At 43.8% G+C, this 144,179-nt stretch overlaps 4 protein-coding genes across 5 annotated transcripts; 3 read left to right on the top strand and 1 right to left on the bottom strand.

Annotated features, from left to right (window-relative positions):
* Window positions 1-36,527: 36,527 nt before the first annotated feature.
* Window positions 36,528-87,425, bottom strand: wdr43 (WD repeat domain 43). Its single transcript, XM_084309887.1, has 18 exons — window positions 87,199-87,425; window positions 85,705-85,842; window positions 76,235-76,356; window positions 74,219-74,339; window positions 72,363-72,481; window positions 70,767-70,869; window positions 66,553-66,617; window positions 64,778-64,937; window positions 64,581-64,667; window positions 61,021-61,143; window positions 60,617-60,763; window positions 60,364-60,450; window positions 56,741-56,772; window positions 52,616-52,679; window positions 48,844-48,957; window positions 48,233-48,302; window positions 41,726-41,787; window positions 36,528-38,229 (listed from the first exon to the last, which is right to left on the bottom strand). Exons 1-18 carry the CDS (start codon window positions 87,409-87,411, stop codon window positions 38,083-38,085), a joined length of 1,974 nt encoding a protein of 657 aa, XP_084166013.1. The 5' UTR covers window positions 87,412-87,425; the 3' UTR covers window positions 36,528-38,082.
* Window positions 87,426-94,609: 7,184 nt separating this feature from the next.
* Window positions 94,610-101,228, top strand: trmt61b (tRNA methyltransferase 61B). Of its 2 annotated transcripts, none has more exons than XR_014619468.1 (5): window positions 94,610-95,805; window positions 96,268-96,370; window positions 97,152-97,256; window positions 99,138-99,229; window positions 101,088-101,139. XR_014619468.1 is itself a non-coding variant. In XM_084309931.1 (5 exons), exons 1-5 carry the CDS (start codon window positions 94,987-94,989, stop codon window positions 101,134-101,136), a joined length of 1,251 nt encoding a protein of 416 aa, XP_084166057.1. In that variant the 5' UTR covers window positions 94,610-94,986; the 3' UTR covers window positions 101,137-101,228. The 2 variants fall into 2 exon arrangements, 1 of the variants encoding a protein (XP_084166057.1); XM_084309931.1 differs by having other exon boundaries at window positions 97,152-97,339; window positions 101,088-101,228.
* A 17,025-nt stretch (window positions 101,229-118,253) lies between these two features.
* LOC311225729 (G-protein coupled receptor family C group 6 member A-like) lies at window positions 118,254-129,993 on the top strand (the record flags this gene model as incomplete). The annotated part of the gene is made up of 5 exons (XM_084311123.1): window positions 118,254-118,450; window positions 122,039-122,327; window positions 127,081-127,901; window positions 128,749-129,455; window positions 129,926-129,993. 5 exons carry the CDS (start codon window positions 118,254-118,256, stop codon window positions 129,991-129,993), a joined length of 2,082 nt encoding a protein of 693 aa, XP_084167249.1.
* A 7,607-nt stretch (window positions 129,994-137,600) lies between these two features.
* pcare1 (photoreceptor cilium actin regulator 1) lies at window positions 137,601-142,547 on the top strand (the record flags this gene model as incomplete). The annotated part of the gene is made up of 2 exons (XM_084311122.1): window positions 137,601-140,911; window positions 142,409-142,547. The coding sequence occupies 2 exons, from the start codon at window positions 137,601-137,603 to the stop codon at window positions 142,545-142,547; spliced, it is 3,450 nt and encodes a 1,149-aa protein (XP_084167248.1).
* Between the last annotated feature and the right edge of the window lie 1,632 nt (window positions 142,548-144,179).

Genomic DNA, 144,179 nt, shown 5'->3' with positions numbered 1-144,179 from the left:
CAATCACAACAAGTTATTTTCTTAAAGTGTCCTTTTCTTGTGTGTTTAAAGTGACCTGTGGTGTGTTTGTGTGTGTGCGAGTGCAGAATGTTGTGTTGTGTGTGTGTGTGTGTGTATGTGTGTGTTCACATACACACCTTTTACTGTCTGTGATGGTGTCCACACAGACAGCGTCATCAACAGAGCAGTTTCATTGTGTATATTTTGCAGAGTCCCGCACGTCTCGTGCTGGTGCAGAAAGGATGCTCTCTAGGGTGAAATGAAAAGCAAGATGTTTCAGCGGTGTGGACCGAATATATGCGTACATAATTGAGAGTGTGCAAAAAACATGGTGAATCTTGGGGCAACTACATAGCTGATAATACAATATTATGCATTGCCAATTATTTTGTTTATTTCTTTAAATACGTGAATGTTTGTAAAGTATCGCCTTGCAACCATGTGTGAAATGTGCTATGGATACAGTTTGATTGACTGAATAATCTCATAAATCATGTCAGCTCCATAATGCATTATGATGCGACGGTCAGCAACATATTCTGTGCTGATTACTGATACAAAATAAACATGAGCAGCACAGAGTAATGATGGCATGCAGGGCGTCTTTCTGGAGCATAAAATTGGGAAAAGTCCCCAAAAGTTCAAGTCACCTCAAACAGCATCTCTTAATGAGAATGTAATGTACCTAACAGTTTGGTGGCAAAATGAAATGTTGTGGGACGTTGGTAGCGCCATGGTTGAGGATGAGAAGCACTTGGTTTAGGACTCTGTCACAATGACAATCACAGTAGCACCATAATGGCCATAATGTGGGCTCTTTATTTTATCATGATGAAACTGTATTTACTGTACTTACACCCTTGAATGCAGGATGGATCCAGCCCTGTCCACACAAGACATGCAGTACCCAGCCCTGTCCTGTGTATAGTTTTACAAATTATTCATTTAGCTGACGCTTTTATCCACAACAAGTCACCAGGAGGGGTACATCTCTGGCAGCTAAGGGTCAGTGGCATTGTTCGTCAAATAATAGTGCATAGTAGTAATAGTATAGACTTAGCAAGATAGGTAGTAGTATAAGAATAGTAGCATAGTAGTAGGGTACATAATAGTAATCTCTTTTAATTACTTGAGATATTGTTTAAAAGGTATAGGCTGCAATCGAAAACATGGCAGCCAGCTACTGTATGACAAGACCAACAGGCCCATAACATCTAGTCTCCTATGTCTTAACTATATTGTCTTATAGTCTTACCAATAGTCTTTGTGTCATAACATGTCTACTGTCCTATGTCATACTGTATCGTCTGTTGTATACTCCTAGTGTGTTGTGGTCCTACTGTAGAGTATTGACTGTCCATCCTGTCTTTTGTCATGTTGTATTGTCCTCTGCTACACTATCTGACTATGTCTATAGTTTTAAATGTTGTAGTTACTGTACAGCCCTTTCGTCGGCTCTTTGAGCTTTTAAATGCGCTATATAAATAAATTACTTGACTTTTACTGTTTGTAAATAATGATGACATTTTGAGAATGCACACGTTTTTAAATTGGTTTTGGGGACCGTCTCTAGATGAAACCATGTGGCGTCCGACGACCTGTCCACAGGCCCGAACACAGCAATGTCTGGGACCCTGAAAAAGTCCAGTGAACAGGGCCCCCTCCAAAACCTGCTTAACTCATATCATACCATATAATAAACTTATCATTTATCGCTGCCCTCTATGCCCCCCCCCCCCCCCCCCCCCCCCCCCCTAGCAGCTGGACTCGAGGAATCTTTCCCCCCTCATGGCCGGGCCTGCCTACCTGTTCAAAGTGCTTTCATTCATCCAGAATGTCCCCGGAGTCGTCCCCCAAAAACATGTGGGCATAGTTTGGTTCTGGAAGCAGAGTTTTACCTACAAGATGACAGTGACAAAAAGGGCTCCCAGATATAAACGATGCCACAGTGGAAAATAACCTTCAGGTTATGTTCAGCCTCCCAATGCGCTCCAAGTATATCATAGCTGGCAAACAGAGCACTTCCCTTGTTGGGGCCATAGGCAGAAAATGCACTTATTCGCCATCTTCCCCAGAGTCTGACAAGAAGATTGATGTCAGTTTCATCTATATGTGTCCAGTAGTCTGTGAGAGGCATTATTATGAATCCCACTGCTTTTCTGGGCAAGACCCCGCTCTGTAGCGTGGCCTCCGATGCTGTGCTGTGATTGGCTGAACCGTGTAGGGACTCTGCTGCATTGTGTTATTATTATTATTATTATTATTATTATTATTATTATTATTATTATTATTATTATTATTATTATTATTATTATTATTACAAAGGGTCAGATTAAACCGAATATATATATTTATTACTTGAGATATATTGTATAGTATTTGCATATCGTCTGATATCCCTTGTATATTCTTTGTACATATACACGGAATATCCCTTTACCTAGTACAGGCCAGACCATAATATTCGTTCTCCTATTGGACAGCGATCCCCTAGGCGCCACGGCCATACCCCCAATGTCTAGTTCAAAGTCACCGCTAAGACATGTCTGGACATGCCCGGTTCTGCGCAAGAATACGAGACAGAAATAAGGCTGGTACTAGATTGTTCACCTTACGTATAAATACGTCGCAGGTGGATACAGCAGTTAGTTACCCCAATAAGTTGAAGCCTCACACCACGATACAACGTGCTGTGAAGTGGGCCCGTTTTGCCCCGAAATAGAGCCTTGAGACCGCGTGCGAATTGATAGCTGAAGTGTCAGAGTTTAACGCTGGATCGTCGAGTTCGACCTATTCTATTATTAAGTAATAGTCTATTATGTATAGTGTATCGTGCGGCTACCGTTCTACAGTGACCAGCATTACCAACGTTTCATCGTACCGAGCTAGTGTGCTTATCCAGGCTGGGCGGCTTAACCTGGTGCCGTCATCCGAGGAGCCCTAGACGAGAACCGTGTGGATATGTACACTGGATAACCTACCCGACGACTACAGAGCCCTTTTCGGCTGGATTATATTTGCTTTGGTCCTGTAGCTGTTGGAGCGGAGAATCGTCTACACCCACTGTTGTGTGGGATCTACCCTGTGAGGAGCACCGTCGAGCCCGCCTCTAGTACTCTGAGGCTGGCTAGCTTTCCTCCATGCGGCACTGCATACCGGAGAATAGCTGTTGTTCGTCTACGGATCAAGGGATTATTGCACTGTCTCCTGTACCTGGAGTCTCCTTATTCCTCGTTGACCCAGACTTTCTGCTACCGACAAATCCTCTCCCCTGCTGGCTTACAACCGGAGGGACCCCTTTAGTATCTCCAGCTGATCTACTAGTGTACCATATATAATTCTTATGATACAGGTGGTATTAATTATCTCCTGCGTAATATGCTCATGGACTTACGCTCTTGACCTATTCATGCACATTCTTCGCCTTACAAGCGCAACTCTCAATCTTGATAAGTAATGTAAGATAATCTTCGTGCTGCTAATAAATATTCTTCTAAACCGTATTTCTTGTGAAGCCGTGTTATTGTGGGTGTGTTCATCTCATATACCTGTGTACTGTATGGCCAGTAGTAATGTACATAACTCAGTAGTGGTTTAATGATACCATACTTATTCAATACAGTCAGGGAATTGTACCCCTCAGTTACAATTATTATTATTATTATTATTATTATTATTATTATTATTATTATTATTATTATTATTATTATTATTATTATCAATAGAGTAACATATCTCCCCTGCTGGCTGACCAGAGCCTCACCTTTATTTTTATAATTATTTACTCATAATTTATCTTAAGTTCTATACCTTCTATCTGATGGTATTTTTTATTCTCTTTATTTTATTTTACCCTGATTGTACCTGCTCTCCCCCGTGCTGCTATGGCACCTGCATTTCCCCAAGGGGATCAATAATCTTATCTTAAATTTTCTCAGCAATTTTCGCCGTTAGATAGGTGCCTATAAGCAATCTACTGCTGGGTTCCTCTGCCTAGTTTAGACTGCAGATTAGTATTCTAGAAGCATCTGTAATAGTGTGCTATCTGCTTAATTTTGTTGATGTACTGTACCAACTTGAATGTAAATTGGGTGCGTGTGTAATGAAAAGGTCTCTGAATATCTGGCTGATTTTCCAATCTGTATGACTATTACGTGTACTTGCCCTTTTGCAGTGTACAGTATGTGGACAGAAATCTTTCAAGTGTGTGTTTTTATTGCATATTTATTTTATTTGTACATAATTTTCTATTTACTCAGGATTACACATGAATCCATGCATGTCCATTCTTTTTATTTTTTTTACTTTGACCAGTCAGCTGGTTCTTTTAGCGTTTATCGCTTTTTCTGGTCAAGCATGACCGACAGAAACAGGTTGAATGGGGTATAGATCGGGGGAAAGACACTGAGAAAATACGGCGAGTCCGGGAGTCGAACTCGTGTACCCCAGATCCGTGACGCGCACGGTTGTCCCCGACGCCGAAATAGCGTCCGAGGTACGCACTGAGCTACTGGAGCTCCCATGCATGTCCATTCTTAATTAAAGAAACATTCAGTGTAAGACACATTCAGTGTAATAATAACTACTGTTGATGTGTCGGGGTGAGAAACTAAAGTTTCTTGCTCACCCGTAACAGTAGATGGTGGGTGAGTTCATGTGCCACTTTCATCAATATCCAACTAAATATAATATAAATTCCCCTATATATAAAAGAGCAGTAAGGAATAAATGGAGGGAGAGAGAGATTTGTACTTGCTGCAGTGCCTGGTGGACGAGAGACACTTAGAGATTATCATGCAGTCTCATGCATTCATGATTCATGAAATGCTCCTACTGTATGCACAGATGTCACCCAAGTTTACACCAAATGTAATCTAAAATTGGGATTTATTTAAAACTATCTTAGAGTCAGTGTGAACCATTATTAATAGTATTTTTTATCCATACTGTATTTATATTCATACCATGGCCTGGGTGAATACTCTTTTCTGATTGGCCCGGCAGGTGTGCGTTAAAACCGTTTAATGCACACGTAGTTCGTAGTTCAAGATTAATCGCCGTTCTAAATTCATCCGCTACCCAATTCATACCTGTAACCATAGCAACCTTAAAGAGCACAGCTGTCAAAGCTTTACTCGTTATCAACTGCTACAAGCACAGCTGACTTATCAACTTCAATAAACTAACGACCGGGGAGGAAAACACACCAGTGGCTGATTTGAACATTTCTTTAAATTTATTTGGAGAATACGACAATTTTTAAGAACGGGACGCAGCAGATGAAGAAGAAATAGAGAAGAAAAGAAAGAAACCAAGTGAAATACGGCAGAAGGAACCAACACCTGACCAGCTTGGTTGTAAAATGGTCTAGAATTATTCCTTTTCATAACAGTCAGCTCTTGCTTCATAACCTTTCCATTTTAAGTGCAAACTTTCACCAAAAAATGTCTTAATGCTTTTATTCTATATTGTTGGCAAATATAAGCGGGATAACTTGTAGGTGTGCGTTAAACGGTAAGGCACTTTTCCTCCATGTCATGCTTTAAAGGGATATTTCACTTAGAACCTGACAATAGAACTTCTGCAGTGTTACCTATATCTAAGGCCATCTACTGCTGTCCCTGTCAACACCACCATTCCACCCAGGTGTCAGGCTCCTCACTCACTTCCATTAATTTTGAGGACTGAATATCATACTTCTGAATTATAAAAAAAACATTACAGCAATATTATTCTGTGTAATATAATTGTATGTGTCTTGTTTTTCCTGTAATTCTTTCACTTGAGATGTAATTTGACCAACTGTCAACTTACTCAGAATGTTTAAAATCTTTCTTCCTGCAAGGCAACAGGTAATGAGAAGCCGTCGGTCTTGCTGAGTTTGTTATTTGATCCGAAGAGAATGGACTCTGTTTTACCCAGGTGTAATGATAGTTTGTTATCAGCGAGCCAGGTGCAGATTCTGCCGAGTTCTGAGCTGAGGGTTTTTTCAACCTGTAACTTGTTCTTGTCAGAGACCAGCAGGGCTGAGTCGTCCGCAAACAAGAACAAGTTTCAGTCACAAGCTGACGACATGTCATTGTCAAGCTCTTTGACAGAGGTTATCAGATGTTTTATTTCCTCCACTTTCCCTTTGCGTTCCTTTTGGAGTGATTCGACTTTATTTGCCAGAGCTTTTGCAGTGAGAGTTATTTTCCTCTTTTCCATGTCCTGTTTTCCAACATTTGAACCAACTTTTATCCCACTCATTTTGAATGCACAAAAAATTACCAGCATCCATGAGAATCCAATTCCAATATCAAATGCAAAGCCAGCCACAGCAAACGCAAAGAGAGCCGTGCAGCTCACGTTAATTGTTTGTCACACACAAGCTTGGCCCGGCGGGCCGCTCACACACATCCACAGCGTGTTCAGCATAATAACAGTTTCCACTCAGCGGTAGAACCAGCTCAAATTGTTCCAAACGAACCAACATGGGTCAACAGCAGAACGCAATGGGTCGGGTTACATTACTGCAAATCCGTTGTTATTTTTCGTATAGCTTTGCGCTCTGCTCTATTGGAACTATCCCTTTAATCATATGCTATCATGAAAACTTTCAACCACGTGTACGCACCCACCTGCCTGACCACTCCCACATCCGCTCATATATAAGCGGGGTCATGGCCATACTACCAGCTCCTTCCCTACTTTCACCACCGTGAAGTCCGTGTATAGCACCGCTTCAAGTTTAGTGCTAAAAGTAGTTAGTTGGTAAAAGGAGCTGCGTTGACATTGTGCTTTTGTTTTCTCTCTCGCAAATTTTCGGGAAAATAAAGGGATAATGTCTTCACCACCGGAGAGCTTAGACGATTATCGTTCTGACCTCCATCAGCACTTCACAGTCGCGGCTTCCTCCGTGCGCCGTGGGGCGTTCCTGGCTCCACGGTTGTGGCAGGCAGGTGCGCCTCAGTGGCGTCCGGAGGAGAGTGCGTGTCGCCAAGGGACCGTTGAGCTCCCATCTCCTGTGAGGTGGCCGAGTTCCGGTTCTGGTTCCCCCGCCAGTCCCTCTGGTGGCCGGGGATTTGCGATGCAGGCTCTTCGCCTCGGCTCGTTCTCATCATACGGCGATGAGCAGCGGGGGCGGACAGCTTAGCGGCTGTGTTGGGCTGGCACCGGACGGGGATTCACTCGTCTCCTCTCCATTGCATCCGATGGAAACTGAGGATTACATGGAGGGGGCGGGGGCATTCTTGTTCGAAGCTCCGGCGGAGACAGAGCATTCTCCCCCTCCGGCAGTGGCAGAGGGTGCTGTGTCTTCCTGGAGAGCCTCATACTCCGGGACTGGGTTAAAGTCACCACCCCCAAGACGAGATGCCCTGCTATCAGCCGCACCGGATGTTGGCTCCCACCTATCCTATGGAGACAGTGAGTGTAGCCTCCCAAACGCGAGGGATGCGAGCGAAGTGGAAGAAGGTGTGCAAAGGGAGTTGCGCGCCTTGTTCCCCGAGCTCATGACGGCAGCCGCCCGTGCTAATGGTGTGCCGCTGCCGACGCCACTGCCGGCACCTGTTCCCGATGACATGATAGGTCATCTCTGGCAACGCCGTCCTGTGAGGGAGGCGAGTGTTGTCTGCCCATTCTTCCCTTCGATGGAGGCTTACGTGGTGCGGGGACAGGTAATTCCCCGCATCATCGGCCTCACCTCCACCTACGTGCCTTTCACGCGGGTGGTGGGTTTGGTCCAGGGGTTGAAGGAAGGGTGCCACGACATGATAGCCCGATGGCATCCATCCTTTGCCCCGAGATGGTGTGGGAGCCGTTAAAAAAGCCACTTCCCCAGGGGAAGTCGGCTAAGCAGTTGGCTATGTGGAGTGACCAGATATTCATCGCCTCGACCCAGAGCCTGGCTGCGACCTCCAACATCGAGCAGCTGGCATGCTTCATGTCAGGGCTGATGACGGGTGGGGTGGTACTGGACGACCACCAGAAGTACCTCCACGCCCAGGCGACGGGAGCCATCCTGCATCTCTCGCAGCTACAGACGATAGCTGCAGGGAAACAGCGCGCCCTGGCCACTCTCATCCAGCATTACCTGTGGCTGGAGCAGCCGGCGTTGATGGATCAACGGAGGATCCCCCTCCTCATGGCCCCCCTCTCCGACGCTGGGCTCTTCGACTTGGCGATGCAGGAGATGACGTCAGCCTGCAGGGACCTGGAGGAGCAGCGGTCCGTCCTCCAACCCCACTTACCCCGGCCCGACGCCACCGCGACCGGAGGCGTGACGCGGAGGGAACGCCGGAACAGGTCTTCGGCCTTCGCCAACGCCACTGCTGGCCCTGCCAGCAAGAAGCCTAAGAGTGGAGGAGGAGAGGTCACCACCACCGCTGCCGCCAGTCATCCTGCGCCCGGGGGGAACGGTAGGGAACGACGTGGCCAGACGGCTCCCCAGCACCGTCCCTCCGGGCCAGCTGCCCGTGGGGGCAAACGGCACCCTGCGCGCGGCGGGTGACGCAAGTAACTTTTTACCCCTGCTGTCCCTGCCCGACTTAGCAAGGCCTGTAGTTCTAGCACTTAGCCAAGGGCTTATGTCCTTCTCTCTACCTAAGACAGCGTTCTTTCTTACGTGAGTAAAAGTGAACTTGGGGTGTTATTGTATGATGAGAGTTGTGTGCGTTTCATGTAATACGTTTAGGTAAACGTAGCATTGAGTCCACAACTGGTGTGGGTGTTAGCTTACAGCATTGTACATATGTAGCATATGAACCGAGGACCTTTTGGGTCCCTCTCTTTAGTCTGATATTTTTTCTTTGCTTAAGGGTAAAGGTAAAAAAAATAAAGGGGTGGCAAGTTTTTCGCACATAAGCCAGAGCCGTGGATAAAATCAGTTTTTTACACAAACGAGGTTAATCGGCTGTGGCTGGCGTACAGGATGTAAATATATTACCCTAGCAGGTATATGTGCTTTCATGTAGCACGCTATGCGACTGGTGTCACGGCTCTGCCTTTTTATTGCATCGTATCTGGGGTGAGGCGTTGAGAGGGGTGGACAAATAACCGGGAGGGGGGGATTTCCCTGTTTCCCACACCATAGTAGGATAGGTGGGACACGGGATTTCCCCGGCCATGGAAGACGTCACAGGCGCGTTTTCTTATTGGCCATGAGACATGTCCGTGAGTTTCAGGGCCTGTACTACAGACCGCTGTCATTGTAAAAGCTAGGTGATGCAATGCAGTCGAGACTATTTGTTCTTCTGCTCTGCTCTCTATCAGTAGTGTATATTGGGCAGTTTTGTCACTTAGTCCAATTATTACATGAACCTTTTTCAATTGTTTTACTCACGTTGAGGTCTTTCTGGGAAAACCGCTGTCTTCCCCTCTTACATGAAGAGCAGAATTTACAGGTTTTTTTATTCCCAGGCTCGTCGTGTGAGGACCTGTGTCTGTGTCTTTTGTAGACCAGCTTCCTGCTGCTCGTCCCGGACAGCAAGGGGAAACATTGTGGGGTTCTTTCTTGTTAGAAATTCGCCGTCACTGTTCTCGGGTTCTTTGCGAGGGTGTTTTTTCAATGATTGAATAAGCTTTTTGGGCCGGCGCGCCTTGGTTGCCCAACATCATAAAAACAGCGTTTTTATGCGGTCGGCTGACGTGATTTTTTCCCGTAGCCTCTGTTTGCGAAGACGCTCTCTGATTGGCTAGCCCGCGTACAGCGAAGAAGAAAATACCCTCTCTGATTGGTTGAGCGAAGCTGGTTTAGCTCCGAAGGGTCTCTTCCACCTTGTACATATATATTCTCTGCTTCGAAGTGGTTATGCTTTGGCCCTCTTTCGAAGTGGGTTATGCTTAGAGTTAGGGTTAAGGTTAGGGCTACCATAACTCTAAGCATAACCCACTTCGAAAGAGGGCCAAAGCATAACCACTTCGAAGCAGAGAATATATATGTACAAGGCGGACATTTCTATCCCAGAGCCCTTCGGAGCTAAACCAATCAGAGAGGGTCTTCGCTGTACGCGGGCTAGCCAATCAGAGAGCGTATTCGCAAACAGAGGCTATGGTCGGCTGGGAAGGAGATTTTTGTCTCTACTGAGCGCCAGTGCACTAGGTTAGACTCGAGGACTCGCGTACATCTCCGGGGGGAGATGACGGAGTAGATCAAACATTGGCAGTGGGGTCTCACGCCCGTTAGGTGGGCCACCGGGAGAGGTGCGTTCGCGTACTGACTGTCTTGGTGGCGCCTCCTGTGATGTTTTGGATCGACACGCGTACCTACCCCCCTCTTAGCACTGGGGGCGGCGGCGTGACAAGGGCACGGGACTTGTCCTGGTCGCGCCGGACCGGATGCGTGTAGCTTAATCCCAGCGGAAGAGTGCAAGAGCGCTTCCGCATTCTTCGCCATACGCCAGTACAGTAATGCGCATTTCCTTTTCCTTCGCCCAGGTGCTCGCGCGCGCGCATGCGCATGAGATCCCCGCTTGGTTCGACGCTTTGGTTCATATTAATCACATATTAACGCTAACGCGCCATATTAGCACACATATATACACGCGATGGACGCAGCAGGCGATCACTGCATGCGATCCCCGCTTGGTTCGACGCTTTGGTTCATATTAATCACATATTAACGCTAACGCGCCATATTAGCACACATATATACACGCGATGGACGCAGCAGGCGATCACTGCATGCGATCCCTGCTTGGTTCGACGCTTTGGTTCATATTAATCACATATTAACGCTAACGCGCCATATTAGCACACATATATATACACGCGATGGACGCAGCAGGCGATCACTGCTACTGTTATTCAGCCGAGAGGTACATGATTGATTGATTGATTGATTGATTGATTGATTGATTGATAACTATTATCCTCTAAGCCAAGCTGCACTTTAACATAGGCCTGGGTTGTTTTTATTTCTGTTAGCGCTGCCACTCTGCAGTAAACAGACATCACTGATATAGAGTGTCTGGTCAGTAACATGGGTCTAGAACCCACCTCACCCCTGCCCACTTTGACAACTTAGGATGGCTTAGAGTAGACGACAGAGTACAGCAACTTGCAATGGGCCTGGTCTACAAGATACACTACACGACCAAGGTACCCATGTACATGTCAAAATACTTCCCAAAGGTCAGTGAATACCACGATCACAACACCAGAGGGAGCTCCACAAATCATGTTAAACCCAGATTCGGCTCAAACAAGGGACTAAACACGTTTCGCAATTATGCTACATCAATGTGGAACGCCCTACCCAAAGCTGTAAAGGAATGTGAATCACTACCCAGTTTCAAAAACACTCTCAAAAAACACCTACGGGAGACTGCAATTCGAAACTGGCCCCTGTAAATGTCATAACACAACCCCCTCCAATGTACAGTAAATTACCAAGTATGGTCTTGTCAATATTCCAATGTACAATTTTGTTTGTACAGTTGTACAGTGTACAGTGTCCCCCACCCACCCCTCCTACCCAACCCCCCCCCCCCCCCCCACTCCTACCCAACCCCCCCCCCCCCACCCACCCAACCACCTCCAATGTACAGTCCCCCCCCAATCCAATGTACAGTTTCTACGGCAAATGTATATACTTTTCTCCTTTTTTTTTTTTTTTTTTTTTTTTTCTGGGCTCTCTTTGTATCACAAACAGTACTGTATTTACAAATATGGTATGTCATAAATATATAGATGTAGCAGTACTGTCTATCTGTATGTCATGTATGTCATAATATGTTACGATGAATTGAAAATGGGGGACCCTGATGTAAACAAGACGAAAGTCTTTCTCTGGTCTGCATCCCCTTAACAATTGTATGTATTGAGCTGTACTGTACTGTACCCATTCTGCAATCTGTTAATAAAGTTTTCAATCAATCAATCAATCAATCAGTCTAGCTGAGTCAATGTTGATGGTTTTGTTGAACATTTGTACGTCACAGGAGAGAAACCGTGTATTCAAAGAAAGCTATTAAAATAGTCTTTGAATCTAAATATACTTTCTTTGTAAAATGTGTCATAATGTAGCATTTGTGTGTGTAACATACTGTAAAAAATAAATGTTTTTTCACAGGAAATTGACTATTATTTTACAGATTACTTTTGTTTTTCAAAATATTAACCATTAAATAAAGGTTGTAGGGCTGTCAGTTTATCTGTATGTCATATATGTCCTGATGAATTGAAAATGGGGGACCCTGATGTAAACAAGACGAAAGTCTTTCTATAGGTCTGCATCCCCTTAACAATTGTAATCGCGTCGCGATAATATACATGTATTCCATAATATGTAAAGTACAGTTGACAGCTGCGTTGTGTTAACGTTACTTACAATGTACAGGCAAATAACATTATGGCGTTGCGAGTGAATCGCGTCGCGATAATATACATGTATTCCATAATATGTAAAGTACAGTTGACAGCTGCGTTGTGTTAATGTTACAATGTACAGGGAAATAACATTATGTGGTCCTCGTTTGGATAATATGTAAAGTACAGTTGACAGCTGCGTTGTGTTACGTTGCAATGTACGCGGAAATGCTGCGTTGTGTTGCAATGTACTACATGCATTCCATTTCGGCGTCTGAGCGGGGCGAAAAAAAATTCGCATTTGGAGGGCGTTACCGCGGCCAATCAGGGCAAAATGCGGAAGCGCTCTTGCACTCTTCCGCTGGGATTAAGCTACACGCGGACCGCATCAGTTAACCTGTTGTCCGCCGGGGCGCAGACAAGTTCTGGTACCGCGAAGGACCCTGAGCTTTTCCGGGGGGGAAATGCCTGGGCGGGCCGGACGTCACAGGGGTTGATGTCATGAATGTGTGTGTCATATAGATGTCACTACGAGTTGCCCTTAACAGTGGTGTGCATTGGTCCATACTGTACTTTTTGCACAATGTTAGGTGGGTTGGTCCTTCTCCATTCATTTTCACCCCTCCCTCCCTGCTAAACCGGGGATGGGAGGAGGCTGTCGGGGAGGCTGCTTGCTCCTGTCAACTCCTCTAGCATCCCTGTGTAGGTCCCGGTTCTCCAGGCCAGGGGCGTAATTATGGGGTGGGGGGACACGGCGGACATGTCCCCTGCGTGTTTTCAGATGGCAGTTATTGTCCCCTGCACCTTTTTACTAACCTACACTGTAGCACTCAACCCTTTGATGAACATTGTTACTCAGCTGACTGAGGTAACTTAACTCCATTCAAGCAACTTACAAGTACGACAAGTCATCAGGAAGGGCACAACTCTATCAGCTGAGTAACAATGTTCATCAAAGTGTTGAGTGCTACAGTGTAGGTTAGTTTATTAGGACAAGTGCATGACAGTAAGGTTAGTTAGGGTTAGATATATATATTTATTTTTTCAGATAATGGTTGAAGAAGTGCGTCTTTAGTCGACGGCGAAAGATTGGACGGGTTTCAGCTGTCCTAACTGGGGTGGGTAGTTCATTCCATCACCATTGTGGGGCAAGGACTGAGAAAAGGCAGGTTCTCCGTGATGACCCTCCCGGAGCTCGGATAGGAGTGGGTCTGAGACGGCCAGAAGATGCAGAGCGTAGGGGTCTTCTTGAGGGTGTGTAGTTAGAGACCATTGACCAGAGGTAGGCGGGAGCGGTTCCCTTTGCCGCACGGTATGCCAGGTCAAGGGCCTTGAAGTCGATTCGTGCAGCAATGGGGAGCCAGTGCAGGTCCGTAAGAAGTGGGGTGACATGGGCCGACTTCGGTAGGTTTGAGATCAGGCGGGTCGCTGGATTCTGAATGAGTTGAAGAGGCTTGGTGGCAGTGGCCGGGAGGCCAGCAAGCAGTGCGTTGCAGTAGTCGAGGCGGGAGATGACTGTTGATTAAACAAACAACACACTGCAGCACCCACTCTCCACACTTTAGAACACCTAAACACACTTTATATTTATTGGTAAAGGATTTGCACTAAAACCCATACCTCAGTACACCTTACTGTAAATTGTACCTAAATTGTACCTCATCCCATTTCTGCTTTGCACTATATAGTATATTGTATATTAGTATATTGCATAGTATATTGTATGGTAACTCAGTTACTTCTATTCTGGATTGAACATTGTACATATGTATATACTGAACACTGTGTCTACGTACGTGACTTATATTTTTTACTTCTATTTTACATGCTATACTATTTTATTTCATACTTATCTTTTGTCTAGCACAGTCTCTGGAGCGTAACAGAAAGAAGCATTTTGTATAAAAGTATTCTGTATGTATAAAAGTATTCTGTACTTCTGTATGACAACTATTAAAGAAACTTGAACTTGAAGGAGTTGGGTGGCTTCTTTTGTCAGAAAGGGGCGTATCCTGCTGACGTTGCTCAGGAGGAACCTGCAGGTTCTGGTTGTCGCTGCGATGTGAGCGTAGAAGTTCAACTGGTCGTCGAGAACAACACCAAGGTTCTTGGCAGTCGGGGACGCGGTCACAGCTGCATTCTCGACTGTGATGGAAAGGTCGGTCAGGGGGGAGGATTTGGCCGGCAGGTGGAGCAATTCTGTTTTGCTTAGGTTCAGTTTGAGGTGGTTGGTCATCATCCAGGCGGAGATGTCGGACAGACAGGCCGAGATCTGCTCAGAGACGTGGATATCTGAGGGAGGGAAGGAGAGGAAGAGTTGAGTATCATCGGCATAACAATGATATGAGGCATGAGACGTGATAATGTTACCCAGTGATTTAGTGTAGAGGGAGAAGAGAAGGGGTCCTAGGACCGAGCCCTGGGGGACACCCGTCCGCAGGGGGCGGGTGGCCGACAGGGTCCCTCTCCATGACACTTGGTAGGAGCGGCCATTGAGGTATGATGTCAGCCATGTCAGCGCAGAGCCAGCCACTCCCATTCCTGCGAGGGACGCGAGGAGGATCTGATGGTTGACTGTGTCGAAGGCTGCAGATAGATCTAGGAGAATCAGGACAGAGGAGAGGCCTTTCGCTTTTGTGTGAAGTGAAGTGCCTCTGTGACCGCTATGAGGGCCGTTTCTATGGAGTGGCCAGTCCGGAAGCCTGACTGATTAGGGTCTAGGAGGTCATTCTGTAAGAGATAAGCAGTATGTTGGTTCGATACAGCACGTTCAAGTTCAACTTTCCCCAATGAAGATGAGGAACGACTCACTAAGTGCCGTGGAGGAGAGAAACTTCAGATGGGCAGTTCAAAGGGGATCAACCCATCAGGATGTCGGTGATATTATAGTGTTGCTATGGATGATAGATGGATGGAGAATAGAACAAGTGAATAATTGGTATGTATGTATATGCATGCATGTAATGAAACACGTATATATACCGTACTTTTCGCACTATAAGCCGCACCTGACTATAAGCCGCAGCAGCTAAATTGAATGATGTGTACATATATAAGCCGCACTGGACTATAAGCCGCAGGTGTTTTAATGTTTAATTACCATATGTAATTACCATTGGGACACAATACTGTCGGACAAATAACAAGAATTAACTCATTTACAAGTTGTATTAAGTTTAGCAAATAAGGGAACAGATAAATAACATTTCAATGCAGTCAAAAAAGCAATATTTTGATTTTAACATTTTCGGGTTTGGTCACATCGAGTCACATATAAGCCGCACCGTTATATAAGCCGCAGGGTCGAAAAATGTACATACATACATAGATGGTAGCAATATAATCTATATTATCTAAAATAATGGAATGAAAATAAGATGAAGGCTCAAGGTCAAGGCTCAGAGCTCAAAGTCTCAAAGTCTTCCCCAGCGGGCAGGAGAACCACTCAGATCCAGTGGAAGTAGAGCGGGCACGGTTAGACGCCGGTCAACTGAGGACAACGTAGAGCAGATCCATATCGTGCCTGTGGTGCTCAGATCCGGCTTGAGGTAGACCAGCCGCTGCAGTCGACGCTGTTGGCCACATCAAGGACGGCGCAGGGAAGATCGCACCAACTTGACAGAACCAAAGGGGGGCAGGACCAGGGCTGGCTGTATATCCCTGTATATCAACACACCATCACTCGAGACATCCACTCACAGAGAGACAGGGAGACAGGGACAGGGGTTAGAAAAGCTGCCGTGTCCACAATAGGCAGACATGGGAGCAATAAATAAAAAATGTAATATAAGCATATGTAGCAGTCTGGAAAATATGGTATATTATTCAGAACTGCTGACGGTGTTTATATCCCTTTTTTTTGTACACAAAGACATTCTAACTAGTGTCATTGATTCACACGAACAATGACACAAACGTCCCGCCCAAAGAGCATGTGAATACGGATCATAAATGACAGTATTGATTCATATTTTACAGTGCGTCCCCCTTGTGACTGGCAGGCGGGACCAGCAGGGGGCAGTAGCAGGCAGAGAGTGGCGGAGAGAGCTGAGAGATGATAAAGGGAGGAGCCGAGCGGAAGTCGTTCTCTTCTCGGCAGTGAACTTGACCACGAGAAGTCACGTCTAACGGGGGAGCTCTAGACAGCCCCGTTGCTGACGTTTATGCCGGAGTGCCCCGTGGAACAGTGACGGGTGATAGGAAGTACTGGCTAGTGGATGATATCCTAGAAGTACCAGTGTTATGATATTATGAACATTAAGTGCAGAGTCGGGCACTAAGAGTCGAGTTATACCTAGTTACAGTGAGCGGTATAGGTAGCGTGCGGCTAAGGATCACAGTAGCATTGCTCGTGTTATACCTAGTTACAGTGACGGTATAGTCTGCGTGCCAGAGACGTACGGGACATCCAAGCAGTCTGCCCGGGCGTCAACAGCTGTCTGCACCGGAGAGCAGCAGCACACCTGCTCCAGGCTGCCTGCAGGACACGGGGAGTTCTTTACCACCAGCAGAGTTCGCCCAGCACCAGCTCAGCCAGCACTGCCTCTCTGCTATAGCTCCGCCTGCTAGCACCTGCGGCGCGAGTGTTCGACGCCATCTTGCCACCAGGACGGTGGTGGAGCGGCGCGGCCGCCATTTTGGTAGAGTAAACATTAGGGCTTCGGCGCCCAGGATCCTATCGTACATTACACAGTGTGTCGCAGCCTACGGGCGAAGCTGGTGTTTGCTAACCACAGTGCATAGGGGTACCCCATAAACATTACATGCCGGCATTAGCATAGGGCTTTTGTTTTGGTAATTGTGGGCCCACACTTTTGGTTTTATTTCCTTTTCTTTGAGCGTGATACAATGTGTGTGTAATATTACTTTCCCATCTATTTAACCCTTCCCCTCTTGGGGGTAAACGTAACGCTGCCATATAAGTAAAGCCTAAGAAGAGGTATTATTATTGGTACTAGCCCAGACGTGGGTAAGGAGTCAAGTATATTGAAGTCTACAATATCTGGGTCTATTAACTTTGGGTCTGCAATACCTGAGTCTATACTGTGTGGGTGTACAATATAAGTGTTTGCAAGGTATTGAATTACAACTTGAGTAATAGTAGAACTACCTTCCGTTTGACCCATTGCTATTAAATATTTGTAGATGACCAGTCTTTAAATAACAGTAAAGGATGTAGATGGGAGTCTTGTGTGTGTGTCTTTCATTATTTCTAACCCTAACCCTAACCCTTTGCTACGGGTAATATATGTAATCGTAACCCCTTGCTATTCTACCTTTTCCATTTCCATTGTAAGGGTTCTGGTCGTCTCACTAAGGGAGGGTACTGCTTGCGGGGGGAACCCAGTTATTTCTCTACCATCCGGTCAGTAGGTGTGGGAGGGAAAAAGGGGCAACTGTGGAGGGTGAGGGTGTGTTGGGGAGTACTGCGGACTACTCCAGAGAGAGGGAGGAAGACCAGAGTACCGGACCAGGTTTGTAAACCCTGGGCCTCATTCACCCCCACTACCAGCCTCCAGTTGACGCTCCGGACCCCAAAGACGGAGGTGCAGCTGGCCAGGGTGCTACTGTGTCTCGCTACCTATTGACCGCACCCCACAGTTCCCACGAAGCAGGGATAATCCACCCTGCTACATTTGGCGTCACGAACAGGATCAACATCCTACTCCACTCCCTTGTAAGTGACGACCCAGAGACCTGAGATGTCGGACAACGACACCCCGAAGCCCGATGCCAAAGCCGGGCCGTCCCGGGTGACGCAAGGAGGTGACTCGCCGCCCCCGCTCAAAGAGGAAGAGGGGGGAGCCGAGACGGTGCAGACCTTGACCGCCGAAGTGGAGTTCCTAAAGGGTCAACTCCAAGACCAGGCGGAAGCCCTAGACCACCAACACGAACAACTGGAGCAGGCCAGGCACAGAGAGTCGCGTGCCTTGGCCCAAGCCATGATCCAACAGCTTCCTCCAGCGCCCCTCCCAGTGGTGTACGTCCAACGAGAGCGGAAGTGCAGCGAATTTGGAGGGGGGAAAGAGAGAGGAGAGCCGCTGGTGGACGACTGGATCCGAGACATGAAGGTGCATTTTCGGAGCAGCAGAGTGCCCGGTGACGAACAGGCGGAGTTCGTACAGCAGCATCTAAAGGGCGCGGCTAAACGGACAGTGCGCTTCGTGCTAGAAGGGACCGCCCCGGAGCCGGACGCCGTGTTCCGGGTGCTGCAGGAGACGTACGGAGACAAGACCTCGGTCAGTGAACGCCTGAGAGAGTTCCTCGACCGCCGACAAGGAGATGGCGAGACCGTGAGGGAGTTTGCGTATGATCTACAGGAACAGATGCGTCGCATACAGGGCCGGGAACCCCAACGAGTCGCGGATCCTGCCGCCCGGCTGCAGGAGCAGTTTGTGGTAGGCCTGAAGGATGGGATGCTGCGACGGGAGATGAAGAAGTCCATAAAAGAGAACGGAGAGCAGACGTTTCTCGAATTGATGATGGCGGCGATAGACTGGTCGGAGGAGGAGATGGTCCTGCCCCCCAATAGGGGTGGCGCCCAGGCCCTGGTCCACGCCGCAGCCGCAGAAGGACGAGAGGCCCCGATGAGCGGAGACGCAATACAGGGAGCTTTTAAGCGGCTCTTCGCAGGGCAAGAGCGGCTGGACGCACGTCAGGAGCAACTCTTCCAGGCCGTCCAACAGACGCGGGACGCGACCCAGAGAGGCGGCCCCGGACGGCGACGCAGAGACGACGCGCCCGCCGCTAAGCGGGAACTGCCCCGCCGGGACGAAGAGGGCAGGTTGATTTGCTATGCCTGCAATCAGCCGGGCCACATCAGCAGGGAGTGCCCCCGCCACGCCAGCGAGCCCCACCCAGCCCCTGCCCCCACCCCCGAAGTTCTGGGCTCGTCAGGGGACCGACCCGGATCCCGAAGGGCAGTCAACGGCGTCGTAACCGGAGTCGCCGACTCGGCCGCAGGGGGCACTAAGACGCAAGACATGGGGGAATGTCTCACCTTAGACGTCCAGATTGACGGGGTCGAGACCTGCTGCCTCTTCGACACCGGCGCCGAAGTCACCACCATGACCGAAAGCCACTTCCGCAGACACTTCCCACGGTCGCGGTTGACCCCCTCCAACTGGATCACTCTCTTCGCCGCCAACGGGTTGGAGATCCCAGTGGTGGGGTGTCTCTACGCCGAAGTGAAGTGCCTGGATATGACATTTCCGGGGAAATGCATATTCATACTAAAAGACGATCCAGGCCGAGTGGCCACAGGAGACGCTATCCCGGGACTTCTGGGCATGAACGTGCTCGGCGGGGTAGATGGCCTGTTCAAGGGGATCAAGGGGATGCGGCCGGCGAGCCGAAGACGTGTCGACGCGGGGAGCGTCGCCATCCGCCGTGTGGTCGCCGCCATGGCCCAGGAAGCCCGAGAGTGTATCGCCCCGGGAAGGATGGGGTACGTCAAAGTGGCCGGCAGGGAACCAGTGGTCATTCCCCCGCACAGCGAAGTGGTCGTCCCAGGCCGTTGTGAGACGACAGCGGGGATGCGGCGTCCCGTGATGATAGAGCACACGCCGAGGGCCAACCTGCCTCCCGGACTATTGGTGGCGAACGTGGTGGCATACGCCCGACAGGGGAGAGTGCCTGTGCGGGTGTTGAACCCGACCAACGTCGAGATGGTGCTCCGACCCCGGGCCAGGTTGGCAGAGATCCACTGCCCCCGTCAGGTACGGCCTAAGGAGAGAGTGACCGTGGAGGAAGTGGAAGGAGGCGTCCGAGTGACGGCGATTCAGACTCGGGACCGCCCGCCAGAGGCGGAGCCGGACGGGAAGACCCGCGGGCTCGCCGTGGACGTACAGGCGAACCTGCAGGATCTCACACCGGCCCAAGTGAGTCGGCTGAATCAAGTATTGGAGAAACACAAGGCGGTGTTCTCCGTTGACGACGGGGACTATGGTTACACAACCACGGTCACACACTACGTTCCCACTGGTGACGCACACCCGGTCAAGCAACGGCACCGCCGAATACCGCCCCACGTGTTCCAAGAAGTAAAGAGACACGTGCAAGATCTGGTGGACCTGGGTGTCCTGGTAGAGAGCTGCAGTCCGTGGGCGTCACCAGCCGTGATCGTCATAAAGAAAGACGGCTCCGTGCGGTTCTGCTGCGATTACCGCCGCCTAAATAACGTGACACACCGGGATGCCTACCCCCTACCTCGTATCGAGGAGTCCCTAGACGCCTTGGGGCAGGCCAAGATCTTCTCCTTGCTCGATCTCACCGCCGGCTACTTCCAGGTGGCGGTGAAAGAGGAAGACCAAGAGAAGACGGCTGTCACGACGCCCTTCGGCCTCTACCAGTGGACTCGTATGCCCTTCGGACTGTGTAACGCACCAGCGACGTTCCAGCGGTTGATGACCGCCGTGCTGGGGGACCTGGCCTTCGACGTCCTACTCGTCTACCTAGACGACGTCTTGGTGTTCGCCAGCGACTTCGAGAGCCACTGTCAGAAGCTGGACCTGGTGTTTGGACGGCTTCGGGAGCATGGACTCAAACTCAAGCCCCGGAAGTGCTTCCTTCTGAAGACCGAAGTCAAGTTCCTGGGACACGTCGTCTCCGCGGCCGGCATACAGGTCGACACCGACAAAGTGAAGGCGTTGGAGGACTGGCCGGCGCCACGCTCAGCGAAGGAAGTGAGGCAGGTGATCGGGTTCCTGTCCTATTATCGGCGGTTCGTGCCCCACTTCGCCCAGGTGGCCCAGCCACTGCACGCCCTGATGGGGAAAGAAAAAAAGGGGTTCGCCAAGGGCCGGCCCGAGGCCTTCAAGTGGACGCCGCAGTGTCAGACGGCCTTCGATCATCTGCGGCAGTGCCTCTTGACACCCCCGGTGCTGGCCTACCCCGACCTCCAGCTCCCCTTCATAGTGACCACCGACAGGAGTTACTTGGGACTGGGAGCGGTACTCAGTCAGGAACAGGAGGGCGTGGAGCGAGTCATCGCCTTTGCGAGCCGAGGCCTGCGTGGGTCCGAAAGGAATGACCAAAATTATAGTGCGTTCAAGCTGGAACTCCTCGCCCTGAAGTGGGCGGTCACCGAGAAGTTCAGAGACCTCCTGATGTACGCCCAGTTCACCGTGATCACCGACCACAACCCGTTGAGACACCTCGGCACGGCCAACCTGGGAGCAGTGGAGCAGCGGTGGAACGCTCAGCTCGCGGAGTATGACTTCGTGGTGCACTACAAACCTGGTCGACTCAACCAGAACGCAGACGCTCTGTCTCGCATGCCGATGCGATCAGAACCTGAAGTGGAAGACACTGAGAAAGACTTCCTAATGATAGCCGCGGCTGGCACCCACACCCGTCAGGGTCTCCAGGAACGGGCCGTTCCATTGTCCGTCCCCGCCCCAGTCGCCCGCGAGGGCTACGTCATGGTCCCAGCGGAGGAAGTGCGGGCCCTGCTGTGCCCTGGGAGACCGACAGAGACGCGGGAGGTCTCGAGTGTCGGCGCACGACGGATAGCGGCACAGAAGGGGAACAGCGGATATGACTGGGCGGAAATGCGACAGCTCCAGGCGGACGATCCCGAGTTGGGTCCGGTGTGGCGGGCGGTGGCACAGGGGGTCCCCCCCACTAAAGTACAGCTGAAGGAAGGAGACCCGAAACTCCGCAAGTTATACGGGCAGTGGGAACGATTCCGTCTGCATCAGCAAGTGCTGTTTCGGCGCGTAAGCGATCCCCGGGATGGAGAGGAGGTTCTCCAGCTGGTGGTGCCCACAGCCCTGCGAAGGAGGATCTACGAGACCCAGCACGAAGACGCGGGACACTACGGGGGACAAGGGACGGTGGTCCTGATGAGGCGAGGTTACTACTGGATCGGAATGGCAGAAGAGGTGAAGCAATGGGTGAAGCAATGCAAGCGATGTGCATTAGCCCGCGACGTGTTCCCTAAAGCCCAGGCCCAGATGACCTGCACTAACGTGACGGCACCCATGGAGGTCCTGGCCATGGACTTCACCGTGTTGGAGAGGTCGGTGGGTGGCTACGAGAACGTACTGGTGCTGACCGATATGTTTACCAGATTCACTATTGCCGTACCGACCAAAGACCAGACTGCGAAGACCACCGCCGCTGCCATCATCAAGTACTGGTTCGTGTACTACGGTTGCCCTGCCCGACTCCATGCCGATCAAGGGCGAAATTTCGAGTCGAGCGTCATCAAGGAGCTCTGCCGACTGTATGGGATTTCAAAGAGCCGCACCACGCCCTACCATCCCCAGGGGAATGGGCAGTGCGAGAGATTCAATCGGACAATGCACGGCAGAAGAAGCGGGACTGGAAGGAGCACCTACCCGAGTTGGTACTTACATACAATTGCCACGAACACTCCTCCACTGGATACTCTCCCTTCTACCTGCTCTTCGGGAGGGACGCTAGGATGCCCCGAGATGTCCTAGGGGGCAGAGACGTCATTGAGGAGGGGGCGGCAGACCTAGATGAGTGGGTGCAGAGTCACCACGAGCGACTAAAGGCCGCCGCGGAGGCCGCTGAGGCCACGGCGAAGCAGGCATCCCATCGACGCAAGAGAATTTACGACAGGAAGAGCAGAGGTGCACTCCTGCGGGCCGGAGACCGGGTCCTGATACGCGACCACCGAATCCGGGGCCGTAATAAGATACAAGACAAGTGGGAGCCTACGTCATATGTGGTGGTTAAGCAGAGCCACGAAGGGACGCCCGTGTTCACGGTCAGGCCCGAAGCAGGGGGTCCAGAAAGGACCGTGCATCGAGACCAGCTCAAGACCTGTCCCTTCCCGGCTTCTGACCCGGAAGTGCGGGGGAGGGCCCCTCGACAGATCCCGGTGGCACCGCGGAGCTCGTCCGAATCAGACATCGGAGGTGCTTTCGGGCACCGGCGGGAACCGCATCCTAGGGCGTGTAACCACCCCGGTCCCCTGCGGGACGCCCCTGAGGAGGCCGTAAGCGCCGAGTCAGAGGTGGAGTCGACCCCTTCAGGAGAGGAGGGGGAAGGCGGCGGAGACGGAGTCGAAGAGGAGGCCGCGGGCGGTCCATCGATGGCCCCGGAGGGTGAGGCCGTGGTCCAGGACTCGCCGACAGACACTGAGGAATCCGACACGGAATCGGAGGCGGGGGAGGTGGAACCCCCCAGAGTGGAGGCCGCTCGGCCCCAGAGGAGCACCAGAGGTCGGCTACCCGCTCGGTATCGCCAGGACTACGTGCTCAAGAGCGTGTTCGCGGAACAGTGTGTCCAACTCCTGAGGGAGTGTGTAAAACTGTTGGCATAATGTGTAATTGTCAACCGATGTGTGAAACTGTTGGTCTCAGGACCGTTTTCATGCATGCGTTTGTTTTTGTTGTTTTGTTGTTAACTTGCAGAGGACTTAGCAAGTTCAAAGTGGGGGGAAATGTAGCAGTCTGGAAAATATGGTATATTATTCAGAACTGCTGACGGTGTTTATATCCCTTTTTTTTGTACACAAAGACATTCTAACTAGTGTCATTGATTCACACGAACAATGACACAAACGTCCCGCCCAAAGAGCATGTGAATACGGATCATAAATGACAGTATTGATTCATATTTTACAGTGCGTCCCCCTTGTGACTGGCAGGCGGGACCAGCAGGGGGCAGTAGCAGGCAGAGAGTGGCGGAGAGAGCTGAGAGATGATAAAGGGAGGAGCCGAGCGGAAGTCGTTCTCTTCTCGGCAGTGAACTTGACCACGAGAAGTCACGTCTAACGGGGGAGCTCTAGACAGCCCCGTTGCTGACGTTTATGCCGGAGTGCCCCGTGGAACAGTGACGGGTGATAGGAAGTACTGGCTAGTGGATGATATCCTAGCAGTACCAGTGTTATGATATTATGAACATTAAGTGCAGAGTCGGGCACTAAGAGTCGAGTTATACCTAGTTACAGTGAGCGGTATAGGTAGCGTGCGGCTAAGGATCACAGTAGCATTGCTCGTGTTATACCTAGTTACAGTGACGGTATAGTCTGCGTGCCAGAGACGTACGGGACATCCAAGCAGTCTGCCCGGGCGTCAACAGCTGTCTGCACCGGAGAGCAGCAGCACACCTGCTCCAGGCTGCCTGCAGGACACGGGGAGTTCTTTACCACCAGCAGAGTTCGCCCAGCACCAGCTCAGCCAGCACTGCCTCTCTGCTATAGCTCCGCCTGCTAGCACCTGCGGCGCGAGTGTTCGACGCCATCTTGCCACCAGGACGGTGGTGGAGCGGCGCGGCCGCCATTTTGGTAGAGTAAACATTAGGGCTTCGGCGCCCAGGATCCTATCGTACATTACACAGTGTGTCGCAGCCTACGGGCGAAGCTGGTGTTTGCTAACCACAGTGCATAGGGGTACCCCATAAACATTACATGCCGGCATTAGCATAGGGCTTTTGTTTTGGTAATTGTGGGCCCACACTTTTGGTTTTATTTCCTTTTCTTTGAGCGTGATACAATGTGTGTGTAATATTACTTTCCCATCTATTTAACCCTTCCCCTCTTGGGGGTAAACGTAACGCTGCCATATAAGTAAAGCCTAAGAAGAGGTATTATTATTGGTACTAGCCCAGACGTGGGTAAGGAGTCAAGTATATTGAAGTCTACAATATCTGGGTCTATTAACTTTGGGTCTGCAATACCTGAGTCTATACTGTGTGGGTGTACAATATAAGTGTTTGCAAGGTATTGAATTACAACTTGAGTAATAGTAGAACTACCTTCCGTTTGACCCATTGCTATTAAATATTTGTAGATGACCAGTCTTTAAATAACAGTAAAGGATGTAGATGGGAGTCTTGTGTGTGTGTCTTTCATTATTTCTAACCCTAACCCTAACCCTTTGCTACGGGTAATATATGTAATCGTAACCCCTTGCTATTCTACCTTTTCCATTTCCATTGTAAGGGTTCTGGTCGTCTCACTAAGGGAGGGTACTGCTTGCGGGGGGAACCCAGTTATTTCTCTACCATCCGGTCAGTAGGTGTGGGAGGGAAAAAGGGGCAACTGTGGAGGGTGAGGGTGTGTTGGGGAGTACTGCTGACTACTCCAGAGAGAGGGAGGAAGACCAGAGTACCGGACCAGGTTTGTAAACCCTGGGCCTCATTCACCCCCACTACCAGCCTCCAGTTGACGCTCCGGACCCCAAAGACGGAGGTGCAGCTGGCCAGGGTGCTACTGTGTCTCGCTACCTATTGACCGCACCCCACAGTTCCCACGAAGCAGGGATAATCCACCCTGCTACACATATATATATGCAAACATAGTAGCAAAAGTATATACGATTTTTTTTTAATTAAAGTAATAAATAGAACTAAGAACAAAGAGGCATAGGAATACAAGCGCTGGTATACAGGATGGAATACAAGATGATGGCTCAAGGTCACTCCCCCCAGGGGGCAGGAGAACCACTCAGATCAATTTGAAGTAGAGTGGGCATCATGGTTAGACACTATGGGTCAGATTGAAGACGGCATAAAGCAGACCCATCGCGCCAGTGGTGCTCAGATCCAGTTTGAGGTAGAACAGTCGCTGCAATCTGTATATCAACACACTATCATTCGAGACATCCACTCACAGAGAGACAGGGACAAGGGTTAGAAAAGCTCCCTAACGGCGGTTAGGTGGTCGAGCGGAGATTGCGTTCGTCACCAGCCCCGGAGCTGTGAGCTTGGTTCGCCTGTTCGAATCCAGCTCACAGCTCCGGGGTTGTCACCAGCTTGGCTGGCCGTCTGCACTGATACAATTGGCTGTATCAGAGGGTGGGAGAAGCTGGCGGGGTGGGTCCGGGTCGTTGTAAACAGCGACTCCTACAGTTCGGTCGGGGCGCCTGCTAAGCGCGGATTGGACGTGAGGGGGATAGTGTGGTCCTCCCACACGCTACGCCCTCTCAATGAGAATCCGCGCTGCCAGGTGAAAAGAAGCGGTGATTGGCTGGACGTGTGTCGGAGGAAGCACGTGGTAGCCTCCACTCTCCCAAATGATCTGACTGTGGGGGGTAAAGCGCAGCGACCAGGAAGGGACTGGGAATTGGCATACGACTAACATTGGGATGGGAGAAAAATCTGAGGAAAATGGAGGGGGAAAAAGACCAATATATAAAAAAATAAAAAAAAGCTCCCTAACATCCTAACTGAACTAACCAGACTAAGCTAAGGGTCTATCCCCGACCAGGTGAGATCAGGGTAGGCTGAAGAAGAGAGAGAAAAGATGGGTATTGAGTGAGGATTTAAAAACTTCGACAGAGCAGGCGCCCCTGATCACGGCGGGTAATTTATTGCACAGGTAGGGAGCTCGGTAGGCAAAGGCTCTGTGGCCAGCGGATTTCTTTTTTACCCTAGGAATCGATAGGAGCCTTGTGAACGAAGACACATGCATTGACCTCTAAAGGTCACGTTAAAGTGGTATGCGGTTCAGTTATGCTGCTCTGGTTACATCTTGAAGTTGTCAGGCTTCCAATTTGAAAGTACATAATCTTCATACATTTTTGCCATGTTTTCTTTGGAAGATATTTTTCTTCAAAATAACTAGTAACTGATGGGTTCAGATAAATGCAGTGGAGTAAAAAGTAAAAAAAAAATTTAAAGTAAAAGTACAAAGTTCCCTAAATTGGAAATACTCAAGTAAAGTACAAGTACCTCTGACTTAACTTAACTGATGCAGGGGTCGTTGTTGTCGTCGGCGGTACAGCTGGGTTGCTTGATGGAGGGGCTGTCATTGGCAATGCTGTTGTGTTGCTTGATGGAGGGGCTGTCATTGCCGTTGCTGGTACAGCTGTGTTGCTTGATTGGGTGGCTGTCATTGGCAGTGCAGTTGTGTTCGTCGTGGTCGTTTTGTGGTACAGCTGTGTTGTGTGACTGCATGGATACGGCTTCTGATAAGCACAGTTGTTTATTTTCTCTTGTCTATATCTACGCTACACCATCTACCAATACTGAAAGATTACATTAAAAAGTGCAACTTGTGGGCTGAGGAACTTGGTGCTAGCTTAGTCCCCCACAACGTATTTGTTGTCTGATTGATAAAATGCACTGGAAAGCATTAGTGAGAATACTAATTCTCTGAAGTGGTCCTGGGTGGAACAAGACAAACAGCCAATAAAGTGCTAGAAAAGCTCTGTAGTCCTGCTGTCAAAATGAAACGGTAGTAAGTACTCTGTCTGTCAACTACATTAAGGACTCAGTCGGGTTTAATTGAGGTTCCAGGAGACATTATTTTCTGCCTGTGTGCTCCTGTGACTGACAGGCTCTGACATGTTGACGACTCAGACATCTATAAACACCATACTGTGCATGTAACAAGGTCTTGCCCTTCAACTAAATAATCGTTGTGGAAAAAACTGATTCGGTCATTCAATGTGCAATAACCAAACCACTTCACCATGAAAAATACAATTAAAATAACATTTTACATTTGTATTCCTTAGTCACTAAGGCTGAGTGATTTATTCATCAAATAGATCCAAGAGTCTGAGACTTATTTTTTGTATACCCATTACCCAGTCAGCTCAACTTTGATTATAGTGCCAACATCTGGCAGATATGGTGTGATATTTGTTGTGATATTTGTTGTGATATTTGTTTTTTTTATCTGCTTTTTCTCCCATTTTCTATCTGTCTCCCATCCCCAATTTCGTATCGTCCAATTCTACCCTCCCCTGTCTTGAACGCTGTTAGGCCATGCCTCCCACAAGCCGGCTGCAATGTGGACGAAGCCTTGCATCACGTGTCCCCTCCGGTACTCGAAGAAGCAGCCGTTGCATCTTTTCACCTGTACAGCGCGATCTCTCATCGTCGGGGGTCTGCGTGGGAGGGCATGCCGCCCCCGTCGCTTCCTGATTCTGCTGCGCAGGCGCACCAACCGACCTGTAGGAGTCGCTGTCCACAACGTCCAATCCCCACCCATCAGTTTCCCACCCCCTAATACTGCCAATTGTATTAGTATGAATGACCAGCCAAGCTGATATGCGGAGAGCTGGGTTCGAACCCAGCATCTCCCGCATTGGTGGTAAGCGCCTTGCCCACTGCACCACCTAGCCGCCTTGTTGTGATATTTGTTGTGATGTTTGTTGTGATACATTGGCAAACCAATATCTATCATTGTGGCCAATCGTGTACTATGTTGTCGCAAAGACAACCTTTTGGGACTAATCAACCTGCCTGACCGACTTATAGCTGCTTGGTCGCAAACCCATACACTTTAATTAATGAAATTCCCCTGGTGAAGCTACTGTAGATTATAATGGTTCCACGTGCAGGGATTTGATTTATGGCAAACTGTTGATAACGTTAATTCTGTAGCTATAATTTATGAAGTGGGTGGGTATGTTGTTTACCCTTCGAAGGTGCCCCCATTCAAAGAGTTGTACTTGGGGTTCAGTTGCACTCCCTGCACCCTTAGCATCTACGCCCCTGATCAAATTCTTCCTCACAGTCAGTCTAAATGCACTGTATGTTAGAATCCTCATGTTATCACTGCCTGAACGTGAAGCAAGGCGGTGATCGGCTAAGAAGAAAGTGAAAAACAGACAGGGTTAATGTGTGGTGAGAGAGAGAGAGAGAGAGAGAGAGAGAGAGAGAGAGAGAGAGAGAGAGAGAGAGAGAGAGAGAGAGAGATGGTGGGTGTGCACAGTGAAATTATATAATTTAATGGCATCTAGATGGTGCGTTTCAAAATGTAATTTGCACGTTGACGAAATGGTATACAGGGTCAACTCAGCTGCGCGTCTACTTTGTCTTTGAAAGCTTCTACATAGTGTTTGTAGGCGTTTGAGAAGTGGGAATAATATGCCGGGGTATGGCCACGGAAAGAGCTTGTTGATGCTAATGAATAGCTCGTTGCACTCCATTAGGTTTGATTGAATAACAGAGTTGAACTGAAATGCACAATCTTATTTGTCCTATCATAATTGCAGAACATTCACCAACAAGCACAGGAGCTGCACGCTGGCTCTCTCTCGAGATGTAAAAGATTTGTTTAGAAATGGAATACAATTGCAAAACAATGCTTACAGTTCTGTTCTTGCCTTCGCAGCATTAGAATATTTAGCGGGACTGGTAAGGCTGTTCTTGTAACACATCAAATGCAATTCTGTCTTGGAAAAGGTAAGGTTTTCCACAGCCGCCATATTCGCTTGTCAAGAAATTTTAGAGGCTATTTGTTATTTCACGGTCCACGAATGGGAACTGACATCCCATTGGCAGTTGAGGCACATCCCTTGTTGCCCTCTGCCCTTTCCATCTCTAGTGGTTTGGTTCAGCCGAAATGGGACAATGCACAGAGGGGCTTAGAGGAATTCACTTGGGTCCTCCAATAGTGCCACATCCAGGGCTTCTTCTGACAGTTGCAATATGGTATCATGGGACGTCGAATCACCATCTCTGGAGGGCTGGTGGATCACCTTGTTACATACATTTACACCGTGAAGATAACACTTGCGTGCCCCAATTGGCAAGTTACAGCCTTCTGCGCGCTCCCGAGCCAAGCGCTGAGACAGAAGTTGAAGACAAAGGGATCAGTAAAGCCTGTCCCCAGTCTGTGATGAATATGGACTCAATCTTTTCTGGGCTTCATCGCTGGAGAAAAACGGATCTTCCCATGATGTGACCTATTTCTTCTCCTTGATGAGTACAGTGTAGTAGGCTACAGTTTGATGTCTAAACCTTGTTCTTGTTGCAGGACTGTGTTAACTTTTTTAAATGTACCGTGCAAGACACATTAACTCATTGGACGCCATTGCTTAAGTGCGCGAGAGGGCGCTAGAGAGCTACCGCTTTAATCAATGGGAGGACTGGGAGATTTGCGAGTGCTTAAAATATATCTTAAATTATGGCTATGGGTCTAATACAGCAGTCGATTATCAGTGAGTTGCTTGCAGTCAACATGTACGAAACGGATTGTTTTTTCATCGGGACATTTCCGTTTTATACCGTTTTGAATACGAGTATAGTTTTGGTGATTTCTAGTAATTCCAGAGAAATACGCGATAATAGCCTTTTAGTGGAATACACAAAACACGTTGTAATTTTTCAGCTGATTATCGAAATAATCCAATTATCTGATCGCCATTTGAAGTACTGGGCACGGAGGTCCGTGCCACATTCAACAGCATTGCATATGAGGGGGGGGGGGGGGGGGCAGCCTCGCAGATCTATCGTTGAAATCAGGTTACCTCGCCTGAGTATTTAAACCACGCCCGCATGGCTTGGATCGTCCCAGAGAATAAACTATACCATTCCCAGTGGAGTGCAATACCAGCCGGAAGGCATAGGGGCGGTATTTGCCCTTTTGCGAGCTCAGACCCATTCCCAACGATAACATCAAGTCAAGTCAAGAGTTTTATTTGTCACGGCATACAAGCATACAGTGAAATGCGGTGGGTCATGCCCGCAGCGATGTGCAACACAAGTAATAGACAGGAATAGGACATTTGTGCAATAATACGATGTGCAATAATACAATGCAACAATACAAGTAATAATAATAACAATAATAACAACAGGTATATGTACATGAAGTTTACAAAAGCATGGTAAGACATGCTAAGGTCCTGCGATAGTGCATACACAGTTAGCTACGGATGAGGCACTGGGTCTTATGTACACTATACTATACATGCTATACACAATCTACAGTTATACTATGCTAGCTTGCTATATCCTTCAGGCTGGATGGATGAAAATGAATGGATATCGCTAATAAAAGAAATAACGATTAAAACCCGACTATACTCGTGATTGGCGCTCAAGCAATGGCGAGTTAACCCGACTATCATCGTGACTGGCGTCCAATGAGTTAATGCGAACAGATCCTTGGAATATTGGTTTTAGGCTGCTTGGAGTGCAAGATCAGCAGGGGGTTTCACTCAGAAACAAGAGAGGCGGTTTCATACAAAGTCGGTACCAGTGTTTTCCAGAAATATTATTGAGAGGATAGCGTCATCTAGCCAAAACGCATCTAGGATTCTGTCAATTAACACGACGAGCGCTGTGTTTTGTGCAGTGATTTAGAATGTTAAAAGACACATTAAGATGGGCATTTTAAGATTCCACATCGCTGATGTTTTGATATAGTTGTGCTGCAGTTAAACCAAATCTCTGTTAACTTAAATTCATCAAGTATTTCTTTTTTATTATATGTTCACTGTGGAGACATGCGAGAAGAAAAGAAAATCTCCATGAATTCAAGGCATTACGGGGTGAGCAATTTATATACAAATCATAATTTGTGGGTGAAGTACTCCTTTAAGCTCTGTCCATCTTTGACTCTCAATGCAAGATATTTGCACAGAACGCAACACTCCTCTCGGCTACCTTGCGTCAACGAGAGCATAATTTAAAAAAAGAAAGAACATACCAACAAAATATTAAAAGGGGCTTTTCACACCCCGAATATGCATTCAAATTGACAAGGGAAAAAAAGATTTTCTAGGGAAGGAAAAGGTTGATTTTCAATATGTTTTTAAATGTTAAAAATCGCATTTCCTTTCTCTACAGGAGGCCTTTATCAAAACTCTTGATTTCAGAGACACACTCTTGCATTGAGAATTACGACATTCTTAGCATACAAATTTGGAATCTTCTGTCCTTTTTTGCTCCCATAATCCAAATGTCTTGGCCTGGGTCCCTGCGACATCAGTCCCATGTCTTGCCCTGGGTCCCTGTAACATCAGTCCCATGTCTTGCCCTGGGTCCCTGTAACATCAGTCCCATGTCTTCCCCTGGGTCCCTGTAACATCAGTCCCATGTCTTCCCCTGGGTCCCTGTAACATCAGTCCCATGTCTTGCCCTGGGTCAGTGTAACATCAGTCCCATGTATTGCCCTGGGTCAGTGTGACATCAGTCCGGTCCCATGTATTGCCCTGGGTCAGTGTGACATCAGTGCGTATTGCCCATTGCAGAGTCAGCTAAATATCCATCCATGTATTCTCCTGCTTCTCTGCTTCTCTTCCTTAGAAGAATTGCCTGCAATGTACCAAGGGACCTATATCCCATGTGTTTCAGTAACCGCTTAGCACCCACGTTGCCATTTGGATAATGGATGTAACACACCTGTATGTACTCCAGCCGAGTTTGTTTATAATCTCATTATTTCCCCCGCTGATCATTCTGCCTTTTGGCCTTGCATGAGTTGCATCATCACTGTGTCAGGAGCCAAGACCTGAGGCCAGCTCACAATGTGCGGCCAAAAGCTTTGTTGATATGTAAAGTGCTTTAAGAGGCTGCCAATTTGTTGAAATGTGACATAATTTGACGTGCTTTTGGTCTCCTCCCTTTTTTTTTAGTCCAAGGTTCGTCATAACCGAATGGTAGATTGAAATGCTGCATTGAAAATGATGGAAGATTGTCACCCTGATATGCTATCATTGTGTGAGACAACCTATAATTGTCATACATTTTTAATAGTATAATCTTGATTTATAAGATTTGGGATATATTAGACCAGGGATGGTGATATCTGATGGTTGGGGGGGCTAACAAAAACGTAATCACTTTGGGGGGCGGGGAAAGCATGGGACCTGTGCACCACTGAACAGCCACAAAGTAAACTCAAGACTGTAGCCTAATGAAAAAACACCAGCTAAAAGAAATTGTGACAAAATGTCTCAATACTGGAGTTTAGATTCACATTTACACATTTAGCCGACAGTTTTATCCAAAGAGACTTACAAGTTCTGTACAACAGTTCAGCAGGAAGGGTACAACTCTGTTTAACTTTGTCTTGAGTACATAGTAGTAAAGTCATATTAGCATAGCAGGTAGTAATATAGGCAAGGAAGATTATTTAGTAGCAAAGTGCATGATAGTAAAAGACAGTATGACAGTTAGTTTTATAAAAACAAAAATCATTTCAGATATCGATTGAAGAGGCATGTTTTTAGTTGATGGCAGAAAATTGGTCGGGTTTCGGCTCTCCTGACTGTGGTGGGAAGTTCCTTCCACCATTGTGGAGCAAGGACAGAGAATAGCCTGCTTCTCTTTGATAATCCCCACCGAAGTTTGGATAGGAGTGGGTCTAGGCCAGAAGATGCAGAGCGTAGGGGTCTTGAGGGTGTGTAGTTACGAGACCATTGACCAGATATAATAATAATAATAATAACTTTATTTGTATAGCACTTTTCATACAGAGGTTGCAGTTCAAAGTGCTTCACAACAGCAAAAAATACAGGCATAAGCGAGCATAAAAAGATAGACAGGTAGAATCAGTGTTTCACATTAGGATCTAGCATCCCAATAGGCTCTCCGCTTACAGTTTTCAGTAACACAAATAGTAAAAATAGTTTAAAATGATTCAGTTTAAAAATAGTCAAAAAATTATAAAATAGAACGGACATAAAAAATACAGGCATGAGCGAGCATAGCAAGATATGGCAAATCACAGTGTTTCACATTAGGATCTAGCATCCTAATAGGCTCTCTATTCAGTAATACTCCTGTAATTCATGAACAAATAATCACAGTGTTTCACATTTGGATCTAGCAAATAATAAGAATAAAATGATTCAGTTTAAAAATAGTCATAAATAATCAGTGTTTCACATTTTGATCTAGCAAATAATAAGAATAGTTTAAAATGATTCAGTTTAAAAATAGTCATCAGTAAGAAGTAAAAAGTGCAATAACCGACACATGATATAGGTGATATTCAACTTGCACATTACATACCTGTATTATATATACTCTTAATAGTTATACCACTGGCCAGTGTGGTTTACTACCATAGTATATTTATACATGTGTCACCTTTTATACCTATCTATACCTGTATCTGTATCACTGTAAAGCATAATTATACTGTACAGTTTAGTCTATATTACCAGTAGCTTGTTATATCACACTTAATCACTTGTACATTGTTAATGCACTTTACTTAGATGCCAAATTATTTCCCTTATGCTGTGCAATGACACTAAATTAATCTAATCATAGCCTTTCATACAGTATCTTTGATGACAACATGCACATAAGATACATCATATATTACTCAAGCTTAATTTGTAAGGGTGTGGGGCCGGATATAGATGCTAGAAAAAAAAAGGAGACTAGACTCCAATTGGCTACACAGACATTATGGCCAAGACGGTGTGTATTCCAGCAACTCAACAACCAAAAGACTCAGGTGGGGTCAATTATAGACAACCTCAACCAGCACAACAACCACTTCCCAACAGGGTTAGGGTTTCCTTGTCGTTATTCTATGATTAAGGGTAATAATTGTACCCATCGCAAGTCTGGTGTTGACAACAAGGATAGGGGCAGAATCACGTGAAACACTGTCCATATAATTTATATTATGTCGGCAAAACAAAACAAGTAAAAAAATAGGATCTGTGAACAGTGTTCTATTCGTGAGCATGATGATAAATAATTGGTGGCACTTTAATAGCCAGAACCACAGCTTGAGTGAACGATGTTGTGGGCATTGAGACAGTGGAGATGCCATAGAGGTGGTAACAGGGACAGAATCCTCCTCCAAAGGGAGGTGTGTTGGATACACTTCCTTGGTACCTCATTCCCAAATAAAATTCATTTGCTTGTTTTTTCATGAAGTACATAACTTGTGTAGTTTTCTGTGTTTCTTTTGTTGTTGTAACCTACACCATGAGACTCTGTGACTGGAATTGTTAGGGCTCCCCCTGCTGGGACTGGAGGTGCCTGTAGTGCAGGTTGATGGTGTCTATAATTGACCCCACCTGGGTCTTTTGATTCTTGATAAAAATAATGCCAGAATGCACGCTGAGGAAGAGCGTCTTGCCTGAAACCAACATCTGTGTGGCAATACATCATTAAAAAGTGTTGTCCTGGTCTCTTTTTATGATTACGGTACTTACAATGAGGATCCAGCACCCATTATTCTATTCTATATGCAATCACGAGTTGTCTTATTTACTAAATTTGTAATTAATTCAGACCACTTTCACCTTGAAACTTCATCCAGCTACATCGATACTTACCTCTTTAAAGCGAACATTTATTTTTTTCTCTTTTACATTAATCTAGTTCTGGAGCATGTACAGAGCAAACGGAGACCACTGGTGTTTCAACAAGGCACCCACCTTCGCTGCTCTAGCCTCAAAATAATCTGGTGAGACAACACTAAGGTCTCAATTTGCTCTGAACACTCCAGAACTCCAGACACATAGTCTTTAATTGGTTCAAGCTAAGGTGTAGAAAACATTTAAATTACAGTATACACTAAAAAAGCGTGGCTAAGATGAGGCAACAGGATGGCCTTCCGGAGGACATGGACAGTCATCTTTAGTGCAAATGCCATTTGAGCCATTAAAGTTTAATTGGAAAATAAATTCTGAAATACTTCCTCGACTTCCTTTTCGTGCACTATGCAGTTTCAATGATGGGGATTTGTTCGAGGAGCCTGCAAAATACTACTTACTAAAAACGAAAAGGCACCGTGAACCAAACAAAAGCCTAGAATGTTTATCAAAATTGCGGGGCCCTGCCTTTGTAAACGACAGCAATGAAATGGTAACTTTTATGCAAGTGTCCTAGATTCAAGCAGTGTTCCAAGGATCCAGCTTTCCTCAGTTGTATTAATTTACAAAAATATACCTTAGAAATTATTCCCTTCCGACTCTCACAAAACTATAGTGCACCTTTAAATACGAATGCCGATACCAGGGTCACATGAAACATGTCAAATCAAAACAAGATGTCCTGCATTTAACAGTAAGATGAAACCGCCAAAAAGGAGAAAAAACGTATGACGACTAAACCACCAAAGTCAGTCTCAAAATCTGTATTCAGTAAAAGACTGAATCAGTACTCCGCATCAGCTTTCATAGTCCCAAGTTTAGGGTTTTGAATTTGTCGTCTGCAGTGAAGCGGTAACATTGGTGCATTCCTACTCCTGTCCAACACGAGGCATCATTTCAGACTCAGTGGTACGTACAGTGGTTAGCACTTCTGCCTCATAGCAAGGTCCTGGGTTCAAACCCCAGCACGGGTCCTTTCTGTGTGGAGTTTGCATGTTCTCCCTGTGTTCGCGTGGGTTTCCTCCGACACCATAAAGACATGCATGTTAGGCAGGGACTACAGATGGAAACTAGCTCATTAGCTAATTCTGGCACATTTACATTGATGTGGAAACTGAAGACGTTGATTAATGTGCACCGTCCCTGGGGAAAAAATAAATGAACTTCACTTTTTGCCCTTGAGACCGGCCCACAAAGTTCGGCACGATCACTTCCCCTACATCAGACACGATAAGCCACTTTGAAAACCCATTTATTCACCTGATGGAGCAACGTTCACATTTCATTTTTCTCAAGCGGGGCCCCAGCGGCAGCGGGTTCAAGGCAACGGACATGGTCATCATGCCCCAAAAACTCAACACAAGAGAGGACATAAATGGAAACAAATGTTGGAACAAGTGAGGAAATAAAAAAAGAAAAAGAAAACAAATTAAGTGTTCAGGAGACTTTACAGGAACTCATTTAATCCCAAGGAATTGTGGAGATAGCTGTGGAGGGTGAGGGCTCAGACAAACACTGCAGTGTACTTACAGATTTACATTGTGTGTTGGACATGAATAGTCACATCTTGTGAGCCAACTGAAACAAGCAGTATTCTGTACAAAAACAGCCAGGGGAGGCCATGAATCCAACCCTGAATCCCAACTCTGAACCCTTTCAAAATGTTTGCATGTGTGCACTCCCGTGAAACTTAAGACATGTTTCAGTGTAGGGATGGGTCATGATTTTCAAATATCTTTTAAAGTCATTAAATTATATAAAAAGCAAATCAAAGTTTATATATGACCACCATCTCGTCTTAAATATATCTTCTGGTGTTTAACATGTTACTACTGCCAGACGGTGGCGCTAAAGCACCTAAAAACAGTTTGTCGACCGCCATTCAACAACAAAAGAACAAAGAAATCTTTGAATAGCGGTCAGTTCCCAGTGAATATCGAATAGTATTTTTGCTTGAAAATGCCCATCCCTATTTCAGGTAGCCTACATAGCAAGCATGTGAATTGCACCCTGGGCTGAACAATGACAAAGCAAAAAGAAAGTTATGAGCATGATTGATGAAAATAATGCCCACTCTTGAATCTCAAGTTACATATGCCCCCCTTTTGTTTTTCTTGGTGGTGTGAATTGCAAATGACAGCTTGAACGGTATGGGATTGTAGAACCCGGGGTGCTCCTAACCATTAGCTGCGTGCCGTGTCATCTAACGATTGGAAGAGGGCAATATAATATACCTGGATATACAGTGGGGCTTTCGTTAAAGACTAGTCGCACGTTAATACTTGGTTTAAGTGTTGTGAAATCTTGAATATGAGACTGCGATGTAGGCAAACAAAGCCTAAGTTCAAGAGAGTGACAGCCACATGTTTTGACTTTTGAGTTTGTTTTAATTCAAAATCCAGAGGGGGGGCCAGATGCACTTCTTCCCGACGGCCGGAAAGCTGAAGAATTGGGATACGGGCGGAACGGAGGAAGCGGGGGAGAGACCTGCATGGATTCCGGGAAAGTGTGTTTTCCAAAATGCAGAGATGGCCGCTTGGTTGGGGAAGGGGGTTAGGGCTAGCCTGACATCACCGCCCTAGTGGCTATGTCATGGCATGGCATGACAAAGAGACCACGCTGCCAGAATCACAATTCCATCTGTTCCTTTTGCACGTGATGTCGTAAAATCATGTATTTGTTCTGATAGTAAAATCAAAAAGCATGAAAATAAAATGAAAGTATATATATATAAATCTTTCAGGTCCATTTTTTTTCTTTTTCAAATTTGCATTCGATTGGTTGTTTTCTCTCATTCCTCTTCGCTCTCGTTCTCGTGATCCATGTCTTCTTCGCCGTTGGCTTTGGATTCTGTTCTACTGTCTTCGTCGTCATCCTCCTCGTCTTCCATTTGTCCTTCCTTGACCTCTTCCATCTTTGCCTCTTCCTCTTCCCAGTTCTGAAAAGATAAGAATACACATAAGTCAACCGCTGTCCTGGACCTTTAAATCTGCATGTCGGGGGATTTTAAAGGAGACATACTGTTGCAATTAAAATGTTCTGCATAGAGGTCTGGCAGAATTTACAGTATAATAAGTTACAAAACTCCAACGCACATGCCAGACCAAAACAAGTGAACAAAGTGCAAAACAAAGCGGGGCTCTTGTCAAAAGGTGGCTGTTTGACTGCATTACCTCACCGATTTCATGTCAGAGCAGTAAACGATGGCAATTATAGTTGAGGCTAGAGCTGCCGTGGTATTGATGTTTTCCTTACCGCACACATTTGCGAAATATTTCCTACCGCTGCGGTTATTACCGCACACACACAAAAAAAAAGTTTGAATGCATTTTTTTTTGTAGTCTACTCTTTATAGCATATAGCCTGCCTCTAGTCTAAATGTCTATCTTTAGAGGATGACTTTGCAGCATGAATATTGTTTGGGATTCGGCAAGCACGCATTCGTTAAAAGTGAAACACGGATTCGAAGTATCCCCTCTGTGTCGCGACCCTTTCTTCTTCTTATTATTATTATAACGTTACTACTTATGATTACAAAGGCATTCGTTTTGTGGCATTACGTTATATAGTTACACGTTCGTATTTACCGGACCATAGCAAGGCAAGCGTTACTCAATTCATATCTCAGTTCCTTTCTTTGCTCAGAGCGTGCAGAGTTGTACCCATTCTGCGGTCTGTTAATAAAGTTTTCAATCAGACAAGTGTATAGAACGAAGGGCTTTTATTATAACATTTCGTTGCAGTAAAATAATTATGCCTCGTTCCCTGAGGAGCGACGGTAATCCACTCCGGTCTCCGGTGGGAGCTAACGTATATTAGCCGTGTTGTGACTGAGCTCTGATCAATGGCTGAGATTCAGGAAGTAAAAGCACTGCAAGACGATCCATCGTGTGACGCGTCTCTCTTCTGACCAATCAGTGGTCTGCAATGTTTCACATGACTTTTCTGGTACCCAATAGGGTCGCTTGGAACCTCGATAGAGGAGTAGGGTATATCTGCAGAGCCGCAAGCCCAACGAGAGAAGGGTGCTTTATTATTATAAAAAAAAAAAAACAGCGGTGACGCGGTATTCAGCCTACTCTTGCGGTGGGCGTGATGTAACAGCGATACCGCGGTAATGCGGTAATCGCGGCAGCTCTAGTTGAGGCCAATCTCAATGACTTCCAGGTAGGTTGTTTGTAGTTGTGGAGGCTTGAGCATTTAGGTCCAGAAATATTTGGACATCAACACAATTCTCATCATTCACTGAAGACTTTCAGCTTTAATTTCAGGGTATTTACATTCAAATCAGGTGAACGGTGAACAATTTCTATATGTGCCTCCTCCTTTTTAAAAGTCTGTCAATGTCCAAATATGTAACTGTATAGTTCCAAACAACATTTTTGCTAATCTCTCCTCCACACGAGAGCAAGGTAAATGCGGGAATGCACGACTCAAGGCAAGTGGGCCAATCACAGCGAGTGACATGCTGATTGGCCTACACCGGGACCAGCCTCACCTCCCAACAACATGTTTACGTTGCGCCCCCTATCGTCTCCCAGATGACATCAGGGATTTTGGAATGGACTCAATGAAAATGGATGGGGGAAAAAATCCTGTACTCCACATTTTCCAGTCCACTGATGCAGCCGGGGTTACCAGAGTTCATTATGGATCCTCTGAGCGCCGCGGATCATGAGTTCTACTGTATACACGTTAGATCTATACACTTATCGATTTTTTCAAATGGTGATCAGGAATTGGAATATACCAGTTGGATACCATCTGATGTCAGGTAAGGAATCTATGTTATCAGTGTTAGGATAATCAGACTCATTTTGATGAAGATATAAGCTGTTTTGTGAAATGTGCTCCCGCGATTTCACTGTAAAATCGACGAGGAAATGAAAGCAGCTATTATCAGCGCGCGCCTCGAATGGGCGTGCGTGTACGTATAATATTGATCATCTAGTGTTTATTTGAAAACGATTCATAAATAGGCCGACAAATATCAACGTTCTGGAAAATTCCAGTAAAAGACGATTATCACAGAATGGCCCAGAATGGGCTGTTTTTTACCTCAAATCGGGTGCTTTTCAAAATGCTCTCAAACGGAAATGAAGCGATAAAAAACCAATCTGGCTTGACAGCACTGACTGGAAAATGATTCTTTGATAAGCGACGGGCAGATTAGACACATAGCCATAATTTAAAACATAGATTAGGCGATATTAACGTTAACATTAAAGTGGATGGTGGCATTCCAGCACTAAGTCTGGCGCCACCTGGTGGCACTGGAAGTGTTAATAGCGATATCCATTAATTTTCATCCATCCAGCCTGATGTTATCGTTGGGAATGGGTCTGAGCTCGCAAAAGGGCAAATACTGCCGCCTAGACCTTCCAGCTGGTATTGCACCCCATTGGGAATAGTGTGGTTTATTTTCTGGGACGATCCGAGCCGTGCGGGCGGGGTTTAAATACTCAGGCGAGGTAGGCCTCAACAACGATGGCATGGAACAGTAACCCCGCCCGCCCGTCAGTGTGCAACGGTCGGTAATGTGAAAAGGACGTCCACAAGCAGTATTTGGAATGGCGATCAGATAATTGATTATTTCTTTTGCATTACATCAGATACAAGGTAAGAACACTATATATAAATTTGATTGTTGATCCGATATTTATTTCTACCCCGATCGACGCTGTCTCTGTGTGTGTATGTGTGGCTGTGTGCCGTTGGTGGCAGGAGGGGGGGGGAGCCCCGCGGTCCAAGGCTCTTTTCATTCTTGCACGAGGAAGGATAATAATGATTGATGATCTAGCGTTGATTTCAGGAAGATTCGATAATCAGGCGAAAAATGACAACGTGTTTGTTTTGTGTATTCCACTAAAGAGCTATTATCACGTCTTTTCCTGGGATTACTAGAAATCACCAAAACTAGCTGTATTGGGCATATCGCTAGTGATGCACGACATATCGGCCACCGATATAATATCGGCCAATGATTTTAAGTGTTATTAGCTAAATATGAGCTTATAAAAATATCTGCGCATTGCATGGGAAACCGGAAGATTTAGATGCAAGGAAATGACGCAGTCATGGAATCGTTGTAGTCCTAAGAAAGTAGTCTTCTTTCTTAGGACTACAAGGATTTCATGATGGCGTCATGTCCTCGCGTCTAAATCATCGGGTTTCCGATGCAATGTGCAGAGATTTTTATAAGCTCATATTTAGCTAATAACACTTAAAATCATTGCTAAACAAACCTAGTGCTGAAAACGTTGACTGCTGTTTTGATAGGGTTAGGGTCTTTACTCTTGGCTACATTTGAAAAAGAAACAACATCACTCAATACGGACTGTATTGATCCATTTGTGATGTGAAATAAATCTTGTACTGGTACAAGGCCGATCGGGCTTAAGAGGTTAAATGTGGTGATAATTGTGGTGACTTACATCCGAGTCAACGTCATCAGGGAGACCTTCATCGCCTGAGGCCTCATCTTCATCAGATGACTCTAAGAAAAGATGGAGAAACAAAAACACATGTGTAAGTTGTTAAGCTGTGGAGTCTCAAGTCCCAAGACATTTTTAGATGAAGATAATAAAATACTCCCATTTGTGATTGAATTCCAGTGGGAATGGGGGTTGTGATTGAATTCCAGTGGGAATGGGGGTGTATTTGCATTTAGATCGATCGATAGACAATCCATCTTTCTAAATGGAAATATAATTGTATAACATTATGGGCCCATTCGGTTGTGACAACACAATAGACTGATAATGAGCAGAGTAGAGTCAATGTGTAACTTCTTGAGCCACGCTCCTGTGACGGGGCGGTCAGAGACAGGAGGCGGAAGGCGACATTGCTTTTATGTTTGAAAATATTTTAAAGAAAAATAAATCAAATAGTATTCAAACCCATAAGTGTTCCAGAAGCCCAACGTTTACACAGACGTCGCCCCTCAATACATTTTCAGGGGACTTAAGGTGTACAGTGGACTCTCCAACTGAGTGGGAGAGTCTACTTGCTAATGCTGCGTGGCATCTGTGAGAACCCTTTTAGCCATCTCTGTTCCACTGTGGAACAGTCTAGGATGTTGCCATCAATGCACTATTCTCACCTAGATGGTAAATGGGCTGCATTTATATAGCAGCTTTTATCCAAAGCGTTTCACAACGTATGCTTCACATTCACACAACAACAACTGCGGAGGCGACCATGTGAGGTGCCGACCTGCTCATCGGGAGAGGTTAGGTTAGTTAAGTGTCTCGCTCGAGGACACTTAACGCTGCCGGGAAGAACCGGAATCAAACCGGGAAACTTCTGATGATTACCAGACTGCTCTACCTCCTGACCCACTGTCGCCATCTAAGAAACATATATTCATTCATTCTATTATGGTAAAATGGCAAAGGTACACAATAATACAGTTGGAATAAAATGTGTTAATATATTTTCTTTCTGGCATTCCATCACCAGTCAGTGAAATGAGAAACCACAATACTAAGTGGCATGAGTCCAAGAACAAAACAGTCAGTTACATCAGTACATTAAAATGACCCACCCCGTTGCATTCACTACACATCTAAAAACTGCAGAAATCACTACTTTATATGAGGATGTGTGTTCATTTCACTTGAACAAAAACAATTGAGAAAATAATGCCAGGCCTAACATGCTCAGCAAAAAGATTGCTTGCAGTAAGAAACATGGACAGTAGCCCAATAATAACCATAACAAAATCTATTTTAAATGCTTAGGCTAAATGGAGAATCATCAGTAATACAGTCTAGCTGCCACAAATTAAATAGTGCCAAAATATATATATATATATATATATTAGAATTATTTTCCAGATTATATAAATGCAGGCATACATCAGCCGCCGTGTGAACTCAATTACCATACAGAACGCATTGTATGTTTGAGATGGGCATTTTCAATTAGTTTCACAGATTGAATAATTACATGAATTAATCTGATTGAATTGCATTACAAATGGAATAACCTATTTTTAGAGCAAACATTTCACGCAAAGACACTTGCTAGTTAATAGGGAGAGGATGCCTTTTCAGTTTGTGGAGTGACAGACATGAAAGACAATTGAATGTCGAAGCAAATGGAGCAGATGGAAGTAGATCCAGTATCCTACCACTGTCAAACCGGGACATGTGGCCAGCAGTTGTATAACCACCAAATTGTGACTGTTGTAGAAATATGATAATAAACACTATTATATTCATATTAATTGATTGTAATACCATATCCCTCCACTAGCACACAATCAGGTCATATTAAAGGTCACTTGAGGCCATGCCTGTCAATTGTCGAGTGTCAATAACAAGTGTCAATAACAAGTATCATGTGATTGTGAATAGTGTCATGTCATGTTGTTGACAGCAAGTTGAATTATGTGTCGAACTGATAAAAGATTTGACCGTAGATAGGCCTCTGGATAAGGGGCAGAACATAAAATGGGATTTTGGTATTCATCAAAACTAATGGTCTGATTGGATAAAGGTCATTTACATCATAAATCAGATGTCCAATAACCCATACGATAAATCACCTTGCATGATAAAGACCCTCCTTTATTTCTTATATAAGCTGATGTTAAACTATTCAGTCTCTCCTCCAGAAGTTGATTGAACGCTGGGGGTAGTTGAGCTAGAAACAAGAGATAAACTCAGCTGCGACTGAGTTATCTCTGTTGGACGTAGCTGCAATTGGCAGAGGTAATGATGCTTTGTCCCTGATTAGCAGGGACCCAGAGAGACTCAGTTACCGTAAGAATTGTCGGTATCTTGAATAAACTTCTTCAAATGTAGTTTAAAGGAAAACGCCAACATTTTGGGAAATTAGCTTATTTAACATCTTCCCTGGAGTTAGACAAGAATTTCCCAAAATGTTGGAGTTTTCCTTTAACACTTTGATTACCGGCCATTAACATGGTAAAACGTGGTTAAATGCCACCACCCACTTCAATGATAGCGTTGTGAATGCATAATCTCTGTCTTAAATTATGGCTATGTGTCTAATCCGCCTGTCGCTTATCAATGACTTGTTTGCAGTCAACATTGTCGAAACGGTTTTTATTATTTTTTTTTCTTCTTTTAATCGGTTAATTTCCGTTTTATAGCATTTTGAAAAGCCCTCGTTTTCAAGGAAAATATATAGATTACATGATAAAAGGCATTTACTGGAATATTCTAGCATACACAAACACGTTGTAATTAGGAATGTCCGATATTATCGGCCTACCGATATTATGGGCCGATATCGGCATTAAAATGTGATATCGGAAAATATCTGTATCGGTTTTCAATTTTTTGTTTTACATTTCTATAACCTTTATTTACCCAGGCAAGCAAGTAAGAACAAATTCAGATTTTATTTATTGTCAAAAGTATGCATAATGTTGTGTTAATTCCACAACAAGAGATATGTAATGTTAATTACCTGAAATTAGGGGGGGGAACCCTGGATATATCGGTATCGGTTGATATCGGTATCGGAAATTAAGAGTCGGTATAAAAGCCAATATCGAGCATCCCTAGTTGTAATTTTTCAGCCTATTTATGAATAGTTTCAAAAAGAACGCTAGATTATCGATAGTATATGTGTACTTATGCACGCTAGAGGCGGGCTGAAATATCGATTCTCTCATTTCCTGATCGCGCACACACAGACACACGGATAGGGCAAGCGCTTATATCTCTGTGAAAACAGCTCTGATTATCCTAAGACTGGTAAAATAAATTCCTTACCCGAGATCAGATGTTATCCAAAAAGATTATTCCAATTCCTGATCGCCATTCCAAATATCGATCATGCTTATTGATTAGTGTTTGGTACTGTAAATATATAATCCACGCGTTTTCCGGGCCGGCGAGCACAATCGATCCTTCAGTTGGCCTTGAGGGAAAAGTAAAATGAGCAAACTGGCCACCCCCCATTCAGCAGTGTAAAGTAATGGGGTGCAGTTACACAGGGAGAGACGATAGGGGGCGGTATCTTCCCAATTGAGCTCAGAGAGACTCTGCAGCACTAACCCGAGGCTCGATTGATGAAATATGAATTCAAATCACAAAAAAAAAAAAAACGACAAACAAACGCTATATAGCGTCGGGGGCACTCAAAGGTTGGCATGAACTAACAACAAAACGCGTCCGTGGCTCTCAATGTGTTAAGGTAAGACTGTTTTTATATTTATTGCTGTGATTCGTAATTATTCTCACCATATGAGTTAACTGTGATTTACATAATTGTGTAAAGTGGATTTGCATAATTGTCACGCCATGACCATACCACTACCTGCCTGGTAGGGGTTTAACAATCCTCCAAACCAAAGACCTGACTTTCGGTTAAGTCGAATTCGATTATTGAACGCTCCTTACTTTCGATTCAGAATTGTAACCCTAATGGGTAAACGATCCCTCAACATGTATTGTTTCATGCAGACATATCTAGGGCTGTCTTAAACACTTCAAAGCTTTGTTCGATGGCATGAGCTTCGAACATAAAAAAAAATAAATAAAATCGCAGTAAAAAGAAATAAAAATTTTTTAAATGTTTTGCCTCCAACATATTGCGCCTCCATTCCAATGAAACGAAAGTAAGCGTTGCCTTCCCGCCTCCATTCCAATGAAACGAAAGTAAGCGGCGCCTTACCGCCTCCATTCCAATGAAACGAAAGTAAGCAGCGCCTCGACTACACCTCTCTACAACAAGCACGTGGAGATTATCTGTGTTGAAAACAACAAGGACATGTGCAGCAGACATGTCGACGAAGAAGTCATCAGACGTGTGGCTACACTTTGACAATGCCCAAAAAGCAGAGTGCCAGAAGAAAATGGCATATCACAACTCTACAACAACTTTGTCAAATCACCTAAAAAACGTAAGTATCGTTGTACACGACGGCGACGCCACACAAAACATTAATAAGGCTATGCCTATGCTGCTATGACTAATGTGTTACCAAGTTGGCTAATTTAATTGTAATCATCTGCTTTTGTAGGTGCATTGTCTGATATAATTATAAATTAAATATAATATAATTGTTTGCTTGATAGACGAAGGTTGCAACATAAGTATGTAATGTCGTTGGCTGTGAGAGCAGCCCCACTGCACCCAGACAGCGCAGCCAAGCAAAACCTTGTTGGCTGCGTCACAGTCACGAAAGGGGCTACTTAATTAATTAATCCAATCCACTTTATTTATAGAGCACATTTAAAAACAACAAAGTTTACCAAAGTGCTGTACAAGTCCCACAACATAAGATAAAAAATAAAAAATGTCATAATTAATATAATCTTTTCTTAATTTTTTCCCCCCTCAAAGCTTCGAATTAAAATCGAAGCTCGGCCCCGAAGCTTCGATTGCCAAAAAAAGCTTCGAAGGTCATCCCTAGACATATCCCAGTTAAATATGAACCCACACCTATAACGTTAAACTGATACCAGTAGACTGTCGCTCCCAACATATAACATATGGGTGATACATTAACAGAGTGCCAAAACCTTTCCCAGAGGCAGAGCAGACAGACGCTGTGGGCTATGCACGGCAAATTGGGATGACTCACTCACTCACGGACGATCTGGCAAGGGCGGACGTGCTCAGTAGCGACTTTCTCCTGCTATGGCACAGCACTAACATAGCGTGGAGAGCGGTCAGACCAAGTGATGCCTTGAGCTGCATCTCCCCCGAATAGTCCTCAAACGCAACATATTAACAAAAACTGCTCCCAGCTGCTAAAAGGCAACTTCATTCTTCAACCTTTCCCCATCTCTGGGAGTCAGTGATTACGTTGAGAATCGACTCGCACTTCTTCAACTGTAGAGCAAGTTTATTTCCCGTTAACATGCACACCTTTGTGCATTTCCCAGTCTGCGTTTGTAAAATGAATTGATGAGCCACGAGGTGCGCTAGCGTACTTTGCGAGTGAATGGTCCTTTACGTTAACAACCTTGGTTCTCTGAATACCACTTGTACTGAGGGGGACTTCTAGAATTGTGCTGTGGGTCTGGACGGCTTCATGCTCGTTTTAGATCTAAATGGAAACAACCTCACGTTCAGACGCTCGGCGACAGGTGGCATCTTTTATGAACTCCTACGGTCTCACTGGCAGTGTTGGGCGTTAATGGGATTGTAACGTGATGTGGAGTTTAAATTATTTCATGAAAGGCACTCCATGTGGTTCAATAAAATGTTTTATACGGTACAGAAATTAGGCCAAAACAGAGTGGGGACAGGGAGGATGCAAATGCTGCTGCACCTGGTTGCTGGGCAACAGGAGTCTTCAGCAAGATGAACCCCAACCACCCCCAATCACACATTTGAGTGGAGGGTCACTGGCAGGTTAAAAGTCCCATTGACAAAGATGAAGCATTACATCACCAGTCAAATTCAATGAGAAACCACAATACTAAGTGGCAAGAGTCCATAAGAAGAAAACGGTCAGTTACATTAAAATGACCCACCCCACTGCATTCACTACACATCTAAACAGTGCAGAAATCACTACTTTATATGTGCGTTAACTTCTATAAAAAATAAAAATACATTTGGTTTTCAGAACACTCAAAACAAAATATACAGCGGTTTTCACACATTTTACTAGTGGTTTCAACTAAATGAATGTCTAGTCACACACATCCCTACCAGCCTGTATTTACCCCTGCTGCTACACAATAAACCTGTATTCATACATTTTCTAACAAGCTCTTTTTTTTTTTGGAAGGAAATAAGATGTCGTAACACAGCTCAGAACTACAGATAGGATTCCAACAACTTTCCCCATCTACTTATAAAGACTGAAAAGAGCTTGGAGGAGGAAGAGAGGAGGCACCTTTTGAATAACTGAGATGTGAAAGTAACCCGGGGGGGGGGGGGGGGGGAGCGAGAGAGAGAGAGCGAGAGAGAGAGAGCTAAGAAGAACCAGACAAGTTTTCCCTTACCCTCTTCATATACCAGCTTGGCTGTATGGTCCACATCTTTGACTGCGTTGCTGCAGTCACTTGTCACCACCTGGTGGAGGGAACGGGGAACGACGCATTAGGACGTGTGTGTGCAACAAAGCAGGGTTAACTGCTCAATCAGCAAACCCATTTAACCTTTGTCGGTGCTGTCAAATTGAGCATGAGATTGCAAATTACCTCAGACTGCATCTCTGGCGGGTATATGAACTTTCTTTGTTATCGCCTCATTCAAAAACACCCTATTACTATAATCAGTGCTGTCAGCGATCAGATTCCTGGGTTATAGGGGACGTGCTTCGGGGCAGAAGATTTCTGCAACTACAAAATACCTGAAATAATAATCTAGTGCACAGTATCCCTGGATGAGCAGAGTTAAATAACTTAAGTAGGGATGCACAGACATCAATATTGATACTAAATATCAGCATAATATTAAAATTCCAATACCCAGAGCATGTCTAACATGTCGGGAATTTGGCACTTTTGGCAGACAAGAGAACATCTCAATCATTAGGATTATATCTCAATCATTTTCATCAATCTCAATCAAATAAAGGGATTGCACCCAAGTGATGTGTGGTGAGACGTACCTGTGTCATTAGCAGATGCAGCTTGCCGTGCAGCATGGAGAGCTTGTGGAACATCTTCACTCGGCTTTCAATCATGTGATACAGCACTCCCAGCTGGGTCATCAGGTCCGGCAGCTGTCGAGGTGAACCAAACACAAAAACATCTACATCACTGGGTGAACCAAACACAAAAACATCTACATCACTGGGTGAACCAAAAACAAAAACATCTACTCCACTGGGTGAATCAAACACAAAAACATCTACTCCACTGGGTGAACCAAACACAAAAACATCTACACCACTGGGTGAACCAAAATCTAAAAACATCTACATCACTGGGTGAACCAAAAACAAAAACATCTACTCCACTGGGTGAACCAAACAAAAACATCCACATCACTGGGTGAACCAAAAACATCCACATCACTGGGTGAACCAAACACATCTACATCACTGGGTGAACCAAACACATCTACATCACTGGGTGAACCAAACACAAACACAACTACATCACTCGGTTTACAAAACACAAACACATCTACATCACTGGGTGAACCAAACACAAAAACATCCACATCACTGGGTGAACCACAAACATCTACATCACTGGCTTGATAAGAACAGAGGGCACACGTTCAGAATTTTTATTTAAAAAGATTGAACTATTTTCCAAACTCCTCCCGTCATACAGGGAAGGCAGGCTTCATGCACATTTAAATTGTTATTATTTTCTTTAACACATTCAGGGCCATTGGGGCCCGTCTAATCCCACTCTATGAGGCCAGCTTTTCATTACAAGTTTTCACTGTGCGTGAGGTTGTTTGTAGAGCTAAATCTATATTTTATATTATTGCTATGTGTCCATTGTCAATTGACAGTATAAACCTTCCCTTCAATATGCCATAAAGAAATAATTTTCTCATCAATACGTTCCCATTTTATAGCGTCGTGAATATGAACTATATACCGCAATGGTCTGGGGTAATTCCTGCAAAGCTAGTTATAGGGAGCTAAGCTAATAACGTTAAATCGTGGCGTTTCGGCCCTACACAAGCTATCAAAATGCATATGATCTGTATCATGTTCCACCATGAATGCATGAAAGGGGGGGGGGGGGGGGGGGGGGAGAGTAGTTTCTGATTATTGATTACAAATAACGGCATTCGTTATTGCAACATCATACGCTGAACGGGTGGATGGCTATGAGAACAAGGCCCGATCAGACTGAAATTGACGTCAAATCGCTATTACCTGTGGCCGGTTGGATTCCAAAAAGAATTTCCCAATTATTTGATCGCCATCTGGTAGATCGATATGTCCATTGGCTGATGCTATATTCCTTTACTGCATACTGAATTCGGCGTCACAAAAAGTATTACAGGCGATCTGGTAAAGCCATAGCTTTAGGCTAACATAAAAGCTAACCCGGAGCGAAGTGACACCCGGTCTGAAACAGGGGAAACTACATTATCGAGACAGCGCCAATACCAGGATCTGGCCGGTACTGCACTTTCGGAGTCCCGATATGCCGTTTCCAGCCAAAATACAGCTCCGTGACATTGAGTAGGATATTAAAATGGAATAAAAGCAAAACAGAGTTTACAACGTATATACACATGGTTGGCCTTCAAAGGATGGCGCCCAATCAATATACGTGGTTGGCCGTGAATCGGTTAAATACATTTTCTTTTAGTTTAGGCAGCTTGGGAGTGACTGGACAGTTTCACTAGGTATGAAAACCATAGAGCACTGAAAACCATAAAAGATAATTTGCAAAGAAATATGGTTGTACTTAAGAGTAAAATTTGTAACTTTAAAACAAATCTCAATATGATTATATAAAAAAAGGCTTCCGACAAAAAAACTGAGCCAAAGACTAGAAAGAAGACCTTCCAATTCCAACAACTGATGACCAATTGTAATGTTATATTTCAGATTTGGACATGCACTCCCCAACACCTTATATACAGTGTAATTAAGAAATGTAATTGTTTTTTATGGTTAGTTGGTTGGTGGTCTGAAGGAATAACTGAATGTTGCGTGTGTGACCACATTCACACAGGTTCATTTGACTCGTTAAGGTTCATCGCCGTCAGCCTTGTGGACAGGGTGCCACGGCAGGACCACGTATCCTACACTAGACTTCATACATTTCTTCAGGTTTGCCAGAGGGCTACGTTGCAGCCAGCTACTGAGCCATGGAAGAATAACAGCGCATGCAAAGCAAAGGCCTAAACAACAAATGCTCCAAGCTCAAGTTAATGACACAAAAATTGATAGAAAACAATGTCACTTTATTATTCCATTTTATTATTTGTATTTTTTCACAATCAAGGCAGGCATGGCCACCTAATTTTTTTTTTTTTTTTTACGCTTTATTTTTTAGCGTTTATCGCTTTTCTGGTCAAGCATGACCGACAGATACAGGGTGAAACGGGATATAGATCAGGGGAAGACATTCTGGTAAATGACGGCGGGTCCGGGAATCGAACTCGGAGTCCACCAGATCCGTGACGCAGCACGGTTTTCCCCGACGCAGAAATAGCGCCGAGATATGCGGTGAGCTACTGGAGCTCCCCTGGCCACCTACATTTCACTGCATGTCTTGTGTGCGTGAATACTTTCGGCAAGCAACAAGCCCTTCCGGGTTGCTCTGATTGGCAGAGCGCGCGCATGTGCATGAGCCGCGACGCGCTCCTCAGCCAGGCAGGAATACTAAGCTCCGCTTAACGCAATTTATACAAATGGAAGTATTGATTTCGCCGTAACGAATCATTAAAAAAATATACCGTTAACTGGAATATGTTGTTTCTTTACACATATGATGGATTATGTAATTGGTTTGTCATGACAAACCAATAAAAAAATCGCAAATTAACCGGTGGCTACAACAAGACACAGTAACTACATGCATCATTGTTTACAATGAACGGTGGGGCTAATCGAAAGGACTGGACACGGACAAGTTAAACTAACCTAAAGTTAGTTGTTCACCAACAATCAACAGACACAAACAAACACAGAAGCGGACTGTTATATTAAATTAATTGATTGTAAACAATGCTGCATTGCGGGTCCACGACCCTCCGTGCTCCGATAAGGCTTTCAACAGCGGGGAGAGTATGCTGCCGTGAGCGTCTCATCGTCTCTGGCTTCGTCCAGCGGACACCATGATGAACTCAGCGATGCCGCTCACGGCAGCATACTCTCCCCGCTGTTGAAAGCCATATCGGAGCACGGAGGGTCGTTGATGAGCTCAGCGATGCCGCTCACGGCAGCATACTCTCCCCGCTGTTGAAAGCCTTATCGGAGCACAGAACTGGAGCTTAGTATTGCTGCCTGGCTGAGGGGCGTGTCGCGGCTCATGCACGCGCTCGGCCAATCAGAGCAACGCGGAAGGGCTTGTTGCTTGCCGAAAGTATTCACGAGTCTTGTGTATGCATGTGACAAATAAAACTCTTGAATCTTCTATATCTATGGTCACAACACTCCCTCCTAGTGGCCGGATTTCAAATAGCTTTTCAGTCAACACAGTTCCACCAATGAAATTCTCAATAACCTGACATTTAAAAACACAAAAAAATATCAACTTTGATTCTCGCAAACTATTAAATTTTTTATGGCCCATCTCTAACGTATTCCTTTGTCTATCGCCACAAATTTCATCACAGGGGTCAGCGTTTCTTGTGTGTTTTTGCCAGCTCCCCAAAAGCAGACAATTCAACTGCAATGGACCCCACCTGATGTAGCATGGCATGTGGATACGGTGTGTAGTTGGTAGCAGACTCACCGAGGACAGGTAGGATGTGTGGTGGATGAGCACCGCCTTGAGCCACTTAACCATCAGCACCGCCCTGGAAAGAAAAGACAAGAGCATGTCGTCACGCTTTTCACTAAACGCTGTGTAGCTGAAGGTCCCAACATTTATTTTTTTATTTGTGTAAAAGCAATCAGACTAGAATTACAAGATTGTGTAGCATAGTGTGATATGTAAACAAGACAGTGACCGACAACAACTACGGTGTCTGCAGCACATTCAATTCAATTCATTAAATGACAGTTCAGTCCAATATTTGGGACCATGCACCGCTCTCCTGAAGCTAGAAATCAGAGAAGATAATTGGAATTTGTGACATCACCTGGATGTAAAGTCTTTAGCTGCTGCAGCTAGGGGGGGGGGGACTTGTGACGTCACCTGGATGTAAAGTCTTTAGCTGCTGCAGCTAGGGGGGGGGGGGGACGGACTTGTGACATCACCTGGATGTAAAGTCTTTAGCTGCTGCAGCTAGGGGGGGACGGGGGACTTGTGATGTCACCTGGATGTAAAGTCTTTAACTGCTGCAGCTAGGGGGGGACTTGTGACGTCACCTGGATGTAAAGTCTTTAGCTGCTGCAGCTAGGGGGGGGGGACTTGTGATGTCACCTGGATGTAAAGTCTTTAGCTGCTGAAGCTAGGGGGGGGGGGGCTTGTGATGTCACCTGGATGTAAAGTCTTTAGCTGCTGCAGCTAGGGGGGGGGGGACTTGTGATGTCACCTGGATGTAAAGTCTTTAGCTGCTGAAGCTATGGGGGGGGGGGGGGGGCTTGTGATGTCACCTGGATGTAAAGTCTTTAGCTGCTGCAGCTAGGGGGGGGGGGACTTGTGATGTCACCTGGATGTAAAGTCTTTAGCTGCTGAAGCTATGGGGGGGGGGGGGGGGCTTGTGATGTCACCTGGATGTAAAGTCTTTAGCTGCTGCAGCTAGGGGGGGGGACTTGTGATTTCACCTGGATGTAAAGTCTTTAGCTGCTGCAGCTAGGGGGGGGGACTTGTGATGTCACCTGGATGTAAAGTCTTTAGCTGCTGAAGCTAGGGGGGGGGGGGCTTGTGATGTCACCTGGATGTAAAGTCTTTAGCTGCTGCAGCTAGGGGGGGGGACTTGTGATTTCACCTGGATGTAAAGTCTTTAGCTGCTGCAGCTAGGGGGGGGGACTTGTGATGTCACCTGGATGTAAAGTCTTTAGCTGCTGCAGCTAGGGGGGGACTTGTGATGTCACCTGGATGTAAAGTCTTTAGCTGCTGCAGCTAGGGGGGGGGACTTGTGATGTCACCTGGATGTAAAGTCTTTAGCTGCTGCAGCTAGGGGGGGGGGACTTGTGATGTCACCTGGATGTAAAGTCTTTAGCTGCTGCAGCTAGGGGGGGGACTTGTGATGTCACCTGGATGTAAAGTCTTTAACTGCTGCAGCTAGGGGGGGACTTGTGATGTCACCTGGATGTAAAGTCTTTAGCTGCTGCAGCTAGGGGGGGACTTGTGATGTCACCTGGATGTAAAGTCTTTAACTGCTGCAGCTAGGGGGGGGACTTGTGATGTCACCTGGATGTAAAGTCTTTAGCTGCTGTAGCTAGGGGGGGACTTGTGATGTCACCTGGATGTAAAGTCTTTAGCTGCTGTAGCTAGGGGGGGGGGGGACTTGTGATGTCACCTGGATGTAAAGTCTTTAGCTGCTCCAGCTAGGGGGGGGGGACTTGTGATGTCACCTGGATGTAAAGTCTTTAGCTGCTGCAGCTAGGGGTGGGGCCTCTAAACGGGTTAAGCGTTAACTGAATAATAATAATCAATGTTATTTGTATAGCACCTTTCATACAAGAACTGCAGCCCAAAGTGCTTCATAGTAGTAAAGACAAATATTGACAAACCTTGAGTCTTCCCATAAGATGGTCATAAAAGACTTTGGTTTGAAGTTATTCGAATTGTGTCCTTTTTGATTGATTATCCTGTCAATAAATGGCCGGTAGTAAGTTTTTTGTATTTTATTTTATTTATTTATTGTATATTGTTAATCCTGGTTTACAGTCATCCACAATATTTTGCAGCTTGTGTCATTAGTCTGTTCAACAGACTATAACTAAAATATAAATTGTGATATTGTGAATGTATATCTGCCAAGATAGCAAAGTATTTCTTGTATATTGTTAATCCTGGTTTAGTCATCCACAATATTTTGCGCTGCACTTCGTCGTTAAAAACTGAAATACTAAATGTTTAGGAACATCTTTTAAATTATTGAAAGCTTTATTTTTTACATGTTGGAACGCGGCCCAGCCATGTGATGCCGTAATGCACTGCCTCGTGCTCCAACGTGAATAAAATAGGGAAATACTTAAGGACCGCAGGTTTAAATGTTTGGTGACTGAAGCTTTTGCCTGCAGGTTAATGTGTGGATTAACACCATTTGTCTTGTGACCCCACTTTTGTGCCCGTTTGACACTTCACAGCTCACCGAGAACCGGGCGTCCGGCCACAACTCAGACCATGGGACTGAGGACTCTGCAAGTAAGCTAATGGCATCACATCAACTACAGTACTAGCAGGTATTTCATACAAGTTAATGGCAAAAAATATTTCTAAAATATTATATGTTCATAAATAGGGATGGCATGATACCACTTTTTCATGTCCGATACCGATATCACAGCCTTGAGTATCAGCCGATACCGATCCTACCGCCCCCCCCTCCCCCTCTTAAAAACAAAAACCTGTGTTTAACCTAGCAATCTATAAAACATCATGCTAAAACTGTGAAACAAATCCTACTCCCCTAAAATAATAAATACATAGCATACATTACTCAATTATGCAATAGTGCTTCTGCTTTTTATTTAGTAAAAATATTTTTGTTAAAAGACCACAGCGATTTCATGACGGCGTCCTGTCCTCGCCCCCGTTTTCCGGTGCAATGATTGGAGATTTAAAAATCATTGGTAAACAAACGTAGTGCTGAAAATATACACTTTGATTGCCGTTTTGATAGGGTTATGATCTTTACTCTTGACTACGTTTGAAAAAGAAACACAACATTGTAATTATTTGGGATAGCCGTGTCGGAGATAAAATGCCGGTTGGCCAACATGAAAAGCAAGGCCAAGCATCGGAAACCTAACGTTACATTTCCTACAAAAGCGGCTGGTCGTCCTGCACAATACATTCAGTTATTTTCTGTTAGTTATCAGCTTTGCTTTGTTACCGTTTGCAGAGAGTTTCTCACACTTCTGAATGGTTTCCAGCTAAGTTAGTTGCGGTAAAACATTTCCTCTTGGCACTCTGCATACTGCGTTTCAATGATGTAACGTCCAAGTAATTAAGTCTGTGGTGTTGAAGTTCCCAGTGTTGCTGTCATCCCTAGAAAAGAAATATTACACTCTGCTGTGTCGTGTTATTCCACATAGACGCGAGTCCTCTGTATTTGAGAGTGTCTTTATTGTTAGCGGTTAGCTCTGTAGCTCCACCATTATCCGCTCCTAGTCTACCTGTCCGTGACCCCAGTACGGTGGCCTGTACTCTGTCATATTAGCACGCATACACAGGCTGTTTTGCCTTTTTCTTCTATGAGCTTAAAATAACTCCACAGCTAACATGACTGCGGCGCTCACGTGTAGCCAACGCTAACGTTGTTGTCGCGCTAGTACTGTTAAGGCGATGGCACGCTTTATGGCATGTATCGGATCGGGAAAATAGGTCCTGTTTTTCCGATAGCCGATCCCGTGAATTTGACTAGTACAGAGTATCGGATCGGTGCCATCCCTATTCATAAACAACTTTTACGGTGGAAAAAAAGTCAAAATGTGGACACCTCCCTAAACATGACCTAAAGACCTTTGAGAATATGAATACTAGAATATAAACGTCACAGAGTGGGGCCATCAACATTTAATGGCTCCACTAAGTAAGTGCTTCAATTCACTGCCTGTGGCACAGTCCTATATTATACAAGGTTATATTTCAACTACTGCAACTTTAGGAGAGAGTGGGGCATGTTCAGGAATATTGACTGAACCATCATGAGAGAACAGGAATAATAATGTGAATTCTGAAAATGAGTGACATTTCCATTTAGGGGATGCACTGGGTAAGTGACTGTAGCTTTTGACTCACGTAAACGGATGCCCTTGCAGTCTCTTGGTGATCTGGAAAGGAGGAAAGGGGGATTAAAGCATACGAATGACTCAATTTAACCCATGTCAAACCTTCACTCCCCCCCGCCCCAAAGTCCTGTGATGTTTCAAATGACGGCAGGATTCTGGCTATAGCCAGCTGTCGAATAACGCAGATCAAATGTTCCTTTTGAATGGGTAAAGAAAAACAACAAAATAAAATCAACATTAGAGCTTCCCAGGCAATCCATCATCTGATCTCTCTTGACAGGATCTTCATTCAAATTAAGATAATGCAACAGCTGTGCTTTGGCACCGCTCTGTTCAAAGTCAAACTACTCCCACAATCGGGAGTGAGCAGGAGGTGCCTTTAAAAATGGTAATGAGCGATGGTTGCTCTTGCGTTCTTGCACTGTACAGACTTGCTTTCCATCGTGAAAATTCATACTAACTACGGAGTTAATCTTACATAAATTTAAAAACAAAGTGCTGCTGCTGGTGACTTATTACGCATCACTACCTGTTAGTGTTGTCAAAAATATGCCGGAGCCCATCCTACACCAGTACACGCATAACGTTAATAAATCTCTCTCTCTCTCATCATAACTAGGAAGGTGCGCTCAGTAGACCTAAAATCTCCAGCAGCCACTCTCTCTCTTTCTCTCTCTCTCTCTCTCTCTCTCTCTCTGATCTAAAGATAAACAAAGGGTTTTAAAAGTGTATTTATCTTCTCGTATAGTACCAGAGAGAAGCTGAGGAGAATCAATCAGCAACAAAAGCAAAATTTGTTAAAAAAAAATAATAATAATAATAATAATAATAATAATAATAAAAAAAAAATTATATATATATTTTTTTTTGGTATTGAAAGTATCGAAAGTATCGATACTTTTCAAGGTATCGTATCGAAGTCGAAATTCCAGTATCGTGACAACACTACTACCTGTGTGCCGGATGATTTCCCCAGGAATGCCCTACCTAGTCTGGCGTAGCCATGCCTCTCTCCACACTACCTTAGTGCTGTGCCAGTGCTGGAGAGAGGTCTGGCTGAACCTATTATCATTCCGGTACAGGAGCGAAGAAAACACTGGCTTGTTTGCATTTCTTTAAACCAATCATAATCATCTTGGGCGGCGCTAAGCAGCAACGGTGCTCTTGCAAAATAGTGTCACAGATAGCGGATGGGGAAGAGAATCCCAATTAAAATAGTCAGGTCAATGGCAGCTTATAACCATGGTCTCATGGCGCTGATCCAGACTAGTCCTACCCGACACCACTGTTTAGAACAGCAAATGTAAAATCATTCATGAACTGGGTATAGACAGAATAACTATTGTTATATCAATTGGTGATAGGGACAAAATAAAGATGTATTTATTCATATGAAAATCGCGGAATCATTTTCTGGGATCATTACAAAAGGCATGTACTACTACTACTACTACTAGGTCCACCAAAACCCTGTCCACTCTTGCTCCGAAGTGTCTTGGTCAGAACAATAAATAACGTTAGTTGGCCCTGGCAGTGCCCAACTGATAACGTTATCGTTACATCCAAACAGGCTGTTTGAAAATACTAGAATCCAACATAGTCTGGTGAAAACGCACCCGTTATCGTTACATCCAAACAGCCTGTTTGAAAATACTAGAATCCAACATAGTCTGGTGAAAACGCACCTTATGCTATGGATGGATCGTCACCGTTTGTCCTCTTCCTAATAATCTCCAAAAGTTCGCTCGTCTAGGCGATCGCCATTGCCGAACGTTAGTAGTCTGGAGTGCTCTCAACTCAGTGTCGGCGACTACCGCGGAACGGTGAACAGATGTTACATGCTCGGCCGGTTTGACTATGGTATTTTTATGGTTTACCAGAGGTGCTGAGTCCAATATAATCTGGTGAAAACGCACCTTATCCATAAGTGTGATCGTTTTGTCCTCTTCATAATAATCTCCAATAGTTCACTCACCATTGCATAGACAGTCCGTAGGCTAGTGGTAGCCAGCAGTGAGTGAGCAACCCCCTTTCCCACAGTAAACTAACCCAGTTCAAAAGGTAGGCGATACTGCCACTAAGGCTGTCCCTGAACCCTGTTTTTAGGGTTCGAACATTCGCCACGGTTTTTCGAACGGACTTTCGAACGTTCGTTTTTTTTTTATTAATTAATTGTATTATAGATTTTACGGGGGGCGGCATAGCCCCTTACGTGACTGCGTCCTGGCTTGCAGATCGCAGTCACGTAAGGGGCTAGGGGCTGCATTGCATAGTCTATCGGTGAACAGTGGTGGCTGTTCATGTAAACATGTAAACAAAGCACTCAGAAGAAAATAAAGGGAAAAGACAGCAGTCAAACATACCGGTAATATCATATGACGGACTCACTTTTAGTTGAGTATGCCATACACTGCGGTCAAGTGAGCCGTCTTGCGTGGTCAAACCAGCCGCTCCAGCCACTTCACCCAGGCGTTGCGCAATGTTTACTCCACAATGTTTTATCTCCAGTTCTTTTGTTTCCAAGACATATCCCAGTAGTTCCCCACTCGTTTGAAATCGTACTTCAGAGTTAGGTTGTTGCAAACGGTGGATATTTTGGCCAGAGCCGCACGGCTCTGAGCACTGCTATGTTGTGTGTAACCCGCTATACCGTCCCCACCTTCCGGGTCGCGTTGCGTGTGCACCAAACATTCCACCCAAAAACAAAAAAATAAATGTTTGCCATTAATTAAAGTCTGAATGACAGGGTAACGATCAAACGTTCGGGCTCAGCCTTAACTGCCACCTATCGGGATTCGATCGTCATTTCAATTCCAATTCACACAGAGCTCACACAAGAAGGTCCGGCGGACTGTTTAGAATATAAAAAAAAACGAGTACTCTCGTTTTTGGCGGCCAACGGTTGGCTTTGAAGAACGAGAATTAGGGCTGGGCGATATGGCCAAAAACGTTATCGCGATAAAAAATTATAAAATTATTTTCACAACTCGATATCGATAATTATCGTCGATATACATTTCTGTCAGTAATTAACTTATTATGCCCTGTGCCGACGGACGGGCTATTAATACTCACTTTGTTTGCTGCGCCAGTCACTACGAGACGAGTTGGAGAGAGCCGTTGCGACTCGCGTGTCGAGCCAACGCCAACCCTTTGGAGAAGCGTCGTGGTCCCGGCTTGAATTCTCCATGAATGTGTCCAAGTCCATAATCCATATAAATCCATTTTGTTATATACAACTGTTCCAACACACAGTCTGAATGAATGTTTTCTCTTGTGATTATGCAGCGTGATTTCAAAACACCAAAACTGAATGTCTTGTCTCGAGTTGATGTCTTCATCACGGTCATCAGTCCGCGCACCTTCTTCTAAGCAGTACACACACGTCCCAGTGCATAGATTATTATATTCCACCAGGGGGCAACCTACCGCCACTGGATCATATGCATAGAATGGAACACTGTTTGGTCCAAGCTTGGGAAATCGATATATCGAAACTTTGCGACCACGTTTCATGTTTATTTCGAGGAAATAATTTATCGCAATGATTATCGTTATCGTTTTATCGCCCAGCCCTAACGAGAATACTAATTTTTGGCGTTCAATGAGTTAAGGAGATGATCTGCGACTCACCTCTTCCACCAATGGCAAGACAGCAGGTAGGGGTAACCGGGCAACCGTTTTCTTTATCACAAAATCCTTTCGGGTCTGGAAAACCTTCTGTAAGGGTGAATGGGAAAGTAACAATTTAGCATTACAACACTTTTTGAGCTTACAACTCCTAACCAGAGCAAACGTTTTGAGAATCTAGCAACATTTTTGTGATGCATCTATAATTGCATAATAATGTACTTTGGAAAGCGAACCCTCTCCGAAAACCACTCACATTGAGGATGTTGGTGTCGTTGCTCTCCAAGCCTTGCACCAGCAACACCGCAAAGTTGTCCGTCTGTAAGGAAGCTGTGCCTTTGGGACCCTTCCCACTGGAAACTGTGGACAGGTCGATTTCTCCCAGTCGCTCCTCTATAGACATCTACAGGGAGGGAGGGTTCGCACAGTGAGGTTCAACGCAGAAGTTTCATTCAAACACTGTATAGATCAGTTAGGGGAATGAGAAAGTTCCTGATGTCCACTGCTCAATAAATACAAACCATTATATCAAGTAAAATGTTACTTATATTGTGTTAATTATATTATTATGAAATAAGCTAAAAAACTAAAATGGAGAATAAAACAAACATCCATGCCAGCAGACGTGTCTGAGTAGCATTTTCATCGAGGATGTCGTACCTCTTTGGTGTCTGTGCCTTTTTTCCTCTTCTCCGATGCCTGGGGAGCTTTGAGGGGGGCTTGGTGGCCGGGAAGCCCAGGGACCAAGACTTTGCTCTTGGCGTTGACAATTGGGGTTTTCACCTGAAACAAGGACCCAAAGAGTCAATGACGTGAAGCAATGAACCAGTCTTACACACAGGGCACACACATTTAAAAATTCTCTTGTTAGCACTGGTGCTCCCAACTTCAAAAAGTTGGGAGCACCAGCAAAAATTTAGGAGCACCCACCAAAATGTAAGGAGCACCAACAATATATATGTAATATATTTTTTTTATCGATATAAAAACGACAAAATAACTAGTACTGTAATGCAGTAAAACAGTGAAAGTAGCCTTAAACTATAGTATAGTGTAGACCTAGCTAGTAGTGTAGACTAGGCATGTGCCGGTATGACATTGAGGGTACGATAACCTTGGGCAAAAATACCACGGTTTCACGGTATTCGGTACATAAATAAAATACCCCATTGAACAAAAAGTATTTTATTACAGTGCACAATACGCTTTTCTGTAAGTGTCATTTATGAATGTGTGAAGACTGTCTGTATTACACACAGAGTGAAATGGCTGACCACTTTCAAACTACCGGTATGTACAGAATATAAAATGCTTCCAAATAAACTTTCATGATTATGAATATGTAGGCTACAGTACATGTCAAAAGGGCAATACATTTAGCTAATGTAATCTACTTGCACAGATGTATGTTATATAGCCTAGTAATATTCTTACTGGATTAAACTTTGGATTCATCTTTTGTGGTGGCTCAACATAATTCACACACGGAACTATGTGTTGGGGATAAGGGTTCCGCACGGACCATATTACATTGCTGTCGGCAAACTAGCTCGACATCAACAGAGTGTTGACGTTGAGTTGATGTTTAATACATGTTTAGCGTCGTCTATCCTATCCTTCGGCACTACACTTTCATGATTATGAATATGTAACGGAACGTAGGCCAATCTCGCTAACGTTATTCAACTGAAATCAATTGGCAACATATCACTGTACTATTAGCTAGCTGGCTAACGTCAAAACGTTGTTATTTATATTTGACATGAGCTATTTATGGGTGGAATATTCCGATTATAGCTCACTAGATCAGTCACATTAAACTTTCTTTTTGTATAGCTTATAGGGGTGGGCGTGAGTAATCGATGGCTATGAGAAAACTCGATATTTCAGCCAACAACAGACAGCTACTGCACTATGAACTGCCAGCTAGCTGGCTACCCAAATCCACAACCGTACAAAATACAGTCTCAGCCAATCACATCGATTTGTACAGTTAGTTAGCTCCACTCCATTGAGAATTATAAGGTAGCCAGCCAGCACAGCCCGTATTAGCTAGCTACAGTTGCTAGGTAGCTAACGGTAGCCACAGCTGCAAAAACTAACTCCAATGATGTTATGAGCTATCAGTAGCTAGCCAGCTAGATAACGTTAGACAACGCCTCATGTATTAAACTAAAGTGAATAGTTTACTGGGCCATTGTTTAATGCTTCAGTGATGTTAAAAGAGGAGCTGCATGCTTGCTAGTCGGTGCGAATGACACTGGTCGGGTCTGTGAGGGGGAGGGTCAATGAGGGCACTGCGAGCAGTAGGGATGACCCCCGGACCCCGGTTTTAAACGGGAACCGGTACTATATTAGAAAATACCGGAGTATTTATAAGCTCCGACGTCATCGGTACTGCTATCGATACTCTAGAGAAATTATTATTATTATTTAAAAGTTGCCAACGATCTCTCCTTTCTCTGTCTCTGCACGAGAAGCGAGCCGCAGCGAGTCATCATTATTACACACACTCCTCGCGAGTCGCTACACATACGGGTACTCCTTAGTGTTCCTCCTTAGTGCTGTCCCGAGATGCTTCCACCTGCAGAACCCCAGATCCCCGCAGGCTGAGGATCCGCAGGCTGAGGATCCTCAGCCTGCGGGGATCTGGGGTTCTGCAGGTGGATAGTATTGGCTGTCCCCCGACGCCCGTGCTGAAGCGCGCTGCACACAGACAGCTTTGCCTCTGCATGCACTCAGTCGTGATGGCGGATAGAGCGAACTGCGAAGCGTTCTAAAGTATGGATATATAATACAACGCAGGTTGCCACAAGTGCAACAAAACATTTGCCAGTAAGGGTGGCAATACGAGCAATCTATCAAAACATGTTGGCAAAACAAGATATTAGTGTGCAGAAATGCGCCGTATTTGACTGCGCGCACTGTTCCATCTGCATCCACGTCCACTGCAGGCGATAAGCCAATATACGGAGTTTCCTAGGCTAATAACGAATTATTACAAATAGGCTAATAAACAAAATAATTGTTTAGCTACAAATACTACAATCTAAAAACTTTTTATAGATCGTCAAGCTGAGGCGTCAGCCACCAATGTGTCCCAGGCCAGTGAGCCCAGGGCCACCACACATCCTCCACCACCCAAAGTCCCTTCTCCCTTGCATCTAGGAAGGATGACAGAGGATAGGGTGAACGAGTGTCACAGGGCTGTGACCCAGTTTGTTGTCAAAGGCCTGCACCCCTTCTCTACAGTGGAGTCCAAGGGCTTTAGGTAACAACTAATCATTCAGTGTATATCGTTTTTTTTGTATACATAGTTGTCTAACTTGTCTGTTGTTGTTGTTGTTGTTGTTGTTGTTGTTATAAGTTATTATTGAAGCAGCTATTCCCACCACTCCACACAAATTTACAATAATTCAATCATTTCTAATCTTTACTGTAGGGAGATGACCAATGCTCTCAACTGCAAATATACCCCTCCCTGCAGGAATGTCCTCAGTAACACACTGATTCCTGCCTGGTATAATGTTGAAAAGGCCAATGTTATCACAGAGCTTAAAGATGTGCCAAAGTTAGCCTTTACATCGGATGGGTGGACCAGCTTAACTCAGGACCACTACTACTAAATAAAATAGAAAGTCCCAAAATAGTTAATTTATCTGACTGCTTGTATTAATTGATAAAAAAAGTAGCCATGTGGAGTAATATAGATATATAAAAGAATAATAAAGCAATGTCGATTCTGTTCTTAATAATTTTTTTGCTAAATCAAAAAGAACCGATAAGAGTATCGATAAAGTACCGAACCGTTAAGCAGTATCGATAAGAGTAGTAGTATCGATAAAATCCTAACGATACCCATCCCTAGCGAGCAGCGTGCAAGGCTTGAAGGCTAATCTTAACCAATCTAAAATCAGCATTAAAGGTAAGAACGTCAAGCTCACGTTTGATTGGTTAGAATGGTCACTGTCAACTCACAAGGCACATACTGAGTGACAAACTAGCGAATGTACAGAGAAGGGGACGTTCGGGGGGGGGGGGGGGGGGGGGGTCGCAATTTCGAGCCCTGCCTACACAAAGTGCAATGCATATGAACCGCCACTAGTGGCAGAGTGACGGACTGAATTAATAAATGAGTGAGTTAGTGACACTGTCAGTCTATGAAATGCTTTGCGTTCTCTGCGTCCCCCCAGATGAGGTAGGAGTGGGTAGAGTGTTACCTTGGAGACCATGGTTTCCATGGAGAGGGACAGAGTGGTCTGGACATCCCGGGTGAGGCAGACGTGCCTCTCAGTCGTGTTGATCTCCTACATAGATAAGGAGAGAAGAGGGTGAATCAAGCACCATGTAAACACACACACAGTCCACTTCCAATGTATTGTTTCTGTGGGTCAATGACTGGAGGAGGAGCACTCACCACTCCCTCTATGACGGGCTGGAGGTGGTTGCCGTAGGCCAGCAGGACGGCCCGTGCGTCTGTCCTGAGGGCTGCGGCCAGTAGGGGGATTGGCACCGGAGAGTCCTCCACCCCGGACATCTGTACCGTGCAGGAGGGTAAGAGGGGCTTCTTACAGGGCCTGGATGAGGGACATTCAGAGGCCGTGAGCAGGGATACAACAATACAGCCTCCACAATACGGATTCCCAGTTACACACAAGTATCAGACGACGACACTAAACAAGGACACACAGCGTCATGATTGGAAGCATTGTCACATAGATTGAGATTAGTCTTACACAAAGTGCCATGCCTGTGAGCCACCATTAGGGGCAGAGTGGCTAACAGAGTGAATAACTTAGTATAATAAGTTACTATATATAGTGATATATATTTTACACACTTTTAGTGTGGATTTCTGCAGACCTCTCTTGGCAGAACCTGAGGTGTGGCAAGCAATATAACCCCATACCATAATTATTATCCCCCTATCCCCACTCAACTGCAACTCGCACATCAGATATATTTCAGGGTTCCCACAGACATTGCTAAATTAAATTCAAGGACTTTTAAGTACTGTTCCAAGCACTATTTTTCATTTTCAAGGATACAATTCACTTTTAAATGCAGTTTTTTAAGCACTGCTTGCCAAATAGAGCAAGCTAGAGCATCACATGAGAAGACATGAGGAAAAGCAGTTGTAGCGTACAAGACAGCGACTAGTCAGATTTAATTAAAACAAAACAAAATATATATATATTTCTTGATTCCGAAGTTTTTTTTATCATGGATGAACAAAACATTCAATGGGAATGGTTGATTTGAATTTCAATTACTTTTTAAGCACCTTGTTAAATTTTCTGTTTTCAAGGAATTCCAGGCCTGGACTTTTTTTTGTGTAAAAAAATCAAGAACTTTAAGCACTTCAAGGACCTTGTGTGAACCCTGATATGTATATATATATATATATATATATATATATATATATATATATATATATATTATTTTTTTTTTATCCACTTTTTCTCCCATTTTTCTATGTTTTCTCCCATCCCAATTTCGTATCATCCAATTCAACCCTCCCCTGTCACGAACGCTGTTTCTTGCCTCCCACAAGCCGGCTGCAATGTGGACTAAGTCATACATAGCACAAGTCCCCTCCGGTACTTGAGGTAACAGCAGTCGCATCTTTTCACCTGCGCAGCTCGATCTCTCAGTGGCGAGGAGTAACGCGTGGGAGGCTCACGCTGCCCCAGACACTTCCTGATTCTACTGCGCAGGCGCACCAACCGACCTGTAGGAGTCGCTGTCCACAACGCCCGATCCCCACCCATCAGTTTCCCACCTCCTAATACGGCCAATGTGTATTAGTACGGACGACCAGCTAAACTGAAAGCAAATGTGGAGCGCTGGGCTCGAACAGGCAAGCCCAGCGTCTCCAGATTTCGTGGCGAGCGCCTTGCCCACTACGCCACGTAGCCGCACTTATATATATATATAAAAAAGGGGGCAGTATCAAGAGTGGCTCTTTTGCCAAGATTCTACCTTTAAGACCCAGAAGATGAGTTACATTTCTCAACGTTGGTGGGCAGTAACTCAACGGCCATTCCCACTTTCAGGCCAGATTGTGAGGGTAGCCACCCATCCCGTTGCTATTGACAAGAGGCGTCATCTTAGCCTAGCATTAGCCAAATAATTAAAACACCAGTATCCTAGTTCTCAACCAACAAACCAGGAAATCAGGTTTCACCGTACCCATTTAGGATGTGCTCAAAGAGATGCAGCTGTCCGTCCTTGCACACCACCGCCAGCCTCACCGCCTGAGGGAGGGGAGAGACCGCCATTAAAAAACATTCATGGTGAAGGGTTAAATCACTGCATCAGTATGAACCTTGAGCCGTCTAGGGATGGCAGGGGTGTACAGTGCGACGAGGTTATCGCAAATTGCCCCTATATATAACCTGTGCGAGTGGAGACAAATATTTGGGCGCACCTTTACGAGTAGTGATTTCAACCCTTGCATTCGCATTTCACTCCTAAATTAATCCAAAGCGTGTGATGACGCGATGACGTCACTCATGCGAGCTGCACACTACTCAGGTATGAACAATCGACTGAGCACTCACTGTGATTGTGCACGCAGCTTGTAGATGCCAGTCTGATTAGCTACTAGGCTAAAAATTAAGAAAACCACCAGTAACGACATGTTGGACCTAGTGAGCCGTCTAATGAAAATGTGACCGAGAACAGTGAGCCAGCAGTGGCAGTAGCCACCGTTACATGTATGGCTAACATCGTTAGCGACAGCAACATGGCTAGCTCTAGTAACATCAGCATATTTACCCAACCATAGCAAGCTTTAGTCTCTTCATATCTCTCAGTTCCTTTGCTCAGCGAGCCCGTACTGAATTATACCCATTCTGCAATCAGTTAATAAAGTTTTCAATCAGACAAATGTATAGAAAAGCTGTTATTATAACATAATATATATTATATATATTATTTCTTTGCAATAAAATCATCATGCCTAGTTTGGTCCTACTCCTGCTGCTGCGCTGGTACTCGTGGGCGGCGGGGAGCTAACGTTATTAGCTCGAGCTCTGAAAGTTGTTTTGATTCTCTCATGTAGCCTAATGGCGGACTTTCCGGAAGTAAAAAAAAACGAATATGCGCTTGCCGATTGGTGGTAAGAACAGCAGAGGTGGTATGACGTAATTGGCAGAATCGATTGTCAATCAAAATTGTTCTGTTGTGGTACCTGTCTGACATGCATTGCAAATAGGTGTGCACGATATTGATTTTTTTACCCAGATATCGATAACTTTCTGCTCCTCAAGGATCAAGGATCTACCGATACATTTATAAATTTTTTTTAATGTATATTCCTGTAGTTTTGACCTAACCAGATTTATCATGACATGAGCGTTACTACTATGAATAAAACAAAGCCAAGAGAACAGTTGTGACTCCTCAAATAAAGTGACTATATTTATTTTTCCAAATAAATATAATTTGAGTCAATCACAAAATTCACAATCCGTCAATATCATTAACAATGTGTTTCCCTTAACAATGAACAGTGAACTAAAAACCAACAGGTATTGTGCTTTGTCAGTAGGGATGGGTACCGTTCACATTTGAACCGATACGGCACCGGTACCTGTGAATCGATACCGGTACCCAACGGTACCTTTTTTCGGTACTTTAGTCTCTAAAAATGTAATCTACCTACCGTACTTTTCGGACTATAAGCCGCGCCTTTTTCCCCCATTTTTCAACCCTGCGGCTTATATAACGGTGCGGCTTATATGTGACTCGACGTGACCAAACCCGAAAATGTAAAAATCAAAATATAGCTTTTTTGACTGCATTGAAATGTTATTTATCTATTCCCTTATTTGCTAAACTTAATACAACTTGTAAATGAGTTAATTCTTGTTATTTGTCCGACAGTATTGTGTCCCAATGCTAATTACATTATGGTAATTAAACATTAAAACACCTGCGGCTTATAGTCCAGTGAGGCTTATATATGTACACATCATTCAATTTAGCTGCTGCGGCTTATAGTCAGGTGCGGCTTATAGTGCGAAAAGTACGGTACATCAGTTGTAAAAACAATAAAAAATCCAAACTTCAAATAACCACATTTTCGACAGTCTTCGGCTTGCCATTGCCCCGACTGCTTTGTTGTTGAATCAAGTCAAATCCTAAGTAAGCATATATTGTGCGTGTGAACGTTGACAAGAAAAAAAAAGTGGAAAAAAAATCGGAGCCATCAATACTTTTATCGGGTTTATCGGGATGACGTCATAATTGCTGATATCGGCCCGATAATTAACGACCTGATAATTATCGACCCGATAATTATCGTGCATCCCTAATTGCAAACTCAGATATTATGGGATAACACTGGAGAACATGGGGCTTTGGTTGAGCGACATACAGTGCTGTCTGTTAAAACTCATAAACAAGTCTTGAGCAAGACAAGTTAGTCTGTTATGAAAGCCAGTGAGTATTGTATGACTCAGACTGCAGCAATAATCATGAGCATTATAAAATAAAATTCCATGGCATGGTGGAATACCATAAACACATTTCTTGATGTTTCCTTTTTTAAGTACCATAAGTAAAGAGGCCTATGTTCATATCGGTGAGCCCAATTTGTAACACAAAAAGAGACGTGTAGCCTATTTATTTATTTAATATTTTATTTATTCATTTTATTATTATTATTTTATGCCCAAAATAATATTCAAGCATAGGGCTAAAACATTTTCTTAAATAATATAATTTTTTGTTGAAAGAATGTTATAATAAAAGCTTTTCTATACATTTGTCTATGGCTGTCCCCGACTAAGGATTTGGATAGTCGACTATGATTTGCCGAAATTTGCCGATAGTAGACTATAAAAAAGATTTGAAAGAAATATTTTAAAATAAAAATAAAAAAAATAATTTATGATTCCATTTGGGCTGTGGGGGTGCTTAATGTCTGAAGGAGTCGATGGAAGGCTTCTTGTCCTCTGCAAAAGCATGCAATTGGTCCACTGATGGATACATCTTGATATTTGTCTAGTGTGTTCATTAGATGGGTGAAATCCTCTTTCAGTGTCTCTGTGCCTGTTTTCTTAGGCAGTTAGCCTCTGGTATCTAGGCCTCTTTTCTTTTGAAAATAATGAAAAAAAATGATATATACACCGGTATATATATTTTTTTGTATTCGACTAAGAGGTTGGCAGTCAACTACGGCTCCTTTCGATCGATTAGTCGACTAATAGGGGTCAGCCCTACATGATTGATTGAAAACGTTAATTAACAGATTGCAGAATGGGTACAATACAGTACAGCTCAATACAACAACTGCTAAGACTGGAGGATGAAGACCAGAAAAAGACTTTCGGCTTGTTTACATAAGGGTCCTCCATTTTCAATTCATCAAGACATTTAGAGACATACAAATATACAGTACTTTCATTAAAATAAATTGGGTTGTTATTTAAAAAAAGTGCCCCTAAAAAATATTCTGTGCCCCTAAATTTTTCATTTAGGGGCACCTGTGCCCCTAGTGAAAAAGCTTAGCGTACAGCCCTGGATGGGAATTGATCGATACGATTCCATTATCGATTCTGCTTATCGATCCGATTCTTTATCGATTCCCAGCTAAGCTGGTTAGAATAACAACATGCAACTTGACATTTCTGATTGTCATTTATTGTTGAGCCCCCATGTCAGAAAAATATAAAAACTGTAAAAGAAAAAAAAGAAAAAACTACACTATACACTTAAGAAAAATAATGTATTTAATTTTTTTTTTATTGTTAAACTAATTTAATCTATTGAATAACGACCTGTTGAATGCAACTACAGTTCAATATCTTAAACTAATTTCAATCTATTGAACTGTAGTTAGTTGCATTAAACCGGTCGTTATTCCTCTGACTGCTCCGTCTCTGGTTTTTCAGAAGACCAGCGCGCGCACACACTCCCTGCCCCCGCTCGCCCCCACCCTTTCTACCTGAGCTTAGTGTGTCTGTCTCTGTGTGTCTGAGCTTGGTTAGCTAGCGTTAGCTCTGTGGCTAACGTTAGGTTATCCCGAATTAAATGAATGACTAGGTTGCAAAGCATGAAGTAGTTTTCACTGCACATAGAAACAGTCAAACAGCGGGAGCATTTCGGGAGCATATGCGACCAAAGCCCAGGCAATTTCGAGCCCTTAAGTAATCAAATAGTCTGCTCTATGGCTACATGCGTGGCGCTAACGTTATTGTTTTAAAATGCGCAACTGTCGGAAAAACATGGCAGCGATAAGAGGAATCGATAGTCACGGAGGCATGCGATTCCAGGAATCGGACAATAAGGAACCGGCTCCCAACGGGAAGCGGTTTTCGATTCCCATCCCTAGGGCCGTCAGAAGCATAGATGCCACCTAGCCCCCATATAAAATCAAGCCACGTGTGACCCCTGACCTCTTCCTTGCTGTTGGAGGTGAAGAGGTCGATGTGCTTCGGCTCGTCCGTTAATGTGAAGGACACCACCGAGTTCTTGTCCTTGCCGTCCTCTCGCACTTGCCTGTGGTAAAAAAACTTGAGATCAGTTGATGGCTATACATTTTATGCCACAAAATGTCTTAAAGGTTCACACAACGTGCAATAAATATTTTGACATCAACACAATTCATCATTATACACTACTCCAATGGATTTAAAATTAAACAAGATGTGCTTTAAGTGCAGACTTTCAGCTTTAATTAGCAGGTATTGCATCCAAATCAGGTGAATGGTGTAGGAATTACAATTTCTATATGTGCCTCCCCTTGGCTGCTCAGCTGTTCCGTTGCCAGGTGTGTTATTCACTCATTATTTAAAGAGCAGATAAAAGGTCTAGAGTTGATTTAAAGTGTGCTATTTGCATTACATTTTGGAATCGGTTGCCATCAACTCTCAATATGAGGTCCAAAGCGCCACCATCAGTGAAGTAAGCCATCATTAGGCTGACAAATCTAAACAAACCCATCAGAGAGATATAGCAGACACACCAGGTGTGGCCAAATCAACCGTTTGGTACATTCTTAAAAAGAAAACACACTGGTGAGCTCAGCAACACCAAAAGACCCAGAAGACCACGTAAAACAAACCACTGGTGGATGACAGAAACATGATTTCCCTGATGAAGAAGAACCGCTTCACAACAGTTGGCCGGGAGGTAGGCATATCCGTGTCAAAGTCAACAATCAAGAAGACATCACCAGAGTACTGTAAATGCAGAGGGTTCATCACAAGATGTAAACCATTGGTGAACCTCAAAACAGAAAGACCAGATTAGAGTTCTGGAACAACATCCTATGAACCAAAGCATATCACCTCATCCGTGAAGCATGGTGGTGGTACTGTTATGACGTGGGAATGTATGGCTGCCAATGGAACTGGTTCCCTTGTATTTATTGATGATGTGACTGCTGAGCAGCAGGATGAATTCTGAAGTGTTTCAGGCAATATTATCTGATCATATTCAGCCAAATGCTCATTGGACAGCACTTCATAGTGCAGATGGACAATGGCCTGAAGCATACTGCAAAAGCAACCAGTATGGTTTTTTGCGAATTTGGAATGTTATGCAATGGCCAAGTCAATCACCTGACCTGAATCCAATTAAGCATGCATTCCACTTGCTGAAGGGAAAACTGAAGGGAAAATGCCCCAAGAACAAGCAGAAACTGAAGACAGTTGCAGTAGAGGACTGGCAGAGCATCACCAGGGACGAAACCCAGCATCTGGTGATGTCTATGGGTTCCAGACTTCAGTCAGTCATTGACTACAAAGGATTTGCAACCAAATATTAAAAGTGACAATTATATTAATGATTGTTAGTTTGTCTAATTACTTTTGGTAAAAGGGGGGGCACATGTAGGCACTGTTGTAATTCCTATACTGTTCACGTGATTTGGATGTAAATACCCTGCAAATTGTGTCAATGTCCAAATAATTATAGACCCGACTGTATGTACGTGTGTGCGTATATAGGCCTCCACGCATCTTGTGAGTGGCGGCTGCTTGTGCACTCACCATACACTGAGGAGTCGATCGTGGGCCGCCCCAGACAGGAAGTAGAGGCCGTTGCTCTCTGGGGGTCGCGTGGTGGCGAAGCACAGGGTCGTCACGGCTGTGGAGTGTCCTGTGAACTTCTAGAGAAAGGCAAGAGAAGAGTGGCTTGTTCATTCAAATGATCTGTTCAACTCATGTAGCCATCATAATGGAAACGTTCAGCCCAATCAAAAAGAACTGGAAACAACTCCATACACTTTATTCATCTGGATTCCATCTCCAAAATCTCTGATGAAATTTTAAAAATAAATGTTTTACTGCGTCCGTCTGTGTTTCCCACAGGTTGAATCGAATTGTGGTAATAGGCAGCGCGGTGCGTCACTGCACTAGGGATGTCACAATGTGAGAGAATTATTGCGAGGGGAAATTTTACGTTTTCACAATTATACTTTTTAAGAGACCGAAAAAGAGGGGGGATGACTTATAGCAGACATGATTTTTAGAATATTTCAGCTAATGAAGTGAATATTTATCCAGTTCGTTTTTAATAGTGTAACGCTTGGCTACTTAAAATCATTGAACGTAGAGGCAGAGGGAGAGAGAGAGGGAGGGACTCAGGCTCAGCCCCTATTTTCTTACTGGAGCAGAGCAAACTTTCCCCACAAAAATCGCCTCAAAAATTAAAAGTAAAGTCGCCGTGGGTTTCGGAGCCTGCTTAGTTGATGTTAGCAGTAGGGAATGGATGCCCCAATCGATCGGCCAGCGATCGGTATCGGTGGATATTCAGTATAAATATGAGATTGGGGAATTCCGATAATGCTTACTAGTCACCGATTGTAAAAACCGATCGATGACGCGCAAGAAAAACATGATCCAATTCTCAGCAGAGTTGGAATGAGAGCATAAGAGAGCGAGTGTGTGTGAGAGAGAACGTGCGAGAGCGTGTGTGTGCGAGCATGAGAGGGAGTAAGTGTAGTCGAGACGACGGACTACTCTCGCACATTGAGCCGCGCTAACCATAGATATATATATTACACATATCTATGCCGCTAACCCAGGGGTTCTCAAACTTTTTCATACCGTGACCCCATTTTATTTAGGATTTTTTTTTGGGGACCCCACAATCGCGTAATTTCAACACGGAATTGAGGAATATCAAAATAAAAGCACACGTTGTTGAACTTGATCATGGATATTTATTAGAAAATGTAATTACAGCACTATGTTATCAATACACAATTATAAAACGAGGCATATTTAGCCAGGATATGTTGCCAGAACATTAACTTGCCAATGCGCTGTCACCTACCCGCAACCCCAATTTGGGTCGCGACCCGTAGTTTGAGAACCAACAAAACCAAAAACGATCTGTATCATCAGTGTATCGGCCGATATGGCTCATACGATCGGTGGCAAAAAAACGTGATCGGGGCATCCCTAGTTAGCACTGCAGCTAACGTTAGTTTAGATTTTAATTTTTTATTGCGTTACTACTGGGCAGTCCAGTAGAGAGAGAGAGAGAGAGAGAGAGGAGGAACGGGAGACGAGTGGGGGGGGAGACATTCGGCAAATAACAACGGGTCCGGGAATCGAACCCGGTCGGCCGTGCCGCGACTCAGCGCGTTATGTGGTTCGCCACTGGGGCGCCCGTTAGTTTAGGTTTTTACAGTGACTTGAGCACACAGGGATGGCGAGAATGCAAAGCATGTTAAAAGCATTGGACCCGTTGCTCCTGCGGCTGTTGATGGGAATGGCACTGGCTCGCACACAAACAGCACATAGAAACAGCGTAACTCGTGAGAGGAGTCGACACAGTGCTGATCCATTGCTCCCCACGTCCCAAGTGGCAGTCTGTTGAAGTGGTCCGAGAGACTCACCCTGTACACCTCCTTGGTCTCCAGGTCCCACATCTTGATTATCTGTCCGGCTGAGAGCAGCAGCTTGCCATCGGGACTCACACACAGACTGGTCACGGCAGCGCGGTCCGCCTTCCACTTGCTGTGAAATACAACAGAGACTCATTCCAAAAGCTATCCTAAAAATGAGTTGCTACACATTCTCCCAAATTAAAAAAATTACATAGGTTTTCTTACATCTTTAGATGAGGCCAATCCCCCTCTACGCAAAAACAAAACTCATCTCACACCGATAATTTCTCCGCTGTGAGCGTTTCCAGGGTTGTTTTGGGACCAGCTTAGTTAACCTTAGCAGCTCATGTTAGTTTAGGTTTTTACTGTGACTTTGGCATACAGGAATGGCAGGGATGCAAAGCACGTTAGAAGCATTGGACCCGTTGCTCATGGAGTTTTCACTGGAAATAGAAACAACGCAACTCGCAAGAAGAGTTGTCACAGGGCTGTCAAACACAGGGCTGAATAGCTAGAGGTCATAGGTTCTAAAATTGAAGGTCCGCACTGGTCTGTGTCTATTATGAAATGACAATTGTGCATCATTGGATTATTTTCTACCTGGGCGAGTCTTAATCTACGTGCTCTCAAGGTACCGAAATGTGGCACCGATTGATCCAACTTGAATCGGACCGGTACTTGGTAGAGATGTAGTTACCAAACCCTAATGCTACCTACTTATGGTTTTAGTGGCACCAGCACAAAATTTACTAGCACCAGTAAATCAACATTCAGCACAAAACATTTGTATTACCACGCCCCCCCCCCCCCCCCCCGCCCCAAATATAAATGTATTACAAGTCTATCACAATATTCCGTTTCAAATTTTTTTCTGCGAAGGTCCCTTAGCGTTCAGAAGTAAATTGTAGCACTGTGTCATAGCAGGAGAAATCTTATCTGTCCCAAAGGAATTTCACACTTCAGTGTTTTACAATAGAGTGCTTTGTGATTAAACTTTGTAGTCAAATCGGCGACCTTCGTTTTCCCTGTAACCATTTCGAGAACAGTACAGACAAGACTTGCATGGCAGTATCTCAGCCATGAGCCTGTATTTGCAACATCTCAGCCACGAGCCATTCCTGTGGGAAAAGAGACGGCCTTTTCCATGAGATAACCAATCATCTAATTTTTCCCCTTTGTCATAACTTTGGGACTACCGTCTGTGGCACAGAAGGACCTGGACATTTCCTTTTGGAAAAGGAAATGAGTGGCACTGGAGAGAGCGAGAGAGCAAGAAAGAAGCCTCCATCTAAATGGTGCATGATAATGGCATTGTCTAGCCACGGCGGCACAATCATTTCAACCCAAGACGACATGTATCGATGTATGAACATTTAGGGTGTCACCATTAATTGCCTGAATCAATGGTATAACTCGATTGCCAAAAATAAATAGTTTAAAAACGACTGCTGGCAGCTGGTGGCAGTTAAATGTTAAATGTAAAAGTCTAGACTGATGGAAATACAAAAGAACAATAGTCATTTAATTCAGAAACACTAAGATCGTTCAAAGATACTCTAAAAGACCCTGTTAAACTTAGCTAAATTCCAGCAGGCATTCACAGGAAAAATTAAATGCAAGGAAACTTAAGATGTTCAATTTACCTTTTTTGGGGATTAAAATGAATTGTTTACACACACCGCTTAATCATTCAAAGTAATCATTGGATGAATCGATTAAAGTAGTTGTTACTAGCAGCTCTGGGAACATTATTTATTACTATGTGTGAAGTAGTCTCCAGGCCAGAATATTGACAGACAAATTACGTGCTAGTGCCACCAACTGAGAATATCTGTGACATAAAAAAAATAAAGTCAGCCTGGCCAGAAAAAGTCTTAAGAAACTGTTAGGAATGGCCCTGTAGGACAGCAAAAGTTTTAACACATTATTCCACTCAAAACCTTGCCTGTGCATTTTCACCCAAGTCAAAACACTGACGGAGGTGCTCATCTCCACCCTGTGGCGAGTGAGGCGGAAGGTACTGACCAGCGTGTCTTGCCCGTCTGCAGGTCCCACTCCACGATGTGCGTGTCGTCTGAGCCGCTGTACAAGAGGTTGTCCTCAGGGTGCCACTGGACAGAGTTCACCCCTCCACTGTGACCTCCATCCTGCCAGACAGAAGAACACACATTAGCAACCAGGCTAGGGATGGGTACCTTTCACATTTGAACCGATACCTGTGAATCGATACCGGTACCCAACGGTACCTTTTTTCGGTACTTTAGTCTCTAAAAATGTTATCTACCTACCTCAGTTGTAAAAAAAAAATCCAAACTTAATATTTAATAAATAAATAATGTATTATTATTACTTTATTATTACTTACTAATGTAAAGTATTTTACAACTGATTAAACAAACAAACAATCTAGCAGCAATGAACTACTCTGCTGCTGATTGAGTATTCTAGCAGTTCTTTTTGCTCCACTCCCGCTTGGAGAAGACCCGCTCTGCTGCGGTGTGTGTGTGTGGCTTGTTTACCGACGTCACATCCTCTACTCTTCTGTCCCGAGTTGTGCCGGCTTGCACTGTAGCCCTAGGAGCTAACGTTATGTCCGACGGTTAGCTTAGCTAACGTCAGCTTAGGGCTGGGCGATATAACGATAACGATAAATATCGCGATATATTTTAATAATCGATATCGAATATCGAAATTAAAAAAAAATCGAAAAATCGTGTTTTTTTTTTTTTTTTTATTATTTACCTGCAACAGGGCAGTTTTAAAACCAGAGACAGTGGACAGACTTGTCTTTCTTGCCTGCAACTTAAAGTAATGGCTTTGCTTGTCCAAATGACAATACTGACCAAATTCAGATTTCTTTTTCTCTTGTCCATTTATTTTGTTTGCTTTCTAATTTAAAATACATTTTGAAACCGTCTGTACACAGTAGGCTATGTGTGCTAGCAGAACTAGACTCCAGTCACGAGTCACAGTGCACATGTGCGGTGGTTTGTCCACCAAAAAAGCGCCAAAAGATCGAAAATAAACGAGCAGAGCCAGAACTGTTCAACTCCTCTGGAGCCACAGCCAGCAGAGAAGCCGGTTTACTTTAGCTTTTAAACCAGCTGCAGCCTGAGAACTGGAGTGTGAGGGGATGTAACACTAAAGATGGCGGCAATGACAAAGAATTGCTGCAAAATAAACATACATCTGTTGTTAAAAAAAAAAAAAAAAAAAAATTTTTTTTTATATACTTATAACAATTCGATAATTATCGATATCGAGAAATAAAATAAAATTATCATATCGTTATCGCGATATAATTTTTTTCCATATCGCCCAGCCCTACGTCAGCTTAAGAACGTTAAACGGGTTACAAATATGTGAAACTATGGAAGGAGTAAGCCGACCGCTAAAAATAAAACCCACCGTGGCAGCGCGAGCACATAGCAAAAGAACGTTTGGAGATAGTGGTGTTTCAAGAGACTGGCTACAGTAATATGATGCTGGGCTGTAGTGATCAGTTGTTCCGTGTGGCGCAAGTATGTAAAAAAGAAAAACAGAAACAACACGTTTGTCATCTGTAGTAAATAAATGAACAGAGCCAGTGTCCCATTGTGTCCTGGATTCAATCTCCTCTCCTCTAAAGACGCTCCGTGGCTAGGCTAACAGCCATGTCAGACAGAGCAGATGTGGAAACTGAGCTACACTTTCTAACAACCTGCCCACTACCAAGATAGATATCAGAGACGTATACTCCCCAGTCCCCATGAATTGCAAACACACAAAGAGAGTTTGAGAACATGTATTGTGCCTTAACGTGCGGTTTCGTTTTTGTGGTCAACAAAACGTGACGTCATCGGATTTGTTATTTTTTTTGCGCATAGTACCGAAAGTTGGGACCGGTGGATCTCACGTGAATCGATACTCGGTAGTACTGACGTGTTTCGGTAGGTACCTTTAAAAGTACCGAATTCGGTACCCATCCCTAAACCAGGCAGACATAAAACTTGGTTGAGTAGATCAAGGGCCTCACGTCACACGTCATGTTTTTCGTGCGAGCCTTCTTTTCACCTCGATGGTAAATGGACTGTATTTATATAGCGGTTTTATCCAAAGTGCTTTACAACTTGTGCCTCACATTCACCCATTCACTCAAACACACCGATGGTGGAGGCAACCATGCAAGGTGCCAACCTGCTCATTGGGAGCAGTTAGGGGTTAAGTAACTTAAGTGTATTGCCTAAGAACACTTTGAATCGAAACCGGGAACCTTCATATTACCAGATGACCTCCTGAGCCACTGTCACCCCTTGATGCATTTGCAAGATGAAGGGACTGATGTTTGTTTGCAGGAGTAAGTGAAGTCGGAATAGTCAAAAGATAAACTTTGCAGAAGAGGCCAACACCGACAATATTGCTTTAAAGGAAAACTCCAACATTTTGGGAAATTATCTTATTTGCCATCTACCCTGGAGTTAGACAAGAAGATGCATACCTTTTTCTTCTCTGTGCATGCAGTAGGAGTAGGAAGACGTTTGGAACTAGGCTAATGGAGGAACCTACTTCCAGTGACTGACGCTAAGCTAGGCTAACGGTGCGTGTCTTCCTATTCCTACTGCATGCACAGAGAAGAAAAAGGGTATGTATCTTCTTGTCTAACTCCAGGGTAGATGCCAAATAAGCTAATTTCCCAAAATGTTGGAATTTTCCTTTAAGAAAAATAAGATATTATCGGCACCCCAAAAAAGCTGAAACCGCAAACGTTGCAGCTTTTATTTAGATAAATACTGACTGTTGTGAAGGATCAGATTAAACCGAATATATATATTTATTTATATATATATATTTAAATAGTATTTGTATATCGTTTGATATCCCCTGTATATTCCTTGTACAATATGCACTGAATATCCCTTTAGTCTACTAAACAGCCCATAATAGTTTCATTTTACCATTGGACGAGAACCTGGCGCCAGCAGCCATACCCCTAGGTTCAAGTTCAATCGTGCCGCCCAACATGCCGAGGCAAGCCCGGTTCCGCGTAGGAATACGTCTGGCGAAATACGAATGGTACTATTTGTTCACAGCGCATATATATATGGCGCAAGTAAAGTAGAACTTTCTTTTAGTCCATTAGTTCTTTACCCTCCAACCGAGTAACAGACGCGAAGCCTCACCCACGACGCACGTGTGGTGCAGTAAGGCCTACTTGGCCTCAGAATAGGCATTGAGATATCGTGTGGATTAATAGTTGAATTGTCATAGTTTGGCACTATACCGTCGAGTTGGACGTATTCTATTAAGCTAATAATAGTCTATTTATGTATGGTGCATCGTCGGTTAGAGTTATAAAGTGAGCAGCACCCCCATCGTTCCTGACGTTATCTGGAGTCTTAACCAGGCTGGGCAGACCACTAGTGGTGCTTGCATCCGAGGAGCTCCGGGCCAGGGCGACTGGACCTGTACATTGGATTACTCTACCCGGACGACGGCGAGCCTTCCACGGCTTGGATTATGCTTTGGGTGCTTTGATTATTCCATGGATAACGGCCAACACTGCGGAGTGTTGGAACTACCCCCCGGAGAGGACTCCAGGTGAGACAGCGCTCTACACCAGTGAGGTCGCCTCACGTCTCTCCGTTGTGGACCGGCAGCTACCGTCCACCAGAGGGTCCAGCTGTATTCGTCTGCGGACCGAGGTTCTGTGGGCACCGTGTTCAAGACTTTGAATTCTCCCAAGAAATCGTCGGCCAGATGGGATACCGCCAGCGGCTTCTCTAACCCCCCCCTCCTACTGTCTTACAACCAGCGGGACCCCCCCCCCCCCCCCCCCCCCCTTAGTGTATCCAGCTATAATCATTTAAGTACCATCGCTATAGTTTCCTAAAGAACCGGGTTGTATACTTACTCCCTGCGTAACCAGAGATTGGACATTCAATGTTGATTTACCTACGAATACTCATTTGCCATACAAGTGCATTTCAAATCATAAGTGTAAACAAGTGAACGTTGTATATACCTTTTGCTATATTAAATATTCGATTTGTACCAGGGTTTCCGTTAGAAAAAATTGTTGCCGGTCTCAGGGTCCGGTAGATTTTTATCTACCGGTCAAATGAGAGAAATTCCGGTCAGAGTTTATTGAGCTTAAAAACAACAGGCTATATAAAGAATGACATCCTCAAGGCATGTAGATTTATAATATTTTAACTTAAAGCTAGGCTACTTTTGCGTATACAGTCATTATATTCCAAATAAAATAAGTCCAGAGACTCCGTGCTGCTGCCGACTTTAAATCAAATAGACCTGTGTCTGTGGGCAGTCGGCCCGACATTAATAAACAGCAGTCTGTTATAATCACATTTATGAGCTAACGAATTCCGTTATATTGGACATTTGTATTAATTATATCAAGCGAAGAACTGAGAAATTTGGCAGAGAGACGGCAACATTATCGTGGGTTTGCGTGATGTATATCTCCACCTAGTCCCAACGACTTGGTGCTGGTCATAATGTCCGGTGAAAACAACTCCCTCCAAGCACAACTTGACCACCCGAACCGTACCAAAACAGGCCAAAATTAAATAGCCCATGCGACGAACGATTCATTACATTCGTTTCATCGTTGCTCCACCAAGCAGCCGGTCCAACAATATCAGCGCGAGCGCCGCAGTTAGTTTGCAAGAAGCATCCAGCTGCAGACCCGCAGAGCAGCTTTCCAGGTCTGGGGACCGCACTGTGCCAGCAAAGCTGGTGGGTTCTGTGGGTCTGCAGCTGCATGCCTTCCGCAAATCCAGCAGCAAGCTCTCGCTGAGCGAAGCAACGACAACAAACGCAATGATTGTTTCGTTCATCGCATAGGCCACCCAACTCCAGCCCATCCAAATACAATTCAAATAATCAAACTGTGCCCAGAGGGAACTATTTTCACCGGACACTATGACCGGAGAGATTAAATTTGTCGGACTTCAACAGATTTTGCCAGTCAAATACCGGTAATTACCGGCTAACGGAAACGCTGATTTGTACATTTGTGTGGACTTCGTTTCATCAGGTGGGAAAGTGTTCATCATATCTATATCATGTACTGGATGGCCAGAAGTTAAAGTACAAGAGGTAGTGGTTTAATAATACCATACTTAACAATACAGTCAGGGAATTGTACCCCTCAGTTACACTGACTGAAAGTTAACGATCCTGCTGCTCGCTTGACACAGGCCTTTGCTAAAACCCCTGCACGTCTCTGGGAAGATTCAAGCATTTTGATTCCAACTTCCAATAGAGCTGGGCGATTAATCAAGTTTCAATTTTGGCTTCCCACGATCATGAAAACAAGATCAAACTGTACATGCAGTCGATTTCATTCTTCATTCTCGGTGGCCTGGTGATACTAAATCCAAATTGAACTCTGCCATTTGAAAGAGGAGATTTGGCCCGATACATAGATGTGCGGGTTGGCTATAATAAGGTAATTTATATTCTATAATAATATTTCAAATTGCATGTATCCGGATAGCAGAATTCAGTACTGTATCTACAAAACCTTCTGTTTAATCATCTTCCCTTTATTAATTTCCTTAGATTTTTTGTACACGTGATCTCAAGAAGGTGCTGAATGAGTTTTTCATGCCTGGTCATTTTTAGCATGGTGTTATTCACCGTCAAAGATGCAAAGAAAAATCATTATTTATATTCTCCTTTGTTTCATCACAATGTACTCAAGCCTAGTAACAGACACAATATTTCAGACATTGGGAATACATTCCCTGAGGTCCATAGATGTCCCTAGATACCAAGAACATGCAAATGGACCTTGTAGAAGTGGAGCAATCTTCCATTTACTTATGTATTTTAGGCTGATTTTCAGAAAATAGGGCTAGGGCTTAACAGGTTAAGGCAGGGGTCAGCAACCTTTACTATCAAAAGAGCCACTTTTCCCCCGTCCCACAAAATAAAATGCTCAGGGAGCCGCACAACCTATTTACCCTTAAAATAAAGATAACAGTGTATAACATTTTATATATCCCCAAGCATACCCCACATTTAGCATAAAACGCCTGACAATTGCATACCCAAAGTAATTTGCGATGTATTATACTTTATACACACAGCACACAGTTTGTTGCATTAATGGGATTATAAAGCAACAAAAAGAAAATGTTTGACTTTTTAATTGCCGTTTTTACCTGTTATAACAAAGTAAAACCTCAAACTCTTATGAAGTGGAGAAAAAATACTGGCTGTGTAGACCTATTTTTTAATAAAGAACAGAAGGAGACAAAACACTGGTGTCTGTAGACCGACTTTGAAATAAAACCCTGAACTATTCAGGTATATTTGAGTCCTTCCCTTATTTGTGGAACATTTATAAAATAAAAGTAGTCTACTTTGAAAAAAGACTAGCATGTGTACTGTAGACCTACTTTGAAATAAAACACAGAAAAGGAGAAAAAACACTTGCATCTGTAAACCTACTTTGAAATAAAACCCTGAACTATGCAGCTCTATTAGAGTCCTTCCCTTATTTGTGGAAAATCTATCAAATAAAAAGTACATTTTATCGTTGTTCGCAAATTTCACACCACATATCAGGCATACAGGTAAGCCTTTTGTTGACTAAATATCTTAGTTGATGAAATATTTTTTCATTTCAGTGTCACAGTTAGAGCTGCCGCGGTATCGATGATTTCCTTACCGCACAAATTTGCAAAATATTTCCTACCGCCGCGGTTATTACCGCACGCACACAAAAAATGCATTTTTTTTTTAGTAGTAGTCTACTCTTTATAGCATATAGCCTGCCTCTAGTCTAAATGTCTATTTTTAGAGGATGACTTTGCAGCATGAATATTGTTTGGGATTCAGCAAGCACGCATTAGTTATTGAAAGTGAAACACGGATTCGAAGTTTCCCCTCTGGTCGTGCGCCGTTCACTCGGTGTCGCGGCAGGGGTGGTTACCCCTAACCCCCCCGACCCTTTCTTATTATTATTACTATAAAGTTACTACTTTATAATAAAGGCATTCGTTTTGTGGCATTAACATTATATAGTTATACGTTCAATAACATCAGCGTATTTACCGGACAATAGCAAGGCAAGCAATACTCTATTCATATCTCAGTTCCTTTCTTTGCTCAGAGCGTGCTGAGTTGTCCCATTCTGCGGTCTGTTAATAAAGTTTTCAATCAGACAAGTGTATAGAACGAAGGGCTTTTATTATAACATTCGTTGCAGACAGTAAAATCATTATGTCTCGTTTAGTACTCCTTAGGAGCGATGGTAGTCCACTCCGGCGGAGAGTTAAAGCTAACGTTATTAGCCGTGTTGTGATGAGCTGACATTCAGGAAGTAAAAACCTAATACGCGCTTGCCGATTGGTGGTAACACACTGCATGACGCTACAACGTGTGACGCGTCTCTCTTCTGACCAATCAGTGGTCTGCAATGTTTCACGTGACTTTTCTGGTACCCAATAGGGTCGCTTGGAACCTCGATAGAGGAGTAGGGTATATCTGCAGAGCCGCAAGCCCAACGAGAGGAGGGTAATTTATTATTATTATTATAAAAAACAGCGGTGACGCGGTATTCAGCCTACTCTGCGGTGGCCGTGATGTAACAGCGATACCGCGGTAATGCGGTAATCGCGGCAGCTCTAGTCACAGTATGACATCGATATCCAAAAAGAAAAAAAAAAAAGCTGCAGCTGATTGGCTAAAGAGCCGCAGGTTGCCGACCACTGGGTTAAGGCATCAAAGGCGATCCAATGCTTTTATGCCAATGCAATGAACCAATACATTGCTTGAAAGCTAAGATTGTCACCGTTCGATTGACACCCTACTCAACGTATTAGGTGCCCGCAATCTCCGGGAATAAGATGAAACAACCAACAAGTGTCATTCTGAAAAAGTGACCACCTCCTGTTTCGCCTTCCGGTAATCGGTCCAATCACGTCTGACCGGTGAAAATGATGGCCACTTTTGTAGCCAATGAAATTCTGCAAACTGGGATATATAACGAAAGCCATGTATTTAAAATGCTTCGTTCTGAGATTATTCTTCATACAGTAAATATTTATTTTGTTAGTTTGGGGCTCGAAGGGGGAGGGGCCTGTGCTTTGTTTGTCAATGGGATGCGTTTATGCTTCACTTGCTCTATTTTAACCTTTCATTAGAGCCCAAGATTTTGACTGTACATTGAAGCGTTCAAGAGTTATAGCGTTTGGAGACATAGGGTCTTCAAATGGCCATTTGGAGACTCCAAGTGGCCATTTTGGAAAAACGCATAAACATGCCATTAGAAAAAGTTGTGTAAAACACTCATTTTCCGTGGGATTGTTAAACTTTGGACGTGTACTGTAGATAAGACTTCTGGAACCATTATGTTTTCCAGCTCCTACCTCTCAGCTGGAACTCAAAAACAGGCATCTAGCAACAAGTAAACAAAACATGAGTAACTTTTATTTCATTGTGTTCAAACCGCCAACTGTATTACATTAGCACTCAAGAGCGATTATTCTCCTGTTCTGGAAGAAAGTTCAGAAGGTTTCCTTTAAAAAGAGACCAGACTCAAGCATGTGCTACAAGTGGTTCAAGTAGAAAATCACAAATTACTTTGGGTATGCAATCATCAAGCGTTTTATGCTAATGTGCCCTCAGCATAAGGAGTTAATCAATTGTACAATTAATAAAAGAGCTCAAACTTAGTGTACATACCTATCCTCCATTGTCCATGTATAAATCCATTTATGTGTGTCATGTCAGGGCTGTCATCTAATAGATTATTCCTTATTATTACTTTTCCTGATGTTTTGCGTTTTTGCCATATCGTTTCAGTATCAAGACAGTTTAGGCAGGTATCGTAGTCATAATTTTGGTATGTTGGTGATCAGTTGGTGGCACTAGCATGTAATTTGTCAGAACCAATATTTTGACCTGGAGGCCACTTCACACATAGTAATCAGTAACCTTCCTAGAACTGCTAGTACCAACGATTATTTGAATTCACTCCATTTCGAGACCAAAGTTAACATGCTTCAATGTAACAAACACAGAAAACGGAGTATGTCTGCTTTGATTTCTACCAGCCTTGGTATGTTGGTATTGGTTTTAAGTAATGGGAAAATCCACCCATGCTGATGCCTTATTTTACCCTGGTATCAGCCATGTATGCAATGCCAGTATGGGTATCTGTGCATCCCTAATATAATCCCCAATATTGGGCGACAGTGGCTTGGGAGGAAGAGCAGTCGTCTGGTAATCGAAAGGTTCCCAGTTTGATTCCTGCTCCTCCTGGGCAGCGTGTCGAAGTGTCCTTGAGCAAGACACTTCACCCATAACCGCTCCCGATGAGCAGGTTGGCACCTTGCATGGTTGCCTCTGCCATCTGTGTGTTAATGTGTGAGTGAATGGGTAAAATGTGAGGAACAAATTGTAAAGCGCTTTGGATAAAAGCTGCTATATAAATGCACCATTTACCATTTAATAAAACATGCAGAGGATAATAACAAACTCACTAGTGTGCAGTGCAGTGCCCCCTTCACTGTGCTGTAGATGAGGACACTGCCGGCTGCTGTGCCCATTGCCAGCAGGTCTGCCTTCTCCTCCACCTGCCCTGCTGCCTCCGATTTCCGCTTCTTCCTCTGAGGTCCCTCCTGGAACATCACACACACAATACATTGTTGACCAGTCCACACGGTTTCACGTCTGACATGGGGTTAGGCGTTCCAGCGATTGACAATGATGATCAATAATCATGCTTGGGAGGTTTGAGGTGCAAGAACCAAATGCAAGGCAAATTCTGACCAGTTTGTCTTTTATACATATAACACGGGCTGCCATCATTATAGAGCAGCGCTCGCAACCCAACATAATGATTTATTAGATTTATATTAGCGCCTTTCATGAGACCCATGGCGCTATATAAATCTTAAGAAATCAGTATTATAACATGAAATCAGGACCCATTACACAAATGAACTGATGACGAGATGGCTGTCCCCTGTGGGGCCTAAATGAGTCAACAGCTTATACTTTAATTAAACACAGCTAAGATTTAAATCGAGACCCATTCCCAATAAGATTAACCGCTAACAAATGTGAAATTAAATTAACACATGATGCGACACATTTGACAAGTTAATAGAGTAAGAAGAATAGAGGTGGTCGCCCAAACTGCTAGCTATAGCATGGCAATGAGATATAGCTACATTAAGATAGCATGTCAGGATAGTTATTGCTTTCTGTTTATGATACACAGTCACACACAACAATTAGCTAGATGATCATTCTAGACAGACACCGACACGTTTACATGATCAGGGTAACATGACCGAGACAAAACTGTATTGAAGTATGAGACCACCTTGCTTTCTCCCCTTTATTTTCCCCGGTTTATTGTGTAGATTACTTTGTGTATTATTAGTATTATCTAACGTGTTTTGGAGACGGCCAATTAGCTAGATGATCGAGAGACACGTTTAACGTTACATCATGAATCAGGGTAACAACATGACCAAGAGACTAAACTTTATTGAACGTCAACTCAAAGTGTCATAATGGCTGCTAGGGCTAACACGCTTAGCTAGATGGAACTCATCACGAACGACATTTTAACTTCAAACACTACAAAATGACGGGTAAGACCGTAGTTGTGGTAAGTCAGCTATACGAAGTAACCTTTAAAGTTAAATTCGCTATGGAATGATGAACTAAAAAGACAAATCGTGGCACAATTTGTCCAACGACCACCATGTGCCACAAACATGTGCGTCGTCCTGCGCAGTTAATGTTGGGAGGCGAGCTATCACACGAACACCCCTCCTCTATCACGTTAACATCACGGTGAACGGACAAGAACGGCGACACAGATCGCCAATGCAAGTAAAATGAGACTGACACCTTTCTCGATCAACCGTAGACACGGGTTAGATACCGTTTTCACACCAGGGTCGCGCCGGAGGCCTAAAGCTAACGTTAGCTTCTCTTCCACATCATCCCCACGTTATTACCTTGACTGTCCGGCATGGTCCCCATGCTATGCAGGTGCAAGTGGCACTCAAATGGGCAGAAGGCACGTATTCTTGGTGAAGTGTTTTATTGTCCGTGTTCCAAATGCGAAGCCTGCCGTCCTGGGCACACAACGCGAGGTACTGTCGTGATTTGGGTGAGAAAACGCAGGGTAGCCCCACCAGCGTAGAGCTGCTGCCACCGTCGGCCGCCATTTGTGAAGCTAGTGCTCCTTCAGTCTCGGTCTGTGTGAGCGTGTGGGAACACCACGTGGTCTCTGTCTGTGTGCGTGACGTGTGTGTGTGGGGAAACCACGTGGTCCTCCTCCTCCACGGACTGGCGCCGTGGCACGTCGTCGGCTTCATTTACGTCTTCCCCCATTGGCTGCTGTTAGACAATGGGCGTGTTCGGAACACGTTTACGGTAAAGTGCAACAACAGCAACCAATAGTATCCAGCTGCAGAGCCGCTGCAGGTCCTCAGGACCGGCTGCGTGAATACTTTACCCAAGGCAGTTGTCCTTCCGCGTTCGGTTTGCGCGCCCTGATTGGCCTTAATGAATGAATGAATGAATGAATAAAAACTTTATTTAACAGATTGCAGATTGATTGATTGAAACATTTAATTAACATTGCAGAATGGGTACAGTACAGCTCAATACACACAATTGTTAAGGGGTTGCAGACCTGAGGGGAGGGAACAGATGGTGGAAGTAAACGGTACCCTACCCCCCCCCCCCTCACAGTGAGCTGTGGTGTTCCACAAGGAAGCATACTAGGACCGCTACTATTCCTAATTTATGCAAATGACATGTCGTCAGCTTGTGACTGCAACTTGTTCCTGTTTGCAGACGACTCAGCCCTGCTGGTCTCTGACAAGAACAAGTTACAGGTTGAAAAAGCCCTCAGCTCGGAACTAGGCAAAATCTGCATATGGCTCGCCGATCATTACACATGGGCAAAACAGAGTCCATTCTCTTCGGTTCAAATAACAAACTCAGCAAGACCGACGGCTTCTCGGTTGCAGTGGGTGACAATATTATCACAAGGAAAGATGAAATTACCTACCTGGGTTCCATCCTAGAGGCTAATCTTTCCTGTGACAAAATGGCATCCAATGTAATAAAAAAAAGTCAACCAACGAACGCGATTCTTGTACCGGATCTCCTCTCTGGTAAACAAGAATACCCTGAAGACTCTAGCAGGAGCACTCATTCAAGGGTACTACGACTATGCTTGCACCTCATGGTACCAAAGCACCTCAAAGGCACTAAAAAACAAATTACAAACATCTCAAAACAAGCTAGTCAGACTACTGCTTGACCTAACTCCTAGAACCCACCTCACCCCTGCCCACTTTGACAACCTAGGATGGCTTAGAGTAGACGACAGAGTACAGCAACTTGCAATGGGCCTGGTCTACAAGATACACTACGCGACCAAGGTACCCATGTACATGTCAAAATACTTCCCAAAGGTCAGTGAATACCACGATCACAACACCAGAGGGAGCTCCACAAATCATGTAAAACCCAGATTCGGCTCAAACAAGGGACTAAACACGTTTCGCAATTATGCCACATCAATGTGGAACGCCCTACCTAAAGCTGTAAAGGAATGTGAATCACTACCCACTTTCAAAAACACTCTCAAAAAACACCTACGTGAGACTGCAATTCAAAACTGGCCCCTACAAATGTCCTAACCTAGTTGTACAGTAAATGACCAAGTAAGGCTTTGTCAGTATTCCAATGTACAGTGTAAAATGTGTGTGTGTCCCCTACCCAACCCCCCCCCCCCCCCCCCCACCTCCAATGTACAGCCCTCACCCAACCCACCCAACCCCACCCCACCCACCCAACCTCCTCCAATGTACAGTTTCTACGCCAAATGTATATACACTCTTTTTCTGGACACTTTTGTATCACAAACAGTACTGTATTTGCAAATCTGATATGTCATAAATGTATAGATGTAGCAGTACTGTCTATCTGTATGTCATGTATGTCATATATGTTATGATGAATTGAAAATGGGGGACCCTGATGTAAACAAGACGAAAGTCTTTCTCTGGTCTGCATCCCCTTAACAATTGTATGTATTGAGCTGTACTGTACTGTACCCATTCTGCAATCTGTTAATAAACTTTTCAATCAATCAATCAATCAGAAAGACGTTTGTCTTGTTTACATCAGGGTCCCCCATTTTCAATTCATATAGATTCATACTATCACTCAACTGTCCTCGCCCATTTCCTCGTATTGGAAACTAACTATCACTCAACTCACTATCGCTAATATCTGAGATGAAAACACTACGTTATTTATATTGATGTGATGCCGATTGATATGAAGAGATGAAAACACTACATTGTTTATATTGATGTGATGCCGATTGATATGAATAGCGCGTTACGTTAATATCTGAGATGAAAACATCTGAGATGAAAACACTACGTTATTTATATTGATGTGATGCCGATTGATATGAAGAGATGAAAACACTACGTTATTTATATTGATGTGATGCCGATTGATATGAAGAGATGAAAACACTACGTTATTTATATTGATGTGATGCCGATTGATATGAATAGCGTGTTATGTTAATATCTGAGATGAAAACACTACGTTATGTATATTGATGTGATATCGATTGATATGAAAACAATACGAGGAAATGGGCGAGGACTTGGGCTGTGGAACTGAAAGCTAGGCGCAACGCGATTGGGCGCTGAGAGGCCAATCAGGGCGCGCAAACCGAACGTGGAAGGACAACTGCCTTGGGTAAAGTATTCACGCGGACTGCGTGGCTCTGAGGACCGCTCAGCAGCGCCACCCACCCAATGGCTGAGTTGCCAATGGCTGAATTGGAGTATTGCACTGTGCGGGCACAGCTGTGAGATCCGCACGAGGCCAGAGGATGTACATAACATACATGAGTAAATGAACTATACTTTTGCTCACACAATATCTTGAATGAATGCGTTTATTTATTTCGAACATAAATTGAAAACAAATAATAATAAAAAAACAAGTAATAAACAGATTAAAAAACAAACAAGCAGGAGTAGGATGAAGTGTAAACGTGTATTCCTACCCCCTTGATTGATTGATTGATTGATTGATTGATTGATTGATTGATTGATTGATTGAAAACTTTATTAACAGATTGCAGAATGGGTACAATACAGTACGGCTCAATACACACAATTGTTAAGGGGATGCAGACCAGAGAAAGACTTTCGTCTTATTTACATCAGGGTCCCCCATTTTCAATTCATCATAACATATATGACATACATGACATACATGTCGGGCCTTACAAATAAATTTGATTTTGATTTGATTATCAATAAGGTAGGATATCTGGACCACACAAACACACTATTTTTTAAATCACATGCCATGAAACTCGGGGACCTGGCTGAATTTATCCTGGACCTGACTGCACAAATCATGTTTAAAGCACGAAACAATTCACTCCCGGGTAACATCCAAAGATTCTGTTATAGAGAGGGGGGTTACAATTTAGAGGAGAGTCTAACTTCAAGAAACAGGCTGTTCATTCAACAATGTATATATATTTCAGTTTGTGGAGTGAATATGAGTTGCATAAGATAATAGGGTGTGAATGGGGTAGCCAGGGGAATACATACGTTTACACTTCATCCTACTCCTACTTCATCCTACTCCTTTGTTACTTGTTTTTTATTATTATTTATTTTCAATTTATGTTCGAAATAAATAAATGCATTAATTCAAGATATCTGGCCTCGCGCGGATCTCACAGCTGTGCCCGCACAGTGCAATACTCCAATTCAGCCATTGGGTGGGTGGCGCTGCTGAGCGGCCCTCAGAGCGCCGGTCCGCCTGTACGTTAATGCCAAGCAAGCAGTGCAAAAATGCTTCCGCATTCGTCACCGCACGCTAGTGCGGTAAAGCGCCCTTCTTTTCAGACAAATGCTACCGTGCGTGCACCGGCGGCGGCGTGCTCGCTCAGGTGCGTGCGTGCGCCGGCGTGCTCGCGCGAGGTGCCCGCGCATGCGCATGAGATCCCGCCTTGCGGAGCTCAATATATATAAGTCACCGCCCCTTATTCAGTATCTAGCAATAGCTCAATTGGCAAGGACACATGGCTGTGGATCCTATGGCTTGTTTGCTGGCGAGTTCGAATCCCATCGAAAATATTTTTTAACGTGATTTTTTATTAACGTGTATTCTTTCGCCGGTTAAGGTTAGGCATGGTTAAGGTTAAGGTTAGGCATTGTTTCGGAGTTGGTTAAGGTTAGAACGGTTAAGTTTAGGCGCTGTTAAGGAGCTGGTTAAGGTTAGAGTTTGTCAAAGAGAATGGCAATATAATTTCTATGGTTAAGGTTAGGCATGGTTAAGGTTAAGGTTAAGGTTAGGCATTGTTTCGGAGTTGGTTAAGGTTAGAACGGTTAAGTTTAGGCGTTGTTAAGGAGCTGGTTAAGGTTAGAGTTTGTCAAAGAGAATGGCAATAGACAGCCTATTTCCGCGCGACCTGGGCGCTGGGCGGCGGAAAATGAAAGGCGCATTACTGCATGCCACTACGGTAAATTTTTGCACTGCTTGCTTGGCATAAAGCTACACGCCGCCGGTCCTGAGGACCTGAGAGCGCCGCTCTGCGGCTCTGTAGCTGCATGCTTCTCACAGCAACAGCATCAAATCCATCTGCTGCTGTCGTTTTCATTATTCCAGCTATATTATAATGTATTATTGTGTTTCTACCCCAAAAACTATTTCTGAATTCACTTTATACTACTCAGTCAGCAGGGTGTTTTAGTGCCACGTGGTTTTCTTTTCTGACTAGCATTTCCTTCTGGAAAAACATGAATGAATGAAAAAGTTTATTTTTGGACATGTTATTCTCCATATTTCTCCAAACAACTCACGACATCTTGTTCCGTCGAACCAAACAATCATAGCAACAAATAAAAAAAAACATTAAGAGAAAAACATTAAAAAAAAGAAAAAAAAATAAGGAATTATAAACAAAAGGTCAAGAGCAATGTGTTTGGTTAGCAGACATGTCCAAAAAAGGAGTAGAGGGAAGCTAAGCTTATTGATACCTACCCCCTTACATTTATATTTGTTCTTCCATTAATTTGACTAGATATAACATAATTTAGTGTATTACAATATAGAATATACTTTTACTTATATTAAAAGATTACAAGAAAAAAAAACTTGATTCACTTGACAGCAGTGAATATAGTACAGCACTACGCAATATAACATAACTTTGTTTATGCTCAATACTCATTTCTGTATTTTTCCAATGTGTATTTTTTTTAGCTGCTTTTTAAATTGTGCCACATGTTTACTCTGTTTGATGTATTCGGGTAAATTATTCCACAACTTCACTCCACACACTGATGCACATGCTTTTCAGCGTGGTGTTTACCATTGGTTGTTTAAGATTCCCTCTCCCTCTTAAGTTATATTCTCCTTCCCTGTCTCTGAACCATTTTTGAATGTTGCCTGGGATTAGTTTATATCTGGCTTTGTATACAATGAGGGCAGTTTTGTAATCCACTAGGTCCATAAATTTCAATGCTTGTAGATTTATAAATAAGTTATTGGTGTGTTCATAATATCCTACATTGTTGATTATTCTTATTGCTTTTTTTTTTGCATGGTGCATATTGGCTGTAGAGTGCTTTTGTAGGTATTACCCCACACCTCCGCACGAGTGTGCAGTACAGTGTATACAGTGTTTTTTGGTTTAGAATGTGTTTTATCTTGCATAGAACACCAACACTCCGTGCCAATTTAGTCCTGACATATTTGATATAACATATCAAGTCAAGTCAAGAGTTTTATTTGTCACGGCATACGAGTATACAATGAAATGCGGGTGGTCTTGCCCGCAACGATGTGCAATACAGTGGGTACAACATATAATAGAATCCACCAATACAAAAAAAATTGTGCAATAACAGGTAACAGGTAACATGGTGTGACATCAAAATCGGTATCTGTACATAGTTATTTACAGAGCATATAGGACATGCTAGGTAGCTTTGGTAGTGCAATACACTGTTACTGTTGCTAATACTGATTTAAAGTGGCTTTTCCTTTTGGCAATAAGTGTGAGTGTGTGCGCATGAGTGTGTGCCCGCTCATGTTGAAGTGTTAAAGTGGCTGCTAGTGTGTGAGCGTGCACAGCGTGCGTGTCGTGTGTGTGCTCATGTGTGCTTATGTGTGGATAGTTCAGTGTTCTGTGGTACTCAATGTTCATTGTTCAGGACTCTGATGGCCTGGGGGAAGAAGCTAAGCCTAAGCCTCTCTGTCCTAGTAGCTGGGGTTCGCAGGCGTCTGCCTGACCTCAGCAGCTGAAACAGGCTGTTATTGGGGTGGTGGGGGTCTTTCATTATTCTGCAGGCTCTGGATTTGCACCTCTTGTTGTATAGAACCTGCAGGGGAGGTAGTGCAATACCCGTGGTACGCTCGGCTGAGCGCACCACTCTCTGTAGGGCCTTCTTGTCCTGTGCTGTGCTGTTTCCATACCAGGCAGTGATGTTTCCGGTCAGGATGCTCTCTACAGCTCCTGAGTAGAAGGACTGGAGTATCTTCCCCGATACTCTGAACTTCCTTAACTGTCTCAGGTGGTAGAGGCAGATATTTACGATTAATTGAAAATGGGGCCTGGGGGACCCTGCATCACTGCATGTAAACAAGACGAACGTCTTTCTCTGGTCTAACAATTGTGTGTATTGAGCTGTACTTGTATTGTACCCATTCTGCAATCTGTTAATTTTAAATTTTCAATTTTCAATCAATCAATCAATCAATCAATCAATCAATCAATCAATCAATCAATCAATCAATCAATCAATCAATCAACAAAATAGAGCGAGCTACGAAACATCTTCCTCTGCAGCATTAGCTGCACTTCATGATGGTGAATGCAAAATGGACATTGTAGGAGGTAAAGGATACCAGAAGATGCCGGTAATGCCACAAACAGTTGGTGGCCGACCGCCGTAAAACCCCGTCGCGTGATTTTATTCCGTAGCGTTTGTTTGCGAAGACCCTCTCTGATTGGTTTAGCTCCGAAGGGCTCTGCGATAGAAATGTCCGAATTGTACATATATATTCTCTGCTTCGAAGTGGTTATGCTTTGGCCCTCTTTCGAAGTGGGTTATGCTTAGAGTTAGGGTTATGGCTAACTCTAAAAAGCATAACCACTTCGAAGCAGAGAATATTATGTACAAGGCGGAAGAGACCTTTCGGAGCTAAACCAATCAGAGAGGGTATTCGCTGTACGCGGGCTAGCCAATCAGAGAGCGTCTTCGCAAACAAAGGCTACGGGGAAAGAATCACGCGTCGGCGTCGCCCAGTCTTGACGTAGTGTCTTCATCCAGCATGGCTGCCTCCGTAAATGCCAGAAAACGGGTGTCAGAAGAATGTTAGCCGATTTCTGAAGGAGTAAATTGCGTTTACAGGGCGCCACTTTCAGCCTCTTCACTTTGTATTATTTCGCGTGTAATATACAACTTATTACAAATATTTTAGTCAATGTCACTGACAGCTGTAATGTTGTAGGTTACTGTCCGATCGGGCCATCACTCAATAGTGGCATAAAATCAAGGTTCATAATATTTTGCAGGCAACCCGTGAAGGGCTTTGAATACATCTTAATAATCTAGATCCATAAGATCAGAGAATATGTTTGGAATTGTATCAGGGCTCAGGGCAGGGGACATTGCAAAAGGGCTGAAGATTGAATTGTGACGTCAGATATTTCCTTGTATGAGGCTTTGCTTATGTTTACTAGTATAATCAGAACTTTAACAGGATATAGACACATGTCGTTCGGAGGGGCTCTCTTTATGCACAGACTGGGGCGAATATGCACTGGCTTAGGAGCACAACAAGGATATAGGCAAATACATAGACCTAAACAGACCTGGATTGTGAGAACATTGTCAGCTGGTCCCAAAGGGGGTAATGAGAATGGGGGTGATGAAGACCCCTCGCTCCTGAACCCTAGTCCGACCCTCGGAAAAGGGGGGTCACTGTATGGCAGGAGGCGTCCTCTGTCCCCTCTGGAGAGGATCACTCGCCTTTTGCCCCAGGATTCCTTGAGCCCCGAGGTGGAGCAGTTGAGAAAGCAGAACCAAGAAGAACCAGAAGTGGAACAATATGACATGGGGCATACTGAGGCATACACAAGATATGTATACCAAATGGCAAAAGAGGATGTTACACATCTTTATGGTGCATTTGACACGACTGTGGAGCAGAATAGTTCAGAAGCTCAGGGATATGGCCCTTTGCCCCCTGAGGGCAGGTACATGGCAACCATGGCCACTCTTGATGGGGAGCGCTTGCTTACGTTCGGGGAGCTGCTCGTTGCGGAGTATCGCAAGGGAGGGCGGGTGGAGTTCAGGAAGATGTTCCAGCTTCAGGAAAGGGTACGTCTGCAAAGCAAGTGGGGGATTATCGCGCACGATGACATTGCCGGGAAACCCGCGGGTGTTTTCGTAAAGACTTCCCTTGGAATGCCCATCCTCATACGCGGTGTCAGTCTGGATGATTATGTACTGTATATGAGGAGGGCTCCAGCCATCGCTTATCCAAAGGTATTGTGTGTGTGTGTGGCCCAGATTCCAGTTACCAAATAACACGTTTCCACATTAGGGCCAAGTTTGTTTATTAGAAATAGTAGTAGTGCTGACAAATAACGTTGGTTGCCAACAAAAATGAAAAAGTAAAATGCTGTATGATAGTTCCAAAATCTACAGATCAAACTCTTGAAGAATGTATATGAAAATAGCCTACATTTATATGGTACTACAGGGTACAGGGCTTTAAGTTCTGGGGGAAAGTATGGACATTTTACATGGAAAATGTAGGAACCCCCTGTTGACCAGACGGTTGTTAAATTAAAAGCATGCACATTTAATAGTAACTCATTATCAGATAGGCCTACTATAACATCACATGCTGACTTAGGGACTCAATTATTTGTCTTCGAGCTGCCTGTCAATAACAAGTAATTTATTGCAAATGATCCATTGTGTGTTTTTGATGTCCCTCCTCAGGACGTTAGCATTATGCTGATGATGATGGACGTCACAGAGGGAGACTGTGTGTTGGAGTCGGGCTCTGGCTCTGGGGCTATGGCACTCTTTCTGTCCCGAGCAGGTCTGGACCACGCATGCACACACAGACACACACAGACACACACAGACACACACATATATACTCTTTAATGTTTCCAGACCTTTGTTCCTGTGATCCGGTGTAGCAATGGGTAGAGCATGGCACTAACACTGCCAGGGTTAGGGGTTCCATTCCCTGTGTAGCTCAATGGGTAGAGCTTGGCACTAACACTGCCAGGGTTAGGGGTTCCATTCCCTGTGGAGCTCAATGGGTAGAGCTTGGCACTAACACTGCCAGGGTTAGGGGTTCCATTCCCTGTGGAGCTCAAAGAGTAAAATATGGCACTAACACTGCCAGGGTTAGGGGTTCCATTCCCTGTGTAGCTCAATAGGTAGAGCAAGGCACTAACACTGCCAGGGTTAGGGGTTCCATTCCCTGTGGAGCTCAAACGGTAAAATATGGCACTAACACTGCCAGGGTTAGGGGTTCAATTCCCTCTGGAGCGCAATGTGTAGAACAAGGCACTAACACTGTCAGGGTTAGGGGTTCCATTTCCCTAGTGTGTACCCTTATTAAAAAGCAATGCAGACATGGTACTGAAAGGCTTTGTCGTGCCGTCCCCGTTATGTGAGATCCTCTTGTCATTTCACCCTGTGTGTTAATCGATCGTACTGTGGAACTACGTGATATAATTAACTTTATAATGCCTTTGCACCATCGTGACCGAGACTAACTGCTCTCCATTAATTGGATTTGGCAAATTCATGATTCCGATATATTTTTTTGGTTTGTTTATGTGTGTGTGTGTGTGTGTCCCCTCCAGTGGGCTCCAAGGGCAGTGTGGTGAGCCTGGAGGTCAGGGAGGACCACCTCAAGAGAGCTGTGCTCAACTACAAGCGCTGGCGTGCGTCCTGGAGCCTGCGGCGAGGTGAGTGGCCCGACAACGTCCAGTTCCACCACGCCGACCTCCGCACGGCCTCATCGCTCCTCGCCGGACGGAGATTCGATTCGGTCAGTCTGCTTACTTTTCCGCCTTTTTAATGCTCTGAAGTCATGGAGGCTCAATCGCTTATATGTCACACATCTTGTAGGAGTCCTTGTATTTTGCGCCAGGACTCTTGCTGGGACTAGCTGCTGGCTCAACCTGATGTCTCCAGACGCAGATGGAAAATATGCTATTTGTAACTTTCATAACCCTTTGTACATAATAATATAGATCTGTTTCACTCTAGTTACAAACATCACCAATGTAAACAAATCATTTACACCCACAAAATACAGCGAATAGAATTAAGAACTGATACTTACAGTAGCTGCTGTCTGGTGTTAGTCCTTGACACTGGCAATCACTCCATTCTGATTGACAAGCTAAAAGCAATTGGTTTTGATAGTTCATCAGTGAGCTGGATGCAATCCTACCTGGAGGGGAGAGAACAGGTGGTGGAGGTAAACGGTACACTATCCCCCTCCCAGTGAGCTGTGGTGTTCCACAAGGAAGCATACTAGGACCGTTACTGGTCCTAATTTATGCAAATTACATGTCGTCATCTTGTGACTGCAACTTGTTCCTGTTTGCGGACGACTCAGCCCTGCTGGTCTCTGACAGGGACAAGTTGCAGGTTGAAAAAACCCTCAGCTCAGAACTCGGCAGAATCTGCACCTAGCTCGCTGATAACAAACTATCATTACACCTAGGGTAAAACAAGAGTCCATTCTCTTTGGATCAAATAACAAACTCAGCAAGGCCAACGGCTTTTCTGTTACAGTGGGTGACAATATTGTCACAAGGAAAGATGAAATTACATACCTGGGTTCCATCCTAGAGGCAAATCTTTCCTGTGACAAAATGGCAACCAATGTAATCAAAAAAGTCAACCAACAAACAAGATTATTGTACCGGATCTCCTCTCTGGTAAACAAGAATACCCTGAAGACTAACAGGAGCACTCATTCAAGGGTACTACAACTATGCTTGCACCTCATGGTACAAAATCACCTCAAAGGCACTAAAAACAAGATTACAAACATCGCAAACTGGTCAGACTACTGCTTGACCTTACTCCTATAACCCACCTCACCCCTGCCCATTTTGACAACCTAGGATGGCTTAGAGTACAGCAACTTGCAATGGGCCTGGTCTACAAGATACACTACACCACTAAGATACCCATGTACATGTCGAAATACTTCCCAAAGGTCAGTGAATACCATGATCACAACACCAGAGGGAGTTCCACAAATCATGTTCAACCCAGATTCGGCTTACACAAGGGACTAAACCAATTATGCCACAACAATGTGGAACGCCCTACCCACAGCCGTAAAATAATGTGAATCCCTACCCACCTTCAAAACCACTCTCAAGAGCACCTACGGGAGGCCGCAATTCGAAACTGGCCCCGGTAAATGTCCTAACCCAACCCCCTCCAATGTACAGTAAATGTCCTAACCAAATAATACACGAGACCCTCTTCTTGGGACCAAGTTAGGTTTCGTCGATAATCCAATGTACAGTTACCCCCCCACCCTGCCTACCCATATATGCCTGTCGTCGTAAAATATCTTAATTAAGCAGAATTACCACCCCACCCCCCCCATCCTCCTCTTGAACTGAGTGACCATAATTTACAACATCAGTGGTCACAGTGGAGGCTATTATTATGCAAGCAATTAGTTCCAAGGTTACCGAATATGACTGTATGAAGACTGTGGAAAGATGGTAATTGTAACAAGACAAATGATGCCACCACCAGGTCGTTTCACAGTGTCATTGGTGACAAGGTTTTGAGGTGAATGTCCTGCCTTGCAGGTTGCTCTTGACATGCTCCACCCCCACCTGGTGTTACCCACTGTGATCCCACATCTCCGCCCAGGAGCCGTCTGCACCGTCTACTTGGCTAAGTACGTAACCGAACATGCCAACATTATGGGAAATGCCCGTACTGTCTCCTCCAGAGTCGGACAAGAAGATACAAATTTCCTCTCTGTAGCAGAGGGTTTGAGTGGGTACATGAATGTGTGGTGTGTCAGTGAGTATGGGCACAACAAATGTATGTATGGTAGTGGGTCTATAGGTACATCATGGATGTGTTGTGTGGTAGAGTGGGTATCATTGTTTTAGGTGCTGCACGAACCAATCTCGTTGTACTGTATTGCCGTTGTACTGTATTGTGCAATGACAATAAAGCTTTCTACTTTATACTTCCTACTTCAATTTCCTCTCTGTGCGTTCAGTAGAAAGCTATCCGGCTGCAAGCTGGCCTATCTTAGCACAAATTAATGGAAGCTGATACGGACCACTACCCACTACCACATAAAAACAAAAAAAGTCCTTATCCGCTTCCATTAATTTGCGCTAAGCTAGGCTAGCTTGCAGCCGGAATGTTGGCATGTTTCTTATGTGTGTTTTTCCCCTTCCTTTTCTTAATAGAAATGCTACATCAAATGGTGCGTTATGTTGCATAACTTAAAAAATTGCATCTAGTGCATTCCAGGCATTACCCCTGCCCCCATTAAATGTTATTTCACATTTACCTACATTTACTTGTCCCAAAAATAGCCCTATTCCAAAGTAGATGATGCAGTGTTACTGTTTTTTCTCAAGACTGGTGTACGAGACAATTTTTGCGTCTTCTCGCTAAATGAATTAGACATTACATTTAGTACTTTTACATTTAGTAATTTAGCTGACGCATTATTACATCATGTGGTTAGCCTAAATTCACTATACCTGAAGACGTTGAGGCATAATGCCATATCAACCCCCATTCCATGTTCGTACCTTTCACACAGAACGGTGTGACGGAATAATGGGGTAAGAATCCCAGCTTTGACAGGCAGTGTGAAAGGGGCATCTCCCTCACTTGCACACTGAGTTGACTACCAATCTCCCTCTAGTGGCATTTCTTAGGCATGGCACTTTGTGTATTACCAGTTCAATCCATGTGAGCAACTGCTGTGCTGGACATGTCATATAGCCTTGTTTATGCATTTCATATAACCAAGGCTAATATATTGGTGGCTAAGTTAGCCAATGGAAGATGGGGGTATGGCACATGCTCAGATTGTGCTCGTGGAGTGTTTGAACTGTGCATATGTTATACCCACATTTTTCACATTGAGTTAATTTCACTTCACTTGTACCTTTGTTTACCACATTGTGCTGGTGAAGCAGTTTTGTGTCTATATGTTAAGTATGTGCTGAATACTCCTATGTGCTGGCTACACATACTGTACAATCTAAGAATACAACTATGCACAGACTTGGCAATCACAAAGACATCTACTGTATATGACACATCCTTTCTGAAATTCTGGAAGCAGATATTTTTAGCATTTATCAAAAGGGTGGATGTCAGGGGGCATGTCTCTGAAATATCATATGTACACCTTCATGCATGTCTCAGAAATATATGTACACCTGTACATCTTCCCTTTTTCACAATAACATAACTGTTATTGTGAAACATCAACGTAGTGTGGAGAGAGGTCTGGCTATGTGAGACTGACTTTATAGAGGACCTTACATTTCCAGGCCCGCTTTATGCAAATGATAACAATTTCTGCTTCCAATATCTCAAGAACCCAGCCACTGGTGCAAGTGCTTTACGGATAGACTGAAATAACTTGATTAATAACTAGAAATAAATGAATTCATGATCAATCGGATGTACCTTCTTTAAAATCTAAACTATTCCTCAAATTTGATGTGGCTATTTACCTTATGCTCACTATTTTGTTTTGTTTTCTTTCCTTTCAGCATTCCTGGTAAAACTAAGGAAGTGTGTGCCGTAGTTGCTCTTCTGTGAAGATCTCCGGACAGACGCCATTATTGTATTTTGATCAATAAATATGCCAACCAACCTTTTTCCTATCTTAAATAGTTCTGATTTCCTTTGGCCAGGGGTTATGTAAATATTGACCAGGATCAGTTTAGACACATATAGACAACTTAATATATTTGGTATTTGTGAGTAACAAATTAATAACTATTACATGATCATCAAATCTGCATGGACATAAGATTGGACAGTTAAATAGAGCAGTCATAGCCTGCAGGATTTTGAGTTAGTAAAGACAGATAATTAGCAATGATGGGTACTTTAGCCTGCTAAAGGGGTACGTATTCCACTAAAAAGCGTTCTGGGAAGATTTCCTGAAACCTTCTCAAGATATTTCTTTTGAGTTTTCCCGATTATGAGCTTTCAACTTCAGGGAAATTGTAATTCTATGGACATGATCAAATTTCCTGATGGTTGAAAGAAAATTTGATGGACACTTATTCCATATCTATATCAAATGTATACTTAAAAAATGTGTTTAATGTTTAATAATAATGCATTTTATTAAGCAGATTTTCAACCTAAATCCTATTATTCTGTTATGAGGAGGACATGTGATAGTTGGACAGAAAACATACAGAAATGTTCCGTGTCTTGAGAGCTCGGCTGCCTCAGCCCTCCCAAGAAACTCAGCAGAGTGATGTCATCCTCTAGTGAATGGCAGACTCTATTTCCTCAACGTCTTTTCAACTGTTGTAGATCCAACTCGAGGAAACAGGTCTTCTCTTCTGTAAAACAGCGGCTAAGCTCTTTTGAGGCACAGAACATCCATTATTATCACATGTCCTCACAACAGAACAATAGGATAATCCCTTAACAGTCATGCAAAATTTGCATAAAACGCCTGTCGATTGCATACCCAAAGTAATTAGCAATTTATTATACTTTATATAGTACATGCATGAGTCTGGTCTTTTCTGAAAGGTAACATTCTGAAGAGAAATCACTTTTGAGTGCTAATGTAATAGAGAAACAGAGGTTTGAACACACTGAAATAAAATATTTGCTCCTTTTGTGTTGACTTGTCAGAATCTGGCAGATGCCTGTTTTTGGGTTCCAGCTGAGAGGTAGGAGCTGGAAAACACAACGGTTCCATAGCCTGAAGTCGTATGTAGTACAGGTCCAAAGTTTATAAAAAATCCCACGGAAAATGAGTGTTTAACAATGTTTTTTGTAATATGTGTACCGCAATAATTCAGCGTGATTATCCAAAATGGCCGTCCACTTCCATTCATTCAGACGCGCGAGTCAAAACAAATAACTTGTTAGTCTTTTTCTGCCCCTTTCTCGTTGCAATCAGCACTCGTTTGGGATCGCTTTAGGTCGTCAATCATTTTCGCCATCAGCAGGGACTGGTCAGTTCAGGACCGCTTACAACCGGACGTGGTCACTCGTAGGAACGGCTTGTCAAATGATACTCGCCAGATATTTCTTCTTGTAACTCGAGACCCGAAGGACGCAATAGGTTGAGTGTGGTGACAATCGAAAGGCGGCAAATTCAACTTTCAAACAATGTATTGGTTGATCGGGTAAAAAAATGCAGCCCGGAGCCGGTAGATGAGAGCAAAGTGCAGCGCACAGGTGCAATGGCCCTTATATGGGCTGTTGGATGTTATGCCCCTTTAAAAATATACAAATAAGTGCAGTATACAACACAAGAATACAATAAAATATCACAAACAAATAGCCTTTATTGAAAACTCCACCTGTATCATACTATGCCCTGTGAGCATACTGCATATACCTTTATACTGTATTCACCAAAAAAACTGTCACCAGCTCATTTTCTGATGAAACATATCCAGTATATTTTTGCACTTGCATAAAAGTGTCCCAACAACACCATTGCAAGATATAAATAAATACATTGGCTACATTAATATAATACCATGAACTCAAAGTGGGCTAAACAACTAAATAAATGTGACGTGTCCATGTTGCAAGTATGCTTGGTATGTGTACACGAACATCCAAACAATGGGCCTCGTTCTCGAACATTTTCATAAGTGTCTTAATATATTCTTAAATATCTCCTTATGAACGTGTGAAAATGTGTTCTTAAACAGCCAAAGTGTTCTCAGCTGCACTCCCCCAAATGAGGAATGCCACTGATTTTTAAATTGAACATGCATTCTCGTACAGCTGAATTTGCATACATAACGCCCCGCCAGCTCCTTATAAGAATCCACAGGCAATGCCAAAGCAATTTGTGACTGATCAAAATTGTATTAGATTAAATGTATTGTCATTATACAGCACATGAAAATAAGTTTGGCATCTAACCAGAGTGCAATAGTACAATAGTAACATACAATGTACAGGTGATTAAACTGGGTAGAATATATAAATTAGTACTACTGAGTAATAGTGCTAATCAGATGTATGTAGTTGAGTTGTATGGAGTTGCAATATTAATATGTACAATGATACATTATATATACAGCATCATTGTACATGCTATTGTAAGACAAGGACTTTTTTTGTAGTTTTTTTTTTATTTCTTACAATGCTATACATTACATCATATGTTATGTATATTATTATGTATATATATTTCACCAAAATCCCTCAATTGTTCATTTTGTTTTCAGGAGGTTGGTGATTTTCTTGGTATTGGGAGTACCGTCTTAGCTTTTCCTATTGCACCCTCTATTGGCCGCTAAGAGGCATATCGCTGTATTTTTCTGTGGTTTGATTGATTGATTGAAACATTTAATTAACATTGCAGAATGGGTACAGTACAGCTCAATACACACAATTGTTAAGGGGATGCAGACCAGAGAAAGACTTTCGTCTTGTTTACATTAGGGTCCCCCATTTTCAATTCATAATGACATTTATGACATACACAACATACAGATATAAAAATCTAATCTAATCATGACATTTATGACATACAGATATACAGTACTGTTACATTTGTGACATACAAGATATACATTACTGTTAAACAGATCCTAACAGTAAATATATACATACGAGGGGGAGGGAAATGTACATTAGGAGGGGGTGGGAGGGTGTTCGGACATTTACGGGGGCCAGTTTAGAATAGCTAATTGTAGGTGCTCTTTGAGAGCGGTTTTGAAGGTGCGTAGGGATGCAGATTTTTTTTATGGCTGAGGGTAGGGCGTTCCACATTGATGTGGCATAATTGCTAAACGTGTTTAGTCCCTTGTTTGAGCCGAATCTGGGTTGCACATGATTTGTGGAACTCCCTCTGGTGTTGTGGTATTCACTGACCTTTGGGAAGTACCTCAACATGTACATGGGTACCTTAGTGGTGTAGTGTATCTTGTAGACCAGGCCCATTGCAAGTTGTTGTACTCGTGTCGTCTACTCTAAGCTATATAGGTACCAGTAGTCAAAATGGGCTGGGGTGAGGTGTGTTTTAGGAGTAAGGTCAAGCAGTAGTCTGACCAGTTTGTTTTGTGATGTTTGTAGTCTTCTTTTTAGTGCCTTTGAGGTGCTTTGGTATCATGAGGTGAAAGCATAGTTAATAAATATCAGAACTGTTAATATAATTGAATGTGACACTGTCTTTTACATGCATTGTATGTTATATATTTATATATATATTTTTTTATCAACTTTTTCCCCTCCTTTTTCTATTTTTCTCCCATCCCAATTTAGCCGTGCCAATTCTCCCCTCCCCTGTCTTGAACGTTGCTCACATGTGCCCCCCACTGGCCAGTTGTAGGGAGGATAGAAGCCTGTCGCATGTCCCCTCCGATACATGTGCAAGCAGCCAGTCGCATCTTTTCACCTGCCAGCGCGGACTCTCATTTGGCGAGGAGTAACGTGTAGGAGGCTCACACTGCCCCCGCCATTTTCCTGTCTCTGCTGTGCAGGCGCCCTGATTCCCGAACCCGTCGTTATTTGTCGAATGTCTTCCCCCCACTCTGTCTCCCGTTTCACCTCTATCTCTCTCTCTACTGGACTGCCCAGTAGAATAAAGCGATAAACGCTAAAAAAAAATCTTAAAAAAAATAAAATAAGAATAGAACGAAGCCTACTGTTGCTGGAACGATTAATTTAGCACAGATACTTACCCGCTGTACTGGGAGACTGGAGATCAACCACCAGGGAGACTGGAGACCAGTGGATGCCTGGAGCTCTGTCTGGAACCTGAAGACAACAGCTGTAATGTGCAGACAGCTGGGCTGTGGCTCTGCTGTTTCAATAGAAATGAGGGTTGGTTCTGCTAGACGACCTGTATAGATGTTTCTATCTGACTGTTCTGGCTCTGAGTCTGCAGGGAGTGTGGAAGACTAGAGGAGTCTCGTTCTCCTTACTCCAGCCTGGAGGTGATCTGCTCAGGTAACACTAAACAATGACATCGTATTTATCTGCTGATCTTTATAGTCTCACTTTCTCTCTGTCACAATCAATTTTACTGGATTGAGTGAGGAAGACGGGTGGAGAAAGAATGAGGGAGAGAGAGAGATCGGCTGAGTTGGAGTCGGGCTACATGTTTATGTTTACACACATTAGGTTACATGTCTACATGCAGTATAGGTTACATGTTTACATGCAGTAGGTTACATGTTTATGTAACGGTTGTGACAACGTCACCTCAAACTTCGATGCCCGAGGGAGATTCGAACACGGGTCTGCCACGCCTAGGGTGACCAGATGCAAAAAGTCCAAAAGCAGGACAACAGTAAGATTTTGGTGGGACAAAGTGGGACAGATAGATAATGTAATTTTTTTTATTAGAATAACTCGTCTTCACCAAATAGATAAAGGTTAAATCAAAATAAATACAAATTAAATACAGAATTATATCTCTCCACATTCATCTTGGCACTGGCAGCCGTCTTGTTACCACCTAACATCTGTTTTAAATATTCAAACTTTATCACTTGACAGGAATGTCTTGTGTTCGATGTTTTATTTTTTGCTTCGAAAAGAGGGACATCCTCTCAATATGTGGGACGCGGTCTCAAATGGTGGGACAGTACAACCAAAAGGGGGACACCTGGTCACCCCACGCCACGTGCAACAACACAGACCGTTATGCCAAGAGGTGAATTCACTTCTTTGTACCGTGTCTATGCATCTTTTAAGGATGTGAGAGTGAGTTTAACCCATAGCACCGCTACTCACCCCAGCCCTTCTTGACTGCGCTTCACGATACCATCCGTTACATTTACATACAGTAGGCTACATGTCTACATACAGTAGGTTACATGTTTACATACAGTAGGTTACATGTTTACATACAGTAGGTTACATGTTTACATACAGTAGGTTATATGTTTACTTACAGTAGGTTATATGTCTACATAGGTTACATGTTTTGACAAATAAAAGTCTCAAGCTGGGTCTACATTAATTGTTTATCTGGTTGCCATTGACACTGCAAAGCAGTTTATCTATATATGTTTTTCCTACTTGCATTCAAATGGCAGTCACATTTTCTAATCGCCATATGGCACACAGAGAAAATACTTTATGGTGTGCGTGTGAGCGAGCAGCTGCTGGACTCTGTCCAGTGTTTAACTCACACACATCTTCATGGTGAGCTACTGAGTGTGGGTATGTGTGTGCGACTGGTTGTGGGCTCTGACCAGTGCTGAACTAGAAGAAAGCGAGAGGCAACTGAAAATAAAGTTTAATTTATCTCTACATTCACTAGCGCTGTCTCGATATCAAATTAATGATTCATACTTGATACGTTATTCGATAGCCTCATTTCTATACAAGAAATATTCATACTGGTTTAAAAATAAATAAAAAACACACATAAGGCTGTTATGTGTCCACACAGGCACCTAGTGGCACAACCTACCATTTTCACCTTTCGGTGGCTGTGTTTGCACCTTCTGCAGATCATCAGTGTCCTTGGCCTCAATCAATCAGGATAGTCTAATATTCTCACTAATCAAGTCCAATAACTCCCTCTTTATCATTTCCTCTCAACCAAGTTGAAAAATTCTGTCATAATAACATTGAGATCGACAGCCCAGGCTAGATATCATGACGCCTGGCTACCCGATTGGCTATCTGCCCTCGCAGCAATGCGTTTGGGTGATCATGGCCACCAAGCCCAGTCAAAAGATACTCATAAACTTCAACCCACATTTTTATCTGGAAGACACGGACTGCAAGTAAGGTGTAAGTGTCTCCTGCTCCCTCTCTCACATTCACTCTCTCTCTTGCTAGGCTGGACAAGTGTGTAAAAGGAAGTACAGGCTACAGGCTTTCCGGTTTTGACAAAACGATTATAGAAACATGTGAAGTGCACAATATTTCCTCGTTTAAGCCACTGCAACGGCTTTGCCTGAAGAATTTACTACATGACGTGGACTGGGACGTTCTAGCTTGTTTGCTGACAGGATTCGGGAAAAGTTTGGTCCTTTCGGAGGCAGCTTCCAGGGGAAGTACATACACCGGAAATTCTACCCCATACACACTTTCGGCCGTAGTTCTTTACCAGGCTTTATCTCACGGAGGAGATAAAACTGGAAACGAGGTTACTCTCTTGCCCACTTCTAAATCCTTTCCGGATACAGTGTTAAACTATGCCACCTATTGGCCACATGTTGTATCGGACAATAGGAGCCAGGATGAAATATGACACATAAAGTTGAATTTCCATAACAGGGTATAGTATTTGTAGGTGATACAGTAAGCTTCTAAGCACAACCCCATCATCCACACATAGTGTTCTAGGGGTACACTGGGTACACGAGTGTACTGCCTGCAATAATTGGAAGATTATAGTGTACCCTCTGCAAGATGTTTTATTCTATAATAGATGAGTGCTTGAATTGTGACAGAACTGCAGGAATGTTCACTGTTAATACTGCTATATTATAACTATTATAACTGATAAGCATAATCAGCATTTATTTCTAGACAGCGCTGCATGTGAGTGTGGAGACCCTGAGCAGACTGTTGACCACATCCTGACCATCTGCCCCCTATACAAACCACCCTCGGAAGCCAGCCTCTTTGATGTGGGACCAGAGTTAAGGGCATGGCTACAAGGTACAGAGTTGGACCTCTGACGTTACACGAAAGAAGAAGAAGAATACTTGCACTCTTAAATCATAATAATCCATGCTTGTCATTGACAATTAAATAAGAAAAATCAGTCCAAAGCATTTAATGTTATATGTGGATGCATGTATTATTATAATATCTATTATTATTATTATTATTATTAGACACAAGGGATAAGTCTCCCTGGCTTTCTGTCAGAAATAGTGGCCCTACCTGGCTTTGCTTTCATTAAGACTTTGTGTGGTATGATGTTATGCCTATCTCTCATATCCATACCACACATGACTTCTGTAATGTATCCACTGTACCATAAGTGCTGTTGACCTAAGTTGTCATCTCTACAAAACTGACTTTCCTTCTCTCCCTCTCCCTCCCTCCCTCCATCCCTCCACCAGTGGGCGGCCACATCAGCATACTGTGGCCACATCTTGCCCAGCCGTATCACCTCCAACACAGGGATCTTGTTGATGACCCCACCACCGACAACACCGAAAAGGGATTCTCCAACTACATCATCCATAAGAGGAGCCAAACCGATGAGGGTGAGTGCCTGGAGTCGTGGATCACAGCTAATGTGGCTCTAACTAGACTCTTAAATTACTTTTTAAAAACGTTTCTATGTATTTGATGGTTGAACCAACTACTAGGCTACTTCAATATATATATGGCTGTGATGTGGGGATGGCTGGTTTAAGCAGCCACTCCTGCCCTGGGTCAGCCTAATCAGACCTGGTCCTCTTTGTGTGCCCCCGTCCTCGCGGGTGTCCTGCGGAGGAGCTTGTGGACGCGACAACAGCGGCGGCCGTAGTTAGTTAGCTCATAGCTATCGTGTACCACTAGCCTTTACGGGCTCGAGCACCCTACAGGCTGCCACCAGGCTGTTGTCGCGTCCATGGGCCCCCCGGCAGGGTACCCGTGGGGACGGGGTGTACAGAGAGGAGAGAACCATTTTGGGTCGGCCGTTCATGCCGGCCAGCGAGCCGGATGTCGGGATATGTTGTTAGCACAATAGCTACCAAGCTAAGCTATGTTAGCTATTAACGTTATAAACACAATATGTGTACAACGACACAATGATTTACATTATTACAAATATGGTAACGTGGTTGTGGCTTTTACAAATAGTGGTTAGCTTTAGGATGGCTATAATCACTGAGCAATAGTGTTAGGTGAAACAGATACATTTTCATTCGGCTAGTAGTAGCAAGCATATATCTATGGTAGCAAGGCTCTCTGCCTGCAGTGCCTGCCACTAGCTGTGTGTGACTCTCAGCGCCCCCTGGTGAGCCCCCTGGTGCCCTGCACCTGTTGTGACGAGATCATTTCGATTACACACGCACATTATGAACCATTGATTAAAATATCCACGTGCGTGGCGATTGTGTTGGGCAGACAAAATGTTTGATAAAAAATACTTTTTTTTCCCTTCTTCATGAAAATCACTGTTGGCCTAGTCCACATTGTTTATTGAACAAAAATACAACGTGAAGGTTGGCCTTTAAGCTCCAGAGAGAGAGGCTGAAAACCCACAGTTCTTGCCGACGGATGGGAGCGAATCCCGGATCCGAGGTTTCTGATGACTACCCCCAAAACATGGAGGTTGCGAACGCAATTTATACGCATGGAAGTATTGATTACGCCATAACGAATAATTAAAAAAATATACCGTTAACTGGAATATGTTGTGTGTGCCTTTCTGAATATGATTTGGGAGGGTTATAATAGAAGAAAGACAGTGTAAACAATATAACGTTATGTGAATAAACCGCGAAATAATAACTAATTCCTTGGTCAATAGAAGTCTCTGTGATACTTTCTGAATATGATTTGGGAGGGTTATAATAGAAGAAAGACGGTGTAAACAATATAACGTTATGTGAATAAACCACGAAATAATAACTAATTCCTTGGGCAATAGAAGTCTAGTGATACTTTCTGAATATGATTTGGGAGGGTTATAATAGAAGAAAGACAGTGTAAACAATATAACTATGTGAATAAACCGCGAAATAATAACTAATTCCTTGGTCAATAGAAGTCTCTGAGTCTGTGATACTTTCTGAATATGATTTGGGAGGGTTATAATATAAGAAATACAGTGTAAACAATATAACGTTATGTGAATAAACCGCGAAATAACATAACGTTATGTTATATAATGTTACAATGTACAGTTTCTAACAGCTGGCTGTGTTGTGAAATGTGCATAACGTTATGAATAAACCGCGAAGTCATGCGAAATAAATAACGTTATACGCGAATCTATTCCTAATTTATGCAAATGACATGTCGTCAGCTTGTGACTGCAACTTGTTCCTGTTTGCGGACGACTCAGCCCTGCTGGTCTCTGACAAGAACAAGTTACAGGTTGAAAAAGCCCTCAGCTCGGAACTAGGCAAAATCTGCATATGGCTCGCCGACAACAAACTATCATTACACATGGGCAAAACAGAGTCCATTCTCTTCGGTTCAAATAACAAACTCAGCAAGACCGACGGCTTCTCGGTTACAGTGGGTGACAATATTATCACAAGGAAAGATGAAATTACCTACCTGGGTTCCATCCTAGAGGCTAATCTTCCCTGTGACAAAATGGTATCCAATGTAATAAAAAAAGTCAACCAACGAATGCGATTCTTGTACCGGATCTCCTCTCTGGTAAACAAGAATACCCTGAAGACTCTAGCAGGAGCACTCATTCAAGGGTACTACGACTATGCTTGCACCTCATGGTACCAAAGCACCTCAAAGGCACTAAAAAACAAATTACAAACATCTCAAAACAAGCTAGTCAGACTACTGCTTGACCTGACTCCTAGAACCCACCTCACCCCTGCCCACTTTGACAACCTAGGATGGCTTAGAGTAGACGACAGAGTACAGCAACTTGCAATGGGCCTGGTCTACAAGATACACTACGCGACCAAGGTACCCATGTACATGTCAAAATACTTCCCAAAGGTCAGTGAATACCACGATCACAACACCAGAGGGAGCTCCACAAATCATGTAAAACCCAGATTCGGCTCAAACAAGGGACTAAACACGTTTCGCAATTATGCTAGTTGTACAGTAAATGACCAAGTAAGGCTTTGTCAGTATTCCAATGTACAGTGTAAAATGTGTGTGTGTCCCCTACCCAACACCCCCCCCCCCCACCTCCAATGTACAGTTTCTATGCCAAATGTATATACACTCTTTTTCTGGACACTTTTGTATCACAAACAGTACTGTATTAGCAAATCTGATATGTCATAAATGTATAGATGTAGCAGTACTGTCTATCTGTATGTCATGTATGTCATATATATAATTATATAAGTGTGTGTGTGTGGGGGTGTGTGTGTGTAAATGAATTAACCTAAATATGTAGTTTGACTGATAGATAGACAAAATGGGTTTATTTATGTTGATTTAATTTGGTTGTGTTGATGTTAAATTTTTATTTATTTTTTGCAAAATGGGTATATTCTGTTTGGTTTTACACAATATGTCTATCGGTGTGTTGTACGTGTGTAGGGGCAGGTATATATAAGATTGTTTCTTCTTCCTGTTCCTTTCGGCCATGGTATTTTTTGTGAATTATGTGAATATGTACTGTTGGACTGTGGTGATTCCATGTACGGATAAATAAAAGTGATGAGTGATGGTGATGATATATGTTATGATGAATTGAAAATGGGGGACCCTGATGTAAACAAGATGAAAGTCTTTCTCTGGTCTGCATCCCCTTAACAATTGTATGTATTGAGCTGTACTGTACTGTACCCATTCTGCAATCTGTTAATAAACTTTTCAATCAATTCAATCAATTTCTGCTTATCTTCTTGATATGATAACATTACATCTGCCTTTTACCGCGTGACGAGCTAAACCAATCAGAGAGGGGCTACGCTCACATGACGCTCAACCAATCAGAGAGGGGCTTCGCTCAACCAATCAGAGAGGGGTCTGCAGAAATGGAGTTCAACCAATCAGAGAGGGGTCTGCAGAAATGCGGCTACGAAATGTAGAGACGCCACACATTCACCCACACATTCACACACAGATGGCGGAAGCAAAAGGTGCCAACCAGCTCATCGGGAGCAGTTAGGGGTTAAGTGTCTTCGACACGCTGCTGGTGTGTTGTTATTATAATACATAATATTGGTTCCGCCCTGTTGTTGTGGTACCCGGACCGAGGACCGGAGTAGTAGGAGAGTGCCTTGAATGTGTGAATAAAAGCCAGTAAAGAAACCCTAGCCTGTTTATTCCTAGTTAGGAATACTGGAAACAACTAACATAACATGGTGTCAGATAATGGAACTGGCAACGCAGAGTTGAATCGACGTCAAGAAGAAGGAATGTGCTGGATTCCAAAGGCACACATGTGCGCACTGCTAGCGAGAGGACCGGCATGTTTGCTGATAATTGGAAGAGATTTAAGCAGAGATTTAATATTTACTTGGCTGCAAGTGGGGCGGGGGGAGGAGATGAGAACCGAAAAGCGTCTATATTTTTGCATGTAATAGGAGAAGATGCATTGGACATTTACAACAGCTTTCAGATAGATGAGGGAAATATAACATTGACTGAGCTAGTGACAAAGTTTGAGGAGTACTTTGTGCCCAGTAAAAATTTCACTTTTGTAAAGAAAGAGAGGGATAGAGAGCCTATAGGAGGAAATTGTGAACCCGCCGTCTCAACTGTCTCGCTTTTATAGACTGCTTCTCTCTGCCACGCCCCTCAACCTGTGCGTGCAAACTAGGAACTCAGTTTGATGGTAGTAATGTGACACACACACACATGGAATGTGGCGTTTTCCTTCCAAATAATCGCTTAGTGATACAGGTTAGATGAGTGAGTTGATTTACTATGGCCAACTCTGTGGGAGAGCAGAATGGGAGCCATTTTATAACAAGCAGATTATTAAACTCCATGAAAGGATGAAGATGAATAGCAATAGCTTGTCTTATAAGGACTGCTACCTTATCGTTTCATTTAGCTGTAATTGACACAAGGATTCAATTATTCCAGTTAGGAATGCTGGAAACAACTAACATAACAGCTGGGAGGAGCGGGAATCGAACCGGGAAAGAGTTCAGAGAAATGGTGTTGAAGGCCATGCACAACGATTTAGGACACCTTGGCATTGAGAGTACTGTCGAACAACTGAGGAGCAGATTCTTCTGGCCGAAGATGTCTGTAGAAGTGGAACAGTACATTAACACATTGGTTGCCAGCCGGATATGACAATTTATCGTTTGGATGCCACCACGTTAATCAATGGGAGGACGAGCACATTTGCGAGCGAGTAAACTATATCTTAAATTATGGCTATGTGTCTAATACACCCGTCGCTTATCAATGACTTGCTTGCAGTCAACATGTACGAAACGGATAGTTTTTTCATCAGTACATTTCCGTTTTATACCGTTTTGAATACGAGTATAGTGTTGGAGATTTCTAGTAATTCCAGAGAAAGACGCGATAATAGCCCTTTAGTCGAATACACAAAACACCTTGTCATTTTGATTATCAATTTTTTCTATCCACTTTTTCTCCCCATTTTCAATTTTTCTCCCATCCAATTTCGTATTTCCAATTCTTCCCACCCCTGTCTTGAACGTTGCTAGACTATGCCTCCCACTGGTCGGCTCTAGTGAGGATAGAAGCCTTGCATCACGTGTCCCCTCCGGTACACGAGGAGGCAGCCTGTCGCATCTTTTCACCACAGCAGCTCGAACTCTGTGGCGAGGAGTAACGCGTGGGAGGCTCACGCTGCCCCCGATACTTCCTGTTTCCGCCGCATCGGCGTCACCCAACCGACCTGTAGGAGTCGCTGTCCACAACGTCAAATCCCCACCAACCGGCTTCCCCACCCTCTAACACTGCCGGTAGCAACGCCGAGAGCTGGGCTCGATACCAGCATATCATGCGTTAGTGGCCAGCGCCTTGCCCACTGCGCCACTCAGCCGCCTGATTATCGAATCTTCCTGAAATCAACGCTAGATCATAATTATTATCCTTCCTCGTGCACGCATGCAATGTTGTTCAGACCGGCGCGCCGCTCCCCCCCCTCCTCCCACCCAACAGAAAACAGCCACACATACACACACAGATACAGCGTCGATCGGGTAGAAATACATATCAGATCAACGATAAAATTTATATATAATGTTCTTACCTTGTATCTGATGTAATGCAAAAGAAATAATCCAATTATCTGATCGCCATTTGAAGTACTGGGCGCAGAGGTCCGTGCCACGTTCAACAGCATTTCATATGACGGGGGGCAGCATTGCAGATGTATCGTTGAAATCAGGTTACCTCGCCTGATTATTTAAACCACGCCCGCACGCCTTGGATCGTCCCAGAAAAAAAACTATACCATTCCCAGTGGAGTGCAATACCAGCCGGAAGGCGTAGGGGGCAGTATTTGCCCTTTTGCGAGCTCAGACCCATTCCCAACGATAACATCAGGCTGGATGGATGAAAATTAGGGATGTCCGATATTATCGGCCGATATTGGCATAGAAATGTCGAAAAATATTGGTATCTGTTAAAAATTGTATTTACATTTTTACATTTATTTAACCTTTATTTACCCAGGCAAGCAAGTAGGAACAAATTATAATTTTATTTATTGCCAAAGTATGCATAATGTTGTGTTAATTGTGTTAAGAGTTATGTAATGTTAATTACCTGAAATTATTCATTTTTTTTGGGGGGGGGGGGGGGGGGACCCTGCATATATCGGTTGATATCGGAAATTAAGAGTTGGACAATATCGGTATATCGGTATCGGTAAAAAAGCCAATATCGAGCATCCCTAATGAAAATCAATGGATATCGCTAATAAAAGAAATAACGATTAAAACCTGACTATACTCGTGATTGGCACTGAACGGTCGGCGAGTTAACCCGACTATCATCGGGTCTGAATGAATGAATGAATGAATGAAATGAATGAAAACGTTATTTAACAGATTGCAGAATGGGTACAATACAGTACGGCTCAATACACACAATTGTTAAGGGATTGCAGAACCTGAAAAAGACGTTTGTCTTGTTTCCATCAGGGTCCCCCATTTTCAATTCATATAGAATTGAAATCTGAATCTGGCGTCCAATGAGTTAAGGCAGTCGCTGTTGACTTGTTTTGCCTAAAGCCATACTGGCTTTCGCTCAGCAGTTTGTTCTTTTCCACAAAAACATCTAACTTATGCGAAAACTGTTTTTCAAGCACTTTCGAAAACTGTGAGAGCAATGAGACTGGTCTATAGTTAGTGAAGCTGTGCTTATCTCCTACTTTGAAAAGTGGGATTACTTTTGATACCTTCATCCTGTCTGGAAAAATACCTGTCTGAAAAGAAAGATTACAAATATGACAGAGAAATCATACAAAAATACAATCAATCGTCTTTTTCACTATAATCATATCTATCATTCCCATCACTGTCAATGGATGTCTTATTCTTTGACTTTGATACAATGGATATGATTTCTGCTTCACTGACATTTCCCAAAAACATAGACTGCAGTACTTTACTATCTCCTCTCCATCCTTCCTGTAATGGTTCATCGTGTTTTTACACGATGCTCGCCCCATTACACTTAATAAAGAAACCTTTTATATATTTTTGCTTTCAGCTCAGATGATGAGACTGCCCCACTTCCCACACCCCCACCACTACAGGCACAGGAGAAGGCCGCCACAGGTCAAGCGATATGGTCACAAAAGGACGCAAACAATGAAAAAACTGTGGCCAACAACATGAAAGTGCCGTCACTCAGGTCACTGTGACATTGTGCTGTGTCTTGTTTCACATAGAAACTGTTTTATAGAATGGCATGACAAGAGGGCTCCTGTTGTGTAAAGAGATCAGTGTGCAAGTTTGGTGTTTTTACTATTTATTTATTATTTATTATTTATAGTTTGTTTGCAGTGAGGAGTGTGTACGTTTGGAATGTGCTTCTACTTATTCATTATGTCATACTTTTGTTTGCAGTGATTAATAAAATGTGTCAACAGATTAGATTATCTATTTTCCAGTGGAATATAATACTTTTATATTTATTCTCAGAGGTGATAGTGGTCCAAATATGAAGGCAACACCAAAATATATATATTTTCCTATTGTCTGCTCAAAACGCCCAGAACAATATCCATATAAATGGCTCTAACTCACTGAGGAAAAGGTGTATTTGCAGTTGCACCAAACACCTAAATAGAACTTTCCACGTTGAGAAAAAAAAACTATAATTCCTTGGTAAACTATGCACTTTATTTTATTATGTCAAATATTGTATGCTCACACAAAGGTAATGTATGATGGTGACTTTACACTGCACCAGCAATTAAGGGTAGGTTCCCCTGAATCATAAACGCTATTACACTTGATACTGACTCAAAGAATAAGCTCAGAAATGGCAAAAATATAACACTATGTCCAGGCAAACCTTTGTCTATGTAGGCTTTAGAGGGTTAAATAATAATGTCAGTTTTGCTTGAGATTATATACTGTACATTGCCAACATCTCCTGTTACACCCTTGTACACTTGGAAACCGTGCCTCCCCCCGAGCATCCAAACTGTGTAGCCTCCCCCCCATTACTCTGATACCATTCACACATTCAAAACCGGACTTAAAACCCATCTCTTCAGAGTCACGGCACAGCATATGTCCTGAGTAGCATCAAGGAAACTATAAAAGAAGGAAGAGTCAGGGCGGCACAGCGGACATTGCGCTCGTCCCCAACACACGAGACACCGGTATCGAATCCGGCTGTCGGCGTTGCCTCCGGCTCGGGCCGGCCATCATACTAACTCAATTGGCAGAGTTAGCGGGTGGGAAGTCGATGGGTGGTAATCTGGACGTTGTAAACAGCGACTCCTACAGGTCGGTTGGGCGCCTGCACAGCAGAGACAGGAAATGGCGGGGGCAGTGTGAGCCTCCTACACGTTACTCCTCGCCAAATGAGAGTCCGCGCTGGCAGGTGAAAAGATGCGACTGGCTGCCCACACATGTATCGGAGGGGACATGCGATGGGCTTCTATCCTCCCTACAACCGGACAGTGGGGGGCACATGCGAGCAACGTTCAAGACAGGGGAGGGGAGAATTGGCACGGCTAAATTGGCATGGGAGAAAAATGAAGGAAGAGTCATCACGTCACTTTGTAGCGCATGAACGCACGTTGGTGCCAAGTGTGGAAAGCGTTCAGATCGGCCAACATTGAGTTGAAGGGGATTGTCATCTCTACGTTCATAACATTTAAACAAGTTGTTACCTCGGATGTCAGTCGGCGATTTGTTAGTAGCTAACGTGTGACATTAGATACATTACATACATTAGGCTTCAATAGAACTGGCACCAAGCAGAGCATAGAACGCTGGTATTCTGACCTGGTGACCTTTCCTTCTTTTATAGTTGCACTATTCCTCCTGTTGCCCAGCCCCTTTAGGCCTACACTGTTTTTAATAAGTATTATACATTTTTATTAAATTATTATAATTAATTATAATTATAATTATTCCTCGCTTGCCCTTCTTTCATCCCAGTGCACATCCAATGCAGGCCTGACAATTCACCAAAAAACAATCTCACACACGTCCAAAAACTCTAAACCGTTTTGCACACATTAATTTAGTTTGACAGTTATTAAGAGTGCATGAGTTATTGAATATGGCCACCAGTGATGTCATCGGGGATGTTGAATCCTTGTGTCAATTACAGCTCAATGGAACGATAAGGTAGCAGTCCTTATAAGACAAGCTATTGCTATTCATCTTCATCCTTTCATGGAGTTTAATAATCTGCTTGTTATAAAATGGCTCCCATTCTGCTCTCCCACAGAGTTGGCCATAGTAAATCAACTCACTCATCTAACCTGTATCACTAAGGGATTATTTGGAAGGAAAACACCACATTCCATGTGTGTGTGTGTCACATTACTACCATCAAACTGAGTTCCTAGTTTGCACGCACAGGTTGAGGGGCGTGGCAGAGAGAAGCAGTCTATAAAAGCGAGACAGTTGAGCCGGCGGGTTCACAATTTCCTCCTATAGGCTCTCTATCCCTCTCTATTGTGCATCATGTTCCCTTGGGTGAATTGGTGTGCTCTGATTTTGACTGGCCTTTGGGCCTCGGGCTTGTGCTGCGATAATTATTCCGAGTCCATTTGTGGGGCAAGGAGTGCTGGAGACATTATTATCGGAGTGCTAAGCCCCTGCCATTCTAAGGTGGAGACCCTGCACGAACGAATTCAACCAGAGAGATTCAACTGTACAGAGTAAGTGCTTGAAGTTCATACTAAATGCATTTTTCTACACAGTGCATTCTTCCGAGTGACTGTCATGACCACAGTTTTAAGTTTGTTTTGTTATTTCTGGTCTAGTCTGCATTTAGATTATTTTAGCTACCAATATTGATGCTAAATCATGATTTTACAATGTATGTTAATTGCATTGAAAAGCCCTTTTCCCCCAAAAAAGGGGTCCAAGGCTCTCTTCATTAGTCAAGAAAGCCTTTAATACATCTACTTCAATGAGCAATTAAAATCTTATCTCATTCAATTAAATTAATTCATGAATTAATTAAAACATTTAAATCGTTAAATACTCCATAGGAAGTATGACCAAACACAATCCTTGACAAACTTAAACCTTACCTTAACCCTAACCTTAACTCCACTGGAGACCGGACATATAATCCTGACCTAAGATAGAGATATAAATATATATATTTGTATGATCCTCTGCAAGAATCTTGCCACGCCCCTGCAACTTTCTAATTTATATTTTCTTATTAGGCGTTATTATGCAATATTGTACTACCAGTAGTTTTGCCAAACTGAATTTATAAAAATAGGCCAATTGAGTGATAATTTTATCACATTACTTGATATCGATCTAGGCTATTGGTAGTGTGTAGCTAAGCCAGACTTATTGTCTTTTGTCCAATAAAATTTTATAATTTGTGTTTTGGTTATATGTTGTCACTAATTATTATTTATGATTCACATGCATTGCTGAAAACTACCTGGCACCTGAGAGTGTTGGGACTTGAGAGCGTTGGGACTTGAGTGTGTGGTATTGTGAGACTGCTGCCATATGATAGTGGTGTGAGTTGGAATTGGATTCCATGGGGCCCATAACCTAAAACAGGTTTAACACCCCTGTGCTAACCATGTAGTCATTCTTCTCCATTGACCCAAAACACTGATCAATAGTTAGGTTAAACCTGTCTCCTTAGAGGTTCAATCAAGCCCTTGTTTCCTGGAGTAGCTTTTAAGTTTTAACATTCTCTACTACAATAGAGAAGTTAATGCCAGACTACACTAACTCTAGGACTCTAGGCATATATGTAACGTACGGTTATGTCTATAACCATAGTTATATGAGTGTAGTGACGCTCTGCGTCATACTGTAATACTCTTCCATATCAGTATTAGCACTGAATAAATGTTCACATGCACCTTTACACACCATCTGCCTGGCCACACCCCCATCCGCTCCTCTACATAAGCAGGGGTGTGGCCATACTAACAGCTCCTTCCCAAGTCTTTCACCACAAAGGTAAGACCACGGGGTCCTCAGTGAGTCCGACGCAGAGTGTCACTACACTCATATAACTATGGTTATAGACATAACCGTACATTATATATCGTGTAGCTCCGCTCTGCGTCATACTGTAATACAGGAGCTAAGCAGAGCGAGAGCTCGACAAATGTACCCGCTGAGGTCCCCCACAACCATCAGACCCGGGGAGGACCCGAGCCCCCGGACCCCCCTAATGGAGGACGGGAGGGTATCGGATCCGACTGTGCGAAGAGGAGATTAGCAACTCAAACGCACAGGGTGAGCAGACCGTGGGACTTACCCACGACTACACAAACGCGCAACCCACATGCCACTAGGGAACAAACGGAAAGGAACAAAACCCCCGTTACAACCCCTAACATCACAGGGTCAAGAGCAAAAGCCCAACCCCATGGCAAGGCCGTAGCAGCGGAGCAAGAACGAGGACCCAGACCCAGGAAGGGACTGGACCCCCCCCCCGGAAAAGGGGGCCTGGAGAGGCCAACGACGCTGCAGCATCGAGACGCCACCAGGCGGTCACTAGTGACACCACCCCCCACATCGCCAGCGTATTCGGACAGGGCCCATCCAAGAGCAGGCCCTTCCCCCCTACAGCACGCCGCCCCGAAGCACTCAAGAAGCTACACCCACAGCGGGACCAGGCAGCACACCGGGGAGACAACCCCCAAAAGAGGTCGATCCCTCAATCCAGGCAACAGGCCACTCGACCTGAGCCTGGAGCACTGCGGACTAGACAGGCGCCAAAGGGGTCTGCTGAAAACAGCACCCCGGCGGAAGGGGCGTATGCTGGCATGCTGTGCACCATGTCGCAGCCTCCACAAAAAAAACCTCGGCCGAGGCAGAGAAGGCTGTGAGATGGCAGAGAGGCGAAGAGCTTGCGTCTCAGATCCTCCGCTACCAGAGGAGCCGTCAGCCTATCGGCCGCACCCCCCCCCCGGCGGGGGAACCAGAGCTGGAACTAGGCCATCTCACAGGAGACGGCCTTGGCTCAACAGCTCCTTGGAGAGGCAAACTCTCCACCGGACGCCGCTCGGGTGCGTCTGACTGCCACGACCGCGGAGTCAGCACAGCCCCACGACACACGGCGGAGGCGGCAATGGAGAACAGCTGGTGAAGGGTGACGTTGCGAGCGCTCGAACCCCCCGAAGAAGACATTATAACTTAGCTTTTTCTCTTAAATTGGTGAGAGAGAGAAAAAACAAGAAACAATGTCAACGCAGCTCTTCTTCAATATTTCATTAGTCTCAAAGTGGTGTATACGGACACTTGCCGTGGTGAAAACAAAGAAGGAGCTGTTAGTATGGCCACACCCCTGCTTATGTAGAGGAGCGGATGGGGGTGTGGCCAGGCAGATGAGGTGTGTAAAGGTGCATGTGAAAATGTATTCAGTGCTAATACTGATATGGAAGAGTATTACAGTATGACGCAGAGCGGAGCTACATGATATATAACCCATGTTTATGCAATGATTCATGAGCTCATGCAATAGGAATGACATTTCAAGCCATGCAAGAACAAAATAACAATAACACGTTTTGCAATGCATAATACATACCAGTAGACTCATCTATTTGGCAGTCTATCTTATTCCTATATTAAAGAGGATAATGCACAAATAATGATTAAGGAGCTATGAACTAATGAGGAACTATGTTACAATGCATAGGAAGAAATAGGACCGTACAGTATTTATCTGACAGTTAACATTCAGAATTTAGTTAACGATTTGTTAACATAGAAGCTGGTTCCTCATTAGTTCAGTGATACTTAGCCATTATAATTTACTGGCTGTATCAAGTTACAGTCTTACCAAATTCCCATATGTTATTCCTGTGATATCAAACAGCTTAATTAAAACCAGATAACCAGGCATTAATCTGTGATATTTGCTCCACTGACGATGACGATGATGACATGGCTTTATTTCACTGTAGTACTAACAGTTCTGAACCAGTCACTGAATAAGTAAAAGAAAACGACTGATTGCATCGTCACAAGAGCCTTTAGTCTATATATTAGAGGAATAATATTGGTTTGATTGTGATTCTGCTTTGTCATTGGCTGAGAGAATAAAAATAACAATACTAATAATCAGCATACATTGTTCCATGTGGGGGTGGCAGCTCCTCCCAAACCAAGTTGCCCATTAATTGTGACCAAAGATCAAATAATGTGTATGCAGAAAACCTTGCTGAACACCCAGTATATCAATGCTCCAATTTTCAGTAAATTCAAATGCATGTTTTTTTCAGTGATTGATTATTTGTTTTTCTATCCAGTTTCAATTTGATCTCATTTGTGCGGACCATGGCTGTTATCCACACTATTGATACAATCAATGATTCTGGCTTTCTGCCAGGAGTTCGTCTTGGCTATGTCATCTGTGACACATGCTCAGATGCCAGCAAGGCCATCCAGAGCGCTGCACATCTGTTAGCCACCAATGATACCCTGTCCATCCAATGTGACCTTACAGAACAGCCATTAGTGAAGGCCATCATTGGGGCACGTTTCTCTGAGGTGTCGATCGCTGTGGCCAGATTCCTGGGTCTCTACATGGTCCCTCAGGTGAGCAAAGTATCTAGTGTTAGCAGCAGGAAATGATATAGACATTCAAAACTATAGAAAGTACTTAAAGGGGATCACCACTCAAATGAAGAATGCCAATGTTATTTCTATGGCCTAAGAAAGTTCAATCAATATTTGTGAACATGAGCTACTCTCTCCTAAAGCCAGAAACCAGAGAAGTAAGAATCAAACGTGTGATGTAGGCTGGAGCTGCTCCATAGACAATGAATGGGAGATTGTTTTTGTGGATCCACAGAACATTTGTTTTCTTTTTCTTTTTTTTAATCTAAATTATGCTTTATTCTATAGTAGAAACAACTACTACTAACGTTATGTAAAAAACAATAATGTTATAAACTTTACACAATATGTGCAACGAAACAATGATTTACATTAGTATTTACAGTGATTTAATATCGAGCGAAATAACGTTATATGATTTAAATTATAAATACAACTAGACAATTCCGCGCGGGGGAAATTGTGAAAGTGTGGGTGACGCCTGTGCACCGCCGGCCAATGGGAGAGGGTCTCTCGCGAGTCTCTATGACAAACGGTTCAAAGGATACAAAAAGGGGGCGCGGCCTAAGGATCAGGGGAGTGGTCAACATAGACCAATGAAAGAGGATATCCCTACTGAGTGCAATGACACAACCCGCAAGTCACATAGCACACTATTACACTATTACACACTATTACACTATTACACACTATTACACACTATTACACTATTACACTATTACACACTATTACACTATTACACACTATTACACTGTTACACACTATTACACTTACACACTATTACACTATTACACACTATTACACTATTACACACTATTACACTATTACACAATATTACACTATTACACTATTACACTATTACACACTATTACACTATTACACTATTACACACTATTACTCACTATTACACTATTACACACTATTACACTATTACACTATTACACACTATTACACTATTACACACTATTACACTATTACACACTATTACACTATTACACAAGAGATACACGGGTGTGGCTTAAGGGGGCGTGGTCTAAGGATTGGGGGAGTGGTCAACATCGACCAATGAAAGATACTTTCCGAGTTTTTGAAATTTTTCGGATTTCTCAGTTTAAAAAAATGTTTGGACTTTTCCGAGTTTTTAAAATTTTTCGGACTTTTACCAGTTTTTGAAATTGTTCTGGTTTTTCCGAGTTTTCGAATTTTTCAGAGTTTTCGGACTTTTCCGAGTTTTTGGATTTTTCCGAGTTTTCGGATTTTTCCGACTTTTCGGACTTTTGTGTTTTTGAACTTTTTCGGATTTTTCCGAGTTTTCGGATTTTTCAGAGTTTTCGGACTTTTCCGAGTTTTTGAAATTTTTCGGGACTAAGGGGGTGTGGCCTAAGGGGCGTGGTCTAATGATCGGGGGAGTGGTCAACATCGACCAATGAAAGAGGATATCCCTACCGAGTACAATGGCACAATCCGCAAGTCTCTACGACAAACGGTTCAAGAGATACACTGAGGGGGTGAGGCCTAAGGGGGCGTGGTCTAAGGATAGGGGGAGTGGTCAACATCGACCAATGAAAGAGGATATCCCTACCGAGTACAATGGAACAACCCGCAAGTCTCTACGACAAACGGTTCAAGAGATACACTGAGAGGGTGTGGCCTAAGGGGGCGTGGTCTAAGGATCGGGGGAGTGGTCAACATCGACCAATGAAAGGTGGTCAACATCGACCAATGAAAGAGGATATCCCTACTGAGTACAATGACACAACCCGCAAGACAGAGGGCGCTGTCAAGCAATTCAGTACTGCAACACAGAGGGGCAATGAAGGGTTAAGTCGATGAGGTCATTGGCAGGGCAGCTGAGCCAGATGAGCCTCACAGCTGTTAGGCTGAACCAATCATGAGCCATGAGCCACACAGGTGACGTAATCACGAATGACTTGCACTTTCCATACAATGCATGTCTATGGGGGCAGATGCATGACTGCATTGTCACGATGATTAAAATAAAACGATAAGAGATGAAGCGTTGTGAAGCGCACATGAGCACTTCAAGGAGTAGGCGAAGGGTTGTGTGCGATATTGTGGCATTCCTTCGACAATTGTGGCCCCGGTGGCGATCGGAACAGAAGGGGAAAAAAGCTAAAAAATCATTGTATTCCTAGAGTGAGATTACATTGGGGTCTATGGGGAGGAGAACCTTCAAACAAATGGTCATCAGTTGAGATAGAAATGTCCAATTCCATTTATTTTTCGTTTGTGAGCGAACAGACAGCCGTGTCATCGTTTTGATGTGTTTTTTTTTCTACGTCACAATCACTCTCGCAATTTACCCAAGGTAGTGGAAAAAAGATTATTTCAGCTGCCGCACTCTAACTTGCAATGCATTTCCAATGTGACCGAAATTTTCCTGTTTAAAGTCGATTCGTAGCCAAACAGTGCGGTGAAACTTTCCGAGTTTGAATAGCGCTGTTGGGCGCGAACGCTCTGGCAAGAGTAGTGTTTGCAAGATCGGTGGAATAAAGAAAGAATAATAAATATATTATTGATAAATATAGATTACTATAGTGTGGGTGGCAACCTGGCTTCGCCAGGTCACCCACACTAAATATGGTAACGTGGTTGTGGCTTTTAAAAATAGTGGTTAGCTTTAGAGATAAATGGTTATGATCACCGGAGCACTAGTGTTGGGTGAAACAGATACTAGCCACAGATTCAGGGTCAGTTATTTTCCCATTCTACGAATTGTTAAGCTTATGGAATGTAAGGGAAATCTGATCCTAGGTCTGCGACTAAAGCCAGGAGTCTACGCTGTGGTGACATCAGTCAGCAGCGCCAAAGTGAGTGTAGTCTCAGTGAACGAAAACATAACATTTACATTTTACATTTAGTCATTTAGCTGACGCTTTTATCCAAAGCGACTTACAAGTTCTGTACGACAAGTCATCAGCAAGGGTACAACTCTATCAGCTGAGTAACAATGTTCATCAAAGTGTTGCGTGTTACAGTGTAGGTTAGTTTATTAGGACAAGTGCATGACAGTAAGGTTAGTTAGGGTAAGTTTTTTTTATTTATTTTTTATTTTTTTCATTATTTCAGATAACGGTTGAAGAAGTGCGTCTTTAGTCGACGGCGAAAGATTGGACGGGATTCGGCTGTCCTAACTGGGGTGGGTAGTTCATTCCACCATTGTGGGGCAAGGACTGAGAATAGGAAGAGGCTTGGTGGCGGTGGCCGGGAGGCCAGCGAGCAGTGCGTTGCAGTAGTCGAGGCGGGAGATGACTGTTGATTGGACGAGGAGTTGGGTGGCTTCTTTTGTCAGGAAGGGGCGGATCCTTCTGACGTTGCTCAGGAGGAATCTGCAGGTTCTGGTTGTCGCTGCGATGTGATAAACGTTGTTATTTTGCTACCTTTACGATTAACACATTCCCCACCAAAGACGAGTGTACTCGTTATAGCCCGCCAATCGAATTCTGCCAACAATGAATATACACGTTATTGGATTGTTATTTCTTTTATTAGCTATTTCCATTCCATAATTCATCCTGCTGTGCTGTGGCAATGTGTGGCACTCTTTCTGAGACCGAAACGGTCCGATACCGCCGCCTAACGCCTTGCGGCCGCTATTGCACTCCATTTGAAACTATGTGGTTTGTTTTCTGGGCCGAGCTGCGGCGTGTGGGCGGGGTCTAAACATTCCGAAAAGACAAGCGCTTATAGGGATGGCATCGACGAGGGTCCCCGCCCCCCCGTTCATGTGCAATGCTGGATAACGTTGGATACACGATCGCAATCAGTATTAGGAATGGCGATCAGATAATTGGATTATTCTTTTTGCAGTACATCATAGACAAGGTAAGGACTATATGTTATCAATCTTGCGTTGATCCGATAAGTTTTTCCCCAGGATTGCAGCGTGTGTCTGTAATGTACTGTGTAATGTATGCCATTGGTGGCGATCGAAGCATAGAAAAACAACCCCCCCCCCCACCCTTTCGTGCACGCATGAGGAAACATAATACCGATAATCTAGCATTGATTTCAGATTGATTATTGATCCAGGCGAGAAATGGCACGATTTATAATTAAATGCAGTAAAACGCTGTTTCGCGTTGTTTCCCGGGATTACACAGAATCACTCTAAAACTATACTCATATTAAAAATATAAATATATAATATATAAAATGGAAATGTATGGATGAAAAAATTATGTTTTTTGCATGTTGACCAGAAGAAACTCACTGACAATCGACGTTGTTATTAGATCCATAGCTATAATATTTTATATAGTTTTAGCACTACAAACATCGGGATCTACCCCCATTTCATTACAGCGCTGGCACAAACGGTCATACGCCTACAGCGACCTCTGGCGTCCAATGTGTTAATTGCGAATATTTTCATGTTGAGCTATAGATTGTGGATGAATCAGCACAGAAAGGTACACCATGCAAATGTCCATGCTTTATTTGTTTTAAATGAGACGATTTAGAAATGGGCAATGGGGAAATACATTGCGTTGGACAGAGGGTGGAAAACGAAAATGACGTAACCACTACACCTCCCTATTCATTGTCTATCGAGCAGCTTGAGAGTTTATATCTGATGACATCAAAAATTAGAGTCTTCGCACTCTTGGATTCAGGAGATACGTGATTTTTGGACTGTCTTAGACCATTACATGTATGAATACAGAGATTGGGCGCTGTTACCCTTGTAACATTTCCTCCTCCCTTATAGATAAGCACGACATCATCTGCTGAACCTCTGGATGATAAAGTTCGTTACCCCTCCTTCTTGCGCACTATACCCAGTGATAAGAACCAGACGCATGCCATGATCCAGCTCATGGCACGTTTTGAGTGGAACTGGGTGGGCGTTGTGTCGGGGGATGACGACTACGGCAGGGCTGCTCTTCAGAGCTTTCTGAAAGCCGCTGAAGGTGCGCACATGTGCACCGCCTTTCAGAAGGTTCTACCCCACTACCTAGGCCACAGCAGCAGCGATGAGCTGATCAGAGAGGTGGCAGACCGCATTGAGTCCTCCGAAGCCCAGGTGGTCTTACTCATCCTGAAGGAAGAACTTGTGAAGCTGCTGTTCCAAGAGATGATCCAGAGAGGAGTTTCTCGGACCTGGATTGCCAGCGATGCCTGGTCCATGTCTCGCTCTTTGGCCTCAATGGATGGAATCAATATGATTGGAGACATCTTTGGGTTCACCTTCATCACAGGTCATAACCCAGGATTGATGCGTTTCCTCACAAATCTAACAACTGGTGCAGGAGCTGTGAACAAGTTCATTGAGGAGTACAAAGATCTAAGATTTGGATGTTCTCCAGAGTTGAAGAAACACAAACAGTGCCTCAGTAGCAACTCTGCTGCCCAGTGTCCTTTGCCAGACTCCCTTAGTATTAAATCTAAAGTTGCCTGCAAAATACCTAACCCCCAAAAAGCAAATGATGACTTCCTGACACATGCAGTTAATCTGGAAATGGCATATTCTGAGAGACTGGCCACATGGTCAATCGCTCATGCCCTACGATCACTTCTCAAATGCAATCAGTCTGTTTGTTCAGGAGGGAGAAACCTTCCCCCATGGCAAGTAAGAGACATTCTTGGCATATTTTCCCACATCCCTTTCAGGTTTCCACAAATACATTGAAACAACACTCGATCATTACATTAAAATCTTTAACCATTTCTTTGCAGCTTCTCCAGGAATTGAAAAAGACAACATTTACTCTTGACGGGAGGCAGTTTTTCTTTGATGAAAGTGGCAACTTTGCACACGGCTATGACTTGATCAACTGGATAAGGAAGGGAAATGAGCGAGACTTTAAAGTTGTGGGAAAGTACAACCAGATGACAGGTGTTGTGGATATCAGTGCAGAGACGATAGACTGGGAAACTCCAAACAATACGGTAAGAAGAACACCTGCCTCTATTCCATGATTAGATCCATTCCATGATGTCGCTGGCTTTCATAGTTTTTTTTCTGTTTTTTTTGCCAGATCCCTGAATCAAAATGCTCAGAGTCCTGCCCCCCTGGAACAGCCAAAAAAATCTCCACAATAGAATGCTGCTACAACTGTACCAAATGTGGAGAAGGAACTTACACCAATGTTTCCAGTAAGTATACAACAATACCTTTTCTATCTGATAGTGATTCTCTGTTTTTGGCATGATATGCTGTGATATCTGACATATTTATTTTATTTAATTATTTTACAGACCTCCACAGCTGTCTGAAATGCCCCAACAAAACTTGGTCTTTGAGAGGTTGGACTAAATGTGATCCAAGGACAGAAGATTACTTTAAATGGGATATGCCCTTTGCCATTTGCATGCTTTTCTTCACTGGAATCGGTTATCTGATGCTATTTTCCATTCTGGTCATCTTTGTGGTCAGTCGTCACAGTGTCGTTTTCAAAGTGGCCGGTGGGCAACTCTGCTTTGTCATGATCGCTGGGCTTGCCGTTAGCTTTGGTGCCGTGCCCCTGTTTGCTGGCAGGCCCAGTGATCACAATTGCAGAGCTCGGCAAACCATGTACGGCCTCGGCTTCACACTATGCATCACTTGCATCTTGGTCAAAGCTTTCCGCACATTCCTTGCATTCCTTATCGATAGAAATAAGCAGCATGGGCTGAAAAGGTTTTATAAGCCCCCTGTCATAATTATATGTGGTACAGCTGTCCAAGGGCTTATCTGCCTCTTTTGGTTAATTTTTGATTCTCCAAGGCTTGAGAAACAGACCTCGGCGCAGAGCATGGAGATTTTGCTAATATGTGATGAAGGATCTAATTGGGGCTTTGGCTTCATGCTCTGCTACATTGCACTGCTTGCCTTCATCTGCTTCGTTTTTGCCCTCAACGTTAGGAAGGTTCCCCATCGCTTCAATGAAACGGGTTACATCATCTTTAGCATGATCGTTTACCTTTTTGTCTGGATCTGTTTCATCCCTATATTTGTCGCTGAAATTCCGAAGCACGCTGCTGTCCAAGCCTGTGGCATTTTAGTCTCCAACTTTGGCATAATTTGCTGTCATTTTTGCCCCAAGTGCTACATGATTCTCTTCAAGAAAAAGGAAGACATTAGTAGGGAAGCTTACTTGAGCCGTGTGCACGACTTTTCAATCAATACCACCGACAAAGCACTGGGGAATATATCTGTTGACTTTGGGGGAGATTCCTTGAGGACTGCAGTTCCGACACATGTAGTTAATTCAGTGATGACCATTGGTTCTGAAGATTCGGGAGTAATCACTGTAGACTCTTCCAGGTCCTCAGTTACCGAACTCCATGAAATTAACAATTTAAGTGATCTTGATCAATCCCCTCAAATTAGGCAAAGACTTCGTAGAAAATCTATTTGATATTAACATTTTATATTGTAATCGAACAAGTGAAAATTGCTCAAATGTCTGACCAATCATAAGTGAGTGTCGTCCTTTGTGATTACTCTGCCCAATATGTTCTGAAGAGAACATTAGTTTATATTTGTATGCAAAAGTTTCTATGAATTCATTCTTCATTAAAATATCATTGTGTTTCTAACAATAACTGTGAAAACATATGAATCGTTCCAGGAAGGGACAGAGGGAACAGGGTGTTCTTCCTGAGGTCCTTCAGTGTGTGCAATAGACTGCTGGAGTAGTTTTACCAGTCCCTATAGTCAGCGTCCTCTATATGCTGTGGTATGCTGGGGGGGCTACTAAAGCATTACACCACGCGCAGTAGTGGGTTATGAGAATTAGACCATGCCTAGGGGTGGTCGTTAGACCCCCCTAGGCATGGTCTAATTCTCATAACCCACGACTGCACGTGGTGTAATGGCTTTTATACAATGGCCGATGTCATCCAACCTTATTGCTATACAATAAAGACACATTAATTGAAGATTTATTGACAAAACCATCCGCCGAAAAAGTAGTTCCCAAAAAAAAATTAAAGAGAAGTTGCCTCCATGTGGAAGCAGCTCAGAAGTGCATCCAACTGTTCTCAGTAATACATCCAACAAACTAACACATCCAACTGTCTCTCAACTAAGACATCCAACAAACTAACACATCCAACTGTCTTTCAACTAAGACATCCAACAAACTAGCACATCCAACTTTTCTGTTTTTTTTACCTACTTTCTATAGAACTTCATTCTTAGATGCTTCTATAGAAAGTAGGTAAAAAAAATATAATTTCTTTGCCCTATAGGAGGATTTAAAAAAAAAATTAAACCTACTTTCTATAGAAGCAGCTGCGAGGTGCGCTGTTTTAAGTGAGCGTGGATTATTGAATTGATTGATTGCTAATTTTATTACTGTCTGCCTTGTTTCCAACTGGTTAAGCTTGGCGACTCTTTCGAAGTCGCTCTCTTTCGAAGTTGGTTAAAGTTAGAGTTTGGAATCAGGGCTGGTGGTCTATCGCCCCTGCTCTAAAGACAAACTCTAACCGTAACCAACTTCGAAAGAAAGCGACTTCGAAAGAGTCGCCAAGCTTAACCAGTTGGAAACAAGGCGGACAGTAATAACATTTGCAATCAATCAATCAATTCAATAATCCACGCTCACTTAAAACAGCGCACCTCCCAGCTGCTTCTATAGAAAGTAGGTAAAAAAATATATGCATCAATTAATCAATCAATTCGCGCAATTTTTATTTTGTTCCACAATGACTCATGACCCACTAATTACATAATCCAACATTGTGTAAGAAACTAACACTTTCTCCGTGACAGAATCGTTTTTCATTTAGTCTTTATGACCCTATCAACATATCCTTTCGTAACGTTTACTGTCCGCCATCTTGCTTTCACTTCTAAAAACTTGCACGGCGGATCGATAGTAATTCGGTTGTGGGCGGGTCCTGGGACCAAGAGTGTGGGGTTATGACAAATACCCATGTGTAACTTGACTGTTTCAGCCAATCAGCATAGAGAAATTTGCATGCCATTGTATAAATCAACTCAAGGGACACAGACAAACTGAACAAGCTGGTGAGGAAGGCTAGTACCTTGTGTATACAGCACTTTGTGTATACTTTTACTCATAGTATCTATTCAGGTAGAAAATCTTTATTGCCTATATATTGTAACAAATAATACAACACAGGGCATACAGACCCTCATCTGCACCTTTGTTTACACTGTTTATTACTAAAGTTATTTATATTGTTTACACTGATCTTTTCTCATATTTTTATATTCAGATCTAATTGTATTGCCTACTGTATATTTATCTTCTACTACTATTATCCTGCCCATACTGTACCTGTACCCCCCCCCCCCCTCACCCTATGACGTCTGAATTTCCCCAAGGGGATCAATAAAGGAATATCTTATCTTGATAATTGCACATAAAGTGCCCAACTGTCATGGGTTTATAAAATACCAAAAATACTGTGTTCCATAACCCCAAAACTGTGGAACACGTCACCCAACAATATTAGGGAAGCCAGTGGCGGCTCGCCACTAGGGGCGCTCGGGCGCCGCCCCCCCTCAGGCCCTGCCCTGGTTATATGAGAGAACAAGAAAAATAATTTTTTAGTTTTTTGTTTTATAGCCCTATAAATAATATAAACATGTTTAAAATTAATAATATTTACTCATATTAAGTATGTTTGTGTTTCCAATGCACAATATAACGTTATTATATAAAATAAAAAAGACTCGTTTTCTTGAACAGGAAGTGACTCACCTTTTTTTTTTTTTTTAGCCCGGGCTAGACGCGATAGCGCTCTGAGTGCGCGTCACGGTTTGATCGCTGTATCCGTCGCAGCCAATCAGTGCGTAACGCGTTGTGCGTTGAAATATGACTATTATGTTGGAATCCGGGCGCGATTTGAAGCGGTCTAGGCAGCAGCGTCAAGAATTTCTGTAGCCGCATTTCGCGGAGACGCTCTCTGATTGGCCGACGCCAGTATTTTTTTCCATAGCAGAATTTCGCGGAGACGATCTCTGATTGGCCGAATCCAATTTCTAATGTTCCAATTCTAGCTTATTCCTAGGTTGGTGGTAGAGATACTAGTTGTGTTGTTGTGAGATGCAGCTGTTTGTCTTAGAGCGTGACTGCAAGTTCTTTAGACTGTTAAGCTTAGGCACTCTTTCAAAGTTGGTTAAGGTTAGAGTTTGTCTTAGAGCATGGCGATAGAACGGCAGGTAGTTTGCAGTCTGTGGACAAAGAAATGTACTTGTGTTGTGTGGTGCTAACTGCAGTGCTAACAAGCTAACACTTGGCTAACAAGCTATATGGCGGATGCAGTCTGGACACAGTGGACAGTGGTCTGGAATACATCAACAGTGGATTATACACTTTATCAAGCGAAGCCCTCCTGCCCTGGACGTTTCAACTAAACAGTGAGTCTCTCTCCCTCTCTCTCTCTCTCTCTCGCTCTCTCTCTCTCGCTATACACAGCTGTCTCCGCGAAATGCGGCTACGGAAAAAGTATTGACTGTGCTTGCTGAGACGATAATAGGCTAGCGATTCAAAACGCGCTGCTGTGTTGTGAACTATAACATTAATTTAGCTGCTGCTGATGCATAATGAATGAATGGTGAGTTGTTTAAAATGACAACATACATGTGTTAATTATTTGATTTGATTGATCCGAGAGACAGAGAGAGAGATTGCTCCAGAGCATCTCAGAGCATTACATTTTCAACTCGACCTCCTAACGTGAACTGCGACCCACAAGGCACCAGCGGCATCAGCCGCTACTGAGGGAAGCCAATACATTAGACATTTTTAAAAGGCAGCTTAAAACTAAATGTTTTGGTAAATCTCTTTACCAAAGCATTTGACTGACTTTATACTATTATACTGTACTATTTCTCTGTGATTGACATTGCACTATTTATCTATGTTTTATTCCCCATGTTTTTATTCTTTTTTATTTTATATATCCGAAGCTGGACATCCATATTAGTCAATTACTGGGACCGTGAGCAGGAAATGTGAAAGGCTTTACAGACCAAGTCTTGGTGTATTATTATTTTTATTGCACTGCACTATTTTACGCTGTCTATTGCTTTTATTACAGGTTCGAAACTGTCTGGTATTAAACTGTGTGGGTATCAAGCTTTAAAGCTGTGTAAGACCCAGGCCTAGAACCGCGAGTAGGAGGTTCGAAGGGTCAATAGTGGGTGTCGGGCAGGAGGGAAGACTGTCAGGTTTTAAACTGTGGATACCAAACAGAAGACAGCTTTGTAAAGTTACTATATAATTGTATATGAATTCCTCTCGTTTCTTTGTTTACATACTTTGTTTACATACATTGCTTACAGCTTGTGTTATATTACGTTTTATTGTATTTTCTTTTTCTTGTGGCCATCTTGGTCTATATATCATTTGTCAAGTATACTATTATATACTTATTGTTTATGTGTCTTGTAAGACCATATGGGCTGGGCATACACCTGTATGTAAGACACGGAAATAAAAAACATCAATCAAACATCAACAGTAATCCAGAATTTTTTTTTGCACTGTAAAGAAACTGTGGTTTTATAGTATGTCTGCACTTTGTGCTCATTTCATAATTCATGTCTTTTACATTCTACTAAAACTGAATCAAACCACCATAAATAAAGGTGATAAATAAAGGTGGCCTGTTGGGATGTTAGATCCTAATGTGAAAAACTGTGATTTTATATGTCTGCTCATTTGACCCTTGCTATTATTTTACTTGTATCTTTACGCCTCACTATCCGCTGGGTGCATACTATAACCTTTATCACGTTTTGTAACAGATTACAGAAGCCTATTGGAACGTGAGGTTCTGATATGATTTGATTAATATATCTGCATTATTTTATCCCACTTTATGCTTTGCTCTTGCTACTTGTTTTACACAGATTTGATGTCTTATTTCTTACTGATGTAAAGCACTTTGAACTGCAATCCCCTGTATGAAAGGTACAATACAAATAAAGTTATTATTATTATTATTACACTATCTAAATACAGCTGTCTTAAACAAAAAAAGTATCCTCTCTCCCAAACTTGGCAAATGGTAAATGGTGCATTTATAGTGCTTTTATCCAAAGCGCTTTACAATTTGTTCACAATTTGACCCATTCACACACCAATGGCAGAAGCAACCATGCAAGGTGCCAACCTGCTCATCGGGAGCAGTTAGGGGTTAAGTGTCTTGCTCAAGGACACTTCCACACGCTGCCCGGGAGGAGCGGTAATCGAGCCGGGAACCTCCGGATTACCAGACGACTGCTCTATCTCCCGAGCCACTGTTGCCCCTCAAATAAAATCTGCTGCAAAAAAAGCAATTCCCTTCCTGAAGCACAGCTCGTTTTTCCACATTCATCCTGCTCAAGAAAATCTACATAAATGGAGGACGTTTAACTAAAAAGTTCTTCCTTATGTCCTATGCATATACAAAACACCACCATCCTCTCCTTCCTGCACTATACTGTGCCTGAACAAAGCCCTGTCATGCCGCTGACTCAGGAGATTGGGAAACAAGTCTGTTGTGAAAGAGGAGAATAGCCTGCAGTATTCCTTTCAGGCAGTCTAATGGTGGAGACCTCATGGGAGAGGGAGGGGTTAAGCCACAGGCAGGTATTCACTACCAAGCTGTGGAAATGGGCGCGTCACGCGATTGGGCCGCACCAGAAACGTCAGTGGCCAATCAGATCGCAGAACGCGGAACTGGAAATCCGTTGGTAAAAGAATAGACGCCTCCTGCACGGGACCTGCAGATCTATTCTAACATAAACAACGCACACGCTCATACACAAGGGTGTTACATCATACTAATTACCCTCTTAATTCTTTTTTTATCAGTTATATAATCCACTGGAGAATTCTAATTGAATAACAGAATGTAATTATTTTATGTTATTTCCAGAAACTTATTCCAATTTAAATGTTAAATTAAATTTACAAAGTGAATAACTGCCTCCACTGTGGCTTAACACCTCCCTCTCCCATGAGGTGTCTCACTGTCTTTCACAATGGACTCATTTTCCAAACATATGGTAGTTAATCTCCCCCTTCGAATATGAGTAGTCCAATTATTCACATATTCTTTTTAATATCTTTAATCTACTGTATTGTTTATTTCAAGTACTGTAATGGATTAGTTAATTTTTTTGTAATCATTACTGTAATCATATTACATACTGTAGCTTATTACTTCTTAACCCTCCCCACCGGTTTACAGATTACAGATCATGTACCAAATAATGCCACCATCATCAAAATGTGAGTTATATACTGTAACATGCACTTCTGTGCTAGACATGCCTCCTCTCTGTATGTGGATACTTATTTATGTATGTATGTTTGGCCTGGGGACTCTTAATATAGATAATTCCAATAAACACAATTTATTGAAGTTTACTGAAATTATCAATATATTAAGAGTCCCCAGGCCAAACATACATACATAAATAATGTATGTATTTTGCACAAAAAGATTCAGATGTTTTCACAGTTATTGTTAAAAACACAAGGATCTTTTAATACATTGTTATTTATAGAGAATCTTCATACAAATGTAAACCAATGTTCTCTTCAGAACACATTTGGCGGAGTAATCACAAAGTACACTCCTACAGGGCGGCTGGGTGGCGCAGCGGACATTGCGCTCGTCACCAACGCAAGAGACACTGGGTTCGACTCCGGCTGTCTGCGTTGCCTCCGGCTTGGACCAGCCGTCATACTAACTCAATTGGCAGAGTTGGAAGGGTGGAAGTCGATGGGTGGTAATCTGGACGTTGTGGACAGCGACTCCTACAGGTCGGTTGGGGATGCCTGCAGAGCAGAGACAGGAAATGGCCGGGGTAGTGTGAGCCTCCCACACGTTACACCTCGCCAATGAGAGTCCGCGCTGGCAGGTGAAAAGATGTGACAGGCTGCCTCCTTGTGTAATAACTTTATTTGTATAGCACTTTGTTAAAGTGTATAGCACTTTGTGTATCGGAGGGGACACGTGATGCAAGGCTTCTATCCTCCCTACAACCGGCTAGTGGGGGGGGCATATGCAAGCAACATTCAAGACAGGGGAGGGAAGAATTGGCACAGTGGAATTGGGATGGGAGAAAAATTGAAAAAGAGGAGAAAAAGTGGATAAAAAAAAAAAAAGTACATACGTACATAAATACAAAGGCAAAGCTTTTGGGCTTCACAGATAAAGAAGAAACATCACAATAGATCCAGAACAAAAACCACCATAAATCCACATTTTGCAACACCCCCACACTTCCCCCAATGAAGATAAGGAACGACTCTCTAAAACCTAGCAATAGTAAAAGATAAAAAATAAATAAAGAAAAACGTGGTGGGGAGAAACCTCAGATGGGCTGTTCAAAGGGGATCCCTCATCAGGATGTTGGTGATATTAGTGTTGCTATGGATGATAGATGGATGGAGAATAGAACAAGTGAATACATGTAATAAAACACACATACATACATAGTAGCAATAGTATCTAAAGTATATAAGAACAGTTTAAAATTTAAATAATAATAGAGCTAAGAACAAAAAAGCATAGGAATACAAGCGCTGGAATAAAAAACAAGATGATTATTACACTAGTGATTATATATGTGCTCTCTCTCATAAGCCTGGACATTAGGAATCCCCTTGATTATAAAAAATGTAGATACACTAAGCTTAAGAATAGAAAGTAAAGAACTTTTTATTTGTATTTTATTGTGAAAGTAATGGGTACAGTGACAACTGTAACTGTAGCAGTGATAACCAAAGTTATCTAATATTTTCTTGTTGTGTGTGGGTTCTTCGCTTGGGCAGTGAACCGGTCCACGGGGCTAAACGGGGATATATTGTTGTGCAGGCTATAAAAAGCCACCTGAAGCCAGCCCTCATTACCTAAATGAGCTTATGGTCTTACAAGTGGGTGAGTTTTATATGCCTAACGTGACATATGTGCACGCTGAGGAGTTCACTGAAAGCCTCACTAATCCTTTCAGCTGCTTGTCCTTCATGGGATACACAAGCAATGAGTTTCGAGGGAATTTATGATAAACAACCACGAGAACCCATCTATGGATGTATCTTGTCTATCTCTTATAGGTGGAAGAGACTGGGATGATGGATTTATCTATATTTTGTTTTGGGTGACCTCATGTAAAGGGACCTTGTCAAACTGAACAACCTAAGCCATATGAAAATGACAGGTGCAACAGGTGGCTAAGGACTTTCTATTTCTATACGATATACAGCACTTCACTCTCCACTGTCTCAGTGGGACCAAAGGAACTAACGATCACCTCTGTCCGAAACATCTGAGATGGGCTGCTCTCCATCAAAGGGTAATCATTTTGGGACTCAGGGCCCCTTTAGGAGGGGGAGAACGCTGCTGCCTGGGACCCGAGAAAGTCCGGGCGAGTCCCAGTCTGACGATTGTGAGAGTGGGGTTCCCGCAGGACGGGCAGACGAGGATGTTAGGGAGAGAAAGCCAACCGGGCACACCAACTCTTCTCGGAGGGACGCTCCTTTTACGCCGCAGAAGAAGAGGTCTCCTGTGTCAGACTTGGCCCCAGAAGTTGTCACGGTGGATAAACCGGCGAGTCAAGGAAAGGATAACTGTACGGTGGCAGAAGAAAAGGATAAACAATGGGACAAGCAGGATGCAGCTGACAAGAAGTCTGGCAGAAAGCCAAAGAAAAACAGAGGCACTAAACCGACAAAGAAAAAACAGAAGGAAAATAAAGCCCCACTCTCAGAGCACAAAGTGGACTTCCCTGAACCTTTGGTCAAAGCCCATCAAGCTGTGTATGACTTTTTGAACCCTAGTATTGCTAAATATGATGTTCTACTGGGGCTTTTCGAACAGACCACCCAGACTCAGGTCTCTGTGCAGCCTATGGTGGCCTTCATGGCTCTACGGTACGCAGAGATCAATCGCGGACTGGAGGAAATGGCGGAGGAGGGGGAAAGACTCCTGAGAGAGAATGGAGAACATCTGGCTTGGCCGAGCCACGGTAAAAACCTCTCGTCTTCACCTTCGAAGTCCGGTTCCACTGATATCGAACCCCCGCCAGATTTGTTACAGCAGCTACTTCAGTATACCACGCAGAGGATGCGTAATGTGGGTCAGACTGTTGGAAAAATTGGAGACACTGCTTTGGAGGGGGCGGTTGAGTACTTTGCCTCTGTCTCTGAGCTTTTAGAGGAGAAGCTGAAAGCCAAGCGAGCGGCCGAGGCCAGGCTAATGCAACTATTGTCTCGTATTGAAATGGCTTCGCTGCGCAAGCCTGGACCAGAGGATTCTGCTCTCTTTAGTGAGGACAGTGGTATTGGGGCTGAGAGTGAATCCCTAGCTGGATCTGAAAGACGTCATAGTCGATGGAGTTGTGAGTCCAATGGCACGAACAGAACTACTCCTTGCAGTCCTATGGGGTGCAACGCAATGCCTATCAGGCAAGGAGCATCAAGACGGAAGCTTACACACAAAATTAGTCCTAGTGTTTCCCTCAACTCAATAGATTCCACTTGTACCATTATGGCTAAGGAACAAAAGGACACTGAGTCACTGTTGGGATCGGCCTCCTTTGATGATGGGGAAGATGATGATGAAATGGATAGAGATAGTGAAGAGGGTGTCAGAAAGCGATCAAATTCTTCACCTGCTGACCCTCGTCAACAACCTCGGCGCCTACCATCAAAGCGCATAGAGAACCCTCAAAATGTAGAGATGACTCTGAAGATGAAAGAAGCTATAAGTGGCCGGATTCAATTTGTGCCATCACAGAATGCCAGTGCCAAAACTAAGCCAATCGACAGCCCAAAAATCAGTAGGCGCCAGTGGGCAGAGGATGAGGAGAAAAATCCAAAGAGGCTCCAGACTGCAGCACCTATTCGGAGGGCAGCAGTAAAAAAGGCCCCTGTGGCCAGAGAGCGTCGCACGCGGTCTGCCGAATCTCTTCGGAGCAAAGCCGAAGACCCCACTTTGCTTGAATTAGAGAGAACCCAGAGGGATCTAAGTCAGAAGCTGGAGAGGATGAGTAAAGGCAGGACAGGGGGGAACACCAAGGCAAGTCCATCCAAACTAAGTCAAGGAAACTCTCCGGCACAATCTCCAGCAAGGAATCGTATACGCCCCACACTAGAGAAGAACATCCCACAGCCAATTAAAGACAGGGCGGGGCTCATGAGGCGCAACAGTGAAGAACACAGGGAACACAAAGGCAGTAAAACATCAAAAGGTCCTATGAAAGCCACCCCTCCTCCCAGTCCGCCTTTGACGTTGCGACCGTCCTCTGGACTTTACAGAGGCAGGAATTCGGTAAAGAAACTCATTGATACCTTTAGTCAAGGTGTAGAAGAACAAGATGATAACAAAATATTGGGACCTCTCAAAGGTGTACGCAAGTGTGGTGTTCCTGTGATGCCGGGCCTAGGAAATATGGAGGCGGTGCTCAGCAGCGGAGTAACCAGCTGTAGGGCCGAATCATCATCATCCTGTGAGAAAAACTATCTTTTAGATCTTGATAGTCTTCCTCCACCCCCCCTGGAGGTATTAATGGATAATTCCTTTGAAGGTGCTCAGAGTATTCCATCCAGTGAAGCAGATGATGGGGCCATAACCAGGGGTAGGTCACCTGTTAGGAAAAAGGCTGCACTATCACAGCGACTGCAGGCCTCTGTTCAGTCTAAGATGGTACTGCCTAGCAAAGGGAATATGCCACAAGGGTCCACTGCCAGACCCGAAAAACTAGACACTTCTGCTCCATCTAGGATTAGCCAACCAGATCCTGGGCCAGAGGTGGATGCAGGAAAAGAAGAGGCTGCCTCTCTGTACAAGCGAGCTAGAAAAGTCATACACTTGCAACATTCTTCAGACTCTGAGAAATCTTCAACAGGTCATTTAGCAGCAAAGCAACGTCACAGTCGGGCAGCGTCAGCGGAGGAAATATATGGTGGCAACCTTCCAGTGCCTGGGGTTAACATAGCAATGTCTACAGTGCCTCCAACCTCAGTAGTCAGTAGACAACAACCTGCCACCCCACCTATGTCAAGGACTCGGATGCTACCATCCGCGCCTTCCACTCCAAGTAGTCATCGAAGACTACCCAGTCCCCATACATTCAGAAGGCAGCCTACCCCACCCTCTTCAACCAGCTCCCCAGTCAACAGAAACCTCCCCACCCCACCCCCAGTTCAGAGGAGACTACCAAGCACACCTGCTGCAAGGCAGACCATCTCATACTCAGCCCCCTCATACCCTTTCAAGGCACCCTCCCCACCGGCCTCCCCCAAGGTGCAAAGATGGTCCAGAGAGAACAGTGGTGAGGACTCGTCAACTTATTCTCGGTTGATCAGTAACGCTCGCTCTGTCTTCTGCCCAGCCTCCCCATCTCTGTTTGAGGCCCAGCCTTGTCCAGTGCCCCGACCTCCCCAAGCCTGGACTTCTACTGGGGTGTCTGTCCTCCCACGTCCTTGGGGAGATCGCAGCAGGTTTTCTGTTCGAGGACCCCAGCCTTTCATCCGACGCAGCCATTCGGATCGAAGGCCCAGCCTCAGCCTGCCACCCCGGTCACCATGCATCTTCTCAGTGGCAGCGACTTGTGGAAGTGAGCCAGCAATAAGTACACAGGGGTGAGCATTTGCTATACATTTCTCTTTTCCCCATCTGAGACCCAGAAATGAGACACTTCCACAGTCTACAATACGATTGACACACATTGATAGTTTCCTCCTTATTAATTTATTTTACAATTATAAATAGTATGAGGAAGGATGATGCAGACGTAAACTGAGTTGCTGCAAATATTTAGCCTGTAATGTCAGTTAATTAAGAATGTTGTTACACAAGATTATTGGTTTCCCATGCCGGGCAGGAAAACAGTCTGACACTGATAAAAAGGTGGCAAGCACACAAGGATACGTGAATGTAGGTTAGAATAGGTGAAGGAGAGGAGAGGGAGATTTGGATGAATAAATAATGTCATTAGAAGGCTATGTAACAGAGGTGGCAGATAGATAACATCAGCAATTATGTATATAACAAATTTATTTTATTTAACAAAATAAACAGTCTATTCAAAGCCCTTGCAAACAAGGACACCAGTGTGACTTTCCTTTGACAGTTTTTCATCAACCCTCACATTTCCCCACAAATAAACACAGAAGATTGATGCAAATTGTCTTCACATTTATTCAACTGCTTACACACATTTCCTGTCCTGTCATCTCCTTAATATCAATGGGAATCAGAATGTATTCTTATTTAGAGATAGTTTAGATGTTTGGACAAGTTGTACAGTATGAAACTTGTAGTGGAAGCAAAGCTACAGTATTAGCTTCCTTACCGAACCCAGAGTTCTGAGCGAACCGAAAGCAATCGTGGTCTTGAAACCCAAAAACTTTGAAAACAGGCAATTTATGTTTTTGGGACATTATGTTGTATGACACTATGAATCCCACACTATGAGTTCTAGCCGGGTCCTGAGTGAGCAGGAGATTTTAGACAAACAGTAAACAGCAGAAATGGGGTCACGACACTGAACATGTTTTAATCCACATCGCAACATGAAGGCAAAGTGTTAGTCACCTCCAAAACAAAACCACGGTCCCCCAGCATTTGGAAAAAGATGACAGGCCTTGTTACCAGTGAAAAGGTAACCCTTGTGCCTGCATGTTGTGGTGTGGATTAAAACATGTTCAGTGTCGTGACCCCATTTCTGCTGTTTACTGCTTGTCTAAAATCTCCCGCTCACTCAGGACCCGGCTATAACTCATAGTGTGGGATTCATAGTGCCATACAACATAATGTCCCAAAAACATAAATTGCCTGATCCATAATACTATTTCTATTCTATAAATACTATAAAAGTATCATTGTAAAATCATTCAGTAATTTTATAAATTTACATAAAGTTATTACTGAAATATTATCTTCCCCATGGCCCTGGCCTGATGTTGCCAGTATGACGTTAGTCCAGAGTTTTATGCAGCTGTGCATTATGTACCGTAACTGTGTTACTCTAACAGACTAATCTCTGTGAGTCACGGTTGCCTTGTTCTATCTGGCCAAGACTCACCTGGCCCACTTCCCTAATCTCCCATCATCACAATTTCCCTTCTTTCTCATAGGTTGGAAGATGAACCAACCAGGGAGGACGGACTGTGGGGTAGCCAATCGGATCTCCGTGCTACGTCACGTTCTGCCTCGCACCCGGAGCTATGCATTGTGGGCCAGGGATACACCGTGAATGAAGAGGCCTATGTTTAGGACCAAGTGGGATTATGGATTAGCAGGCCTCTCTGAGGATTTGAGATGGTTTTTTTTCATGCCACTGGATGGAGAGGAAGCGTTAAGTCTATGAAAGCCTCTTTGCTGCTGGGACCACAGACCCTTTTTCATTTTTTGTTTTCAAGGACACATTTCCACAGCCTGATGCATCATTGTGTCTGTCTGGGTCAGGGTGTCAGGGTGCGTCTCTTCATGGTTTTTCTGGAAGTGTATGTGCACGGGTGCATGCATACACGCATGCATGTACATAAAGCTCACTCTAGCTTTCGGAGGAATTAGCTAGAGTGAGTTTACCTGCCTAGGAGAAATAGACCAAGCCCATGAAAAAAAAAAGCATCACTTTTCAAGCCCATGCACAAGCAACAAAGATTTTCCACAGACTTCCGGAGGCACCAGCAGCTTTAAGCTCAATAATAATAATAATGGTTGTAATGAAGATGTCTGTTCATGTTATGTGTACTTTTTAACAAGGATCGCGATGGTTATCTTAGTTGTTGACCTTGGGAACACCACTTGGCAGGCCAAAAACATCTGATTGGCCAAACACATCAGCTCCCTGCATCAGTAACCAATCAGAGGCCTGCCAAGTTGTGTTCCTAGTGTCAGACCACCATTGCATTCCTCATCAAATAGTACACACAAAGTACAACCTGCCAATCAGAAGCTGGGAAATATGCAATCTTTCCTCTTATTTTTTATTCAGCTTAAAGCTGCTGGTGCCTCTGGGAGTCTGTGGGAAACCTTTGTTGAAAAGTGATGCAGAGCTGGGCAGGTAAACTCACTCTGAAGTTGCCTACTGTAGCTTTAATGTGGAACACCACCCAATTGAAGAATCCATATTGTTATGGCCTAGGAGAGTACAATCAATGTGTAAACATGTAAACTCTCTCCGAAAGCCAGAAATTGGAGAGCTGAGAATCAAACTTGTGATGTCAACAGGTACAAAGTCTGGATGACTTGGAGACAAGGAGGGCACTGTTGGATTTTCTGGGGATAAGGTTACATTTTATTATTTGAACCTGATAAAGCTACTACTATTGTATAATAAAGCTAATTTGGGTGTAAAGATGTCATAACAAGTTTGAAACATAACATTAATTCCATGGTTTCTGGCATTGAGGGTTGTTCTTGTTCAAACTGATTGGACTGTGCTAGAACATGGTACAGGAATAACATATATAAGCTTATATATATGCTTTCTTAAATTGAGTGATATTCCACTTGCATCTGTCTCATTCTTGCAGAGAAATATGTATGGGCTACCCCACGCAATCATGTTTACAATAGCTTATGTTCATCATTTGGGTCCATAAAGAGATTATACATTGGCAGAGTATCTCATATAGTAAAGAAACATTGGAATGGTAAAATGGTAAATGGACTGCATTTATATATCAGCTTTTATACAAATCGCTTTACAATTTTGATCCTCATATTCACCCACTCACTCACACACCGACGGCAGAGGCAACCATGCAAGGTGCCAATCTGCTCGAGAGCAATTAGGGGTTAAGTGTCTTGCTCCAGGACACTTCGACACGATGCTGGGAAGAGTGGGAATTGAACTGGGAACCTTCCGATTACCAGACGACCGCTCTACGATTGCTGTAT

Source organism: Notolepis coatsorum, assembly GCF_963971535.1.
Source record: "Notolepis coatsorum genome assembly, chromosome: 3".
Lineage (NCBI taxonomy): Eukaryota > Metazoa > Chordata > Actinopteri > Aulopiformes > Paralepididae > Notolepis > Notolepis coatsorum.
This window is presented reverse-complemented; position numbering and strand designations above follow the sequence as displayed.

Excerpts from the sequence above, each read along its gene's own strand:
- trmt61b (XM_084309931.1), top strand. The coding sequence starts at position 94,987 with ATGTTTACTAGTATAATCAGAACTTTAACAGGATATAGACACATGTCG. Across the intron at positions 97,340-99,137 it reads CCGGACGGAGATTCGATTCG|GTTGCTCTTGACATGCTCCA; the intron begins GTCAGTCTGCTT and ends CCTGCCTTGCAG. Across the intron at positions 99,230-101,087 it reads TGCACCGTCTACTTGGCTAA|CATTCCTGGTAAAACTAAGG; the intron begins GTACGTAACCGA and ends CTTTCCTTTCAG.
- wdr43 (XM_084309887.1), bottom strand. The coding sequence starts at position 87,411 with ATGGCGGCCGACGGTGGCAGCAGCTCTACGCTGGTGGGGCTACCCTGC. Across the intron at positions 70,870-72,362 it reads GATCGACTCCTCAGTGTATG|GCAAGTGCGAGAGGACGGCA; the intron begins GTGAGTGCACAA and ends TTTTTACCACAG. Across the intron at positions 48,303-48,843 it reads TGCATCTGCTAATGACACAG|GTGGTGACAAGTGACTGCAG; the intron begins GTACGTCTCACC and ends TCCCTCCACCAG.